The sequence below is a fragment of the Ylistrum balloti genome, unplaced genomic scaffold (assembly GCF_031769215.1).
Source record: "Ylistrum balloti isolate Yb309-2 unplaced genomic scaffold, AGI_CSIRO_Ybal_v1 Utg371456, whole genome shotgun sequence".
NCBI lineage: Eukaryota > Metazoa > Mollusca > Bivalvia > Pectinida > Pectinidae > Ylistrum > Ylistrum balloti.
The window spans coordinates 1-134,191 of record NW_026782761.1 but is presented as its reverse complement, the minus strand read 5'-3'; the positions used below and the strand labels follow the sequence as shown (position 1 = coordinate 134,191).

Here is a 134,191-nt window from a genome sequence, read left to right as displayed (position 1 = left end):
TTGGATTTTTCTGATGGATAGAATCTTCTAGAACATCAACAAAAGTTAGACTTTTACAAAACATCAGCTGAAGTTTGTCTCTCATAGTGCCACAAAACGGACTTGGCACACTACTTCCTCTGAATTATTGGAAAACTTGATTTTTGTAATGCTTGTACACACAAAATTAATTGTGATGCATTCTATTGTCAGGCCTTGAACACTTGGGTGTAGATTTACCTTTTATGTCTTGTTAACATTTTTCCATATGCATATGTATTGTAAAAGTTATTTTATTTGATGGCTTAAATTTTAACCTTTGATGAAATTAACAAGCAAAAAGAATATATACTATGTACCTGTATTTTAAACCCCTACATTCAAAACTATGCATTACACTTATTGTCACTTCAGTGTCGGGAAATCATGAAAATGAGTGAGGTTTTTACCATTGATAGGAATTAGAAGGTACATTATCAATTTTCCACTATTTTATTCTGAAAGATAACTTTAACAGTATATTATAAAGGAATTATTTGTCCTGGTCATGATCTTAGACCGCAAATCGTCAATACTGTACACCTGAGGAGCTTGCTGCTGATGTCTTAAAAAGTGCCAGTGATAACTTGTTGATATATATTTTTGTAAAGCCTTGTTATGTCTATATCTCTACTTTGTGTAGTGAACTTTTGATATTTTAGAGGAATTGGAAGTATGTTGTATCAAGAAGTTCAGGTAAAAGATGAAGTACAACCTGAATGTAAGTGAAAGTTGGTCTGCTGGACATGAAACCCGAAATAATGGCAGATAAACGGAAGAGAGGGTAATACCGGAATGTTTTGTATATGGCAGTTTTACAGCTACAGACTGTTTTTGTTGTCCTGAAAGTTTTCAGTGTTATATATATATTTTGAATATAAATTGTATACCAAATAGCCAGTTATTTTTCTTAGGGCAATATTTTTGCTTTTTTTGCAGTAAATGATTGTGAAAATTCAGTTGGTGAAATAATGAGACAATTGAATAATAATTTGATCGCTTGATAAGCAAATCGTGAAAATTTGTCTAGTGAAAATTACCAAGCATACGGTATGTTACATGATTGCTGAACTGTTGTAAACATAAGGATGTGTGTACCTCAACAGAAAATTGTGTGAAATTAGTCTGGGTTTAACACTTATCTCTTTATACTTTTCAGTAGTACAAATATACAAATGAAAATTTAGCTGTGTTATTATTGAGCAAAGCTTGTCTAGCAAAACCGTTTGAGCCTGACATCAATCTTAAAATATTAGATCATGGCACATTAAGTAAGAAATTGTCTGTTGGCCCTGTACTTATATTAGATTGCTTTGGAATAGTCAGGTGGAGCTTAGAATTAACAGATATCCATTTTAAATGTATTCATAAAACAATTGTAGATTATAAATTGTTTACTCAACTGAAGGTTGTATTTGAAAACTAATTAATATTTTAATAGTCGTATAGATTTGTGCATGTATGTTTTATATAGATCATACATTTAATGTATATGTACCCAATATGACAAAATCAAACATTGTAACATATTATTTTACGCAAATAATTCTTTTATTTTGTTACAGCTCAGTCTAGAATTAGTATGTCCACAATATTTGCAACATTTATTAATGTACAGAAAGTGCAATAAAGGCAATCATTTTTCAATGTGTTATGTTAAGTGTGAAAACGGCTAAAACAAGGTTATTGCAACACATATTGACGTACTAAGATAAGATTATCGCTGTGTATGTTGACTGTATATTGTTTTAACTAACAGAAGTCAGTGAACAAGTCACTAATACAAAGAAAATGGTACGTTGTCAAGGTGGTTATTCACAACAATTTGTTTTCCCACTATTTTCATAGATACACCAAAAGTTGCTTTCTGTGTGGTTAGCCGCAAAATAAAACCCATTTATGTTGTTATATAATGATACCTGAATGAGAAAAAAGGTCCATCACTGATGATACATAGCAGATTCTATTTTTACAAAACAGATTTCTCATTATGGTGGCTTCCAGTATGTTTGGATATGTTAATTTGGTTTTGTGTGAATCACCTGTCTAGGCCTCATGATGCAGCATGATATTGCTTGGCTGTTGAACGTCTCAATAGGGAAACAAAAAATTCAGTTGTAGATTCAAGGTTGTTTGAATAGGGTTTCTCCCCCAATACAAATAAGGTACCATGTTTAGGTATTAAAGCTCAACATAATGGTAATAAGTTGACATACAGTATGTATATCCTTGTGGGCTCAGCTACCCAGTAACAGGGCATCACTGTCTCATTTTGTCAGATGTCTTTTAAAAATGCAAATCGGTTATCTGAATAATATTAACAGGGTTATTATCAGCTGTGTAGTGAGGTGAGTATAGAAGGATATTAATGTCGCTGACATAGAAATACTTCTGAAAACACAGTAAACACAGTGATGTATTTATCGTTATCTGTCTCTGTCAAATGACAAACTTGTCTCACATTTTTTTGTTAGTATTAATGATGTCATTATACAATAAATCAGTTATAAATCAAACAAACGTGTTCATGTAGTTTATATATATGTTGTATACAGAGTGAAGAACAAGGGCACTTTGTTTATTGAGAAAAGACCATTTTGTGTTGTCATTGTTGTGTCTTCAACAAGACATTTCACCCTGATTTTTATGGAAGGCCTGTGATGTTCAGTGAGTTATCCACAAATTACTACATAGATATCTCACCTCAAATGTTACAGACTGTTCATAGAGTGATAAACCCAGCGAATGAAAAAAATTAGGACTCAAGTGTTTGTCCTCAACCATTTCTTAAAATAATTAACAGGTACGGAGAAGAATGAATTAAATGTGCACTCTTATTTATCCGACTGTAACCTATATCTACTGAAAGGTTAGTACTAATTACAGTTATTCCCTTAGGTTTAAATTTGGTTTTTGTCCCTGAGCCTGTCACAGGAAATGTTTAGTAGGTATATAGATGTCTAGATGTTCAGTAGGTCTATATCTGCTGTAGTGTCAGTACTAATGATAGCTGTGTCATTGTTTGGTATGAAAACTATACCCTTAGGTTCTTGTTAGGTTTTTGCTCCTTGTGCCTATTTCAGGAAAAGTTTAGAAGGTGTATCAATGTTGATAAGATTTAAAGATTGTTTAAAAAACAACCTAAAATTCTCTTAACTTGTTTATGGAGCTTTATTCTTAAAATAACACATCCCTCTAATCTTCAAGGGAACAGATGAATAGACAATGACTAGACAATATTAGCTAAACTTTAAAACAACTAACAGATTTATATACAACTTCACCAGATATAACAGTATTATAACAACAAGGAAGGATGGTTAAACAATGTGACAAGGGGAACTACCAAAGTCCAGACAATAACATATTCAAAACCTTATCTGAAGTTTTTCACATCAAGTGAGATAATTATTTATGTATATAGAGATTTTTTTCCCACTTTATTTTGCAGAGTTTCATTTGTTTGTTATTTCAAATTAAACCATGTACATTTGGTTACATCAAACTGTCAGTGCCTACGAAGATGCCCCATTGAATGACATATAATGTATATCATCATTAACACAACATAGTTATGATATTGTAATCAGGTTTGGAAAATGAAATTGAAAAAAGATGAAATAAGATTCCAATAAGAGTGATGGAACAATAAATACGTTTCTAACATCAATGTTCTTTAACAAGTGTAGACATTATATATCAGTACAATGTTCATTTCAGTTTAAAACTAGATAAAATGACGTAAATTATTTATATATTAACACTATTATCTTTATGCAGTACACATTTAAGCCATATCCCCACTCAATAGATCTGTTACATGGTCTCCTCTCCCTTCCTCCTCCTCCTCTTCCTCCTCTTCATCTCCCCTTTCTGCACTGTCATCCTCCCCCTCTGTCAGATCTACTGATTGTTCCATGTCCACAGACTGATTCAGGCTATCTGCACTTGTCGAACCTGTCATTTCGCCTACTCTTAAATCTGTGCGCATAGGCCAGGAGGGCATTCGGAAATGTGTTTTCCGATGTCGATGAAGATTCCAGCTCCTTGAGAAACGTTTGCCACACATATTACAAGAGTGTCTGAGAACATGATTGTATCTGTGGAATTTCAAAGACTGAGCATCTTTAAAACCTTTACCACATGTTCCGCACTTGAATAATCCGCCCCCACCCTGTACCACTGCTGAAGACAACAGTCCAGATATAGGCTGATGACCACGTTGAAAAAAAGTTGGTGAAGGTTGTTTTACTGGCTCTACTGTGGTGTTGAGAGCTGGGCTCTGTTGTGTACTAGAGGACAACACAGTCCTCTGGTGAACAGCCATGTGTCGAGTCAGGGCATCAGCACTGTTAAACAGTACATGACACACACTGCAGGGAACAGTCATTGGTTGTTTATGGTCATCTCTGGGCAGCTCCTGAGACTGGTCACTCTCCAACTGTCCAGTTGGAGACTGAATATGAACACTGACCCCATCACTTTCTGGTGAAACATTATCCACACTGTCCTGACTGCCTTCTCGATACTGTGATAACTGACGAGCTAGAGTTGCTTCCCCTTTGGGAGACATCAGTTGAAGGGTGGGTGGTCCTGTTGGTACTAACATAGGGTGCATAGTGAGAAGAGTTGGGGACATCTTAGACATATCAATGATGCTGTGAGATACTGTTGACATTCCAGGTCTGTGACTGTCTGCCACGGGGCTCTCTGACCCCTCCAAGTATACAACACGGCCTCGTGACTGGTGGGACAAATTGGCATCTGGAAAGTCAAAATCACACCATTTAAATCTTATTGACAAAAATGATTGCAACTGAAAGAAATTAACTACAATATACATTTAAACACAAATTCATCAGACATTGTCATGGGATCTGGTCAACAGTGATACACCAAATCAAAATCCAATAAGAACAGCTATACTAGATTTAGACTTAAATATTGTTCCCTTTATTATCAGAAACTGATACAATGACATATGGAACATGCAGCTCTTGCTTAAAACACTGTCAATACAAGTACATAGTGTGAAATCTTATGCTGACTTTTCAAATTTGCCCATCAGTACATACAGTCTCATTACAGTCATGGTGTATTCTTGTTAGTAAATGTGCTTAATCAGGAATGATTTCAAAAACATTTTCTTTATTCCAAGGGAAAAACCTCTTTTCTAGATCCCATGGAATTTGTCACAAACATGTCTTAACAGCATGTAGAGTTATGTCCCCTTATGCATGTGATAAACCTGTTGTTATTGTAGTGTTATATCCTCTTTGATTTTTTTATAAACCTGTTTTACTGTAGAGTTATGTCCCTTGGGTTTGTTATAAACCTGTATAACTGTAGAGTTATATCCCTTGGTTTTGTTATAAACCTGTTTAAATGTAGAGTTATGTCCCTTGGTTTTGTTATAAACCTGTTTTAATGTAGAGTTATGTCCCTAGGGTTTGTTATAACCTGTTTTACTGTAGAGTTATGTCCCTAGAGTTTGTTATAAACCTGTTTTACTGTTGAGTTATGTCCATTTGGTTTGTTATAAACCTGTTTTAATGTAGACTTATGTCCCTTGGTTTTGTATTAAACCAGTTTAAATGTATCCAGTACTAATATGAGATGCATTGATTAGGAGTTCTTCCATACACACCATAATCTTGGGAAGGGTCTGGCGTCTCTGTCTTTACTGCAATAACATCAGAGTCCAAGTGTACTGTATCTGGGTGGCCTGTAGATCCTGTCTCTGATGAAGGCTGACCTGATGTTGATACATTGGGACTGAATCGCTCTGAACTTGATATTTCCACCAAGGATGGCTCACGTGAATTAGCTCCCCTTCCAGGTGATGCTGAAGGGATGCCTGGAGGCCTTGAATCCAATATCAACTGTGAAAAGAAAATAAACTCTATATAAAACTCTTAATTTCAAAGATACAGATGTATCACATGTCATCAAGTAAGAAAATGTTAGGACCAGTATGAGAACAGTACAAAGAAGTTGAGTAACAGTGAAGATGTTACTCAAACTATACTTCATTCACATTAAGTCAGGAGTGAAGTATAAGTATTGACTGCATTTAACTGGCAAGAGTAGCCCAGGGTGCCTCATTCTCTGTCTGAATGTCTGTGGGGGGGGGGGGTTAATCCTGTGACAATGAAATAGCATTAATTAATAATATCACTGAGCAGAAATATCCTGTATATTGGGAAACTTTTGCCATTGTTTATCATTCACCAATTTGCCCTTTAGTGATTTAGGCAAAAGTATATCAAGTAAGCTAAAATTTGATGTTTAAGCACAAACATTTAAAGTATTTCAGGGTGAATATAACACTGCATAGCATATTTATGGGACGCAAAAGTAATCCTCATGGGTGAATGTTTCCGAAAATATAGTATATAGGTGGGTTTGGTTATACAGCATAGGCTTAATACCAGATAAATATTTAAACTTCATACAGATGATTTGAATTTGATACCTCGGATGAGAAACTCCTCTGTGCATTTAGAAATGTAACACACAACTTCTCCACTTCCTTCACTTGTAAAGCTATGGCCACTCCTAAGATCTTGTCAGCGGACGAAGAATCCACTGTGATCACTCCAGTATAGCAGTATTCGATCAGACTCAACAGGGAAATGTAGTCAACATTTGGCAATGTCAACTCTAGCTGTCGATGCTCAACTGACCAGCTTTCCCCACCGAGCATCTGATATAGAAATGGGCTAAATGCTGCAATTATAACACTATGGACACGGATTCTGCAGTGAGAGGTCACAAGGACCACATCACAGAAAGTTCCCAGACGGTAAAATCCATGTAAAGTGCGGAATAGTACAGGCAGCTGTTTGTCACTACGGTACACCATGGATAGGGGAGCCTGGCTCATCGTCTACTTGCTGATCCGTGCACAGTCCTTAATACAACAAACATTAAAACATTACGTCATCATTATTAACAAAGTAACAGTATCGTGGCAGTACAATCACATGTATACAGGTTTTTTTTAACTCAACAATAACAAAGTAATTAATGCAAAATGAACAGGTGATACACAAAAAATCATTTATCTTCCCAACACTTGCACACATCTTTGTGTACTTAATACAACCTACAACTGTCATATACTCTTAATTAAAGTACAGCTGAAGTACATAAATGTATATCAGAAAAAGGGTAAGATCCAACCATTTGGCTATTTTCGTTGTTCCTATTCTTTTATCACTTGCAATTGCATTTATATATACATATACACCTATATACATGTATCTACAATGCATATGTGTGAGGTAAGTAATGTTTATCAAGATCTCGATCTGCCAAATCACAAGATGTACATATTGTACTTCATGTTGAATAATCACGACAAAATTGGAAAGCAGTTTCCTTCGTGATAACTTCAAAATAAATGGTAAAAAAAATTTGCACGTAACTTTGGTACTCCATCTAATTGAACGTACATTGATCTTTATCGGCCAGCTGTCAGCTTACGATCAGCGTCAACCCAAGGAAGTGGGTGTGTCTCATATTGTGAACCATTCAATAATATTCTAAAGCATTTGTAAAAAGACGAATGCGTTCGCAATATACAAAATGAAATATAAGAATCATTCTTACCTTTAACACTTCTGTAATGTTGTTTATGACGACAACATTTCATTGATTAACAGCTGTTTGATGCCCAATATTCGTTTTCAGAAACGTCTACGTCAATTTACAGCTGTATCACAACAACTGTTTGGCTCATCCATTAAAACGTTTGTCTAACCTTCCGGAGGATAATTGTAATACTGAAAACGATTTCCACGAAATATTATATCCGGATCTTAAGTCATCGTATGATTTCAGTGCAGTTGTCGTTGTTGGCAGTTTGCTTGTTTTATAAAGAATTTTCTCTCAATTTGCTACTGAGCGGAAAAATTTAGGGGAGCATATAGATTTGTCTGTCCGTACGTGCGTCCTTATTCCTAAGCATGTTGGTTGCAATGCCGTGGTTAATTCCATCAAAAATCTCAGAGTCGTTTACTTACAAGGCCTAGGAGACGAAATCAACTGAAATTGATTTTTACCCATAATTAATCATTAAACTTCAGTGCGCATGCATTTTTCAGCAACGTAATGAACGGTAGCTCGATTAATTTTCAAAGTCTTTCCGTCCGTCCGTCCTTTTCGTGCCAGGAGCTCGAGCCGAACAGCAAGGATCCCCTTTAGTGACAGAGTTGCACCAAAGTCAGGGGCCGTAACTCTTTAATTACAGAGTTGTTGTCCTTTTATTATATTTCGTGTTTTTAGTAGAGCTTTCAATTGATACCCATGATTTCAACTGATCATACTAAGTACATTTGTTTGAAAACATTTCTTTTATCTTTTTATTTTCTCTATACAACACATGTACAAAGTGCATGCATCATTGACAACCAGCATCAGACTTGGTGAAATATGCACATAGCTAAAGCATGCATGTAACAGAGGTCATAATTCATTTTAATGCCTCCGCTAGGATTCGAACTCAGGACTAGTCTGACGCTCAACTGATCGAGCTAAAGAAAGTTCTCTCTAGCCGAGCGATATTGTCGTTAGTATTTTACCAGGGTTACATACTTGTCCTCGAGTTGGCCAGGGGTTACAGCGAAAATGTATTTGTGAAAATAACGCTAAGTATTACACTCGAGTACCTACATAGGCGCCAATGTAACAGAAGTAATTTTTTCCCTTACTCCTTAGGATTCGAACTCCAGATCTCTGGCTTACTAACCTGACGCTCAACCGATCGAGCGAAAGAGAAATTTTCTCTATATATGCAGGTTAAAACATTACTCCTTCTTCTTCCAAACTCTCCGTTTTCACATATCTTACAGATGCGTGTTTCAACATCCTTTAAAACACTTCGAAGTATTGTTTCTGAATTCTTTGTGTAAACATTAACTCGTTACTGATTTACAATATTCTAATTTTGATGCGGAACTGTAATTGGTTGGGTTATTGTTATGACTGCAGTAAACACATGTAAATAAATTAAGTAATTATCGTAGCAAGTTAAATTTATCGTAAAATATCTGTTTACTGTAGTTTTCAAAAAAAAAAAAAACCCACTAGAACTCGTTTCTGATAAAAAAAAAAAAACCGACAGCGGCACTTGTTTCCCCACCAGGGCTTTCCTCCTGGACTAACCAGAGGCATCCACGATGCTCCAGAGGTTACAATCACTTTCGCTCGCAGCCCGATACTCCTGGGGTTACAATCACTTCCGCTCTCTGACCGATACTCCAGGGGTTACAACCACTTTCGGCGACACCTTGTGCACAACACAAAAAGACCAGTTTGAGCCTTTAATGTACATCAAACGAATCGCTAGGTCAAATAACGATATATTGTAATGGCTTTGAAGTTGGATGTCGCTTCATTTTTTATCTTCAAAAGGAGCGTATCAGCCTGTGATTGGTCTTCTTTCTCCTGGAACCAATCAAATTACTTCGCTTGTGCCTTCAATTTTGCCATGACTTATCCCAGGTGTGCAGAGTGAAAGTGATCCTGGAGTATCGAGAAATTTCCGTTTGAGTGCAAACCTAAATGAAAAATTAATAGTTCAAATTTATATTAATATCCTAATACTAATAATCTGGGTCAATAGTGCTTAATTTTTAACCTGTTTTATTGTAGAGTTATGTCCCTTTGGTTTGCAATAAACCTGTTTTACTGTAGAGTTATGTCCCTTTGAGTTTGTTATAAACATGTTTAGTTCAAATTTATGCTAATATCCTATCCTAATACTAATAATCTGGGTCAATAGTGCTTAACTTTCAGGCAGCATACATGGGCAATACTCTAAAAATCACATTCTGTAACGAGACATTGATGTTTGATATTGTTGCCATGGTTACTAGAAGTAAAAGTGGATATGAAAGTACAAGTCGATTCACCTAAATCTGAAAATATTGATTCGGCGTGAAGTGACAAAATGTTTTCGGACTTAAGTGAAAAATTTCGGGACTTCAGCTTGAAATAGTTACAAGTATTGATAGATAGGTGAGTCTTATGTTCCATGGTGTACATGCTTTATTTATATTACAAGGCAAGGTCAGCAATAATATCAAAACTTTCCAATACACTCCGCACCATCCTCAAAGGAGACCTCCCCTCCTCAACGTTAAAAAAGCGCCCCACCCCCATCCACATCCACCGACAAGCGATTTACCCGCAGTACCGCCTACACCCGGCGTATCTCATACTACAAAATGAGTACTGTCCCAATCGGAAAAGGACAAATATTTATAAAAGTTACGTGATCTTGCGTGATAGCTTATCTTATACGGTTTGATAATAATTTATCAATTATTACATAGAATATTGATCAAATGTTAATATTTGCAACCAAATCTCCATCAAAAGGTAATGGTTAATGGTATTTAAATAATGGTTATCAAATACGTATTGTCTTTCTTGGTGATCGACCTTGAGATCCACTAGGCCGGACTCAAAATCAGAACATTGAAATAATGAAAAAATAAGTAAATGTGACGTTATTTGCATCATATCTCAGATCTAGTTCTAGAAATTACATAGGAGTTCTTGGTTCTTCCAATGCTTATCCAGTCTATTTTTAGAAGTGTTTACGTTCGGTGCCGATACCACAATTTCCTGAAGATTTTTCCACATTCTTACAATTAGCAAGGGAAAAATTCTAGCGAATATCTAGAATGTCTAGAATATATAGAATGTTGTGGAAATACATTATTTTAATGTCCTCTTTCTTCGTGACTTTGTAACTGATCTTCCAGATTTTAATAAAATCCGTTATACAATTATCTTCTGTACCTCAGAACTCAAAAACTGAAGTTTCCTAAGTCAATCCGGATATGTTTATCCCAGAAATCCGGGTATCAATTTTGTAACTTTCCTTTGTACTGCCTCATTCGGATGTCATATAGTATTTGCATCTCTTACAAATGTTTTGCATCGCAGAAAATAAATGTGTTTGTTAGAAGGTGAAAAGATCGCCTTATGACTGCAAAATTAGAGTTAGCTTCCTTTACATGTATAATTGTTTTATCTTAAAGTGTGAGATATCTGTCTGTTTTTATCCCTAAATCATTCTCCCTTTACATTCATTATTTTCTGTGTAATATATTCTCTCTCCACAGGGTTGGCCTATATGCATGGATTTACACTTTAAAGAAAAAAATGTTTACCATTTATCACTCTAGTTTGTAAGTGTTACATGTATGTCATCCTACAAGACATCCACATCAGCGTTCCCATGTATATTATCGAAAACTTAGTATCATCCGCCAAAAAGGAGTATGACGCTTTTACTAAAGTAAATGTCCTTTCAGAACAAAGGCATCTCATTAAATTATAATCAACATAAACCTACATACAGTACTAAACGTGGTAAGTAATTAAAATATTATTTTGACACCATTGGACATGGCATCATCATTTCAAATATTAGTATACAGGTTACAGGAAAGCAAGGAAACACCTCTCACTCTTACAGTTTTGCTCTCCCATTTGAAATCAATAACATTAAACAATATCAAGATGTATCACATTGTAAGGGAGACAACACTGTCCGGTCTCTACACTCCTCTTGCGATTTGAGAGATCCATCCGGGCGGGCAGCCCTGAGGTGTTAGACATGCGCGTGTGGGTTATCACTTGTTGTCCTTATCAGTAGGTATCACTCATTCATAAATCTGATTAAGGTACTCTTCACACGGTTTCTAATGGTGTGGCTCTGAAAATACAAGACTTTATAATGAACATTTGGTAGTCATTGCTATGTGTGAAGTTACTTCTATTTGTTTAACTAATAATTTGACAAGTTATAATATGTTAAATGACAATATTATTTATATCCAATACACTGAAACTTAATCTTGTTTTCTATAATTGATTTCTGCCTAAAACTAAAACACTGAAAGGTCATCAAGGCCCCCGCTCTTTGTCTGGAATCCCCCTCCCCCCTTTAGACACACACATACACCATGACTGGCGGATTACTGGCTAGACCTTAAATAAACTCTGCCAAAAAAAGTAAAAAAAAAAAAGACTGTTATAAAAACACCTACCAACAAATACATTCAATAATCTGATTTCAATATATAACAAGAGAAACCTACATCATAGAACTATCAATTAGCAATATCCCAAACAAGCACTTTTGGCTAGAAAGCATTGTATGAAGTTTGATTAAGATTGGGCAAAGCAAACTTAATTTATCGCACAGATACTGATTTTAACTTATTGTTATAGTGACCTTTGGACCTGAATGTTAATCCATATCAAACAAGCAATTTATGTTAAGAAGTGTTGCATCAAGTTTGAGTGATATTGGCTAAGGAAACTCGAGCTAATCCACAGATTGGATTTTCCGTTATTGCAATAATAACCTCAACCTTCGACTTCTGGGTCTGAAAAGAAATCCCTAGCAAGCACTTGCCGTAAGAAAGCATGGTATGAAGTTTGAGTTTGATTGGCCCAAGGGAACCTAAGCTATATCACGGAAACCAATTTTCTCATAGAGTAACAGTAATCTGAACCATTGACCCCGGGACCCGAAAAGCAATCCAACGCAAGCCTTTTTCGCAAGAAAGCATTCTTTGAAGTTTGAGCTTGATTGGCCCAAGGAAACTCAAGTTATCGCACGGAAACGAAAATGCTGTAAGACTGACGGACGGACGAATGGAAAGATGGCGGGCACCGTGATTGCTATAAGGCACCTGCACTTTCGTGCGGGGCCTTAATAAGATCGACCATCCATCTCTGACAATCTGTTATGATCAAATAAACTGAACTAGAACCTTGAGATTTTGTCAACCTACCTTGATGATGAGATTTGGCTAACCTACCTTGATGCTGAGATTCGGCTAACCTACCTTGATGCTGAGATTTAGCTAACCTACCTTGATGCTGAGATTTAGCTAACCTACCTTGATGCTGAGATTTGGCTAACCTACCTTGATATTGAGATTTGGCTAACCTATCTTGATACTGATATTTGGCTAACCTACCTTGATGCTGAGATTTGGCTAACCTACCTTGATGCTGATATTTGGCTAACCTACCTTGATACTGAGATTATGCTAGCTTACCTTGATGCTGAGATTTGGCTAACCTACCTTGATACTGATATTTGGCTAACCTACCTTGATGCTGATATTTGGCTAACCTACCTTGATGCTGATATTTGGCTAACCTACCTTGATACTGAGATTTGGCTAACCTACCTTGATGCTGAGATTTGGATAACCTACCTTGATGCTGAGATTTGAATACCTACCTTGATGCTGATATTTGGATAACCTACCTTGATGCTGATATTTGGATAACCTACCTTTATGCTGAGATTTGGCTAACCTATCTTGATACTGATATTTGGCTAACCTACCTTGATGCTGAGATTTGGATAACCTACCTTGATGCTGATATTTGGCTAACCTACCTTTATGCTGAGATTTGGAAAGCTACCTTGATACTGATATTTGGATAACCTACCTTGATGCTGAGATTTGGCTAACCTATCTTGATACTGATATTTGGATAACCTACCTTGATGCTTATATTTGGCTAACCTACCTTTATGCTGAGATTTGGATACCTACCTTGATACTGATATTTGGATAACCTACCTTGATGCTGATATTTGGATAACCTACCTTGATGCTGATATTTGGCTAACCTACCTTGATGCTGAGATTTGGATAACCTACCTTGATGCTGAGATTTAATCAACCTACCTTGATACTGAGATTTGACTAAGCTACCTTGATAACGAGATTTGACTAAGCTACCTTGATACTGAGATTTGGCTAACCTACCTTTATGCTGAGATTTGGCTAACGTACCTTGATACTGAGATTATGCTAGCTTACCTTGATGCTGAGATTTGGTGAACCGACCTTGATACGGAGATTTAATTAACCTACCTTAATGCTGAGATTTGGCTAACCTACCTTGATGCTGTCGTAGCTGGCTGTAAAGATTGCTATGAGGATGTTGAGAGCCACAATGGTAAACATAATACTATAAAAGGTGATAAAGACGGCACAGAACCACCAGGAAAATGAGAAATCCTCGCCTATAGCGGCCAATGTAACATAGACCTCGTCTCCTGCGATCAGGCCAAACAGACATCGAAACGTGCTGTAGATCGACGAGAACTGCAAAACAGCCATAAAGTCACATGTATTTACTATAGAACTATATAATAATGACTTCATATTCGAAGCTCCCTACTCGTGGCAGCTTCTTTTCCCCGAGGAGCTGAGAAACATACTGATTTGTGCTATCATGGTCGTGTCCTTGGACAAAGCACTTTAACCCTAGATAGGATAGATACGATACAACAAAGCTCCTGTATTTTGTGCAATGAGTAGGCAACTAGCTGCTACAAGAAGACCCCTAAAAAGGCCGTGACTATTCTAAACGCTACAAAGATAAAAAGAATTTAGGAATAAACATATACAAATTCATCCAGGTACAATAACCTATCAATCTAATGATGGACATTTGGAATGGTTCACGAATAAGAACAATTTATGAAAACAAAATCTTAGACAACAAATAGAAAAGCGCACATGTCTGATATATTTAAATAACGGTGTTAAAATCGAAACATAGACACTGAGGACGATGGCAGAAACGAAAGACATCTCAAGAATGAGTAACCGATGTAAAACTGAGGTTAACAGTATACATAAGGTTGGAATACATTGCTATATGTTGTACCTTAATATGATATGGTCCCATCACTATCCAGCCACACAGAGCAAAGGCTACGAACAAGACCGCAGCACACAAAAGGAACCGTAACACCGGCAGGATAGATTTCCCCATCACATCGAACAGTATCTGTGGAATAAAAAAACTCATTCGCACAATTCAGATTTCTTCATTTTGGCCAAATGGCACCATTGAAAATAACGTTAACTCAGAATGATATTACGTGTTGCTTTACACGATTTTCCTTCCGATTTATTTATATCTTAAACATATATAATTAACACTTTATACTGCAAAATCTTGTCACCAAGTAGGTATATATACATGGAATCCAGGGCTAAAGGAGAGGAAATGGAGGACACCGAAACAGCTGAGGATCAGGCCTGTGCCCAGGAGGAGACCGCTGATGTCATACAAAGCGGACGACGAACGCAAGACCTGAAACACGGAAACACAAGTGAATATCACATATTTGAATATAAATTCAGAATCAGAGAATTAAACTGCATCATAGATATGTTTCGTCCTTCTTGGACTCGTCAGTGATGTTGAGGTTATGTCAAATTGTTGAGATTAATTGAAATGAACAACATACGAAGCTCATTAACTGTTTTAACAAATTGTGAACACGTCCATGTGTTACAATATGGATACATGATAAAGAAATAGGAATAACTTGAACAATACAATGATAAATAAATATAGTCCGCATACTAATGAGTACGACACAAGAGGTATTGAAATATTGTCATCGTCATTCAGAAAATTCTTAACGGTCCTTTTATTCTTTAAACGACTTACCCGAGGAAAACGTGTCACAATATAAAGTCGAACCTCGTTATCTCGAACTGTCCCGGTCAAACCTCTCATCAAACTTTAGATATTTTTTAAATGAAATACTCAGATAACTCAAGTTTTTCAACGGTCCAGTCGACTTTGAAATAACAAAGTTTAACTGTATATGTAACAGAGGTGAACTCTTATTGTTTATGCATTTATTAACTGTTGTGCTCAAGCCATTGCAACAGTTTTTAATATATGTTTGGGATAAAAGATTTGACCGTAAGGTCCAGCAAACCAGATATACAATGTACTCCGAAAACAGATTTTGAAAATGTGGAGCAAACATACAGGTAGTTATAATATATCAAGTTTGTCTTGATGCAAATAAATATATAAATACACTAAACGCATAAATCTGTTTTTAGGGAAATAAGACAAGGAAGTTGTAGTAGTTTAGTATAAAGTGTAATTGTCTCCTTTTTCTGTCCCCAGTAAAATAAATCAATCAAAACCTTCATATTGTGTGTATGAGGAGATCCTAAAAGCGTCATTTCCAAAAATGTTGGGGATAAATTGGCCTTGGTATCGTACTTAAATTCGACCAGACATTATTGTTTACCATATATTCCTTGACTTAGATTTTCTCTATCGTTGGCATGTAAACATTTTTAATAATATTCCTTCCTTGCTGATTTTCCTTTCGTGTTAACAAACATTTCGCAGAAAAACGCAGAACACATTGGACATGCTATGTTTGCTAGTTAATGAATATTTGCATATATAATTAAGGAAATTTGTACTTTAGCTGATCCTGACTCATCAAATCTCATAGGGTGTTTTGTTAAACCTTGATTGTTGTGAGGTCGTTATTGCTTCACATACAGGAAGGTTAAGTGTTCGAAAAGCCTGGATTTTCTTACATTAACGATAAACTAAACACATTTCAATACCATTGAGAAACCCTTTTGACAAAAGGAGATGTAGCCATACTTACTCACCTAATATTTCCTATATATATTGTGATACGAAAGAGACGAATTTTGAGTTATACGGAAACAGACCTTAGATTAACATATTGATATGATGTCAAATTATCAAAAGGGTTTTTACGCTTCACTATAGGACAAATTCTGATGAAAAAAGAACAGTTTGCGTGACAGGTGGAGATGTGAATGAACACGAATGATATTTTTTCCGGTGTTTTTATTTCGTGCAACTATATGCAAAACACTGTTTATAGAAAACGAACTGATGAGCTGTGACAAATGCGCTTACACGTGAGTTGAGTACAATGTAGAAGAGAAATCCACAAAAACTGATGACGTCGCCAATCAGGGTGACGAACTCTTTTGCGTTTACGATCTCCAACTGCTCTGACAAAGTTAAGGGAGTACCAAACTTGGTGCGGATGTGTTTTCTGGTTTTCTATAGAAATAACAAAATCTTGTTATTTAGTTTGTATCCTACAATAAATTCAGCACAATTGTAATCACACATCTATGATAATGTTAGATAGGTATTACTGTTTTTACTAATGATATATGTAGACACTTTATTTCGATCTACTTAGACTAATCAGACAGTTCGTGGACATAAGATTTCGTGGTTCAAAAGTACCCACGAAATCTACAGAAATGAATACCCGACCCAAATGAACTCTATGAATTCAGAGTTTTCGAGAAATCATTGGTACACTTATATTAGTTCATTCACAGTACATGACGCAAAAAATAAAGTACAAAAAGCGATTCCGACCATCACTCTTGTATGTACTGGTTTTATTCTTCTTGTGTTTTTTCAGGAGTCTGTATGAATCCTCATTTGTTCTAATTTTGCCCTTGAATTTGAATTTAGATTATGATTATGTTGACTTTTTTATTCTTGTCTTTACTATACAAGAACAAGAACGTTCTTTTAGTATATAATGTAGTATATGACCAGTTGCTTCAAAACATATGTGTTTTTAAGTCGATAACATTTTTTTCATTTCATAAAAAATGCCAAATTTCACTGGTAGATACTATTGTGTACATCTGTATACCAATACCTCTCGGGAACACTTACACAACAAAGATGTATAGCGGTTACCACTGAACGTAAACTTAACACGAAACTAAGAGCAGTGAAAAGGATGCTGATGCTGCAGAGGACAAACACACTTGGTTCACCTACAATACAACAGAACATTAAAATATTAATTGATACCAGCTATACTACATAAACATAAGACGAACCATTAAAGAACACCGTTCTTAATTATAAGTTGAAGCATTTCTTCTTACAACTCAATGTCATCTGATTAAAAAATAAGATTTTGAAAACAATGTTCGGCTTTAAAACCTGTATGGCTAAACATGATCGGAAGATTGATTGTAAACCCAGATTTTGATGTATACATCGTAGTTAACATAAGAATTATTTTTACAAAAGTTTGAAAGACTATCATACCCCAAAATGCATGATATAATACCATATTACTAATGAAGGAACGTCATTATTCTCCAATAGTCAGATAGTGTGTTCAAAGGAATGCAAACCACGGTACACACTGATAGTTACACTGAATATATAATCACGAAGATAATTAAATTACTGTTTGACAATATTTTCGTCGAAATTGGTGATAAAATCTTTCAATATGCTTCATTGTGCTAGCACACCCATGGAACTGTGTCCCGCTTTTAACTTACTTGAAAAGCTTCTCATAAATGGGAACAAAGAGCTTGCCACAATCTTCGTTTTCAATTTTAGATATACTGACACTGTCTTGTCTTTACATAACTTTTATTAACGTTGTTGTATTAACCGTGTCCATAGCTACATAATTACTCTGATTTGGAATCCTAGACCTTATCGTGGTTTCCATCAAAGATGAGCACTTAACAGAGGAACATATAAAACAGTATTTTGAGATTGATGAAGATGATATCATTGTGTGATAGTCGCTATCGCAATATCATTACTCGATTCTTCTTATGAGTACATGACATTGCGTATAACTGGCATAAATATATGGGGCAGTGTCGCTGAAGAAGAAGACGGAAAGCGCAACCTTCCGGAACATATTTTCGTATCACACATGTACATTTTCAAAGTCCTTCCTCTGTTTACGTCTTTTCCGGGTTGTGTCGATCTTGACTTATGTAACACGTCAGAATTATCATACACAATGGAACATTCTCTATTATATAACCCAAATTCCACACAAGCAATACAAACTTGAGAGGGGTTTTAGTTTTCAAGAACTCTAAGAACTTTTACCCAATAGAACACTCAATCGAAGTTGACTATATTTCGTGATAGGTTTGAACGTAACGCATATATATCTAATGCTTAAGTAATTAAATTTACAAAAATTTACCTGAGCTTGATGTTGCCCCATTGACAGTACAAACCATTTCTGATGCATCTGACAGAAGGTGAATCGGGATCTGGCCATTGATATCTGAGTTATCAAACTCTATCTGTAATAGCATTAGTATGTGCTACATACATATTATTGAAATCAGTCTCAAGGGTTTTTATCATTCAAATTCGATACAAATCATCACATCTATAGAAATATGCAGCAGTCGTTGAAGCCTGAATTCTATTAATAGTATGAGTTATTGTTTGAATTAAAGAAAATCTTACCTTGCGTCGTACAATCATATATTCAAATAATGTAATGATAATTATTCTGCTTAAGAAACGGTAATGGTTGGTATTTTTAAAACATTCATCAAGGACATCATTATTATACACGTATGTTATACAGATGCCTACCGTTCCTTGAATATGGAAACATCTTGGACTGGTATCAGAGCTCTCCATATTTACATGTATCGAATGCACGGTGAACACTATTTGTACTCGTATCAGCCTGTGGGGAAAATCTAGGATCTAATTATCAAACATATATACGTGTTTACAAATTCATCTACTTCAAATGATGGGAAAAGTTGAAAATATTTTTTGTTTGACCCTAATGGACATTATTTGCTCTTCAACATGTTTAATAATAACTTCTCAATGATATATATTATTTTAATTGTTGGAAGGTTTCCGATGCTGTGAAATTTAACATGGGTTTGGCCTTATGTAATAGTCAATTTCAAAAGTAACATTTTAACCTGCGCACTACTGCAATTGTTACAACGAATTCACATTTAAACTATATGGAACGTCATCTTAAGTTATATTATCGTCATATGCCCTGTTCATTTGTATGTTTTACTCAAATCTTTTATTCACCCTAACCAAAGTATATTCAGCCAAAATGATTGAACAAAACACACAAATGAATAGAACTAATCAATATAAATTAAGAATTTAATAAAGTATTTGTGTGGGTGACACTCATCCGAAAAGAAGTAAGAGAAAACAAACTGTCAAATCAGAGATGTTTTTTTTCGATATAAAAGTGTTACAAACGTTAAGTTTTAAAACTAGAACACCTTGTATTTGATGTATTCTGTTTTGTGATGATCAAAAATATTTATTCTTATTTATTTCTCAATGTTCGTAGTTTATTTTGAAAATATTAATTAAATAAAATATGCAATTAAAACGATTAATTCACAGGGTAAGTATTTATCTGGTCTTTAACTAGATTGCCCTCGAATGATGTTACTCAGGGCAAGCAAATTATATGAGTCATATAGAGCTAACACTTACAGGCTGTTATAGGACAACAAAATGTATCGCCAAACTCAAAGTCAATTAAAAATGATAACTTCTGTTTTAAATAAGATTTTGTACTTTTCAAATTTCTTTATATAATACATATTGTTTTATGTATATCAATTATGATCAAACTGTTGTATACGTACCTGACAAGAGACCCTTTGTCGCCTTTCATTAAATCTGGAATAGACAGGTTTAAATTGTCGCCTCCCATCGAATCCAGAGTGGACAGGTTTAAGTGGTACTCATTGTTGGCATGGATTCCAACGTCCTGACACACTGGTATAAATATCAGTAATTAAACGCAAAGAATCACGAGGAACTATTTCTATTACTATCCACAACCAATTATTTCTGTTATTCTATAATATCCTGTTGTAACCACGTCGCCTAACATCGACCGTTTGAGTGACCAGTAAAGTGACCATCGAAAATTCTCAGTAAATTAAGTGGAAAGTTGGAAATAGTTGTTTAAATCTAACGATAATTAAGTTTGTTGAATATTTGGATTCGAATGAAATTCCTAAACTATTTTACCTCTGACTATTGACAGTTAACGAATGAATGATTCCAACATACATTCATTAATGTTAATATGTTGACTTCACATTCCTCACAATGACATTTATTGACAGCTCATACATAGAACAAAAGATACACAAGTGAATAGTACCTTTTGAAACTTAAATTAGTGTAGATGCAGTAGAGACAAATAACGAACTGTATATTGAGCTGTTTCGTCCTTCTTTGACTCGTCAGTGATTCTAAGAGTCTAAAATTTGAAGCCTAGGAGGCGACTAAGGAGAATCCAAAGTGATTGAAAGAAAAGTTAAAACCTAGACGGAAAGGTGCATTAGTCCCATAATCTGACCTTTACGCCGAGTTTGGTCGAACTGTATGTCATTGGTGGCCATGTTGTAAATTCCAAGGTCGTAATAATCCACACATAGGTTAACAGGGCTGTCATTGCTAACAAACGTATTGAAGTAAATCCGTCATGTAAGTCACACTACATTTGATAATACAAATGTTCTTCATTTGAAAAAGTACACCAGCATAATGTTTAAGTGATTACAACAATCTCGAGAATTGTATAAAGTACACCAGCAGTGATTACAACCAGCAATCTCGAGGATTGTATAAAGTATAAAGTACACCAGCAGTGATTACAACCAACAATCTCGAGAATTGTATAAAGTACACCAGCAGTGATTACAACCAACAATCTCGAGAATTGTATAAAGTACACCAGCAGTGATTACAACCAACAATCTCGAGAATTGTATAAAGTACACCAGCAGTGATTACAACCAACAATCTCGAGAATTGTATAAAGTACACCAGCAGTGATTACAACCAACAATCTCGAGAACTGTATAAAGTACACCAGCAGTGATTACAACCAACAATCTCGAGAATTGTATAAAGTACACCAGCAGTGACTACCTCCAGCAATCTCGAGAACTGTATAAAGAACACCAGCAGTGAATACCACCAACAATCTCGAGAATTGTATAAAGTACACCAGCAGTGACTACCTCCAGCAATCTCGAGAACTGTATAAAGTACACCAGCAGTGATTACAACCAACAATCTCGAGAATTGTATAAAGTACACCAGCAGTGACTACCTCCAGCAATCTCGAGGATTGTATAAAGTACACCAGCAGTGAATACCTCCAGCAATCTCGAGAATTGTATAAAGTACACCAGCAGTGATTACAACCAACAATCTCGAGAACTGTATAAAGTACACCAGCAGTGATTACCTCCAGCAATCTCGAGAACTGTATAAAGTACACCAGCAGTGATTACAACCAGCAATCTCGAGAACTGTATAAAGTACACCAGCAGTGATTACAACCAGCAATCTCGAGAATTGTATAAAGTACACCAGCAGTGATTACAACCAGCAATCTCGAGAACTGTATAAAGTACACCAGCAGTGACCACCAACAATCTCGAGAATTGTATAAAGTACACCAGCAGTGATTACAACCAACAATTTCGAGAATTGTATAAAGTACACCAGCAGTGATTACAACCAGCAATCTCGAGAACTGTATAAAGTACACCAGCAGTGACTACCTCCAGCAATCTCGAGAACTGTATAAAGTACACCAGCAGTGATTACAACCAACAATCTCGAGAACTGTATAAAGTACACCAGCAGTGACCACCAACAATCTCGAGGATTGTATAAAGTACACCAGCAGTGACTACCACCAACAATCTCGAGAATTGTATAAAGTACACCAGCAGTGATTAAGTACACCACAGTGATTACCTCCACAATCTCGAGAATTGTATAAAGTACACCAGCAGTGACTACCACCAACAATCTCGAGAATTGTATAAAGTACACCAGCAGTGACTACCACCAACAATCTCGAGAATTGTATAAAGTACACCAGCAGTGACTACCACCAACAATCTCGAGAATTGTATAAAGTACACCAGCAGTGATTACCACCAACAATCTCGAGAACTGTATAAAGTACACCAGCAGAGAATTGTATAAAGTACACCAGCAGTGACCACCAACAATCTCGAGGATTGTATAAAGTACACCAGCAGTGACTACCACCAACAATCTCGAGAATTGTATAAAGTACACCAGCAGTGACTACCTCCAGCAATCTCGAGAATTGTATAAAGTACACCAGCAGTGACTACCTCCAGCAATCTCGAGAACTGTATAAAGTACACCAGCAGTGACTACCTCCAGCAATCTCGAGAACTGTATAAAGTACACCAGCAGTGACTACCTCCAGCAATCTCGAGAATTGTATAAAGTACACCAGCAGTGACTACCTCCAGCAATCTCGAGAATCGTTTAAAGTACACCAGCAGTGACTACCTCCAGCAATCTCGAGAATTGTATAAAGTACACCAGCAGTGACTACCACCAGCAATCTCGAGAATTGTATAAAGTACACCAGCAGTGACTACCACCAGCAATCTCGAGAATCGTTTAAAGTACACCAGCAGTGACTACCACCAGCAATCTCGAGAATCGTTTAAAGTACACCAGCAGTGACTACCACCAGCAATCTCGAGAATCATTTAAAGTACACCAGCAGTGATTACAACCAACAATCTCGAGGATTGTATAAAGTACACCAGCAGTGACTACCACCAGCAATCTCGAGAATCGTTTAAAGAACACCAGCAGTGACTACCACCAGCAATCTCGAGAATCGTTTAAAGAACACACACAAGTATAGAGCACCTTATGGTAGAGGTTTAGATTTAGATATAGTAGAGTCAAACAATGATTTCAACTGCAGTTACAATAATTTAGTTTTGAAATAAAACAGTAGTAAAGTTTATATCTTACATATCTTAAGTATAAATCGGGAAGGCAATGGACTTATCTGTTAATTACTTTCGACAATATTTTGTCACATACGACACAGGAAGAATTTGATAATGGGCTCCATCATCTGTTCTCATCCACTGTCATAATATTTAAGATATTCTAGAGTTTCCGACGTGTGTCAATTTCAATTAGACAAAAATTGACTTGGTGTAAGTCTAAATACTGTTACAAGCGAACTTGGCTACCAAACTACAGTCTTTGTGACGCCAAGACATCAATTTTGCAATGTAAACCATGAAATTGTCAGAAGACTAGAAACAAAAGATTTTTATATCCTCCTGATTTGTGGACTGAAATAACCAGGTATCTGTTGTCACTAATCATAACAAATTGTAAAGATTGCGAAGTCACATGGCCGATGTTCTCATACACATAACGGACATTATAGATATATCAAAGGATGGAATGGACACATGCACATTCGAAATAAAGAAAATAATGAGTTGACATGAAGTGTTTCCAACCTTTCGAATGGCGTAATTGATATGGCTGGTGACCTCATCTATACTATAGAGAGCGTACTGTCCAGTGGCCGGAGGATACGGCATAGTCTCATACAAAGTTGTCCAATCCATCAGTAGCAATCGCTTCAGTGCCAGACTGTTTCGATCAAGGTATTTAGCGAAACTTGCTCGTTCATTTCCAAACTTAACCAACTACAAAATGCATCATATGATTATGGTATTAGCATAAATACATGCAATATAATCTGGTTATTTTGTAAAAATTTTGATTTTTACTGAAATTCCTTATATGGAATCAATTTTAATACATGCTATTGAAACTCAATATTTATCACAAGATCATATTACACGACTGTTTCGTGATATGAAAGAAAACGTCCAAACACTCATACTTCCTAATGTAAATTAGTTGTTTGTTTGTATGGTTGGTCAATTATAAGTGTTGTAGAGATAATTTTGAAACGATTCCACACTTATTACGTCCGTGTGTAACCAGTCCAATCATTAAACATATACTTACATTCTCTTAAAAATCACTATAGGGTCTAATCTAACTTAATTCATATAATGAATTTTCAAAACATTTTTTTATGAGAAAAGTAATTGCAATTTCTCAAATACCTAAAATTAATGCATAATGAAGTAATTAAATCAAGTGTCACTATGTTTATCAAAAACTACCGATTACTGTATATTCATCATAACTATGTCACATAGTTGCTACAAATAATACAAATCAGTTGCCATTGTTACTGCACAATATTTTGCCTCATCCAGTCAGTTTTCATTAACATGAAACAATGTTATTTGTTTACATTCTGTATACTTTTCGTACAAATTTTACATAACCGTAATAACGACGAAGAGTATCTTGGCTGCGAGCATCACCAATTTTACAGGACCCCTAACAGATCTGCCAGTCTTATGACTTCCACAGATAGCAAAGGGATTCTGGAAATGTTGCAGGAGGGCACTCCTCAGACTTTGTTCCAATTCCACGGTCGGTTCTGTTCCGTCCCGAGAATTGGTATCCTCGTGATCTACATTATCAGATGCAGATTTCATCTCAATGGAGGACATCCTGAATTAAATTATTTTTAGTATTTAGTACTATTGCTGAATGACTCCATTACGAAGACAGAACAGAGTCAGTATAGGTATAACCAAATACCATCCTGTCAACAGAATCGTAATACCGACTGTAAATTATATTATAACACAGTAGGCGTAAACACACGTACTTGTTGGTAATAGCCATGTTTATTACATGTTGAATAATAATAATGTTACATGTACAAAAGCAACATCTCATCAACATACAGAGTTCATATACTCATACTAGTACTTCACATTGTGTCTCGTATCAGAACTTTCCATTTGGTGGGCTCTCCCAAGGCCGTCTATGACCGTGCAGTCGGGTGTCCAAACCCTTTCTCTCCTATCCCCAGAATCTAGCTTCTATTTATCTCATCTTGAGCGATTCTGTCCCGCTATCCCCTTATATGGATTTCACTTGTTGCTAGATGATACGATTGTTGAAGTATAGCCACCTGTACACGAGGTGCAAGGTTGAGATTCCTCCTGCTAATTTGTTACTTGAAATAGACCCTAATAATTACTCCACCACTAGGTGGTCACTGTCCGAACGGTAAATTACACAAGTTTAATTATCAAGGAAGTGGGGATAATCTCTAATTAATTAACTGGCCGAAGCTGTACACCCACTGATAAGATTCTCGGGGCCCAGACTACATAAACCTAAGTGTATATATGCAAGTAATTATCCACACCCCTGTGAACTACCTATATGTGTTTTATTGATATGCTATTGAACATTAAACGAACTATTGTTTAAGCTAACTTATTTCAACCAATCCAATATGAAAATCAAGATGTGTTACGCTAAACCCTATTTTGTTAAAATATTCCATACAATTAAATGTTCTATTGATTCGTAAAACTAGGCAGTGGTTCAGACCTTTGAATCTGTCATTTGGGGTGGTATGGGCGTTGTATACCATTAAATTCACAGGTATTATATCAAGTTTTTTACCCAAACAGTATCACATGACTACCAAGGTATATTAAATATTGATGATATTATTGTTCTGTACTGTTGTAATACGATGTATGCTTACCTTAAATCTTCCTCCAAAGTGTCGCCGTGTCTGGTATACCGATTTCACTTATATAAGGGAATTCCTTCCTCACTTCTATAAACACCCTTTGTGTGTAGTGTGATTATGAAGCATGATATTTCTCTCTACTTTAGTGACGACGTTAAATAGAAACAAATCAAAAATGAAAATTATTAGATTCAGGACTTCCTTCAGAAAGTACAAAATGTCAGTTTCCTTATAACAAGCTGTTGTAGAGACACTCGTAAAAACTTATAAATATATAAGAAAAACTGTTTTTCTCAGCACTTTTCATGACTTCTTTTTTTTTTTTTTGGGGGGGGGGGGGGGATGGCTTCAACCTAATAAAGCTTATACGAATTTTTTTCCAGATAAATTGTTATGTGTATAAACTTTTACTTCTACAATTTAGTTAAAGGGTACAATAATGCCATATATCTACCGAAACCAATTCCACGAACTCATTATCGTACAGGTATTCTCCATCAATTTCGGATCAACGCAACTGATCTTATGAATTTCATTTCATCTCCAACAAAATGGAGTGAGATAGAACCTGTCAATGATAACAACCTTCACAGAATTTCACGGAATATAAAATACTTGGTGGGCATGGGGCTTGTCAGGACTTTCGTACCTTTTCTTGGACGGTTGTATGATGGCTGGAAATAGTAGGATGGAGAGAGGTAGGATTGCAACGATCCGTTGTATGCTATTTGCTTATTGCAGATTGTTTAATTACGTCAATTCATTAACTTCATAAACCATGAGTAAGATTTCTGTTTCTCATTGTCCTTAAGAATCATTTGATCAAAGTTAAAATTGTGAAAATAAATAGACATATCACGGAACCGTCATCAATATATAGAAAGTAGTACTTTAAGTATCACGATCCACGCCAGGTTAATGACCTTCGAGTACTTTTCTATATTGATTTTCAAAACGAGTTTGTAGCTTGGTAACAAGGTAAGGAATGAGTTTATTGACAAAGCAAATTACAGAACATAAAATTATCCGCATTAGACGGTATCAATTCACGGATGATTGTCAAGATTCAGTGTTTAATATATATGTTTATAGGAATGTTTTTTATTCTGAATTCCGGCTTTAAATCCCTGTGTTGTTTAAAATTTAGTTTCTGTCTGCAGTGTTACATGTATCATGCTGGTCGTCGTGGGTGGCGTTGTGTCACTAACAATAATCATAATTAGTAATTGATTAATTAATTTGACACATCTTGTGCTAGGATTCCAAGCCATCAGCTCTAGCCAATAATCATTTTACTAATTGGTTTGAAATAAAGTCATTGGTAAACGTGACACTAACGAAGCGTGATAGACGGGTTCCTGTGCTCTGTTATGTCTATGATCAACTCCGGGACAGAGTGAAATATGGTCTGTAATAATACAGGGTCAGACTTACAGAGCTATAAGTACAAAACTAATGTGCCGTTATAATCAGTTTCCATTTTGTAACATGTCAAAGATTATTGTAGTCAATAGATGTATGAGATTTACTTGATATTTCCCTGATTGTCAGGTGTCAGTAGGTGTTTTTGTTTCGCAATTTTGTATTTTTTTTTTGTCGTGGGCGTGGTTGTGAGAAATTTTGTTGGCAATATGATGGTTTTAAATGAATGTTAACAGTTCTGTTGTCCACTTGATTTCAATGTTAGTGGTCTGTCTGCTTGACCTCCCGGCCACAGTTCTGTTGTCCACTTGATTTCAATGTTAGTGGTCTGTCTGCTTGGCTTTCCATCAACAATTCTGTAGTTCACTTTTTAAAAATGTTAGTGGTGTGTCTACCTGACCTCCCGTCAATAGTTCTGTTGTCAACTTGATCTTAATTTTACTGGCGTTTCGGAGTGGGTGCACCATTCACAACTGACGTCTTGTCTTTGAATAACAAGAAATTTTATTCACTACGTCCATCATGTATATCTACCAGAAACGGAAATCAAAGATACGACAGATTCTTCTATGCCAGAGGCTTATCTAGATCTTTTCCGGCAACGAAACCATCATGGACAGCTTTCATTAAGTTGTATGATAAACGTGTTGATTTGAATTTCCCTATTGTGAATTTTCCATTTCTGGATAGCAATTATCCCTACATCTCTAACCTATGGTATTTACATTTCACAGTTGATTCGATATTCAAGGGCCTTTTCCCATTAGCACGATTTTCGTGCAAGAAGTCGTCATCTGACTAACAAACTCGTAATACAAGCGATGAAAAGATGCAAGTTACTGAAAATTATGGGGAAGTTTTACAATCGCCATAGTGATCTCATTGGACGTATTTGATGCCCGTTAGCTTGCCTGTCGGTTCCGTTGTTGCATACCTTGTTCTCATTTGAGAACGTGGCATTACTTACTTGGATTGACCTAGGTTTACATGGCGGATGTCGTCAATAAATCAAAAGAAACTTACTCTTCCGGAACACCTGGCCTTATTCTCATTGTACTTTTTTCATGAGTCTCCGTGTAAATTTTTATTTTGCTTATAATTTAGATTTATGGAATTTGAAATTAAATTTGATATGTTGCCATGTTGGTATTTTCTGATGTTTTCACATGAGAGCTCTGTTAACAAATATGTTTCGGTATAATTGTTTTGTGAATTGATAAGCTTATCTAATGTTTCTTCATTACCCTATGTGCACAGGACAAAATTGGATGATTAATACGTAGCTTACTGTAGGTAAGAGTGAGTTTTCTCCTTACGGTAGGTTAGAGTGAGTTTCCCCGTTACTGTAGGTAAGAGTGAGTTTCCTCCTTACTGTAGGTTAGAGTGAGTTTCCTTGTTACTGTAGGTTAGAGTGAGTTTCCTTGTTACTGTAGGTTAGAGTGAGTTTCCTTGTTACTGTTGGTTATTTTGAGTTTCCTCCTAACTGTAGGTTAGAGTGAGTTTCCTCCTTACTGTAGGTTAGAATGAGTTTCCTCCTTACTGTAGGTTAGAGTGAGTTTCCTCCTTACTGTAGGTTAGAGTGAGTTTCCTCCTTACTGTAGGTTAGAGTGAGTTTCCTCCTTACTGTAGGTTAGAGTGAGTTTCCTTGTTACTGTAGGTTAGAGTGAGTTTCCTCCTTACTGTAGGTTAGAGTGAGTTTCCTCCTTACTGTAGGTTAGAGTGAGTTTCCTCCTTACTGTAGGTTAGAGTGAGTTTCCTCCTTACTGTAGGTTAGAGTGAGTTTCCTCCTTACTGTAGGTTAGAGTGAGTTTCCTTGTTACTGTAGGTTAGAGTGAGTTTCCTTGTCACTGTAGGTTAGAGTGAGTTTCCTTGTTACTGTCGGTAAGAGTGAGTTTCCTCCTTACTGTAGGTAAGGGTGAGTTTCCTCCTTACTGTAGGTTAGAGTGAGTTTCCTCCTTACTGTAGGTTAGAGTGAGTTTCCTCGTTACTGTAGGTTAGAGTGAGTTTCCTTGTTACTGTAGGTTAAAGTGAGTTTCCTTGTTACTGTTGGTTATTGTGAGTTTCCTCCTAACTGTAGGTTAGAGTGAGTTTCCTCCTTACTGTAGGTTAGAATGAGTTTCCTCCTTACTGTAGGTTAGAGTGAGTTTCCTCCTTACTGTAGGTTAGAGTGAGTTTCCTCCTTACTGTAGGTTAGAGTGAGTTTCCTTGTTACTGTAGGTTAGAGTGAGTTTCCTTGTCACTGTAGGTTAGTGAGTTTCCTTGTTACTGTCGGTAAGAGTGAGTTTCCTCCTTACTGTAGGTTAGAGTGAGTTTCCTCCTTACTGTAGGTTAGAGTGAGTTTCCTCCTTACTGTAGGTTAGAGTGAGTTTCCTCCTTACTGTAGGTTAGAGTGAGTTTCCTCCTTACTGTAGGTTAGAGTGAGTTTCCTCCTTACTGTAGGTTAGAGTGAGTTTCCTCCTTACTGTAGGTTAGAGTGAGTTTCCTTGTTACTGTAGGTTAGAGTGAGTTTCCTTGTCACTGTAGGTTAGAGTGAGTTTCCCCGTTACGGTATGTTAGAGTGAGTTTCCTCCTTACTGTAGGTTAGAGTGAGTTTCCTCCTTACTGTACGTTAGAGTGAGTTTCTCCGTTACTGTAGGTTAGAGTGAGTTTCCCCGTTACTGTAGGTTAGAGTGAGTTTCCCCGTTACTGTAGGTTAGAGTGAGTTTCCTCCTTACTGTAGGTTAGAGTGAGTTTCCTCCTTACTGTAGGTTAGAGTGAGTTTCCTCCTTACTGTAGGTTAGAGTGAGTTTCCTCCTTACTGTAGGTTAGAGTGAGTTTCCTCCTTACTGTAGGTTAGAGTGAGTTTCCTCCTTACTGTAGGTTAGAGTGAGTTTCCTCCTTACTGTAGGTTAGAGTGAGTTTCCTCCTTACTGTAGGTTAGAGTGAGTTTCCTCCTTACTGTAGGTTAGAGTGAGTTTCCTTGTTACTGTAGGTTAGAGTGAGTTTCCTTGTCACTGTAGGTTAGAGTGAGTTTCCTTGTTACTGTAGGTTAGAGTGAGTTTCCTTGTCACTGTAGGTTAGAGTGAGTTTCCTCCTTACTGTAGGTTAGAGTGAGTTTCCTCCTTACTGTAGGTTAGAGTGAGTTTCCTCCTTACTGTAGGTTAGAGTGAGTTTCCTCGTTACTGTAGGTTAGAGTGAGTTTCCTTGTCACAGTAGGTTAGAGTGAGTTTCTGTAGGTTAGAGTGAGTTTCCTCCTTACTGTAGGTTAGAGTGAGTTTCCTCCTTACTGTAGGTTAGAGTGAGTTTCCTCCTTACTGTAGGTTAGAGTGAGTTTCCTTGTTACTGTAGGTTAGAGTGAGTTTCCTTGTTACTGTAGGTTAGAGTGAGTTTCCTCCTTACTGTAGGTTAGAGTGAGTTTCCTCCTTACTGTAGGTTAGAGTGAGTTTCCTCCTTACTGTAGGTTAGAATGAGTTTCCTCCTTACTGTAGGTTAGAGTGAGTTTCCTCCTTACTGTAGGTTAGAGTGAGTTTCCTCCTTACTGTAGGTTAGAGTGAGTTTCCTCGTTACTGTAGGTTAGAGTGAGTTTCCTTGTCACAGTAGGTTAGAGTGAGTTTCCTTGTTACTGTAGGTAAGAGTGAGTTTCCTCCTTACTGTAGGTAAGAGTGAGTTTCCTCCTTACTGTAGGTTAGAGTGAGTTTCCTCCTTACTGTAGGTTAGAGTGAGTTTCCTCCTTACTGTAGGTTAGAGTGAGTTTCCTCCTTACTGTAGGTTAGAGTGAGTTTCCTTGTTACTGTAGGTTAGAGTGAGTTTCTTCCTTACTGTAGGTAAGAGTGAGTTTCCTCCTTACTGTAGGTAAGAGTGAGTTTCCTCCTTACTGTAGGTAAGAGTGAGTTTCCTCCTTACTGTAGGTAAGAGTGAGTTTCCTCCTTACTGTAGGTTAGAGTGAGTTTCCTCATTACTGTAGATTAGAGTGAGTTTCCCCGTTACTGTAGGTCAGAGTGAGTTTCCTCCTTACTGTAGGTTAGAGTGAGTTTCCTCCTTACTGTAGGTTAGAGTGAGTTTCCTCCTTACTGTAGGTAAGAGTGAGTTTCCTCCTTACTGTAGGTTAGAGTGAGTTTCCTCATTACTGTAGGTTAGAGTGAGTTTCCTTGTTACTGTAGGTTAGAGTGAGTTTCCTTGTTACTGTAGGTTAGAGTGAGTTTCCTTGTCACTGTAGGTTAGAGTGAGTTTCCTTGTCGGTAAGAGTGAGTTTCCTCCTTACTGTAGGTTTTCCTGTAGGGTGAGTTTCCTCCTTACTGTAGGTTAGAGTGAGTTTCCTTGTCACAGTAGGTTAGAGTGAGTTTCCTTGTTACTGTAGGTTAGAGTGAGTTTCCTTGTCACTGTAGGTTAGTTTCCTTGTCACTGTAGGTTAGAGTGAGTTTCCTACTTACTGTAGGTAAGAGTGAGTTTCCTCCTTACTGTAGGTTAGAGTGAGTTTCCTTGTCACTGTAGGTTAGAGTGAGTTTCCTTGTCACTGTAGGTTAAAGTGAGTTTCCTTGTCACTGTAGGTTAGAGTGAGTTTCCCCGTTACTGTAGGTTAGAGTGAGTTTCCCCGTTACTGTAGGTTAGAGTGAGTTTCCCCGTTACTGTAGGTTAGAGTGAGTTCCCTTGTTACTTTATGGTTTAGGTGAGTTAGTGTAGGTTAATACTAGTTATCTTGTTACGGTACCTTCTACGTCACGTCATTAATGCAGGTAAATTATATACAGAGTGAATTGTTACTTTTTGCTCGGGTTAGTTAACTTGTTAACATTTAATCTTTTAAGCATTGGCATTGAAACAATCAAACAGACCACATGTTGACGTCCGTCCTGTATAAAAATCAGGAATTGAAATCTAGGATACGATATACTCTACATCAGCTGCTTAGCTCGATCTTTTCCTTTAATGAAACTAACATGGACAGCTTTCCACCAAGCTGTATAATGAGCGTGATGATTTCAATTTCCCTATTGTGAATTTTCTTGATAGCAACAACCTGCGTCCCCAACCTATGGTGTTTACTTGCAGCAGGTGTACCAAAAGCAACTGATGCTTCTTGCATCCATCATGTAAAGCTTGCCCAATCCAGGTAAATGATGCCGTGTTGTCAGATGGGAACAAAATATACATTTGATTTTCAAGAGCCTGCTCCCTTTTCGTTCAAGAAGTCGTGAACTGACGGACAAACTCGTAACATAGTGTTTTAAAAGATTTCAATGTTAGTGGTGTGTCGGGAACATTTTATGGTCGCCATATCGATTTATTTAAGAAATATCATGTTTCTTTGTGCAATATGAAGCTTGACGTGTTTATGAGTCTCCGTGTGAATCTTAATTTTGTTGATATTTTGCCTTTGTTTTATTTTTGAAATGAGTTTGATTATGGATATGACATATTAGTTTTTTCGTGGGAGATTTTGTTTAAAATTTCTAATATCGTATTTATGTGTTAGTAAGCGGTATAGGTCTGGTGATCAGTTACCGCTAGGATAGTATTAGTAGATATTGGTATAATCACAGATGTCTTTGCTACTGTTGTTTCACTTAGTGTATGTAATCTAATTTCATTTCAGAATATTTTATTGTCTTGATGTTGATGACAAATGGAATTGGGCAACAGGCAGAACCTATGAAAGCCCTCTCCGTACAACTTAAACAAGTACACAGACACATCAATTAAAATTAAAGATATTAACTAATAATAATATTAAATAACTCGTTACAGGAATAGGAATTTAGAATATAGATTCAGATGAATAATTATCTAACAGAAATGTAAGGCAAGCATTACCATCATTTACATTATAGTGTTAGAGAGTAGTAAGATTAGATAGGTAATAAAATTATATATAATATGATAGGGTCAAAGTTTGTTAATTGATCACGGCACAGGCTGCAGTAATAACTGATGCCCTTACTGCTGTTGTTTCAATTAGTGTATGCAATCTAATGTAGATCACCGTTTGTTCTTCAACTATTGCTCCCTAAGGTATATTAAAATTCATAACCATACAGATTGTTTAAAGAAGGGCAATATGAATACTCAATATTATTATTTCATCTGCTGATAAGAGAGATAATATTTATCTAACTTGTAAACCGTTAAACGTTTTCGATAAAAGTAATCACACTAATGAATTTGTTGTCGTATTGGATAATTATAATGTCATTCTGAGCTAGCCAGTAGATGTACGAGTAAGTATCCCGTTGTGTTGTGTTAACTTTGAAATGTGACGCCTGGATGTTATTGTAATGAGCTATCAGTCATTCTTACCTTGTATGTAAAACAGTAAAATCCTCATCGATCGTTCACCATACATAATCCTTGTCTCATCACTGTCTTCAAACAGGTGGAAGCAAAGATGGTAGACAGGAGGCATGGACGATTCATTTCTTTAAAGTTGATACTCATCGTGATGGTTATAGGTAAGAACTTTCTTTCGTTGATGATATTTTGACATTAACCACGTAATATCATGAAAGTGTCATTTGTGACACTTTCATAATATTTTACAAACAATGTATGTAATCAGTAATCTTCACAAATATAATTTTTATTTTTATTGTTCCACTTTCTTCGCGTTATGTTTTATAACATATATATGTATTTATGATGCTTTCGTACTCATGTATTATCATTACCTTGCTGTAGAATAAGACATTATTGCTTATTTCAACTATATAATGCACATTCAGGCTAAAGCAAATTGCTGATAATAATATGTGATTTTCTCCAACCTAAAAAAACTATGTATTTTTACTTGTAAATAATATTAAATTTTCGCCAGACATAGAAAAAAATGGATAAGTAATTTTATATCTTAAATATTGAGTCTTCTTCAAACAAATATAAATGATAGATATGTGATTTTATAATTTTGATATTAGTCTTAATCTAAATATATGGAAAAACGATAGATATGTGTCTTAATATTCGTAATATTGATTTTTTCTAAACATCGAAAAAAAAATCATATATTTTTTATATTTATGATATTAAGTTTTGTACAAACAGAGAAAATTTTTTTATTTATTTCTATATTTATAATGTTGATTTATCCTCGAACAATAAAAAATATTAATTGCTGAAACATAATTACCCTTTATTGTGTAAACAAAACCTTTATAAATTCAATACCTAGATAGCAAGAAGTAACATTTCTAATATAACATATATACGATTCTGTCTTGAGGAATCGTGATATTTTTTTGCCATCGTCTACTTTTTTAGGTTTTGTACTTGGTGATTCAGCTTTTCTGTCGCTCGCTGCCCTCTTTATACTCTTCTTGAGTATAGCTGTATTTGTTTCATATATTTTGTATCTAGAACTTTAAAATAATACTTTTAAATACAAATAGTTACAACAGAGGCAATAACTCCTTCGTCATAACATGACTCGTTAGGGCCAGAATTTTGAACTTTGGGATCCTACCGAGAACATTTCACAGGGATGTGCAATAGTCCCGAAATTCAATTAAGTTCGTAGCCTTATTTTCATACTAACATATCTTATAATTTCTGAATAACTTTTACTTCCACAGTTTTTGTCTACTTATATTTTTCCACCATACAATCGTTGGACTACACAATGACCTTTTAATACCAAAAAATGATAATATGTTATCCATGTTTTGTTTCACAACTGCATTGGGTACCAGAAAATCTCCAGACTAGGAACTGATGACCAATCACACAATCTCAAAATATATATTTAAGTAGAGTATATCAAGAATTAATGGTGGAACAGTTTGTATTTTATCTTATGTGGTTACATATAGCATTATATATTAAAATGCCAGTGACTAGAAAGGGATAGAAGTATTCAGTACGTGAGCTAGATGCGAAAAAACCCAAACAAAACCATAACATACACACAAACCAAAATATACTTACAAAAAATACAGTCCTTCTTCTCAGTCTTTCCTCTCTCCATTTATCAGCAGATATTAAATCAAAGACTCGTCCATAATTTTATCATTAGAAAAGTAAAGAGACGGAAAATACTTTCCAAGCAGCTTTGTAACGTACTCATCTTTTTTTCTTCTAAAAATTAGATTTACACAAGTGAGTAAAACAAATTAATGACTTGTTTCAAACAAAATTGCGGAATAAATCGGCTTTGGCCCATTTGTTTAATATAAGGGGAAAGTCGATATTCTACTCGTATGAATTGAAAATAGGAAATTATACGCTAATAACGACTAAAAATACTTGTACAATGTACATAGTTTTTTTGACATTTGAACATAACTTAAGATGCAAAATTAATGAACATATAAGTGTAATTATTGAACAAATATTTACAAATTACAAGAATGAAAACCTAAACACAAATTTTTATATAATATTATTTTTTTATGTTAATGACCATAGCGACCATACAACAAATAATCCGAGTACATATTGACTAAGATTATTTGACCCTACTAGACCATTGTATAAGGTTTACTTGCCGAGATATTTGTTATTAAATTCCAATGTCCTTTGTTTGTGAAGCTCGTGATTTTATCTAAAATGCTACATTTTGCACAATATTATCTGCTCGTTTGAAATTGTGCAAAGCTTCTAAACGACTCGAATGTTATTCCAGAAATTTTCGGCTATTTTTTTAACAGTCAAAAACTTTTAGTACAGTTAATTTTAAACAAGGAATTGTTTATGGCTTGGAGTTTGAAGTTCATCTATGACACTTTTTTATCCGACCCCTTGACCAATATTAGGATTCTTTAAAGAATTCATTTCTGAGACAAAGCTGCATTTTTATACACTAATATGTATAAACATATTAACGTTTAGCTTGTAATAATAACAGTTTAAATATCATAAATAAATGGTGACATCTAATAAAGTACTAGAAAAATTAGACCAAATGTCCCGAGAGGGTAAGCGAATGATGCTTCTGACACCCTTCATATAAAACTTACTGAATCCAGGTAAATGATGCCACGTTGTCAAATGGGAACAAGGTATACAACAACAGAAATACACATTCCTCAATGAGAACATTATACCTTTCGTTAAACTGCTCAAAAGTCTTCATCAACCTGCATTTTACGTAAGTCTGTGTTACGAAATTGTCAGTTGTCAACATCTTATACGAAAATCGTGATTTTGGGAACAAGCCATTGAATATCGAATTAACTGCGATATGTAATCACCATAGGTTGAAGATGCAGGAGTGTTGTTATCCAAAAATAGGAAATTTATATTGAGAAAATTGAAATCATCACGTATATCATACTGTTAGGTGGAAAGCTTTCCCTGTTGGTTTTGTTGTAGGAAAAGATCGGAATAAGCGGCTGATGTAGAAGAGAGTCGTTCCTCTTGAGTTCCATTATCACATGATACATATATATGAGTACTTACCACCAATATACTGGTCATGTGTTTTCAGTTTTGAAATAAAGATATGAAATATTGAACATAAATAGTGAATATCAATTATAATAATGAAATCATTGCATCATTTAGCACGGAGGAAATAATATCATTCCTGTTTGTGTGTAAAAATGATTTCGTGTTTGGATCGCTCTCTCGACGTAAACAACCCTATTTACAAGTTTATTATGAACGAGAATTAAAGAAATTGACGTCGCCTTGGTTTACGTGATATTGATTAAGTCACACGTCTTGATTAACGTCGCGTGTATCGATGGGTTCAGCTGGTTTATTACAAAAAGAACGCCCTATCGAAATACTCAGATAATGGTATCAGATCTCCTGGGATTCTGGAATAAGATAACGCATTTTGTTTCCCTCTTAATTGTGGACACTAGTTATTTGATGTTCTTGATCAGGTATACAAGTTTACAGATATTTATACGCTTACGTATGCGCCCTCATTAGCGGTAATCTACATACCAATAGCGGATGTCGTATTTATTCCTATCGATTGACATAAAATCACTTCAAAGTGGAAATGACACGATTGCATTCAATAATTACAACCACTGTCAACACATAAAGTATCTATTATCTCAATTATCCAATGACTTCAAAGAAAAGACCGTGGACAATATACAAATACTGTAAAAACTATCATTGACGAGTCCTTGAAGGATGAAACAGTTGCAAGAAGCGGTTTCATTGTTTGCCTATGCTGATACGCACAGCATGTAATTATTCATTTGCATTAAAACATGTCTTTATAAGTCGCAATATACCGCTCGGGAACACCTCTCTTGCTCAATCGTTCGGGCAAAATACTAGAAAACCAGAGGTCTCGGGTTAGAATATTTGCAGTCCTGCTTCCGGAAGCTGCTATATTTATATGTCATAGCTGATTGGACATTTTACAACTAGTTCTTAATAACGCAATTTTCGAGATAGATGACAGCTGATTGGTGCTCTTACAACACATGGTTTCAAGAAATGCAGATTTAAGAAATATAATATTTCCCTATGCTATATGAGGTTTAATGGGCTTTATGCCCGCTAGTTTGCCTATTGGTGTCATCTTTTAAAAACCTGTTTCGTCTGAGGAGGTGATATTACTTACAAAATAATAAAATATCAATGTTTTGGTGTAACAATAACATACTAGTAGTACTTAAACATGAATAAAATAAATTCTTCTCGTCCATCAAGAGTAAATTAATATTAACAATGTCATCAAGTGTTAATTTAAGAACGTAAATAACAGAAATAATGTAGAATCCTTGACAACAATTTTTCAAACATGACTTACAAATATAAGCTTTTTTCACGCACAGGTGGCGCTGTAAGCGTTTTGTCGAATAAGTCTTTTGAAGGACCGCCTGACATCGACGACGATTCATCTAGTAAGGAAGAGTCTTCTGAAGGCGAAGATTATGATTCGTTTAGCAGGAGTGCGGAACAGGAGTTGCGATTAAGAATATTTGACCCACTTAGTTATGATAAGTTAATTCGTCCACAAGGTGTTGTGCACGTGAACTTGACCATCCGGCTACAACGTGTTAACAAACTGGTAAGTAATTTTATGCAAACTGCTGTCTATAAATCAATTGTTCCGATATCAATAAAAAATATGACAGTTTTTACGGCGTATCCAAGAACGTTTTTATCATAAGATAAATAGCAACAAAACTTGAATGGACGTGACTTAAAGCAATGCATATAGTACAACTGAGTCTGCGCACACGTCTGTGACTTAGAGTGTTCATAAGTTACATTTCAATAATATATTTATACCAAAGACAGAATAATTATTTCGACACAAGGGTAGGGTTAAGGGTTATGAATTTGGTTGTTTGATGGAAGTTCTTCCATCTAACGCTGAGACTTGTTATCAGATTGTGAACCCCCACCCCCCCTAAAAAAACGAAACAAACAAACAAAAAACAAAAACCAATCTGATGACAGGTAAATTGATGACGTGTTGATAACAACCAACTTGATGATGTGTTGAATAAATCAATAAAGAATACAATTTGCAATGCAATGTTAGTTTAACTCTTTTATATTACATCCTGAGTTATGCTTTTATATCTTCTATCAGAGTAAAACGCTGTTCCTATAAATTCCTATAGATACACTTGAAGTTGTAAAAAGGGAAAAAAACAAGTGTGTTTATCTTTAAAGGACATTGAAGAACAGACAATGGCATTAACAGCGTTCCTGTTTGTGGTGAGTATATGTAGCGGGGAATGTGTTTTCTAGATCCGAGGATCATTATATTTGTTAAGTCAGTTTTAAAGCTGCGACAGAGCAGACTAAAATGTTTTGCGTTCTACTTTAAAAGCTGATTAGGGTACGTGTGAATACGTGATATTATTGACCATGCTTGACCTTAGATTTGTAATTGCTGAAACACTAGTCACTCACCCTTCCTCATCGCTTCGTTCGTTTTACCTTTTTTTGTCTTTTTTAGTTATTTCCGTGTAAATAATTTCGTTTATCTTTTGCCTCGTTTTAACGATTTTGAGCATGAATCGATCGATATATTGTTAAGCTAAAAGTACAGTCTTGTTGTATTTTGACGTCTGGTTTGTAAACCCCCGACGTGAAGATCACATTTAACGATTATGATCAAATGTCTGTGGTTTTCTTACTTTCTTTTCGTATTTTTTTGTTGATTTTTTCCCTTTTTCTTCAAGTACTCGTTTAACCTCGCTTATAATAAATATCTCATTGTGGTAGATGTCCACGGAATCGACCCATTTACATTTCCCATTTTTATACAAATGTAGTTAAAAGAGTTGTATGTTATCACTTTGTAGTAATTAAAAGGATAAGGACCTTCCTTGTTTAAATTATTTCATATTTGATTATTTACACAAGAATTTCGAACACTTACTCAAATTTTCATCCAACATCGAAAGGATCTTACTTCCACTATTTGTATTCAATTTTGCCTCGAACTTCGATATTCGGTGAAACGTTTCACAACTTCTGAAGTGGTACATTAAAACTTTACTATGTGAGGCTAATTGAATGAACACTTTGTGAAACACATATGTCTTCATTGTGGTAATGATTTGACAGTTTTAGTTCAATAGATATGGTCCATGTTATTTTTTTTCAAATACAGGTCAAAGGTCACGGTCAAGGTCACAGGGTCAGAAAATGTTGGTACCACCAAAAAAGTTTGTCATAAGGAATAAATTTGCCAAATAGAAAAACCCTACCTTTTACGTTGCAATAGTTATGGTCAAGGTTAAAGTTGACAACTGACAGACAGACATCACAAAAACAATATGCCCCGGATCTTCCGATCCTGGGACATAAATATATACAAATTAATTTCTATTTCTTGACATTGCTCATAAAAATTTTATTTATTTATTGTGTCTGTTATTAGTATTTACGTATTGTTTTTGTCAGACCTGGAATGACGAGCGATTGGAATGGACGAACTACAGCAGAAGTGACAAAGAAGGGGTGCAATTATCGCGGTCCATCCCAAATATTTTTACATCAGAAAGTTATACCTGGCTTCCACCAATTAACATCGAAAATTCGTGAGTAAAATAAGAAATAATTACAAACGAAAAATATTTCAACTCTGTCATTTATATAATATATACATATGTGTATCGATAACATTTTAATCAGTAGCAGTTCATGGATTAACTGAGAACGCGTTAGTAGCTCTTGGTTTAATAGAGGGCACGATAGCAGGTCGTAGTTTAAAAGAGTGAGAGATAAGAACTCATGATGTAAAAGAGTGAGCGATAGCGGCTCGTGGTTTAATAGAGACCGCGTTAGCAATTCGTAGTTTAATACAGAGCTTAAAGCAGTAGTGGTTTGATAGAGAGCACCATAGCAGTTCGTGCTTTAATAGAGAGCACGATAGCAGTTCGTGGTTTAATAGAGACCGCGTTAGCAATTCGTAGTTTAATACAGAGCTTAAAGCAGTAGTGGTTTGATAGAGAGCACCATAGCAGTTCGTGCTTTAATAGAGAGCACGATAGCAGTTCGTGGTTTAATAGAGACCGCGTTAGCAATTCGTAGTTTAATACAGAGCTTAAAGCAGTAGTGGTTTGATAGAGAGCACCATAGCAGTTCGTGCTTTAATAGAGAGCACGATAGCAGTTCGTGGTTTAATAGAGACCGCGTTAGCAATTCGTAGTTTAATACAGAGCTTAAAGCAGTAGTGGTTTGATAGAGAGCACCATAGCAGTTCGTGCTTTAATAGAGAGCACGATAGCAGTTCGTGGTTTAATAGAGACCGCGTTAGCAATTCGTAGTTTAATACAGAGCTTAAAGCAGTAGTGGTTTGATAGAGAGCACCATAGCAGTTCGTGGTTTAATAGAGACCGCGTTAGCAATTCGTAGTTTAATACAGAGCTTAAAGCAGTAGTGGTTTGATAGAGAGCACCATAGCAGTTCGTGCTTTAATAGAGAGCACGATAGCAGTTCGTGGTTTAATAGAGACCGCGTTAGCAATTCGTAGTTTAATACAGAGCTTAAAGCAGTAGTGGTTTGATAGAGAGCACCATAGCAGTTCGTGCTTTAATAGAGAGCACGATAGCAGTTCGTGGTTTAATAGAGACCGCGTTAGCAATTCGTAGTTTAATACAGAGCTTAAAGCAGTAGTGGTTTGATAGAGAGCACCATAGCAGTTCGTGCTTTAATAGAGAGCACGATAGCAGTTCGTGGTTTAATAGAGACCGCGTTAGCAATTCGTAGTTTAATACAGAGCTTAAAGCAGTAGTGGTTTGATAGAGAGCACCATAGCAGTTCGTGCTTTAATAGAGAGCACGATAGCAGTTCGTGGTTTAATAGAGACCGCGTTAGCAATTCGTAGTTTAATACAGAGCTTAAAGCAGTAGTGGTTTGATAGAGAGCACGATAGCAGTTCGTGGTTTAATAGAGACCGCGTTAGCAATTCGTAGTTTAATACAGAGCTTAAAGCAGTAGTGGTTTGATAGAGAGCACCATAGCAGTTCGTGCTTTAATAGAGAGCACGATAGCAGTTCGTGGTTTAATAGAGACCGCGTTAGCAATTCGTAGTTTAATACAGAGCTTAAAGCAGTAGTGGTTTGATAGAGAGCACGATAGCAGTTCGTGGTTTAATAGAGACCGCGTTAGCAATTCGTAGTTTAATACAGAGCTTAAAGCAGTAGTGGTTTGATAGAGAGCACCATAGCAGTTCGTGGTTTAATAGAGACCGCGTTAGCAATTCGTAGTTTAATACAGAGCTTAAAGCAGTAGTGGTTTGATAGAGAGCACCATAGCAGTTCGTGCTTTAATAGAGACCGCGTTAGCAATTCGTAGTTTAATACAGAGCTTAAAGCAGTAGTGGTTTGATAGAGAGCACCATAGCAGTTCGTGGTTTAATAGAGACCGCGTTAGCAATTCGTAGTTTAATACAGAGCTTAAAGCAGTAGTGGTTTGATAGAGAGCACCATAGCAGTTCGTGCTTTAATAGAGACCGCGTTAGCAATTCGTAGTTTAATACAGAGCTTAAAGCAGTAGTGGTTTGATAGAGAGCACCATAGCAGTTCGTGGTTTAATAGAGACCGCGTTAGCAATTCGTAGTTTAATACAGAGCTTAAAGCAGTAGTGGTTTGATAGAGAGCACCATAGCAGTTCGTGCTTTAATAGAGAGCACGATAGCAGTTCGTGGTTTAATAGAGACCGCGTTAGCAATTCGTAGTTTAATACAGAGCTTAAAGCAGTAGTGGTTTGATAGAGAGCACGATAGCAGTTCGTGGTTTAATAGAGACCGCGTTAGCAATTCGTAGTTTAATACAGAGCTTAAAGCAGTAGTGGTTTAATAGAGAACACGATAGCAGTTCGTGGTTTAATACAGAACTTGTTATCAGTTCGTGGTTTAAGTATTCAGCGTCATCTCTTCTTCAGATGCATTTTTGACAATAAAGAATACCTTTCTGAGAATGGAATAGTGAAGTCATACATTTTTTTCAGAGTGTTGGACATGTCAATCATTAGTGACCCGGATGTCCCAATGCGTGTCAGGCACACGGGGGCTGTTGAATGGAATCCAGCTGGCATATTTACAGTACAATGCATGTGTGATGTCACCTTCTATCCTTTCGACACACAGATTTGCTCCTTAATCATAAGTACACGTGCTTACACAGAAAGGTAAGCTCCTTCAGTTAAACTCCTATGTTAATATACATATATTGTGGATAATAAGTAAAAAGGAAAACAGATATATATATATACATGCAGTATTCACATTTAATTGAGTTACCACTGGAATTCCGATTTTAATATGTCTCTTTTATCTTCCTTCTTTGTAGCGAGATTTCCCTGCGATTTTCCCAAAATCCAGTAAAACTGCAGGGCTATCAACAAAATGGCGAGTGGGAATTGATGAAGTACACTGTGGAGGAGAAAGTGAGCAGCACAGAAATTGACAAGGCTGATTATTCGTCCCTCCACGTGAACTTCACGATGAGAAGACGACCTCTATATGTGTTTATGAATACTATCATCCCCACTATGTTGCTGTCTTTCCTGAGCGCGCTGGTGTTCAAGCTGCCAGCGGATTCTGGAGAGAAGATTGGATACTCCTTGACGGTCCTGCTGGCCTACGCCGTGTACATGATGGCCATCTCGTCCAACATACCGGCATCGGCGCTCACCATATCTATCCTGTGTAAGTAAATCTACATGGAAAAATATTTAACCTCGGTCAAAGCTGTAAGGTAAAACTCACGTGTCATTTATATCACGTGACAACATCAATTTATGGCATCATGCAGTTGTAAGATAAAATGAAATAACGTAGCTTTGGTCAGAATCATTTATTTAATATTTGTCTAATCGCTAATATAAAATTACGAAGTCGTTTAGCACCCAAAAGTTATGATTCTTGTTTGGGTCTTCTTTGTTCCTGGTTTTTTGTTTTTTGTTTATTTGATATTTTCATCGACAATGTTTCTTTTTTACGTAGTAAAATACTTCCGTGAGAAGAGTTTGTGTTCTTGCTTCTACGCTACAATATATAATCAAATGTTTCATTTTCTTACACATTCCAGCCGTGTACACTGTCATCGTGCTGATTATGGGAGTTGTCGCTGTTCTCCTATCCATTGTCGTTCTGGATTGCTACCACAGAGACCCGGATGAGGAAGTGACGGAATGGGTAAGAAACTGTACACTTAGATGCCTGTTAGTCTTAAGTGGATGGAAGCCATCTCGTCATCCCGTAGGAAAACATGTCAAGAAGTCTAGTGTCGTTCCTTGGGATGGACACTTTAATCAAATCGCTGATATTTCTGTGTGCGACTGGGATCAGAAGAAAACAAAGGAAGTGGACGAAAGCCAGACAGAGAAACAAGAACGTAAACAAAAACCTGACCCCAGAATTGCGTGGTTGGGTAAGAATATTTCATGGAAGGACATTTCCAGAATATTGGACCATTTTTTTCTACGACTGTACGTATGTGTACTGTTTGTTATCACCGGCTTTGTGGCTATCCTGTTTTCGGTGGGATACGTTGGTGTATAATTATCTCCAGACAAATACTAACATGCAGACGTCTGTATATACTTTTCCATTTTCACAATTTCGAATTTTCCGTTTCTGTATAGCAATATCCGTGCATCCCCAACCTATGATGTTAATATGTCGCAGTTAATTCGATATTCAAGTGCCTGTTCGCATTACGATTACGATTTTTGTGCAAGATGTCGGCAACTAACAGACAAATTAACATCACGGGATTTCGTAGATTTACGGTCGTCACAATGATTGCGTCGAAAAATAATCTTGAATCTACATCTCGCCCACTAACAAAAACTATGTCATTAGACAAATAAACCTGATTTTGTTCTGCTTTCAAAATGATTGTTGTGACATAAATGTTCACTGATATGAAGAAAAAGACACACATGGGAAAAACAATGTTTTTAGTTCGATGCAATAAAGCTGATCAATTAATTGGACTGTATCATACAGCTGTTTCCATCTAGGATTCATCAATGATGCTAAGGGCCTAAAGTTGAAGCCTAGGAGGTGACTGAGAAAAATCTAAAGTTATCCAAAGAAAAGTAAAAATCTAGACGGGGAGATGCAGCAACACCATAATTAAACAAATTTCGTAATTTTCATCAATCAGATAATTCTAGAACAGCATCAAGGATGTTAATATTCAAAGTCACCGGCCTTGTATTAATGTAAAAAAGTGGAAAAAAGGTCATCCGCGTTTCGTCATCGTGTATCATACAGCAATCACAGAGAGTTACACTATGACAAAATCAATTTATGTTAAATACTCCTAGAGTCAATAGTGACTAATTGTTATTGATTGACACTCAAAGCTGTAAATTGTTCAACACTGACACACATGGCGGTAAATTGTTCAACACTGACATACATGGCGGTAAATTGTTCAACACTGACACACATGGCGGTAATTTTTTCAACACTGACACACATGGCGGTAAATTGTTCAACACTGACATACATGGCGGTAAATTGTTCAACACTGACACACATGGCGGTAATTTTTTCAACACTGACACACATGGCGGTAAATTGTTCAACACTGACACACATAGTGGTAAATTGTTCAACACTGACACTCATGACGGTAAATTGTTCAACACTGACACTCATGACGGTAAATTGTTCAACATGACACTCAAAGCGGTAAATTGTTCAACATTGACACTCAAAGCGGTAAATTGTTCAACATGACACTCAAAGCGGTAAATTGTTCAACACTGACACTCATGACGGTAAATTGTTCAACATGACACTCAAAGCTGTAAATCGTTCAACATTGACACTCATACCGGTAAATCGTTCAACATTGTTACCCATGGCGGTAAATTGTTTAACACTGACACTCAAAGCGGTAAATTGTTCAACACTGACACACATAGTGGTAAATTGCTCAACACTGACACTCATACCGGTAAATCGTTCAACATTGTTACCCATGGCGTTAAATTGTTCAACATGACACTCAAAGCGGTAAATTGTTCAACATGACACTCAAAGCGGTAAATTGTTCAACACTGACACACATAGCGGTAAATTGTTCAACACTGACACACATAGTGGTAAATTGTTCAACATGACACTCAAAGCGGTAAATTGTTCAACACTGACACACATAGCGGTAAATTGTTCAACACTGACACACATAGTGGTAAATTGCTCAACACTGACACTCATGGCGGTAAATCGTTCAACATTGAAACACATGGCGGTTAATTGTTCAACACTGACACACAGTGGTAAATCGTTCAACATTGACACAAATGGCGGTAAATTGTTCAACACTGACACTCAATGCGGTAAATTGTTCAACACTGACACTCAAAGCGGTTAATCGTTCAACATTGACACTCATGCCGGTAAATCGTTCAACATTGTTACCCATGGCGTTAAATTGTTCAACACTGACACTCAAAGCGGTAAATTGTTCAACACTGACACACATAGTGGTAAATTGTTCAACACTGTCACACATAGCGGTAAATTGTTCAACACTGACACTCATAGTGGTAAATTGTTCAACACTGGCACTCAAAGCGGTGAAGACAACACTGACACACATGGCGGTGATTGGAATAACACTGACCCTTATGGTATTAAGTAGTATAAACGTTGTATGTGCACTTAACGTGAATATATCTTTGTGTTGAAGTCTCCGTCACCATGGATTAAATGATGCTGTAAGTGATTCTTTCAATGTTTCATGTTCGTTCAAAAACAAAAGATGCCAGCTGCAGACAATGTGACGATGAAACCAACAAAATGTGCTTAGTTCATCAGCAACCAGCAACTTATTAATTTTGATATACATACAACCTTTCTCTGTGCTTTAGTATAACTGGTATGTACCCATGTTGTACGTATTTATTGATATTGTTTTCACACTATGATATATGGGTTCTTTCTTAAATGAGCTTTAGAAGAATACAGGGAAAGAGCATCAATTGAAATGTAGATTCTTCCTTGAATGTTAAAACATATTGGAAAAAAAATACAATGTGTTACACTGCTGTTTGTATTTTTTATATTGGTTTTAATGTACTCGCGATTTCGCGCAGGTAGGGGGTGGGGGTGGGGAATTATTTTGTTTTGTCTGTTTGATCGATCTGGTTCCGAAATAAAAATTAAAAAAAAAAAAAGAGTGAGGATGGATGTGAAAGAAGATACTTTAGAAGAAGCTGTTTTTATAGTATGTTGAACATGGTCATGGCACTTGCAGTCACTACTGAAAAACACTCCAAGTTGGCAATGAAAATTAGTGAACGTAAGCGGTACATTAGTATAAATAAGGTTTGTTTTTTTTTTTGGAAGAAGTGGACTAGATGAAAAAAGAATGGCGTAGCGAGGCCTTCATTATTAATGTAAAATAAAAACAATTGCATGCTTGGGGGTGTATTAGAATCATCAATACTGGATATGGCAAAAAAGGTTTTATTGAGTACTTAAGTCAGTGGCGTAAGGTATTTTGATTACAGCATTGTAATCATTCGAAATTATTAAAAAGACCAGCATATATAAAGATTATAAAGATTTTAATCTCACTTTTCACATTTGTCAAAAACAACTTTACGATACAAAAGATGAGATAAAGAAATATACAACACAATACCAATCTAAAACGTAGATTTAAGGGAAGATTGTACCATGAAACATCAAAAAGTTACGAAAAATTTTAAAGTGGTTATCTACCACAAAAAGACATCATTCTGATCCTCCGGTATTGGTTTAAACGAATTGCAACTTTCGAGACTTTGCTGCCGCGAAGTCATCAATGACAGTATCTATGTCAACCTGAGTGTCCCGATGGGTATGGAGGACAGCAAGAGCAGACAGCCGTTCTGTCGTCATTGTTGTCCGGAGGTAGGTCTTAATTCGTCTCATCGAGCTGAAAGATCGTTCGGCTGATGCAGTCGATGTCGGCATTGAGAGAAGTACACTAAAGATATTTCTAATGTTTGGGTATAGATCTCGACTTGTCCGATCCAGGATTTCGCAGAGACCTCTTGGTCGGTCCTTTAGTGGAATGGCTACCCATCTGGTTCTCCATCGCCGAACTTCCGTCAGGTAAGACGCCTTGTCGGACAGGTCTACTTCAAAGGCATCAAACACTGCGTTGACAATATCGTCAGTGAGTTGCTGAAGATTACGTGGGAAGAGCGTCTCTGCTTTGAATCTACCCTCGCTATCCAATAGCCGTGTCTCCAGCTCTGTGATCAAATGGTCAAGAAAAACCAAGAACAGACTAACTTTCCAATATTGCCTTGGGTCGGGTATCTGGTAGTTTGCACGTTGCTGCTGTCGTCCAGTTTGTCTCGGGACGCAAGGTTGAATACCGTATTCTGCGGCTACGCCGACAGCCTGGTCAAACAGCTCATTCCAAACATCATCATCCGCTCGTTCATTTCTGAGCATACTTATTACAGTCCTGCATTCAGTGGCGGCTTCCATAAGGTCGCAGTCTACTGACTGTAGATGGTTGGAAAGCGCAACAGTGCCGCTGAGGATGTGTTCAGTAACGACCAGCCCAATGATAAACTCGAACCTCAAAATTGCTGCCAATCTTCCACCCGCTTTGTCATCTCCGTCGTTCTTCAACGCCTCCAAACTACTAACGATGACACTGAATGAAGCCTTGAACGTGTGTAAGGCATCAGCACGACTAGACCATCTCGTTTCGCACAGTGTTCTCAGTTTGGTCCTAGACTCCATTTGATCTTTGGCGTTTTGGTCACCGAGGAGCTCATTTTTGAAGTACTGCAAGCGCTTTGCTGAATAATCGAAAGCAAAAGCGATATCCTGCACCGTTCCCATGATGGTCCGTACACAGGCTTGGGAAGAGGAATGAACAAGGGCAAGATTTAACTGGTGCGACTTGCAATGCACATAGGTGGCATGCGGAGCTGTTTGTCTTATAATTGCCTGTACACCGCGAAATTTTCCAGACATGTTCGATGCCCCATCATACCCCTGAGCCCTTAATTTTGCAATGTCCAGGCCAAAGTTCCGAAGAGCTTGTATGATTTCAGGAGCCAAGTCCTCCCCCTTAATGCTCTTAACATGTATGAAACACAAAAAGTCTTCTTTAACACATATTTCACCGTTTTCTGTCGTATCAAGGTAACGCACACAGACAGACAATTGCTCTTTGGTAGATTTGTCTGTACATTCGTCTGCAAGAACGGCGATGTACGGTGACTCCTTAATTCGAAGTGTAATTGCTTTGGTGACATGAGACGCCAGTATTTCAATTAATTCGTTCTGGATATCTGGAGATGTGTACTTTAACTGCGCGTTAGGGTTGGAGATGTGATCTTGGACCACAAGATCATCTGCACACAGAACATTCAAAATTGCCCAAAAATTGCTCTTTTCTTCAGTGTGCCCCCTGATTGCAATGTTTTGCCGACCACACAGCAGCAACACCTCGATTATCTTTTTCAATATGTGTCTGTTTTTGTTGACATCTGCTTTGTGAGAAGAGTCGAGTTTTGATACAATTGAGTCATCCTTTCCAGTCATAATATCAATAAAATGATCCGCCGAAATCTGACAGCCATGGTGAGGTGAGTTCTCTGCTTCATGACGCTTGACGTAAGTGGAAAGGTTGATCCAGTCATCTACTGGAGATCTGAATGGCCTCTCCTTTCCAGACTTATCTCCAAATATGAAGCAGTGCACGCAATAAACTGAATCCTTGGAGACGGAATAGCGCATCCATGGATGTTCTTTCAACCAGGTGTAGTTGAATCTTCTCTCGCGGCCATGTACTTTTCTGAAATAGAAAGACACTGGTATGTAAGTACATGTAAACACAAAAGTACCGAGCATAAGTCAAAAGGGACATTCCGAATACGACATCATCAATATAAAATCACATTCACTGAGAATTAGCTTATATTCTCATTAATACCTAGTATGTGATAAATAGAATCTTACACTAGTGACTATGTAGCATGCAATATGAAACTTATCAAACTAGTTGATTAACTCGATATGCTCACAAATCTTTATGCAAGTGGCATGTAGAATTATTGAGCGATTTTCATGTACAAATACATGATGTAACAACGTAAAATCATCTATTTGAAAAACGCTTTTAAAATTGCATATATAGTACGGAAGTAGCATGTATTATATCATGAACCATATATGTTTCATCAGACGGGTTCTATATACGTTAACTCACTTTTCTGCTGAATTTTAGTTTCAACTCGTACGTAAAGCCCTTTTCAAAATCCTTAAAGCCCTTTTCAAAATCCTTACAGCCCTTTTCAAAATCCATATAGTTTAGATATGTTTTTTCCTGAATTTAAAATCTAAATTCACCCTTTCTATTTATCTATTGAAATCATATTTTTAAAAAGCTACACAAAAAGAGCATTGATTTTTTTATCGATAAGCGTCCATAAGTATGAGGAAACTGTATTGTTACAATACATGTAGTTTAGACACATATTTTGTTGTACTTTATGATCCTTAATGAATGCAAAAGCTCATAAAATCATCGTTACCTTTTATTATGCATAGGGTAGTGGAAAAAGAGCTAACAATACCCTTGAATAACAGAAACAATATGTCTTAGGGTAATGGTAACGAAACTGTCAATGAACTGGGATTGCCGGTGACCAGACGGCTTAATCGCTTAAACTGACGGTCTAGTGTTCAGAAGATCCTGAGTTCAATGCTGCATATTTTTGTTCTCTTAATTCCAAGAAGTATTCTTATATGACCCAAATTGTTCATAAGACGAAAAAGAAACAAGTTGGCATATTTAACAAATGGCGAATGCTGTTAAATTGATTATTTGAAACAAAATGTAGAAAACAGCCGTATATTACATTTCAACCACAAACATACCGATATGAGGCACAGAACACTAATACAAACACGCATAAGATTATGTGTTTTTAGTGTAACGTGTGTATGCGCATTTTGCCTCCTATCTGTAATATCTCTAATATAGATGTTATAGTATAGACACTTGTAACACAATTCTATTAGTTGACGATTTATTTCTTTGTGATGATATTAGATATATCTAGGCCATTATTTACAGTAATTGTGAAATACTATAGGAATGGGGAAAGACCGGGCTCGAACCCGGAACCTTCTGAACTCTAAAACTCTCATTTGCGAATAACCAATACCTTTGTGGAAAGGGAAAACCGAGCCACTGATCCCAGGACTCTAACAAAACTTTCTTCTTTATTTGATCTGTTAACTGTTCGCAAGCTAGGTCAACACAACATGGTCCTTCTTTTAGTTCTTGCTGAAGTTTGACTGGGTCTGATTTGTCATCGGGAAGCGATTCGGCTATATTTGACGAAGACTCTTCAACATCAGACTTTGGAACCTTTTTGAAAAAATCTTCTATCTTTTTCGACATGATCTCGAAAATGTAAGCGCTTGTTAACTTGGTTACGGAAGTGTGTCTGGTATTATAAAAGTAAACTTGAAACCTGGAAAGTTTCCGGAATATATCGTCGCAACGGTATATAAAACAAATCGCGAGAAAAGAATCATGCACATTATGGAAATAGATTAATAAACAAGAAAAAGAAAACATGTTTTCTCGAATTTTATTCTTGCATGCTTGAGCATGCAAGCATGCACGGACGCTACGCCACTGTAAGTCTTTTCTTGATCATTATAAGCAACACTTGGAATATTATGTTCGACATAATGCAGGAGAGGGAGTAATTTTATTGAGAAGACATGAAGTTTTGAGAATTTTCTAGAAGTTACTAGGGTTATCCTTCCTTGATTCATGAATGTTTGACTCCAGATTACTATAAAACATCGTAATTTTTCCTATCTTTCAAATTACCAACATTGTCAGCTTTCTTCCGAAGTCTTTCACGAATCTGACAATGTTTACGTAAAACAGAATGATACCAGGGTATATCCGACGGACGGATAGTTATGTCATAGTTAGAAATACATATACGAACTAATTCTAAACATTTACCAGTAAAGTTGTCAGTAGTGGAGTCAGTGGACGGGGCAGCTATGGTGACCGCCTACCAGTTCAAACTCGGGGAGATATGTGCAAGGTAACGGAGAGGGATATGCTGCATCTCTGTTTGTGAGTAAGGTAGCTATCCGTGAAAAAGTTGTATTATTTGTATGTTGTCTCAAGTGTATCATTCGAGACTGGGACATTAGTGTTTTAAACTGCCTGCTGTGACTTATATTTCTCCTGTATATTTTGTCCATTTGTTTGGCCTGATCCTTATCCTATGATTCCCAGCCGCCAGTTTGCGACAAATATACATGGGCTATCCTAACATCATCCTAGATAGAAGACATGCAGTGTTAAATGGCTTTGATCTTATTGTATGTAGCTCGATTAGCTGGGGGAAATATTTGTATTTAACCATTCACCAGAATAGAACTATTTACCAAAATATGTCATACAAACTTCGGCAAATTTGGAAGCGTCACCACAGATTCGAGTAGCTGGCAATGATTAAATGATGGAATTCATGGTCACCGGTACTAGAGATATTGGTCATTTTTCTTCTAATTGGGAAAGTCGGATGTAAAGACCAAGGAGTTTACTCAATTTCAGGTAATGACATCATTAAAACATTTATTTTTCCCAGTCTATTGTAAGTTGTCGCCTGCTAAATGCTGTCTCCGAGTTGATATCAGTCTGTAAGTTGTCGTCTGCTAAATGCTGTCTCCGAGTTGATATCAGTCTGTAAGTTGTCGCCTGATCAATGCTGTCTCCCAGTTTATATTTAGCTGTAACTTGTCGCCTAATCAATGATGTCTTCCAGTATATATTTAAGTGTAACTTGTCGCCTGCTCAATTCTGTCTTTCAATTCATATTAAGCTGTAACTTGTCGCCTGCTCAATGTTGTCTCCCAGTTTATATTAAGCTGTAACTTGTCGCCTACTCAATGCCGTGTCTCAGTTTATATTTAGCTGTAAGTTGTCGCCTACTCAATGCTGTCTCCCAGTTTTTATTTAGCTGTAACTTGTCGCCTACTCAATGCCGTGTCGCAGTTTATATTTAGATATAAGTTGTCGCCTGCTCAATGTTATCCCCCATTTTATATTAAGCTGTAAGTTGTCGCCCACTCAGTGCTGTCCCCCACTTTGTATTTAGCTGTAATTTGTCGTCTACTCAATAATGTCTGTCAGCTTATATTTAGATGTAACTTGTCGTCTGCTCAATGTCATGTAGATATACATGTACTAATTTTTCTATTTCCTATCTTCATTCAAAGACCCATATGAGTTATATGAATGTGTATGCAGAGGGATAGGAAACTTGTTGCCATAAATCTTTGCTCTGTTTTGATATCTCAAAATTGAAAAAAAGTCTAAAAAATCTTATTGACTTCCTTTGACACATAGTCATAAACCGAGATTTCAGAATAAAACCCCAGGAAGATTACGTGTTCTGAATAAGTCTTTTTCATGGTCTGGACAAAACTGAACTCCAAAGATATTTGGAAATCTGAAATTTATAACATGACCTTTCATTCTTCAAATGACCTTTTCTAGAATATAGTTTTTTTCTTAAGTTTAAATGTTTGGCGTCCCTTTCGTGTCCATCAACAGCACTTATATTTTTTAAACTGTGTCTTTGTACATGGTTGTTCATAAAAATATGAATTTCTGTTTCTGTTGATGTTTGGTGCGTTGTTTTCATGAATGCGATATTTTCATTGTTATATTTGATAAATATTCCTGAAAGTGCTATTATTTGTTGTAAGAGTACTCCATCATTTCTCATCGTTTTGAAGTTGAAAAACTTGGTGTTGTTCGTTTGAATACATAAAGATGATTACATATCATTTCCAAGTGCAAACACACAACTTATAAGGTAGATGCATGAAAAAATATTTTGAGTCCTTGTTTAATTTTAAAAATCATAATTTAGTGTAGTCTTTGGAGCCAACAGTGTGACAAGCATGACAGTGGGGAACCATCCTTAAACAGTTTTTGTTATCAATATTTCTTGACAAATACTAAGATTTAAATGTAGGTTCCTTTAAGCACCTCTGAACTGCTAATGTCCATTTTTGGGCCTGATAAACAAAATAAAAACAAAACAAAAAAAAAAAAAACCAAAAAAAACGGCCGACAAGTGGTCTTTTTGTATTTTGATTGTTGTGGTTTGTAAACTCTATTTCATTCAATTTTACAATTGTAAAGAAATTGGCCACCAATCAGAAGCCTAAAAATCATCCATCTCTATTTCGTGAGAAGAACTCGATGGATCGTTCTCATGTATTGGTTCCCTATATTCTTTTGTTGTGCATTGTCCGTTTTGAGACACATCGGAAAAGTGAAATGGCTGAAAATGGACCTTTTTGGATTTTGACAGTTAAGTTTGTTATTGCTATATCCTGAATCAATGAAGGGATCTACCTCAGTAGCCTAGCATTTGCTCCCTATTATCCATGTTCAGGAGGAAGTTTCTGAAAATCAAAATTGCTGAGAGAAAGCCATCTTGGAGTTAGTTTGTTATTGTTATTTGTGTACAATGTACTTGATGAATAATTATAACATTCCACTTGGAGGTTTCACTCCGTCCTCAGTTGTGCACGTTTCATTTCGTGGACAATTTGAAACTTAAGAAAGCCTATGGTTGGCACTTGCAGAATGTCACTTTTCTTCAGATGCATCTGATGGATTTTCATTCAATTTAATATGTTTCCCTGATTCACTAGTCATGTTCAATACAACAAATGATCACGTGGTTACCAGTAATTCACCTGTCAATTTTGTACCAAAACAAATTAACCATTTTTTAATGTAAGGTGGTAATTTCACATAATCTACTGTCTATTTCCTGTATAACCTCCTACAAATTGCCTACAATCACAGTAATTTGAGATATAAATCACGACTACAAAAATGTAAAGCAGCTGGGTTAACTTGTAACAAGTGAATTAAACTTGTATCCTCCGAATGCCGGTATGTTCATATATTAGGTCACTTGGGCTCCTTATGTACGAAGTCTCATTATATTTGATGAAGAGTTGAGGACCCTCCTCTACTTATATAAAAAACAAGAGGTACATCAGATAGGATTTGTTTCTTGTTTATTTTTTTTAAGTTACCATGAATTCATTTCTTTTGTTGTACAAGGTCACCAAGTAACAATATATGATATTGTTAAATATAAGGTGAGAAAAAAACAATATTGCTCAAATTATTTTGGTCTTATATTATTTTGCTTCCACACAAACACAATTCACACATTATTTGTCTTTTCAAGTTAAGATGAATCACTACAAGGTACATATATCTTACTATTTTTATAATTGTTCCTATTTACTGGGTATAAGTTTGGTTGCACAAGCCCAAAATCACACAAAGTCTCTCTCCTTAACTACAGTCTTTCTCCCTCAAAACACAATTGGAGTTTCCTTTTCACATTTGTCCTCTGTACATATTCACATTTCATGCCTCACACACAAAGTAGTTCTGCAGGAAATCAATAACTTTTAACTCCCTGTACAACTACCATCAGCACACACAGAGAAGCTAATTCCATAGAGCTTTACAGAAAAGTTAAATGTTCACTAAACAGTCTCACATTAAATTTTATAGGATTGATATGGGACTCAATTGTCTGAATATCATGTTATGTTGGAGTAGATCACTTCAAACTTCTATCACAGTACATACCACAGGTAACAAAATCTAGTACAGTTAATTTGTGTTGGATCTCAACACAAAACACAGTCTGCTTTGTCTATCACCTCAGAACCATGTTATTGGTTTGTTTGGAGAAGGTTGCACTCCATGGTAGTTTCATGTCTTATACAATAGTATATTTACCTCCGAATTCTTAACGTGGTTTACACAAATATCTAGATTTTACTAGATTTTAACTTTCTGTAAAGCTACAGGCAATTGTAAAGTACATGTTATTTCTCAAACAAAAAATCATTACACAAAATCATTTCTATCTGTATTATACCTAGTTCTAATAGTGAACAATTTTTCTTGGTTATAAAGAATTGTCTCGCCTTATTTTCACACTACATTGTTCAAATTCTTTATAAACAACTGATATCTATGTACAGAATAATTTACGTGACATATTTGTTTACAGCTCAAGAATACACTAATTACAAGCCTCATTTGATGAGACAACATATCCGTTGTTTAAAGTCTGCTACATATTGTGGGTATCAGAATTGTAAAAATCGCCACTTCACTAGAGTGTGTTCTAGTGTACCAGCTAGTACGAAACACTTTTCAACCTCGCAACACTTCATTTCAACACGAACACAGCAAACTGACATCCAAGTACCCAGCCAATAACAGCAACTTATTACAATAACAGATTTGCATAAGTTAACATAGTTAAAACATTGTGTTCCTACACACACGTTTGATTTACTTTGAAACCCAATATTTTAGGATATCCGGTTATATTAAACAGATGTTGTCAGTGTCAAGTTTCACTGACACATGCTGGAATCTGTGGACCAATCCAATTAAAGAATCTCGGACTTGACCTTAACTTAATATAGAATTTCGTAAGTTTCTAAATACATGTAATATCATTAGCAGGAAAAACATTCGAAGGTTCTTTTCTCAGATCTTCACAAACCTACAAAACTTAATATATGGTATAGGATCCATCATCCCTGTTTCATCATGAAACTGTACTAAATTTACCACCTTGGCTTGTCAGATCTATCCACACATTATAAATTCTCCAACAGTAAGAAGAACACTTAAATATTGTTCAGTTTATCACGAGCAACGATTGGTCTACATTAAATTAAACATTCAGTAATATGTGGATAATTTGTTAGCCATCAAGCCCAATAAATATACACTGTTTTAGTACTTTCCTTTCTGTTGACATGGCCAGGACAAAATAGCCTCCATACTTGACTCAAAGTAGACTAAATATTCATTAGCTTGGCTCATGCCATTCCGAGTCAATATATGCTCACATCTGAGTCAATTAACAATAGCACTAAAAGTCTGAGTCAAAGTTCATGGTCCCACGCAAGTATCGAGTCTTACTGTTTGCTCATGTATCAGTCAATAACTGTTTAAGTACTGCATGTAGTAGTACTTCCTCAAGTCCGAGATTTTTGTGAAAGGGGTTGTCTCATTTAGCACTCATGGTAATTAATCATCCCTTACATATAGTAGGTACCTGTATACCAAATAGGTAAATATAGGTACAATACCTGTTGTTTATGATTATGTAGACAATACAAACATGGAAAATACAGTTTAGATACCTGTAATCAACGTCCTGATCACAGAAAACACATGTGAGGTTTGACACACCTGTGCACTATTGTGATTACACACAACACAGGTAAAGACAGGTAAGGTCAGATAAACGTGTATACCTTGGTGAGCAAGACAACACAAACAGGCTGTAGATTTGCAAGAGACAGGTACCATTGATAACGAGTGGCTAAAACTACATCACATGTGTATCAAACTGTATACACATTTTAATTATCAGGTTTTTGTAGATACGTACATACTTTTTTTGTATAATCAACTTTTTATAATATTGTTACATCATTTCAATGTGGATCTTGCTTTCTCTTGTATAGAATGATGCCATCCCCAAGGAACAGTGCCAGGTACCTGTCAAATGTTTTCTATATGTGTACACTTCCAGGAATTTATTCACAATCGCTCAATGGATCCTCTCAATTCAGCAGAAATTCTTCCATTTTATATAATAAGCTCTATTCAAGAATAAAATACCCTCCTCATCCTCTCATGTGTCATTTTAAATTTAACATATATATTTTTCATAAAAACAACAGAATTTTGTTAACAACTCAAATCTTGAAATTTTGATTCAATTGCTCTGTTTACAAGAAATACTTCAGATTTTAATACCATTTCCAAAACCTTTACAGATGTTGGTTAATATTATATAGAAAAAAACTCTCAGCTCTTTAGCAAACATCATCTGTGCCGACTTTTAATAAAGTTTCAAGCACCTAACTGACACTGACCATGGCACGTTCTGTACATGAAAATTGTATATTCCTCAGACCAATTACTGAGACAATTTAAAACATTAATAATAATGACATATAAGTGCTAGCCCATATCACAGACAGCTGTTACTTTCTTTTTTTTTAATCAAATGATCATTACAAATGATTTTGGCAAAGTAGAGAATATGTGCAGCGGTAGTAATCTAAATATTGATTTAAATTCAATTTACTTTATCCAAGAAAAGATTATGAATAAAATAGAAAGTAAATTGAAACGCCACCCTTTAAGGTAGCAAAACGTTTTTTAAATTCTAATATTTTCAAATATCAGCCCCTATGCTTTCTATGCATACTTTACAAAGAATCACCTCCTGATCAATAAGAATAAGTTTGCTTGATACATCTTGAACATAGTACATCCTAAAGAGTCATATTAGAAAATAATTTTCTCCATTCTTGTTTTGCTTGGTAATGATAAACATTTATCATATGTGTTCCCAGGGAGATTTTCTACCTATCTATTGTTGAGGATTGGAATTTTACACTGATAAGACATCACACCATCAACATAGCAAGATTGTAACATTCAGCCTTGATCTGTCTTTCTCGCTGATACTTGGCTTGAAGTAGCTAGCCTCAGAGAAAACAAGGTATGACAGCTGGTAAGGGAGACCATTCACACCTCAGTGCCTTCAGGAACTGATCCAGCCCCATGTAGATACACGACGGAGGTTTTAGGATGTCTTGGTCGAACCCCGCGGTGTTCCTGTGACGACAGAAAGGGTGCTCGTGAGGCTGGTGAACGCTGAGGATGCTGAGCCCCTAGGGATTCCCCACTACTGTTGACACCACCAGAGCTTCCTGATGCCTGCAAGTATCATATAAAAGTTGAACTACAGCTAATTCAGCTGACATTATGTATTAAGAAGTTTGTGATGTGGCTGGCAGCCATCCTGTGTCAGCATGAAACTCAATGATTTTGATCTTCTTGGTAATATATTGAAATAATTACTGTCATTAACTTAGAGGAACTCACTTTTAAATGACACATCAAAATATTAAATCTTTAATTTGCATTGGTCAGTATCAAACTCTTAGGATAAGTAAATTTGTATATTCAAACAGATCCCCTTTATTGCACTGGATATAAGTATGTTCACCATTAAACAACCCAGCGAGACACACCCTTGTACTAGATATAAGTATACGCACCATTAAAATATCCATCAAGACACACCCCTGTACTAGACATAAGCATACTTACCAACCCAGTGTCCAGAGAAACACACCCCTGACCTAGATATAAGCATACTCACTACCCCACTGTCCAGTGAAACATGCCCCAAACCTAGATATAAGCATACTCACCACCCCACTGTCCAGTGAAATACACCCCTGACCTAGATATAAGCCTACTCACCACCCAACTGTCCAGTGAAACATGCCCCAAACCTAGATATAAGCATACTCACAACCCCATTGTCCAGTGAAACATGCCCCTGACCTAGATATGAGCCTACTCACCACCCCACTGTCCAGTGAAACAGGCCCCTGACCTAGATATAAGCCTACTCACCACCCCACTGTCCAGTGAAACATGCCCCAAACCTAGATATAAGCATACTCACCACCCCACTGTCCAGTGAAACAGGCCCCTGACCTAGATATAAGCCTACTCACCACCCCACTGTCCAGTGAAACATGCCCCAAACCTAGATATAAGCATACTCACCACCCCACTGTCCAGTGAAACATGCCCCTGACCTAGATATAAGCATACTCACCACCCCACTGTCTACTGAAACATGCCCCAAACCTAGATATAAGCATACTTACAAACCCACTGTCCAGTGAAACATGCCCCAAACCTAGATATAAGCCTACTCACCACCCCACTGTCCACTGAAACATGCCCTACACCTAGATATAAGCATACTCACCACCCCACTGTCCAGTGAAACATGCCCCTGACCTAGATATAAGCCTACTCACAACCCACTGTCCAGTGAAATACACGCTGCACCTGATAAAAATATACTCACCACCCCACTGTCCAAAGAACATCCACTACTACCTCTCCTCATCCCTGGAGCTAAAAAATAAACACAACACCATTAACATAAAGTAGGCAGTGAAATCATCACAAAATTTTTCACGACTTTTAAGAACCAGTCTATTCAATTATGGATGACTTTTAAGAACCAGTGTATTTTTAAATACTCATGACTTTTAAGAACCAGTGTATTTAAATATTGACGACTTTTAAGAACAAGTGTATTTAAATATTGACGACTTTTAAGAACCAGTGTATTTTAAATACTGACGACTTTTAACAACCAGTGTATTTTTAAATACTGACGACTTTTAACAACCAGTGTATTTTTAAATACTGACGACTTTTAACAACCAGTGTATCTAAATATTGATGAATTTTAACAACCAGTGTATTTTTAAATACTGACGACTTTGAACAACCAGTGTATTTTTAAATACTGACGACTTTTAAGAACAAGTGTATTCTACTTGGGAATGTTGAGTAATGCAATGTTGGAGTCATTCACATAACAACAGACAGAAATCCATATCTGTCCACCCTGACCGAAACAGAAGTTAAAATATAAAAGAATTCAGAAATGCCATGCTAAGAAATGTTTACTTTGTGCTTGATTGGTTTCGTATATTGTTATGTTTACTTATGACTTGAGAGCTGTTTACCCCACAGAGAAATCTGTCCAACCTGACATTATGTGGTTTATTTCAATCAGATTAGAAGTATAAGCATCCTACTTAATGTTTTTAATCAACATTGAGATCAAAGCATTAATGTTAACTAAAACAGGACCTCAGGCCACTCAGGAAGTCAGAGGTCAGATCGCTCATGGAGTCGGAGGTCAGATTACTCAGGGGGGTCAGAGGTCAGATCACTCAGGGGTCAGATTAGAAACAAAGTTGGTTATGTAAGAAAACCAGGTATCAGATTATCCTTGATGTAATAATATACTTGTAAATTGGATTGCCTAGTACATCAAACGTCATAAAATTCAGGGGTCATTTTAGAGGAGATGTCATACTACTCAGGACCTGGATTAGACAGGAGTTCAGACTTGATGAGATGTAGGGATAACCAAGTTTGGGATCAGAAAAATTTCTCCATGAAAGGATATACAATGTAATGAAGCTATATTGTACAGACAAATACAAACACAAATCTTCTTGATATATCAATAATTGTAGTTATGATTTTGTAGTTGGTATCATATATTTCTTATTTTGGTATATATTTTTGATATATCACGGCAATCATTGTAATATATTTAACCATAGTCTTCATTCCAATTAATGTTTTATATATAATTTTGCTATCAAGACAACACATATTCAATTTCAATAATACTGATTTAAATACATGCTTGTAATATGAAAATTTGCTATGAGAACAGTTAACATAAGTTTTATTACACTAGTAGTAACGTTATACTCCTGTAAACTTCTTGATGAAAATATTTCAAGTAAATCAGAAAGTTTTACATCAATACAGCTATATCTATAAATATCTACAAGAACAGCATTTGTTTAATAATACACAACCAAAATAGCAGGGATTTATCTCGTATAAGATGTAAATCTACTAATACATAACTTTGGATCAATGTAGCCTGTTGATGATAATTGACATTATCTTAAAATATAGCTTATGTATTTGTTATACTGTGTTCAATGTCTACAGGTTCAATGTAACAGCCTTCAGATAACTTACTGTAAATCACGTATATTTTGTGAGCGATTAATTCTGGCATTAATATACGGAGAGAGTCACTCACAAATTAAAATCCTTCCAGATTATTTCTAAGAAAATAACACTGGATGGCATTCCTATTGATTTGGTTACTGATATCGGAGTCTAGAATGATACAGTTTTCTTACATAGCTCAGAATTCGCATATTTTAAGCCATTTCCAGATCAGCATTTTTGAAATCATGTATTCCTAAATATGTTTGAAAAGGTAAGTTTGTGTAATAACATAATGCAACTGATTTACAGTATATAATAGTCTTTATATCAGCATTAGGAATTCAATAAAAAAGACTTATGTTTCGTTCTCTAAGACAAATAAACTAGGATACAAATTTCCTATCAAAAATGAGTATAAATTTTTCATTTTTGAAGTAAAATGTTAACTGTTAAAAATGTTTGATATAAATCCCTGATATTGAGGTGTTAGAATAAGAAGTTTAAATATGATTACATTATCATACTAATATAAAAACAAAGACAAAGAAAGTGGTATAAAAAACATTCAACAGAGAAAATGAAAGTGATAAACAGTTTTGCACGGAAACTGATGGAAGATTGTAAATGTCAGATTTAGAAATATATGTCTCAACATTTAGACAAGACAGACAACACACAAAGCTGACAGTTTGTATATAAAAAAAAACCCATTCCAAATTGATTTGTAAAAATACAATGCAACTTCAGCCTTGCGAAATCATTATTACAAAATGAATCAAATGTGCTTACTATCCATCTCAGTCACTAAACGAAAAACTCAGATTACGAAGCAAGATGCCAATGAGGCTTGTGTCACTCACCAAGTCTTATCTTTTGTCACGATAATCTAGTTTGGTCATAGGAATCTTTAGAGGATTATATGATTTATATATGATTTCCACACGGATTTAAATAAATGTACCATAATTCTTTGTATAACACTGAACTATCTTTACAGAGTTACTTCCCTTGACCTACTAATTTTTAAAAGATTTACTGTTCTGTATGATTATTTGATATTTGTATTAATTAAGAAAAGAAAAGGAAATAAAATTGTTTTTTCTCCCTTGTCCCTCTTGATCCCTCATAATCTGACTTTTAAAGGTAATCTCCTATATATATATAGACACTGCTTCATGTCTAGCCAGAAGAAAGGGGGCATTCTTTTTACGGCTTCATTAATAGCTGATACAATTTTTCAGACATCTTAACTTGAAAGTGAACTTTCTGATGTGCAAAACTGACTTTGTTTCTCTTGGTTATGGTTTGAAATACCAAAGTAACTTGTTTGTTATTAAAATTGTTTGGTAACAAAATTATCTTTATCCCCTTCAAGATTCTATTCCTACATGTATTAACATTAGAGCAAATTTTTGTACCTGGCATTTAATATTACAGATTAAAATTTTGTACTCAATGGTTAATATTACTTTCACATTTAGCTACTATTACATTGTACTATATATAAGTATTCAGAAACCTAATTTTACAGACAGTCTCCATGGAAACACAATATATAACTACTTTCATACTGTCTGTCAGTTGTGATAAGAAATCACAAGGTCTATGATAAATATTTTTAATGTACATTGTCCTGTAAATGGACTGTTAAGTATATTAATTGGTGGTGTGTGGTGACCTTCAATAAACTATAATTCTTATTTTGAAGGATTGGTTACAATATTATTTGGATGAAATATCTTGCCATTTCAGAGAAGACTTTTAAAAAATGTTGAAAACAGAAGGCGGACATTGCATCACAACATAAACTAAGCTCACTAAGTTTTTTAGCCAGGTGAGCTGGAAGTGCAAGTGCTAATCACCTAGCAACAGGCACATAGTTAAGTCACAACAAATAAGACCGTGTCAAACTCAAAATTTAGGGGGAGAGAAAGAACACAAATTTGAAATGATGAAAAAAAAGCAAATAATTTTTGCAAACTCCATGAACATGAAATTATATATACACATATATAATATTCTGCCCTGTGCAATCCATGTAATATAAAATTTTACATTGAATCTTTTGCACAGTAATATTTCTTTTATCCCATAGTCCAACCGTCAACAGGACATCTAGGGAAAAAAATAGTGGCAAGTTAACATAGTTTTCTTGTATAAAAACAACTCTATATTCCTGGTATCTTCCAAGTCACATGTACAATTGAATGACAGATCACTACTTAATTCTAAAGAAAAATTAAAATTGATAGTCTACATAATGAAACTGCTCACCTGACTTCTGTTAATATGAATCTATCATGCACAACTTACTGACATACAAAACATTGACAAAGTCAGTGACCCATTTCTGTCAAATCTAGACAATTGATATTAAATTCTACACCAGCAACTGGAAACAGTACTTGTTTCAGACCTTCATGTTATTTTTTTTTGTATATTTTGTGTAATACAGACAATATAAGACACATCTTTGCAATACGATCTACACATCTCAATTGATTCCCTAATATAACTATACATCACTTTGAATGTGAAAGGTAATAGTATACAAGTCACAAGGAACCGATTGTTTACATTTTCTTCTGATCAATTAGTTTAAATGCTTCAGATCAGTTATTTATAGAAACTTTATGGAAATCTGAAGAACTATTTATAAAATTAATACACCTGCATCAAGCACATAAACAAGGATTAATAGAAAATGAAGCAATATTAGCTAGCGTTAATGGCTCAAATATTTAAAACAGTTTTCTGGCACAAGCTTATTAATTCAATGTTAAGTAAATAGGCTTTATGGATCTTTTTAGTTTGGAGTTTGCAGTAAACATAACAAAAACGCAGTACATGCACATGCGTACCTTCGCACAGATCAGTGAGAGAGTTGGATAGGGGAAGCTTCTTCAAGCCACCACATTCAGGGGCAGACAATCTATTTAAGGTGGGATCAGATGGCTTCGAGAGTTCGTACATTAGTACCCGGGAGTCGTCGTTGGCGTAGTGACGATCAATAGTGTTATTTTTGGCACTGTGACGCTGCAGCTCTTCTTCAATTCTGTACTGTTCCATACCATTAGACTGTTGGTAAAAAAGTTTGTTAGTTTTCAATTAAAGAAATTTGAAAGTTTTCATAAATTCTTTTTTCTACTATTATTTCAATATATCGAATTCAGAATCATACCAAACTTCAAGTTTGTATTTTTTGCATTTCATTGAATTTTTTTTTACAAAGATATACACAACCTTGACTTTGATATAGAATACAGTTCTGAGATTTCACCTCTAAGATGGCTTCCTTAAGGTCTTCCACAAACTTTTGCCGGTCATGGTCGTTCCTTGCATTGAATGTGATTAGTACTTTCCCATCAAGGCTGTTGTTCAAGCGGACACCATATTGATAATCTATCAGAGAAAACGGATGTACATTAAAACACAATGTATCTTTGACAGCTGTCATTGTGGCAATTGATATTTTCCATCACATTTAAGCAGCTGTTAATGAAGGAATTTGTTTGATGTAAACTTCAGCTCTTGTTGATGTGGTAATCTGATATCGTTTGTATTGATTTTAATTGATGTTTATTATCTATTTACTAATTTGCATATGTTTGAACTAAATGACTGAAGGAATGTCCCCAGCTGTTACAGGTGTAAAGATGGATATGCACTAACTGGTGTTGATTTTACAGATTAGATATATCAAATCAGTGGATCAAAAGGGCCATAACTCTGCTAGAAATAAGTTTATCAACACACAGGGTCTGTATCTCCTTTGTTATTTGAAATAAAATTAAACGTGAAAATGCCAATCCCTGTTTATTAAGACAATGTATCAGTGTTACTTTGTAACACATCAATAATAGAACTATCTAGAATACCTTGGAAATGTACTGCAGAAAATCTAAGACTCTAGAGTATTGATGTGCCAATAAGCACATGCCTGGTTGTAAGCCCATTATTATCTGTTGCTGTTCAGTTTTTCCTGTGATACTAGTACCCCCTCCCCTACCCTTACACACATATCCATGACATTGGGTCAAATCATATACTTCAGCTGGTACTAAAATTTTACACCAAATTAAAATTTCAGAATTACAAAATACCACGATATGGTAATGTGTTACAAGCAATTGCAAGGGACATAACTCATTCATCCATGTAGCCATACATATATTTCATATAATACTATACACAAAGACATGTAAACAGTTTGAAATAACAGTAAGAAATATGTAGAAATTTTAAAATATTTGTCACTTATAGATATTTTATAACAATTTTGTTTCACTAAGACAAAAACTATATACCTCTTGAATGAATTTAAATTGAAATTTTAGTAAGACACTGAAAAGTAACACGCTACAGACAGATGGGAAAATGGATAACAGAGAGATGGCAAACAGATGACAAGTTATCAGAACAGTTCACATAGTTCAATGTAAACTAATGTGTAAAATATACTAAGAATACTGGAAAAAATATGACTTAATGAACTTGTGTACTTACGTGCTGTCTCAAACAGGAATACTTGCATACCACATAGAGAAAAAGACTGCTTAAAGGCATATGTAATACCTGTCTTCTTCTTGCTGAAGATTTTTGTTACCTAAAAGTATACAAATACATTTTATCCTGAGTTTTTTCTTTACATATCAGAATAGAATAAGTTGTAACCAAGCTAGAAAAAAAAATCATCAGTTTTCCAGTTTAAAGACAATACATCAATTTTAAAAGAGAATAGAAAAACCACGCAAAAAATCAGCCTTCTATAATACTGTTTGACAGAGAAATGAAGAACTTGTAAATTTTTTATGAAAGTGTGATTGGAGCAGGCATGCCTCTCGCCATTTCCTCATTTTTTGTATCAGGAAAAGCGTTTTCTTATTACTCTCAAGCAGACAAAACAATAAAACATGAAGTCATTTTCATATGGAATTTGAACACTTACAAAGATGATATCATTGAAGAGAAACACCTCCCTCTGATGCAGGCCAATCTTCTCTTTCTTCTGTGGATCATGAACTTCATACAGTCTACAGTAACACACAAGTCGCCGATGGGATAGCGCAAGTTGCTGTAAATCAATAGAATATTTTGTTTTCAATTTCAATTCTGTTTTTTTTCTTGTTTGAATCATAAAGCTTTCTTTTAGAAATTTGGACTTAAAATAAATGTCTGAAAATATTATTGCAATGGTGTCTGTTTGTATATTTGAATAAATTTCAGGAAAACATAAAACATTATGGAAGATATTTTTAATAACAATGGATAAATGACGTTTTTATATATACTATCAGCCAAAGTGTACTGATAAGTCTGAACAAAGGTATTATAAGCTCACTATATATCTACAGAATACTTACAGGTTTCTTGCCAACAATGGTCTGCTCCACTTTCATCACCTGGGTAACATGATCAACACCTGGACGTAACTCAGACACACTTATCCTCTCATAAATACCCACCAACATATCACGATCTACATCATCTCCATCATCTATACCTGTAATGATAAAACATCTCTCTCATCATCTACATCATCTATACCTTAATATAATGATAAAACATCTCTCTCATCATTTCCATCATTATACAATATATTGATAAAACATCTCTCTCATTATCTACATCATCTATACCTTAATATAATGATAAAACATCTCTCTCATCATTTCCATCATTATACAATATATTGATAAAACATCTCTCTCATCATCTACATCATCTATACCTATAATGATAAAACATCTCTCTCATCATCTCCATCATCTATACCTGTAATGATAAAACATCTCTCTCATCATTTCCATCATTATACAATATATTGATAAAACATCTCTCTCATCATCTCCATCATCTATACCTATAATGATAAAATATCCCCTTCTTCAAATCCCATATCTAATCTATCAACTAATTTCTATACAGGAAATTAAATCTATAGTATCATGACCACAGGATTTGTGGTTCTAAAGAAGAAATTAATGACTTGAAAGTTATTGACAGATCGATTGACAGACAATTCATGCCACATATTACAATCTAGCTGAATATGCTCTACAACAAGTGAGCTAACAATTTTACTAATGAAATTTTCATAACCATTCCAGATTTCTGGTGGTACAAATGAACTGCTTTTTCAAGACATTTTCAATATGATATTGAAGACTAAAGAGACCATGCTCAATGTACTTGCTGACAGTTGACCTGACTATGCACCAATAAGAATTACTTGAATGGTCATCATAAACCAGGAAAATTACAACACAAACCTCGTAAATTTTTTATGAAGTCTTCTAGCTTCATCCTGCGCTCTGCCTTAATATTGGAGTTGTGCAGGTCGGTGTTGAGCATGATGATGGCAAAGGCAAGAAGGAACACAACATCTAGGTTTTTAAAGTTCTTCACTTGATCAGGATTACAGAAGCAATATCTTGATGCAAAAGCCTGCCAAAAAAAATATCATTTTTACAACCGTGACTGGCCACAATCAGCCATCTCAAATATATTGCATAGAAAAAAAATTCTGAAGCTGCAAACCTCTTTATTTCTACTTTTGACATATGTGCATTTACTTCATGTCCATATACTTAAACTTTAAGAGAAGTTGGCTGCATAGAAAAAATAAATTACAGGTTTCCTTATATATTTGTGAAATTGTTTCTGGTGATGAAATAAAATAAACATCTATATATTGTTATGACTGCATAAATATTAACACATTCTCTGGATGTTTTTATATAAGCTATCGCACATAAATCCAGAGTATCTAGGTTCATCAAATATCTGGTTTCACATAAAAACTAAAAACCAGATTATAGTAATTAAAGACTAACTAATAGTAGTGGTGACCTTCACTTGACCCATATCCCTCTGTGATTTCCAGAAGTCAATGCCAAATGTAAGTTATAAAATTGGAAAATAGAGTCACCAGGGTAAAAAACTCCTGTACCAGAAAAAGTATACCCCAATGCTATTACTTACCTCCATAAGTCTTTCAATTTTCTGAGCCTCTCCCTGAAAGTAGACAATAATCATACATGATAGGTGTAAACATTAATCACCCAGTGATAAACAAGAAGGGAGTGGAAACACTGCGATAGCACTTACAAGTCATGATAAACAAATAAATCTCTGTATTTTTGCACATAATTCTAAAATTTATCAATTCCGAGGAAGAGCTTTGAATGTAGGAATTAGAATTCAGGAAATACCGGAAAAGAATGAGCAACAAATGGGAGAGGCAAGTGAATAAGGGGATTAGATGAAAGGGAAAAGTATACACATACAGGCATCCTGAAGCAGGACTGGAATTTCCTCAGAGCCATATCCACCTGGAGCCCAGCTAGATCAATCTCTTGAGCAAAGTAACTGAAAAAGATATACATTCATTACTTCAGCTGTGTTATTTTACTTCTCATATTGGCTGCCATTTCACTACAATACAACCATGTAAAACAAAGCAAAATTCTATGAGTATTCATATACCTAGTCCATCCAACCTGGCCAGATAGGGTTAAAGACCAAAGGGCAATAACTCTGTTGGCAAAGCAGATGGAAATAGAATTGATCTGATGGCAGATTAAAATCTCCATATAGTCAGACTATGGTATGTCAATTTTGTGTGCTTGTTGAGTTAAAGTAATCTGCTGTTTTAAACATAATAATATGAGATTTGCAAGTGATCAATTATGAACAAAGGGCCATAACTCTATACTAGGGCCAGAGACATTAGTTTAGTGTAAACATTCCAGCATCACACAAGGTACAAACTTTATAAAATTTGTGAAAAAATGCCTTAACTGATACCTCACATGAAACATGTTTTATTGTTTGACTGTGTTTCTGATTTGTAATACAACAAAAGTTGCTAAGAATAAAAGGATGTCTAGCACATCTCACAAACAGTGACGCCACTTTTAATCGGAGTTTGTCCATTGTAATTCAGTATCATTTGGGTAATTTCAATTCTAAAGCAGGTAAGAACCATCAGGTTCACTTATAATCAAAATTAGTTAAGAACCATCAGGTTCACTTATAATCAAAATGGGTTCAGAACCACCAGGTTCACTTATAATCAAAATTAGTTAAGAACCACCAGGTTCACTTATAATCAAAATGAGTTCAGAACCATTAGGTTCACTTATAATCAAAATGAGTTCAGAACCATCAGGTTCACTTATAATCAAAATTAGTTAACAACCACCAGGTTCACTTATAATCAAAATGAGTTCAGAACCATCAGGTTCACTTATAATCAAAATTAGTTAACAACCACAGGTTCACTTATAATCAAAATGAGTTCAGAACCATCAGGTTCACTTATAATCAAAATTAGTTAAGAAACACCAGGTTCACTTATAATCAAAATGAGTTCAGAACCATCAGGTTCACTTATAATCAAAATTAGTTAAGAACCACCAGGTTCACTTATAATCAAAATTAGTTAAGAACCACCAGGTTCACTTATAATCAAAATCAAAATTAGTTAACAACCATAATCAGGTTCACTTATAATCAAAATGAGTTCAGAACCATCAGGTTCACTTATAATCAAAATTAGTTAACAACCACCAGGTTCACTTATAATCAAAATGAGTTCAGAACCACCAGGTTCACTTATAATCAAAATTAGTTAACCCACCAGGTTCACTTATAATCAAAATTAGTTCCACCAGGTTCACTTATAATCAAAATTTAAGAACCACCAGGTTCACTTATAATCAAAATGAGTTCAGAACCACCAGGTTCACTTATAATCAAAATGAGTTCAGAACCATCAGGTTCACTTATAATCAAAATTAGTTAAGAACCACCAGGTTCACTTATAATCAAAATTAGTTAAGGTTCACTTATAATCAAAATTAGTTAAGAACCACCAGGTTCACTTATAATCAAAATTAGTTAACAACCACCAGGTTCACTTATAATCAAAATGAGTTCAGAACCACCAGGTTCACTTATAATCAAAATTAGTTAAGAACCACCAGGTTCACTTATAATCAAAATGAGTTCAGAACCATCAGGTTCACTTATAATCAAAATGAGTTCAGAACCACCAGGTTCACTTATAATCAAAATTAGTTAACAACCACCAGGTTCACTTATAATCAAAATGAGTTCAGAACCACCAGGTTCACTTATAATCAAAATTAGTTAACAACCACCAGGTTCACTTATAATCAAAATGAGTTCAGAACCATCAGGTTCACTTATAATCAAAATTAGTTAAGAACCACCAGGTTCACTTATAATCAAAATTAGTTAAGAACCACCAGGTTCACTTATAATCAAAATTAGTTAAGAACCACCAGTTTCACTTATAATCAAAATAAGTTAAGATCTCTCAGGTTCACGTATAATCAATAACAGGTAAGAACCAAAGATTTATCAACACGTGTTACATACTCGTTCTTGAATGGTTTTAATAAACACAACTTACATCCTTACATTTGAAAGTGACTAGTTTCTATTGTGCATTGCATAAAATAACAAGGAAAATTAGTTCCTAATGGAAAATTTCAGTGTTTGAATGAGACTTGCAAAATCTGTCAAGTTTATTTATTTTAACAATATCATCTATTCTATATGCCAAGCAAATAATTAAAACCATCATATTTAATACATTGAACAATCAATACATGCTTGAAGGTTTTCACGTTTAACCCAATGACCTTGTACACTAGAGAAATCTGTTTGAAGAAAATGCGGTAGCCATTTACATCAATAAGATAAAAGACAATTCTATCTAGATTAAAGAAATTGAAGCTCTCAAACTGATTTAAATTTAAATATGAGAATCGATATCATACTCAAGTAGGAAAATTAATTCATTGTGTAAAATTGATCTTTACATTATTTTCTAAGAATGCTGAGCCTGCTGTTAAGTACAGAACTTGAAATCTTGTGTGAAGTAGAATTGATCTGATGGTAGGCTAGAATCTCCATATATAGCCAGACTATGTTGATCTCGTGTAATTGTTGGGTCCAAGTAGGTGTTATGTTGAATAATTCACTGGCTGTGCATACAGTCTTTTGATGTACTCTGAAACTCTGGCTGCATTGATTAGAATAATACCAGACACTGAATATTTAAAGTCTGATAATGCCTAGCGGTGACCTACACAGTATGGACATTGCTCTTTTCAAAGCTGCCCTTCCCTCTCTTCTCTCTTCCTCGTTTTTGTGTGTTACTTATACATCAATATCCCGTTATTTTCTCTTTTTTTTTGAGCACACTTACATTCAAACAATCACACTAAAAAAACCCTAAATAATAACGTTTACATCTGGTTTATAACTACTGGATAGAACAAATAGTCGATGTGAAAATAGACTGTTCTTTATAGTCTCAGCTCCAACTTCTAGAGAGAGTAACATCATCAGGATTTCACCTTGATATACAGTCGTTTTTGAAATTAAACAGTTCTAACTAATTCCAGTTCTAATTTCTACAGAGACTAACATTATTAGGATTTCACCTTAATTTGCAAAGTGGTTTTTTGTTTGGGATGGGGGAGGGGGACAACATATGTATCATAATGTTGGTATATTGTTAGATGTACCTTAAGGCCCTTACATTTCCGAACCATTTTTAATGATTTGTTAATTGTCTGAAAATGAAATTTTGACAAATTCGGAGTAAAAACCACCAACAGTTTTTTAAATAAAGTTGTCACATTCAAAGAATATGACATACATATTGAAGCCTGAAAAAGACCTTTGACCTTGAACTATGACCTCACAATTTAGTGTAGCGACTTGATGATGAAGACACTTACTGAAGGACTTCCATGTTGAACTCATTCTGAAGGTTACCGAGGTATTCACCAATCATCTGTTTACTGAGTCCTTTCCTTGTGATAAGAAACCTTGCCACGACATGTGGAGACTCGTCAATGAAACCATATTCACACAGGAAACGAATACCTTTCTCAGGTTTTCTGTAAATAATATAAAAAAGTGAATAACCATTAGGGTTGCATCAAGCAGTTGATAACAATGTACACATAATCAATCTTTAAAAGTTAGCTTTAGCATTGAGTAGAATATTTACACAAGATCTTGAGTATCAAGTGTAAACATACCTGGTAAATTAAATTTCAAACCTTTAGAAGTTAGTTTTAGCAATTAGTTTACCTGAAATCTGATATATTGCAAACCATTGTGTATTAAATTTGAATCATTATTTAAAGTAATGAAATGTATTTACATATTCATGAATATACTACAACTGAGAAGTAGGATCTAGTTATTAGATAAACAACATCCAGTTATCTTAACACCAATCTATTCTGGTTAGACCCACATTGAAACTTCTCCACCTTAACTTAGCCACCTGCGCTTCAGAAATAAGGATACCACTGCCAACAGACTTCCTGTTCACAAATAATGTGTGATGATAGAAACACGATAGCACCCTATGTGTTAACAAATTGCTATGATGAAAAGTCGGAATATGTTTATATTCTTTAAGAGTTCCACAAGTACAAGAGAAGCTATCATAATAAAGATCGTGCTGCTGAACAGACACAGTAACTGTCACAATGGATGTTTCTGATAACTACAAATAAATACAAATAGGATACTTCTGTGATATTAATCTTCAGCACAACAAAATCTTTATTGAACAAAGGTCAAAGTTCAAAAACAAAATTTAAACAAATCAAATCACAATCATTTTCTCCCCAAATGATCCCCTGTAAGGCAGTCATCTGCTTGTAAGTCTATAGACTGTGGCACCAATGTTAGATATCAGATGAAGCCAACAAAGGACCTTGTGTAACAGTCAAAGAATCATCATTTCACTAGTTTTGAACCTGTAATACTTGGATCACATGACTGTGACGATAATCACTGGGCTTTAACTCCCATACCTGGTAAAATGACCTATTGGAATGACAGGAAATGACATCATACATCTACAGATAATATCACTACTTCAAAGTGGAGACCATAATGAAAAATAAAAAAGGACCCGAATAAGACAATATGAAATGGACATATTTGACTCATTTCTTATGGAAACTTGTGAACCATATTTATCCTGTTTACGTCTGCAGGCTAGCACATCAACTCTGACAGACATAGGGGAATGACCTTCTTAAAGGTCAATGAAATAGCTCTTGTTAATACCTACAAGACAACTGGGAAACTGCTGGATATCACAATAATGATTCTATAAATGTATTCTTACCATCCCAACATTTACCTCCAGTGACAGCCCCAGAAATAACCCTTTACATCTTGTACTTGCTTGTTGTTACCATCCCAACATTTACCTCCAGTGACAGCCCCAGAAATAACCCTTTACATCTTGTACTTGCTTGTTGTTACCATCCCAACATTTACCTCCAGTGACAGCCCCAGAAATAACCCATTACATCTTGTACTTGCTTGTTGTTACCATCCCAACATTTACCTCCAGTGACAGCCCCAGAAATAACCCATTACATCTTGTACTTGCTTTACCTCCAGTTACATCTTGTACGTTGTTACCATCCCAACATTTACCTCCAGTGACAGCCCCAGAAATAACCCATTACATCTTGTACTTGCTTGTTGTTACCATCCCAACATTTACCTCCAGTGACAGCCCCAGAAATAACCCATTACATCTTGTACTTGCTTGTTGTTACCATCCCAACATTTACCTCCAGTGACAGCCCCAGAAATAACCCATTACATCTTGTACTTGCTTGTTGTTACCATCCCAACATTTACCTCCAGTGACAGCCCCAGAAATAACCCATTACATCTTGTACTTGCTTGTTGTTACCATCCCAACATTTACCTCCAGTGACAGCCCCAGAAATAACCCATTACATCTTGTACTTGCTTGTTGTTACCATCCCAACATTTACCTCCAGTGACAGCCCCAGAAATAACCCATTACATCTTGTACTTGCTTGTTGTTACCATCCCAACATTTACCTCCAGTGACAGCCCCAGAAATAACCCATTACATCTTGTACTTGCTTGTTGTTACCATCCCAACATTTACCTCCAGTGAACATCCCAGAAATAACCCATTACATCTTGTACTTGTTGTTACCACCCCAACATTTACCTCTAGTCAAAGTCCCAGAAATAACCCATTACATCTTGTACTTACATGTTGTAACCACCCCAACATTTACCTCCAATGAAAGTCCCAGAAATAACCCATTACATCTTGTACTTGTTGTTACCACCGCAACATTTACCTCTAGTCAAAGTCCCAGAAATAACCCATTACATCTTGTACTTACATGTTGTAACCACCCCAACATTTACCTCCAATGAAAGTCCCAGAAATAACCCATTACATCTTGTACTTATTGTTACCACCCCAACATTTACCTCCAGTCAAAGTCCCAGAAATAACCCATTACATCTTGTACTTGTTGTAACCACCCCAACATTTACCTCCAGTCAAAGTCCCACAAATAACCCATTACATCTTGTACTTGTTGTAACCACCCCAACATTTACCTCCAGTCAAAGTCCCACAAATAACCCATTACATCTTGTACTTGTTGTAACCACCCCAACATTTACCTCCAGTCAAAGTCCCACAAATAACCCATTACATCTTGTACTTGTTGTTACCACCCCAACATTTACCTCCAGTCAAAGTCCCAGAAATAACCCATTACATCTTGTACTTGTTGTTACCACCCCAACATTTACCTCCAGTCAAAGTCCCAGAAATAACCCATTACATCTTGTACTTGTTGTTACCACCCCAACATTTACCTCCAGTCAAAGTCCCAGAAATAACCCATTACATCTTGTACTTGTTGTAACCACCCCAACATTTACCTCCAGTCAAACTCCCAGAAATAACCCATTACATCTTGTACTTACTTGTTGAAGAGATTTAATCCGATCCTGTAGGTTCGTTTTCGGTGTTTGTCTGCCGTCTTGGGCATCATATGTTGATGATCGGGTGTCATGCTTAGTCTAAGTCGTTTCTGATACCCTATACTACTGTCACCAGCTAGACTCATGTTTTCTGAACTTGGCGAACTAGAACATCGTCCATCTAGGGAATCAGCTTCACTCATTTCTGATATGTTACTCATGCGTTTTGGTTCCAGTGTCTTTTGTGTCGGTGTCACAGCACCAGGTCCCCCATTGGCAGCACTTTTCCGTTTCCATATCGGAGATGCTTCAGGAGCCCGTACAGGCACCAGAGGTGGTTTTTTAGCACTTCCCTCAGTTTTACCACGCATTTTCACTTCTTGGTTCATATAATACTTTAATGTCTGGTCCGCCATTTGTTTTTGTTCCTGGGTTCGAATCCCATCCGGAGATAATTGTTCTACTTTAATCTGTATGTCACCTTGACTACCAAGTGACCCTGAGTCTGAATAATTGGTTCGAAAATTTTCGTAAGAAGCACTACGACTTTTAGCACTATCGTAAGTGTCTGTACTTGTGTTGGAGTACAAAGATGAGGTGGAAGGTTTTTGAGAAATTCCTAAATTTGATGCTAAATCTGGATGTAACATTGGCTCACTGTGGACACTGTGAATTGCACTATCACTTTGAAAACTCTCTACTAAACCGTCTGTCTCCTTACTTTCGAGCAGAGTTTCAAAGTGGAAACTATGTAGGTCAACTGAATTCTGTGGAGACTCACTATTACTACTGTCGTTCATCTCTGGATAAGAATTCCTATTATTGTTTGTTTCATCGTTGAGATGTGATTTTTCCTCTTGCGGTATATCAGGCTGATCTATGACCTCCGTACACCTCTCCAATCGTTTCCTATCTTTTCGGGGTAGTTTCATCCGATTTGGATCAAGTTTCATATTTGGATCAAGAGACATTTGAGGTTTCATTCTCGGATGTTCTCTGTATAAATTCATATCATACCCTGATACGTACTTCCCCCCCATTTCCTGGCTAGTGTCTGTGTGTCTCTGCACATCTCCATTACTTTGGATCAGGGTAGCACCCATACTACTGTTATAGTGACTATCAGCACTAATTCTGTCTGTCCATATTGTGTTACTGCGACCTAATTCTGAGAGACGTTTCGATAACCTTCTTTCACCTACTGCTATCCTTAGTTTCTCAAAGTTTCTATTCATACAATATTGCCTGAAAGCCCTCTGGATTGTTTTTGCAGCACGCCGAGATCTTATAGACCCTCCGTATTTCCTTTCTAGCATTTCAACTTGTTTCTCTTGCAGGTCTTGTGACAGTTCATATGCTACGGACTGTGACCTGGACTTTTTCACCTCATCTTCTGTTCTCCGCAGTGAGCGTTGCCGTTGACAACGGTTGCCCTGCGTGAGGCTACCTCCCTGGTTCACAAGCTTGCTGGTCCTTGGTGACTCCAGTGGTGATCCACCAACTGACCTTGACCGGGATTTCTGTCTCAGGAGGTCATCTCCATTCCTTGAAGTTGTGACACTGAAAAATACAAATTTATCATGAAAATCAAATGCAATATTATGATAAGGCAATGAAAGACAAGCTGGGAGACAGACCATATTTAAAAGAATTTTCCTTTACATGGCTTTGTATCTCCGTGTTCAATTCCTAGAAATTGAATTTGACTTTAAATACAAATGTATCATATGTAATATTCATGTATTTAGAAACCTGAATACTGAGAAAGTCTATGAAAGCAAATACAATATTACACATGAGGTGCTATGTACTACATGTATAAATTTGTTCTTTAAACAAGTAATTAACATAGAACTGACACTTTTTTTCCTAAACAACAAACATTTCCTTCTAATTGCACATTTGGAAAATATTTTTTTAATGTTTCAAACTTTGCATGAACACAAAAGCACATCAAATCTCCAACAAAAATCAAACTATTATGTATACAAAATTTGCCGAGATTTTAGATAGCAAATGTCAGCTGAATACGATGAAATACTCTGTTTATGCTGTAATTATAGTTTGTATATTCTCTAGTGACAATGATACACTGTAACACACATGAAATTTCATCACACTGTACAGTTCCCATATCACAAGTTTTTTTATATAAATACATCATACAGTGTGTACCAGGTACTGTTATTTCTTAAATGGTTCAAAAACTGGGAGTAGTATACCAGTGGAGAAATGGGAAGTGTAATCTCGAACTGCAATCAACGTGGTAGTGATTAACCCTAATTTAAGTTTCCTAACACTCAAAATTTTTTTTTAAGGGTGAAAGATCTCTTGTACTATTCCTGTGAGAACCAGACAAGAGTGTGAGTGTTCTTGTTACATTGCTGAAGTCAGTTTCTTTTATTATTGATAAATGACTGAGTTACAACTACACTTAATATCATACCACTTAATGATATTGACTTATAGCAATGATTTACACCAGTATTGAGTGTAAAATCTATGTTGATTTTTGGCTATGCAAACATCCTGATTGACTGTCGGAGCCACACATTGACAGATCACTTTGACAAAGCAAGATTCACAATCAACCAGCGAAATGAACAGATTTAAACCTTAATGAAAATGTTGTTTTCATGTTTAACTTTTCGATGAAATACATTATATTAATCAATTAATTTTTAAGACACACATGTACAGTTTTGATTGTCATTTTAAAGGATACATATAATCTAGTACAAATTTAACTTTATAGTAAATTTATCACCCACAATTTGAATTTTTTTTATCCCAAAAATAGATGTTTGTAGATAATTACCTAGCTTCATTGATTCTCGTCTGAGATCTATAACCTTTAACACGACAAAGTAGCATTCTGTTTTCACTAATTTCAGACTAGGATCGTCCTATTACACTGACATGGCCTGACCTATTGTTGCTCGGAGGGGTGTTGGTAAATGTCCCAGGATTGATTTTTCCCCCTCGCTGTCCCAGTATTCCAGCAGCAGTCGGCAACCTCTACATGTATATATTGATCACAACAACCTGTACATCTAGTCAATATCACCTCATCTCCCTCTGGTGTATTAAAACTTCCTCCCCTAACCAGCTCCTTCTTATGTCATGAATGAAAAAAAGTACAATTACAGTCTTGGGGTTCCAGAAATACCAAGCATCTCATATCAAGGGGCCCATATTATCACGCTAAGTGTAATTCCAAATAACACCATAAAGAAAAGACAACCAGACATTTTAACTACATTCTGTATATAAGATTAATTCTACATTTCCATCCCTTCAAACTGTCAAAATGTGGTCGAATTAGTTTGGGTCATGGGTCAGTCAATATCTAAATATAGTGAAAAATTGTGTCAATGTGTCAGTTGTAAAAGCCTCTGGCTTGTGTTTATTATATATATATGTGTACTGACTTCAAATGAAATTGACTTGACATTTATCCCTTTTATCCAGCAATACAACAAATAAAATACTGACTGGGGTGGGCTTATTACTGGACATCAGGAGGACAATACATTACTTCTGACTGAGGTGGGCTTATTACTGGACACCAGGAGACCAATACATTACTTCTGACTGAGGTGGGCTTATTACTGGACACTAGGGGGCAAACAAATTTCTTTAAACTGAGGCTGGCTTATTACTGAACAGCAGGAGACCAATAGATTTTTCTAAATAAGGGGTGGGCTTGTTATTACAGGACAACTTATTGAGACAGCATTTCTAGGCATTTTCTGCAACATGTATGAGTGGGCTTATTACTGGATAGGGGTTCATTGCTGAATGAATATGGTACGTAATGAATACGGTATGTTACTTTTCTATATGACACCCCAACCTGTCACCAACATATGGTACAAACTGTTAACCTGTAAAGTAGTGTTATATGTCTACCTGTAGTGTATGTCAGTTCTCCTGATCTGGTCAAACATAAATCCAATAGCAATAGAATGAGAGGCAAAGAGGTTCAGAAATCCCAGGAATCAGGGAGAGAAAAACTCCAAATATCCTACACAGATTGTCACATAGGCATTAGCCTACAATACATCACATCTGCCAACACCAAGTCCCACAGAATATTTTGTTAATAACAGTGAGATCTTGACAGGAGCAAGAGGATTTGACTGGTATAATCCTGATAAGACCTGGCATGTGACCGACTGACCACACTGACCATGTATACCTTGATAGTACTGCTCACTAATAGGTGCTGGTCAGTATGTATCAAGGAAGTATCCCACTATCTCTAATTAAGACCAGACCTTATCACTGAATTAGGAAATTAAAATTACCCTGGTGCTTATAAATAGAAGAGTGGTCCCTTAATAGTCATCATCAAAGCACCGATAACTTGACCACCAATAAATTAATTAATTCTAACTGTACGGGTCAATTAGCCTTGAGCTGGATACTTATATTAGCCAATAGTTATGCAATCTCGCCTCCACATCCTGTCTGATGAAATTGTCCCTTTATTTACATAACTATGTCACCCAGTGGCACTGTGTATTTAATTACACCACAGGGAGGAGCAGTGAAGAAATTGTAAGCCCCATTAACCAGCCAATCAATTATTAACCAACTAATCAATTAATCAATAAGTCAAATTGTTTACTTATGTGAAACAGAAATTAGGAAGATGAATTATTCAGAAATAGGAATAAATCCCTTTGGACTGTAAGAAATTGATCAAAATGCCTTTATTTAATTATCAATGTGCTACACTTAAATTAAATTTTACACAAATTTTGGTTCAACAGTTAAAAAAAATCAACAATCTGACATGAACAATAACAGAATATTAATAATTTGTGTATGTACTTCTTTGACCTTTAAATATGAAGTATTAACATCAATGTGACCTAAGTAATGTCTAAGGCAGTGCCAACACAAAGGTAATGATAACGTTTATTTTTCAATGCTCCAAGTTTTCACTATTTTATGAAACGTTTAAAGGAAAAAGCAAGTATGCTTCATAGAGATTATGATACAGAAGAAGGTTTTCCACACTCATTCTATTTTCAGTGATTTTATTCCATTCTCAAAAGTAGCAAAAAAAAAAAAAAAAATAGAAAAAACAGGATCCCTTGGAAAAAAAATAAGAAAATGACTGTCTTTTCTCATCAAGATATTTTGACTGTTTCAAGCCAATGGCACTAATAGAAAAACCTTAATAAAAACTGAGTATTTATTTCACATTTTTGGTGAAGCAAATAATACATGAAACACATCCAACTTTAATGTTTTAAAGACTTTACATTAAGGCCCATTATATTAAAACTGTGAAAAAAGAAAACAGTATTAACATATCAAGAGAATAAAACATTAAAGAGAATTAATTTTGTTATAAAAAATGAATCACATTAATACATAAAGTTAAGAAATTCAGTATGATGTCACGAGGCCTGCAGGTATATAGATGATCGATAATTCTCCTAACTTCCGTTATCTTACTTGTATGTGTGTGTGTGCTTTCAGTGAAAACAGTAAGAATGATTTTATAAGTGTGCAGTAGGTGTTTGTATAGATTTCCTCCGTGTGTACCGCTGACATCCTCTTAACATGTCGGATGTCGATAAGGAAATGATGTCACTGTTCTCACACACCTTCTACATCTCAAGTATATATCAAAACAATAAATACAATGGGAAATTATCCTAGACCTTTCAATCAACTCTGTTTTGTTGATGAACCTGCCTCAGGTCTTGGTTATAGAATTTTATAAATACATCATGCGTAGGTAGAAGTCAGGAAACTTTGTCTCATGAGACAAGTCAGGTCAATACCGGATCAAATCTTTTATCAAGTCTGTTGAAATCTTTTCAACAGCCAAGGTCGTTTTGGGCTGAACCAAGAGATGTGAGATAAAAAAAGGGACCCAGAAAAAGGATGAAGAGGGGAGGAAACAAAAGGAATAACAAGTTATATTTAGAAACATGTTTAACTGAATCTTTGTTGAATAAATATATAAATAGGCAATAAGCATGTCAATTCTAAATTATTGGGGGAGGGGGGAGTTGGTGATGAAATAGCACTCCGATGTGACAGTATGATACTGGGAATGATCTTCATTTCCAAAATACTTATTTGTCAATTAATAGCCGCCGATATGTAGAGTATATAACGATATATCCCATGTTATTGTAATTTATAACGTTTGTAAAATAAACCATGTCACACTTGAAACTTGAAACTGATTGTTCCATCTTACCAACATATTATTACACAATACATGTCTGTGTGTTACTTCAGATTAATTACAATAATCAAGAAAGAAAGTAAAACCTCACCATGTTACCCACCATGTTACCCACTATGTTACCCACCATGTTACCCACCATACCATGTTACCCACCATGTTACCCACCATACCATGTTACCCACCATGTTACCCACCATACCATGTTACCCACCATGTTACCCACCATACCATGTTACCCACCATGTTACCCACCATACCATGTTACCCACCATACCATGTTACCCATCATGTTACCCACCATACCATGTTACCCACCATACCATGTTACCCACCATGTTACCCACCATACCATGTTACCCACCATGTTACCAACCATACCATGTTACCCACCATGTTACCCACCATACCATGTTACCCACCATGTTACCCACCATACCATGTTACCCACCATGTTACCCACCATACCATGTTACCCACCATACCATGTTACCCACCATGTTACCCACCATGTTACCCACCATACCATGTTACCCACCATGTTACCCACCATACCATGTTACCCACCATGTTACCCACCATACCATGTTACCCACCATGTTACCCACCATGTTACTTCTACTTGTTTATAAGGAAGATGCTTACATTGATAAAAAACGTCAATTATAAAGTTAAGCTTGATGGTTTCGCTAGTTCAATATTTAATGGGTCACCTACACAATTCAGGGTTAGCAGTGATAGGTAAAGATATCTTCTGAAATGGCATACAACTTTTATAACTGAAGTAATATTAAAGAAAAAAGATGAAGAGCATTTAGACCATTTTCAAAATCCTCTTCAATTCCAAGAAATTATCTGAGGAACTGTCCATGGTGTATCGCACCATTCTGTGTGACCTGAAGAACTGTCCATGGTGTATCGCACCATTCTTTGTGACCTGAGGAACTGTCCATAGTGTATCACACAATTCTGTGTGACCTGAGGAACTGTCCATGGTGTATCGCACGATTCTGTGTGACCTGAGGAACTGTCCATGGTGTATCACACCATTCTGTGTGACCTGAGGAACCATTCTGTGTGACCTGAGGAACTGTCCATGGTGCATCACACCACTCTGTGTGACCTGAGGAACTGTTGTCCATGGTGCATCACACCACTCTGTGTGACCTGAGGAACTGTTGTCCATGGTGCATCACACCACTCTGTGTGACCTGAGGAACTGTCCATGGTGCATCACACCATTCTGTGTGACCTGAGGAACTGTCCATGGTGTATCACACCATTCTGTGTGACCTGAGGAACCATTCTGTGTGACCTGAGGAACTGTCCATGGTGTATCACACCATTCTGTGTGACCTGAGGAACTGTCCATGGTGTATCACACCATTCTGTGTGACCTGAGGAACTGTCCATAGTGTATCACACCATTCTGTGTGACCTGAGGAACTGTCCATGGTGTATCACACCATTCTGTGTGACCTGAGGAACTGTCCATGGTGTATCACACCATTCTGTGTGACCTGAGGAACCATTCTGTGTGACCTGAGGAACTGTCCATGATGTATCACACCATTCTGTGTGACCTGAGGAACTGTCCATGGTGTATCTCACCATTCTGTGTGACCTGAGGAACTGTCCATAGTGTATCACACCATTCTGTGTGACCTGAGGAACTGTCCATGGTGTATCACACCATTCTGTGTGACCTAAGGAACCATTCTGTGTGACCTAAGGAACTGCCCATTCTATTTTTGCATTGCCAGTGGAATTGCCTGGTTTTTTTTTTAAAGAAAGGCTTGATTAAAATACTGTAACAGTAAGATTTAATTACCTACAGATTGATATTGACAACAGATTTGCAATGTGCTGAAGTAATCTCCATGAATGAGACACTAGACATTTGATTCCACAAATCCAGAATGTCTATGACTTTATAACAAACGTTAAGATGACTCGCATACAAGCAGCCTCAAACATATATGGTTAATAAAATGGAGGAGACAAATAACATGTAATATTATGATTGTAAAATGAAACTAAACTTTATAACAACTGTCTCCCAGTCCCCAGTAAAAGATTATATATAGAAAAGTATCCTCTTTACTGTTTACTCTGAAGTGCCAAAAAACCTGAATACTACAGATCATTTGGCAAAAGCCGTGATTTAATCTAGAACCAGAGAGACTACACTTGTCGAACCTAAACCTTCACCCTTCCCGCTGTGGTAAGAGGATCACCAGGTATAAAAACATTCAATACCTGTTACCATGGAAACAACCAATGTTATGTCTAAATCTCCAGGACTAATGGAAGAAAAATCGGAACTTTATCATTAAGAGGACATTTACACCCAGTATACATAGCTGATTATCAATTGAGCCAATAAGAAAACAAGTAGGTAGGTTGCTATAAAGTCATCCATGTTAGGTAGATAGGGACAAGCTAATCTCTACCTATCATCACAATTACACAAATTACACAAAGACAACCTGCCTGATTAACAGATTTTCTTATCTCTGTCTGTACCTAGGAATTGCCATAGCAACCTGACCCTGCACAGGTTGAACAGCACATCTCATGCTTATATATACATATAATGCATACAGGCTATCACTCCATCTTGCATAAAAATGCTTCATTTTTGTGTAGTGTTAATTTGTTTTCAAAGAACTTTAAACCATGTCTGATTTTTCACAATATTGGCAAGAGACTTAACTGAAACTGCAGTCAATGATTTTAAGTATGCAGTATTACAGAATTCGTCTGTTTCGTGTTATGTTTATATATTGTATTATATTTATAGTATGGCATGTGAGTTCACTGTCACATCACACCAGTTTTAACTGTTACATCACACCAGTGTTAACTGTCACATCACATCAGTGTTAACTGTCACATCACACCAGTTTTAACTGTTACATCACACCAGTGTTAACTGTCACATCACATCAGTGTTAACTGTCACATCACACCAGTTTTAACTGTTACATCACACCAGTGTTAACTGTCACATCACATCAGTGTTAACTGTCACATCACATCAGTGTTAACTGTCACATCATACCTGTGTTAACTGTTACATCACACCAGTGTTAACTGTCACATCACATCAGTGTTAACTGTCACATCATACCTTTGTGTTTACTGTCACATCATACCTTTGTGTTAACTGTCACATCACACCTTTGTGTTAACTGTCACATCACACCTTTGTGTTTACTGTTACATCATACTTGTGTGTTTACTGTTACATCATACTTGAGTTTATTTATGAATGTAACAACTCTGTGACGTAGTTGTTATATAACATGTCAATCATCTACACAAGTTTGAAACAGTCATGCTTTAAACACACTGTTTAAGTTTGAACTGCCAGTAAACCTCCCACTAGGACTGTCCATGCAGGCAAACACCCACATGAATTATAATACACAATAAATTTTGAATTGGGTTGTAAACACATTGTAAGGTTGTTTATTATTGCTACCTAGCCAGACACAGTTGACACCTAATCAATACTCCACCGCTCCACACACACTTCACTGGATGAGGCTTCCCAAATTCAAGGTTGTTCAAGGTTCATCAAATATTTCCAATTGGATATTGCATCAAAGGAAGATATTTCCTTATAATTGTGTAACAGAAAACCATTTATCCCTGTACCATCACACCAATTCCTCATCATTACATATCTCTTACAGATTTCCATATACATACTTATATCTAAATCTACCTGTTAATCTATTAAAAAGCACTTGTTCTTAATCTGCACATTGGCACAAACATACACATGAAAACTTTTTTTAAGGTTGAAGTATTAACTTTAACTTCAAAATAAAACTTCAAGCATGGTTGTCATCCTCATCTGCCCGTGCATTTTATACACAGGTCGGAACACCTGGATCAGAAGATTGAGGGGAACCATGGATTCTCAGGTGACCCCAAGTGACACTTCTTACTATACCTGTGAAATTTAGACTTCATGAAAATTCTGTAACTGAACCAATCTGACCTATATTTCTTATAAAGGAAAACAAACATAGCATTGTGGCTGGTTTCTAACGTGTCGCAACACAGGATCAGAAGTACAATAGATGTACCAGTAGAGACTGACTGAAGAAATATTTTAACAATAGGGAGCTTAACAATAACGCTTGACCTTATTCTTAAACACATCCCCTCATAGCGGATACACAAACAAGAGCCATCTCTATACCGTATGAACTGTATCCTTACCTTCCATGTCGTTTCTGTCGGCTTCGTCGCTTAAACTCCATTTCTAGATTCTTTAGAAATTGTGGTTTAACGATACACACACTTGATAAGTCATATCCAACCACTGTCTCAGAAATCAATAGGCGTGTGTGTATAATTTCCTTTTATAAATCCACATTTTAATTTGCATGCTCTAATTTCCTATAGGACACAACGAGAATATCCTCGTGACTCACACAGATCGGCAGTGTAAAACAAACTGTGTGGGTAGCATGCAAAGAGAACGTTGACGGTTACCACGCAAAACAATCAATGGTTGGACTCGACCACTATATACTCTGTCCAGTCTCAGTAACCCTGGCTGTGAGACTACGTGCCCTGTCTTTCCTTGTCCTCATGGCATCCATCTTTGATTGCCCGATCTCTTATACGCTAATTACCTCAATTGTTATACATTGTTATTGTACTGTCATACAACAAAGATTCAGGGAGCAACTCAGAAAGGCTTCCTGTGCTATACATCAACGACCCATAACTACATAACCAGCCTCACTCTCAAGTACAACAGGACACAAGAATTATAGCTTTGAATTCAGCTGAAGAAATACAATGTTTTCTTCAATGATTTGGCTTTATCATCACCATGCAAATGACTTTGAATTAAAAAATGTTACGCTAATATGATATTTAGTGAAATCTTAAATGTGTAGTGTTTTATGTTGAAAATACAAGATGGAAAGAACTGTTTCAGCACAACATGGCCACAAGCAAATTCTCCCCAAATAATCAATAATTTTGTTTTACATGCATGACTACTGCACAGCGAAGCAACTGGCTCGGCCAATCAAATGGTGAAGAGTTGGTCTCCCTTCTATCTAACTCCCCACAGATTTCAATATGGGGTTTTTTACACCATTTCTGGCACACTGTTAGAGCATGTATGTATATCAAATGCTGCAGTAATATCGAAAAGAATCTAAGACATGTGTTAATATCTTGGCCAACAATCAGTGTTGTGTGGATTTCTGTATTTACGGTACCCTCCACTATAGATGTATGGTCTTCGTTACACAGTCTGGCTCTTTAGAAGTCCTCTTATCCTAACAATGGTTGCCATAGCTGTCAGCCCTCCATCTATTTGTCTACAATTTCCACCCATCAATGTTGATATTGTAAAGAATGAGAATATGACACAGAGATTGTATGGTTTCCAGAGACAAATTCATTTGATCCAGAAGATAACTAAAGTTATCTATACAAATGTCAGAGATCATGAAATATATACAGATTGAACATTTTATACAGTTGCATAGGATTGTAGCAGGTATAAAAAAGATATCGGTGTAGACAATCACTGTGTCTGCCTTTCAGCAGCATGCAACATCAGTGACACCATCAGTAAACACCTACAATCTGAAACAGTAGCAGCTAGGGACTTTTTACCTATAGATTGTGACATCGTCAGCTCACATCCTCAGTGTTCACATTCATGGCTATGATAGTATAGTTTAACCTGAGGTTTTACCTACAATCTGTGACATCATAAGACATTTACCTACAGTATGTGACAACATTGGAGATTTACCTACAATATGTGACATCATAAGACATTTACCTACAATATGTGACAACATTGGAGATTTACCTACAACGATGATAACATAGATTTACCTACAATCTGTGACACAAGCACTTTTACTTTCAATCTGTGACATCAAAGGAGATTTGCCTAAAATATGCAACATTATAAGAGATTTACCTACAATCTGTGACATCATAGCAGATTTACCTACAATCTGTGACATCATAAGTTAACATGAGCTTTCATCTTCAAATTGCGATTGACATCAGCAGTAATGAGTTTTAACTAATTCATTATCCACAAAGTGGAATTAGCCCTCCATCATTGTTGCCACTATTACAATAAGGAAGGATGATATCAACCACATGAATTGGACAGCCCACCCTGTACTTATGTTTCAGGGGACGGAATAAGTTTACTCCTTCCAATATCAACCTATTTGTAGTTCAACATCAGCACATCCAGCCTTACTGCTTTTAGTGCTGTATATATCCTCCAATAAGCCCAGGGGCAACCACATTACCTCTTACTCAGAGTCAGGTGGTGGGCTTATTACAGGACAATGAAATACTATGTGTTTCTAATGCTACTGAACAAAGACAGACATGGGTGGGCTTACTACTGGATATATATGGTATATGTCTGAATGGGATGCGAGACACCAGTCAAATAGAGATATTTCCTACATGCATCAACCTGTGCTATCCCAGGGATCCATATATCACCTAATCATTTTCATCTTTTTGTTGTTATTTGATATGGTTTATTCGGATCAATAATTGTAACCCTAGTTCAAAAGATGTATGACAGTTACACATAGTGTTGTACATACAACCTTCACTTCCTGGATACTGTTAAATGAACTTTCCTATAAGGATACTTTTATACTTCTAATTTCAACCTGACAGCAACACCTGTGTACTAGCAATTACTTACCGACAATGACACCTATATAATGTATTCTCCTGGCCTAGACACAACAGCCAGTGCCATCGCCTCTTCTTCCTGATGAACATTTCACAAATTACATCTAACTTTCCTTCTGAAATATCTATCCCACTCTGTCCATGTCTTGAAAATGAAAAATTCACACTATAAAATCCTTGGATATCATCCAGAGCTCATCAGGTCACAACCACTTCTGGACCAAAATTCTGCCTAATGGACTCACGATGACCACTTGTTACTGATAAAGGCAACAGCTGACTTACGAACATCTATGATTTTATCCAGCTTTTTTTTCCTTTGAAAGAAAATTGTAGTAATAGCAATGATGTTGCTGTATCTATATTGAGTTAAGGAAGAACTTGAGCATGGTGGGGAACAGGTAAGGATAAGAAGCACAGTAGGTGGGAATTCCACCTACTTCCAGCCTTTCTGGGCAGGCAGGGACTATAAGGTGTGCAACATACAGGGCTTCCTAAAGTTAAAATCTACCACCAACCATTGCCAAAATCCTTCTACTTTTATCTTATCTTTTAATGTATCAGTTCTCCCTGAAAACTTTCAAAATATGTTTATGAATTTTGTTAGTCATATGATAAGTGGTAAGATGTTCCCTGTTGAAACATCATCAGCCTTTATCCTATTTTTGTTGTAAGGTACTTCTACACAATTTAATATTTGGCAAGGATTATAAAAATATATAAAACTAGTTCCACCTTTATGTGTATAATATTCCCAATGATTTTTGGAATATTGCTCCTTTTTTTAAGAGTAAATCAAAGATCAAGACATTTCAAAGCACCAAAATCATCACACGTTTTCGGCAGTAGCTCTACAGGCACTTTAACAACTGTTGGACGAAATCAGTCTATCAGCTGATAAAAACCATAAAAGACCTACAGTTTGAAAGATTGTTCACGATGTTAAAGCTGTGAATAAACTTTCTAACTTTTACTTGTTCCTCGTCCCGACTCCTCTGATAACATTACCCGTATGTTGGCTGTATTGCTGATTTTGAACAAGTGGTCTAACGGGCCTGTTTTACCGGTTTCCCTCTGAACAAGACAAATCAATTTGCTAACCTTGCTTTCTAATGAAACAGAACAATTGGATTAGAACAATAAGAATTAACCTTGAGAATTAAAATCTGATAAAACTTTAAACTGCCAACAATGAGGACATTTGACCTGCTCTGTTATAACCCAGCAAAAGTGACTTTTCACAATTACTCAAAAAAGGCTTAGCCAATCAGAGAACAGGCTGCTGTTATGAACCGCCCAAAATACATATGGTATTTCCAAAAAACCTGAAGACCATTATTCGAAGACATTTTGTCTTGCCTTATGCCAGTTGAAAAGAAAATGAGAAAAACAAATCACTATTTCAGTCATAATTATTGCTAGGCCCTACCAGTCTTTGCCAAAGAAAATCATACTAAACAACTTCTACAGCACTGATATCCAGAATCATAAACATTGCTTAGAAACATCTTCTGGCACTCTGTACTACGATTTCCTCAAACCTAAGGTAGAAGACTGATGGATGCATGGTAAAAGGACACTGTATCCCAACTTGTATATGCTTATTTGGTGACACAAATTTCCAATCACATTCGTATTTGTAGTTTTAAATGAAGTCTGAGAAAACATTCCTCAGTGGGATGAAATCAATGATCTAATTATTTCCAAATGAACTCAGCTACGATTGTATTGGTGGTAATAATTTCTAGGAAGCCATTAACTATGGGAAAGGGATCAAATTAAGGACTCCAGTTTCAGGTTCTGGACACTCGTCCCTTTCCCCAAGGACATCTGACAATGACACATCAATACGTCCGCCATATGTCACAGTTCCTACACATGGAAATTCCACTGTCCCACAGCAGTCCTGTTGCTGATCACCCAAGGCCAAGACTAAAAACTGACATTCCATCGTTAGCAGAAAAATGTAAAATCGGAATGGCATTCCTTATAAAAATCATCAATATCATTAATTAAGAGAGACATTAATTTGTGACGTAGGATAAAATGATTAATCTTCAAAGCATTTCAAAGCAACACAAATGATTTTTGAAACAGATACACAATAACAGTAATAGCAGTCCTGTGTGTACAGATTCTGTGTCATCAATATAAATATAACTTATTTTGTTTAATTTGATTGTTTGTATGGAAGGACTATGAAGTAATTCAACTCAATCAATTAACAGTAATATTTCTGCTCAGCCTCAATCTCCATTCTGCTCTTCCACTGTGGTCATTCCTACACAATTCCACTGCTTCTTTGACGTTTCCCATTCCTACACCCCATCCCTTCAAATGTACCCAATCCTTACATACTGTCATCCCTCCTCCACTGTACCCCATTCCTACATACTCCCACCCCTCCTCCACTGTACCCTTTTCCTACACACTCCCATCCCTCCTCCACTGTACCCTATTCCTACATACTCCCATCCCTCCTCCACTGTACCCTTTTCCTACACACTCCCATCCCTCCTCCATTGTACCCTTTTCCTACATACCCGCATACTCCCATCTCTCCTCCATTGTACCCTATTCCTACACACTCCCATCCCTCCTCCACTGTACCCTTTTCCTACACACTCCCATCCCTCCTCCACTGTACCCCATTCCTACATACCCACGTACTCCCATCCCTCCTCCATTGTACCCTATTCCTACACACCTCCACCATTTCTACCATCATCCCATTCCTATATTTCCCACCCCTACTACAATCTACTCCAATCCTTAACATACCCCCTATCCCTTCTACCCTCTTCCCCATCCCTATTTAATTTCCCCTTTCCAGTTATTCCTTCAACCTAACGGTATATGTAATTCAATATGATACAATCCAACCCCTCCCTCTCTGTACTCTATCCCCTTCCCTAGACGGCCCAATACCTGTTTTATCATAACAGATATATATATACAAACAAATGTGATCTATCATCTGTTTAAAATACATGAGTCAATCAAAATCAAAAACCGTGTACGCAAATGGATAAGATCCGACTTGGTAACACAGGAAAAACATCTGTCAGTACTGTTCTCTAGACTTCTACTTTATCAGAGAAATTATAGACAAAAACAAGTTGAAGCTGTTCACATGTTGAAGTTTCTACCTGCACAGCAGCAGATGGAGGCGGCCTTCTCTTTCTCAAATCATAGACCAAGATATACCATCATACACCCCCTGTGGGCTTACCATAGCAAGAAAGGAACAAACAAAACCATTGCATGGCATAAGAGGTCCTAAAAATTGTCTGCTGTGTTTTTTATCAACCCTCCCTCAATTTATTATCAGTCACTGACCAAGTTACCATCTCTGTTGTGTGCCTAATAAATAAACTGATGGCACTGATGGACAGCAAAACCCAAAATAAATAAATAACCCTATGTAAAACATAAAATCACCTGGGGTAGAAAAGTAAAATCACCAAATTTCAGAAGTGAGATGAAGAATACTACCATTTCAAAAATTTCAAACCATGTTTTAGATATCATTTTCATACGGACCAATTCAAATAATATTTATCCTTCATTCTAAAAACATATTTTTGTGTTAGGATACTGATGACGTCAATGAAGTGGTTGCTCAGTACATCTTTAGTGCATACTCTCGAAGATGTTGACTACTGATAACAATTCTACCAGATTACAAGAAAAACTGAACTTGATAATTTTACTGTAAACAGTATTTCAAAAAGACTTTTAAACACCCTTTAACCTCTGTATCACTTATAAATTCCTGAGGGTAAACACCCTACAATCTCACCTATTACATCCTAAGGGTAAATGCCCCACAACCTCACCTCTAACCTCCTAGAGGCAAACACCCCACAACCTCACCTCTTATCTCCTGAGGGTAAATACCCCAAAACCTCAGCCCTAACCTCCAGAGGGTAAATACCCAACACCCTCACCTCTAACTTCCTAAGCGGAATACTTTACCACCTTGCCTCTGACATCCTGGGGAAAACAACCAACAACCTCACCTCTAACTTCCTGGGGGTAAACACCCCACAACCTCACCTATAACTTCCTGGGGGTAAACACCCCACAACCTCACCTCTAACTCCCTGGGGGTAAACACCCCACAACCTCACCTATAACTTCCTGAGGGTAAATACCCCACAACCTCACCTATAACTTCCTGGGGGTAAACACCCCACAACCTCACCTATAACTCCCTGGGGGTAAACACCCCACAACCTCACCTATAACTTCCTGGGGGTAAACATCCCCCACAACATCACCTCTAACTTTCTGGGTTAAACACCCCACAACCTCACCTCTAACTTTCAGGGTGTAAATACCCCACAACCTCACCTCTAACTACCTGGGGGTAAACACCCCACAACCTCACCTCTAACTTCCTGAGGGTAAACACACCACAACCTCACCTCTAACTTTCTGGGTGTAAATACCCCACAACCATACCTCTAACTTCCTGATGGTATAAACAACTTACCTTTTCATGAATCAATTTAATTTTCAAACATCATCTCCACGACAGTTGGATGATAAAATATCACTGACACAAAATTTACATCTTCAGTAAATTTGAAACTTGAGCAACATTCCATGTATGATTTAACACTACAAATTCAGGTGGAGGCCTTTCCTTACATCTTATCCAATACACACCAACAAAGTTTTAAAAGCCATATAAATGTTTGACAAACACAACAACAGGTAAAAGGCATGCTGCCCTACTTTCTAAAGTAACATGTCCACTTGTCTAGACTAAGAGTTAATCTGACACATATCTTATACCTGCAGCGTTGAAGCTTGTTTTTCAGTCCTTTTGCCGTTTTGTCATTGGTCTCCTGAACAATTCACTTCATTTAACAATGTTACAGTCAATTACGGCCATGAAAAGGGAGGCTGCATTCAGAAATCATCGCCCAGGTAAAAATTGACAGGCTACAGGAAGAATTACATTAAAGCATGCAAGAAAAGTATACATGGTTGTAATACTTAAATCTCATTTTTCTTGTGACTTTTAATCACATGCAACCATCAAACAAATAGGGGAAAAAAAGCATGATGAAATGATAAACTTACTTTCATTCTGACAGCATTCTACTTATACACAAATATATCAACAATATCTGTAAAATACGGTTATTTACCTCGGTTTTGAACATGCCAAGTCTTGATTGTAAAAAGTTGGTAGTGGACTCCTTACAAACATATGTCTTTTACACCCCTGAGTGACTGGAGACCGGTGGGGACCCTTACGAAACCTTAGGGACCTGCCCTTGAGGCTTTCCCTTAACAACGACACCTGACACAGATGCTGCTGAGGCTCTGGCGGAATCTTGGTAACTGATTTGATTTACGGCCAAGGAGGGTTACACACTGACTTGGTACAACCTCTACACAACCTGATGTACATGTTCCTGCTGTTTTTGTCATTAACGTCAGTGTAAACCATGCACCTCGGAATCAGATTTCATGCTCTGCCATCCTCAGTTGTACATTTATCTAGCCAAGCCCTTAATCATCAGGCAATTACAGGTACATATTTACTCATGTACCATACTTTTTTAATAGACCCAAACCTTGTAAACACAAGCCCTAATTAAAATACAATCCAACTAAAGAGAGTCATTACAAAACAATTATTTTCTGGAAATGGAGCCTGGATCAATGTGAGAAATGGCCATTTAAATAAATATTCCTATTTTATATTTATTGCAACAAAGAAATGATCTACAATAACAGTATCAATTATATGGCAATTGTCAAAGAGTTACCTCCCTTACACCATATTTGGCATTCTGTTGGCTGATATCTTCAACTGGTTATAGTGCTTACATGGTAAAAGAAGGAATTTTTTTTCATTTTCCATAAATACTCTGTACGTGTATCTAGCATATGTTTCAATTTTCATTCAATATCTGAAAGAAATCTTTACAATTTCTTTAAGCATTAACGAAAATAACCAAAACAAGAGATGTCTTATTAATATGCCAAATTCACAAGATGATAAACTGAAGTGGGTCTTTTTTTTCACTTGGCCCCTCAAAATAATCAGATATCAATTAATTTTAGTTGATTTCTTAAATCATTCTTCTGGTGTGATTTTTGTGTTATTCACGATAAAGTAGCCTTAGAAGGCCAGAACTGAGTTGTAATCTATGTATCTATGTAATTGAAGTCTATATTTTCATTTCAGCAATAATTACCATAACTTTACGGATACTAAAGTTATTATTAGTTTAACATCACGAAAATTGGTTTTAATTGAAAAAAAACCCCTCAAATTTACAGTCTAAAGGTTACTATAGACATAAAATGTCACTGGCATCAGAGTACTGGATTCTAACAATGTCACATAAGCCTAAGTACTGGTCACACCCAATGTCACATGAAACACGGTACAGGTCACATCCTATGTCACCCAGGGCTGAGTACAGGTCACATCCTATGTCACACAGGACTAAGTACAGGTCACACCCAGTGTCACACAGGACTAAGTACAGGTCACACCCAGTGTCACACAGGACTAAGTACAGGTCACATCCTATGTCACCCAGGACTGAGTACAGGTCACATCCTATGTCACCCAGGACTGAGTACAGGTCACACCCAGTGTCACACAGGACTAAGTACAGGTCACATCCTATGTCACCCAGGACTGAGTACAGGTCACATCCTATGTCACCCAGGACTGAGTACAGGTCACATCCTATGTCACACAGGACTAAGTACAGGTCACATCCTATGTCACACGGGACTAAGTACAGGTCACACCCAGTGTCACACAGGACTAAGTACAGGTCACATCCCACACATGCCATCGAGGTCAGATCCATATTACAAAGGCATGTGATGCAGACTTTAGGACAATGCATTGCCAAAATACCAGCTAAACACAATGGTATGCATGCCCAAGTACAGCAGCAAATTACATGTAATGAGCTAGCCACAGCAGGACATTCTCCAGGGACTCCAAACATATCTAATACAAACTGCTGATTAAATTCCAACCAAAATGGTTTCGGAAGGACAATAGAATTTTGACAAATATCAATATCTAATTGTGCTGGAATTCGGTCCCGAGAGTGTGTTTCCTAATTGACTTAAACATCTGTGCAGAAATTAATATAACAATTATACTTCTCCATAAGACGACCCTGACATTTTGAAGTAAAGGAGCGCAATAATAAGGCTGTCAAAACACGTAGTAACCATATCAACCCATATAACTGAGTTACACTCAATGTTTTCTCCTTTGTCTTGTCAGATTCATTGAAATACCAAACTAATTACATATGATACCAATAGATTCCAGGAAAGTTGAACAGTAGCACTGATTTCATTGGACAAGAAATATGGAACTACCAACAACTTAACAATAACAGATAAATCCTACTTCAAGCATTTAAACACACAACACCATATTTCTGATTAGTATATAATAAATAATGGTAATCTGACATAATATAAGGAACACAGTGTTGGTCTGGCTAACCTGTCTTATCTGACATTCTATCATACACATCCCACTGGTCAGTTTAACCTGTCTAATCTGACCCCCTATCAGACACATCCCACTGGCCAAGTTGACTTGTCTTATCTGACATCCTATAAGGCACACCCACTGGTCAGGTTAACCTGTCTTTTCTGACATCCTATCATACACATCCCAATGGCAAATTTAACCTGTCTTATCTGACCCACTATCATACACACCCCAAGGGTCAGGTTAACCTGTCTTATCTGACATTCTATCATACACATCCCAATGGCAAATTTAACCTGTCTTATCTGACCCCCTATCAGACACACCCCAAGGGTCAGGTTAACCTGTCTAATCTGACCCCCTATCAAACACATCCCAACGGTCAGTTTAACCTGTCTAATCTGACCCCCTATCAGACACATCTCAATGGTCAGTTTAACCTGTCTAATCTGACACCCTATAAGGCACACCCACTAGTCAGGTTAACCTGTCTAATGTGACATTCTATCATACATATCCCAATAGTCAGTTTAACCTGTCTAATCTGACATCCTATAAGGCACGCCCACTGGTCAGGTTAACCTGTCTTTTCTGACATCCTACAAGGCACACCATTTTGGTAAGATTAAATTTGACAAGCAGTCCAAATTCTCCAGGGTAAACACTGTAGACAGGTTCCTTTAATTACAACATGCTTCTTATCTATCTAATTTACAAATGACCTATGGTTACCCATTGTCTGTAATCATTATCATCTAGGAAACATTTTTTTCAACTTTTTTCTCTTTTTTTCTTTGTGGATAAACTTTCTAAAAACAGAAAGGGAGGGAGAAAATTTCTCTACATTAGAAAAAATCTTAAACATATTTTCAGACTTGGTGGCCTCTAGAATAAAACAGTACAAGTATCAAGCATTTAATACAACAACCACTTATTTATTGGAAGAAAATCATAAATAAAAGGAAAAATTACAGATAACATAGAACTTATCAGCAGGTAAAACCTGGAACCCTTGCACTTGATAATCATGTTAAAATGTAAAAATTATCAAACATTACATAAGACATACATGTTGAGTTTATCAACCTTAATTCTACAATATCATGTTGAAGAAGAACATAATAGGTCTGTAATATTTATATCTGCTTTGCACTAATTCAACTGCTGACCTTAAGATTAAGGTCACAGCAACCTAATTATAGAGCACTCCAAACATACTACAGGTAATGCAGTTACACCTGGGAGTCTTACTGAATGTAAAACAGTGGGCTGGATGTATCTAAAGAACCATACAGATATTAACACACATACATGGTATCTGTTTTATTTGAAGGCGACCAAGACATGACTAAATTACAGATAAAAAGTGAATGTTTTTAGTGATAACCACCTACCTCAGACTCCAGCAACTCTTTCTGATGTATCCTACACATTTTCACCAGAGATAAATACGCTCTATCCAGCAAAGTCTAAATCTCCATGCATTGCACAATTAAAGTACGGCCGTCTTTGGAAAACAAACTGTATCAGTTAACTTCTTTCCAAAACAAACTTTATCTGCACCAGAACAACTTGAGCAATTAATGACTACCAGCCAGAGTTTCTAATCCTGCATGATAAACTGATTGAAAACAAGAGACACACTGGGCCCTATTAAAGAGGAGGTGTGTGTGGCGGAGTTACTCACCCTTGCCAAGCCCACCACCTATCACACGGCCCATTGAACAGCCACTTGTCTGGTCAACAGCCCCTCACTACGGCACTAATCTAATTTAGTGGAAACCAGCTGTATTGTTATCAGTTTTACTCACGATGCCCCTCTGGGTAAAACAATTGTATCACATTGAACTGACAAGGAAAACATTCCAACTACATAAAATCGACAAGTTAACTTCAGAGCATAGAGACAGTTTCTCTGAGGAAGGAGTTTTCCATTAAAGTTGGGAGTGGTTTAATTACATTGATCTAGATATAGGGGAAGTTGATAGAGTTAAATATAGTACAATATATCAGCTGATTCTATTTATTGTATATCAGCTGATTCTATTCATTATATGAGTGCCAAGGCCATTTCTGCCTGGTATTGTTTAAGTAGCTAAAACGCCTTGCAGATATTGATGATATAGAAGTCATTTCACTAATCTACTGATATATACATACCAATACAACATATGGAGATATATGTCAGCTAGAGGTTTCAACAACCTAAATTCAGTTTGAAAAGGTCGGACTAAAATTGAGATACTGTATATTACACCAACTATAACCCATTTTTAAAAATCATATGATGAAGCAATTTTGGCTAATATCACTTTTTAGCACAGTTAATGGTTATTAAAACCAAAAAGTTAGACTTACTAATTATACGGTCAAGGTAATTTGAATTTGACCAAGACTGAAGACCTGTCACACATTTCTTCTAGCTACAGGCAATATATATATGTATCACAATTTGTTTATATAACAAACTGTGATATGTATCTATTTTCAAATAAGACCAAATTCATTTTATTTGAACTAATTCAGAAGAGGGCTAGCATTACAATTCAGTCTTTACAGTTCTTCAGAAGAAGTTTTCTGAAATATCGTTTGATATAAGACATCAAAGAAACCTTGGCTTAATGTTGATATCTTTTAACTTAAAACATACTGATACAGGTACCTTACTGACTCTAGGTCTGTTACTTCTTCACTGTAATTTATAATCCAAAGTCTCACTTGTCAATCAATACAAACATGTTCAAGGTAAACATCGACAACACTAAATAAATGTTATTACTTTCATCAACAGATAAGAGAGGTAATACTCACATGGTATTCCAGCGGGCTAACAGACCCTGGAATTTCTCACCTGATGTCACGCTATGATACATCAGGCTCTTGTCTATAAATAGCCGTTATCAATCCAAATATATCCACATTTAAATTGAAGGAGTGTATTAATCACAGAACCATCAATGAAAATCTCCAAATCAGGTGATTAACTTACATTACAAGACCACACAGTGTAAATTGTATGTATATCATACAGGTAAAATCAATGATCATAAGACAGGTAAAATAAGCGTCCTCACATCCACCCTCACCCCACAATAGCGTGTGACTCACACCCTCTCTCCACCTGGCTCCACCTTCACATGGCGAGAACCGTTACCATGGACAACTCTAGTATTTCCAATAATCAACTACTCAACACATGCGTTTTCGTAGCTGTTGTACATGCCTCTCAAAGTCAGCGACATCAACACAGAGATTGATCAGGTCATTTGACAATGCATTGTATAATGTTATAATGCATAAAAACCATTAAATTAATGTCGGTACTAATGAAATCTCTATATCGCCCGTCAATATTTTACAAAAGGTCCATGTGCCCCGATAACGCTCATTCCCATCTATGTATTTTGGTTCACTCAAAAGCTGTGATCCTCTCAATTACAGTATAATTAGTAAACAACCCCTGACAATATTGTCAACATCTCAATTAACTTCAAACAAATGCGTCCCAAGACAATTAATGTGGGTCAAGATTATGAAATACTATACTCCATTAACAAACGGTCAAATGTAATGATTCCAATCAATGTGCTTAGCAGTTATTTGAGTCTCAGCAACATAACCAAGGCAAGCCACATGTGGAGACAACTTCAAAAATATACATGCTTCCCTTTTTACACCATTAATATCCTTAGGATTTGAAATTTTTCATTTTAAGATCAACAAACTCTACCCCTATAGATTTAGCCCTACATCCTGGAGTCGACATGCGTACAGTTTGGGAATGTCGTGACATTGTACATTACAACAACCAATTTCCTTCACTCAAGGATGATCCTTTGCAGGAACTATGGACTTTAATAAGTCTTTTAAAGGAAATGCAGATAACACTCAAAGGCTCATATCTTTAAATTCACATGTCCATAAAGGGACACAAGATAACATTTACATACGTGCACAATAACGCATGCCACGCCACGTGAGCTTAAAATCAACATTTAGTTAAAAACTTGCATGTAATTCAAAGTACACCCAAGATCGATATCAATATATATATAGCTTTTGACGATGGCCATTTTATTGACTTAAAATCTACAAAGAACACAGATTATATACAAATACATTATCAATATCTAAGATTTAAGTTGCCTGATGTCTACCAGGCATTTTTAGGTATTTTTATCAGAAACAGAGAGTTTAGTGTGTGTTGTGCAGACATACAGCCCTCTACCTATGGACAGAGAGTATGTGATCGCAATATCAGTCAATCTATTGTGAACGTGTACAATTCCAGATAACCAACCCTCAATATACACACTGCAACACTTGTTAAATGGACAATTAAACCCTCCAGGACACACCTCTTTATTGGTAAGTCTGATAAGATTCAATAAAACACTCCTGGCTAATTGGTGTGTAAAAAACCATGTCGACCACAGAATATATTCAGACACCCACATTGACATTTCCCCCTCCACTGAATTACAAACATGTCCCCCTACTTCACAACTTAGTTTCCTGTCACAACATCCCGTGATGTGGTTAAAAGGATAGGTTAACCTTATGGCTCATACACCTAGAATGTCTCTGATCTTTATCCAAGTAAAGGATTCATTTGACATCCAATTTATCTGTATTTTAGGTCCTTGACTGGCCTGTGTGGTCCTCCACAAAGTGATATATTTTATTTATCTTCTCCAACACGTTAAGTGAGTATTAATTAGTCTAGAGTTATTTGGTCTCACCTTCAGCAAGCCTGTAATAAATAATAGTCATTAGCAACTTTGAGGTTGAAGATAGCAGCACTGCTTGTTTTTCATTAGTTGATCGTGATGAAGCTGGGAGTCTGAATTAGTACCTAGACCTGCTTTCAGTCTACATCATCAATTACATGTTTATGGACTTGAGCAAGTCTGATATAATGATTTATTGTACATAGCCTGGAGCTGTAGATCTGAAGATAATGACTAGTTATCACCAACATCCAACAGTTTAGGAAGCCTCTCTGTCATAGTCAGTAAGTATCCCCTCCTGTCACACCACCCTGATCAAGACAAGGTCATTTTCTGAGACATGTTCTGATCAAGTCGGAAAGGCCACCCTCTTCTATCACACAATAACCATTCTTGGTCAGGTATATTCCTGGAAAGCTTACAAGAACATCATAAGTCACCAGTCACCATATCAAAAATGACGGCCCTTTAGTCGACATGAACAAGTCCAACTCTAGGGGTATCATATACCCTACTACATGGAGAGTAACGTACCAGCTAAGTCTACATCAGTGGTCAGTCTTAGGGGCAGATTTTAGGGTCATAAGGGCAGGACATTGCTCGTGTTACCTGTTCATCCCCCCCACAAATCCTTTCATTCTCTGTATTGATTGTCATTCTTTTGTAATGTAATCAGACTTTTTTCAGATTAATGAGAGAATACTGATCATATTTCTCCTCCTCCCTAAAAACAAGGTCTAGACCAAATAGATGTGATGACTCAAACATTGGTTAACAATTGTATATTTACTGCATATGACATCTAATCAATATTTTGTAACACTATAGCCGAATGGATTTTATACTGGAAAACATCAATGAAATCTAGGTTTAAGTCATCCAAACTTCTAAATAGAGACATCAAGATCATCATATCTAACAGAATTCAAAACACTGAGCATATCTTTGTCAACAGTTTAGATATTTCAAACTACTTTGAAGAAGAATATTGTGTCACAGAATGACAATCAATGTGGTGAGGTCAACAGGTTTATACCATAAGAAAAGGTCAAAATTAATTGGAATTTAATCGAGAAGTTTAAAATTCAATATTGTCACATATCACTGAAATACCTGATACTAGCATCTGTAGATATTGCCAGGCAATGTCATCTAATCTGATACTGAGGTATGTATCAGTGTGAACGCCTTTGTATACATAGTTTATTGTGTTGGCTTTCTGATAACCAGACAATTATACACCTAATATACAAGGTATGTTATTGTACCCTGAATCACAGGTCAAAGTACCATCTCACCTTTATAATGGACCAACATTTCACCACTGGACCCTGAATCACAGGTCAAAGTACCATCTCACCTTTATAATGGACCAACATTTCACTACTAGACCCTGAATCACAGGTCAAAGTACCATCTCACCTTTATAATGGACCAACATTTCAACACTGGACCCTGAATCACAGGTCAAAGTACCATCATATCTTCAGAATATGGACTAACATTCTATTCCTGAACACCACAATCATCAGACAGCTTGAGAAACGTGTTTCAGACTGCTATGAAGAAAGCCCCCGATTGAACACCAATCGTTTATATAAGTACTTATTTACTTATGTTGTTGTTTACAGGTGTTACAGTTAATGAACATATCATTACTGGCTTCATGTATATATATATATCTCAAGACCCTGATGAAATCACAGACTTTGTCAAATATACCTGGATAGGTAAACTCTATACCTCACCACAGTAGATGCCAATCATGTACTATCGCAGCCTAATATCATGATTGGAAACAATCCGGGTTAAACCAATATCAATATGACTTTCTGATTTTGTGTATAATATTGATTAACAGAGAAGTAAAATACGGGACCAAATAACAAACATACTCTCTGCTGGCAAAGACTATCTACAAAACTAGTATCAAATGACACACTTGTGTTTGTAATAACAACGATGTCAAGCTGTGTTCTGTAAATGTCATATCTATAACAGTACCGACTAATTCTTAGGTACATAATTACACAAGTCTGACGGTAGGTTAGTAAGCATACATTTGTATATCGTTATTGAGAATTTCGGCTAAATGACTAATATCATGCTCTGTTTTAATGTGAATTTAACTTGTTACCTCGATCAACATCATTCAGCCCTTACCTCCAGGTAAGAAAAAGATACATCTAACTACAACGCCTTTATTGAATAATCTACAATCCAAGATGGAATGGATAACCTAAATGTCGTTTATCATACCATAAATCGTGGTTCTCTATGTTAAAACAATAAACAAGGAATACAATTTTCTGTATTATTTATATATGCAAAGCGAGATAAAAACTAGACAAAACAGACTTATCCGACAAGCCATGGTTTAATTTTGACATTTAAAGGGAAATAAATCCTACCAGACTGAAACCACAGACCTGGAAAAAAATAGTTTTGTCGTGCATCACCTCCAGTAGACTTGCCCGAAATGTAACCAACTCCTCAGTTTTTTTCAGAAACACTCTCTGCATTTTTCTACTAGCTTATGATATCAGAGACTTAATTTTGTTTACTGTTTTAAGATACTTGAGACCGGGGCCAGCCTACACCTCCTGGTTCCTATGAAGGGTTTATGTTATAATGAAGTAAAGTCATTAATACAATTAATTGATGTTTGATCCATAAGACCTTGAGAATAGAAATTCATTTTGATATATAATCTGAAGGGATGATGAAATAGGGATGGGGACACTGCTTCAGAAATAGGAGTAGTAATCTGTTCAAACCATATGTCATACACAGATGTTTAAATGTATTTCCGATCTGATATTTAATGCTTGTAATGAAATCAATATTTACAGAATCAAAGGTAAATGTTATACTGGGTATATACTGGGAATGTTTGTCTGACATTGTCACACAGTGTTGATAGAAAGCTAAGTTAGGCAGTTTCAGCAGTGAGAGCCAGATGGTAGCCATTGTGTAGTGGACACTATTGATCCTGGTCTGTGTGCACTGTACTCAAAGAGCAATAAATAACACACATTCACCAATACCTCATTATGTAAACAGAACACTGACCAGACAACATGGTCAGAACTCTGGACTACTTCTATGTGTGGTCAGTTCCTGGCTTGACCACAACTGTTTGGTTATTTACAGGGCATAATATTTACAATATAGTGATTTTTAACCACAATTCTGCTACAAGACACATGGTATGTCAATACATTCTGGTACATGACACATGATGTGTCAACAAAGTCTGGTAAATGACATGCAATGTGCCAAAGAAAGAATTCTTGTGCATGTCACATGGTGTGTCAAACAAGAAATTCTATAACAAAACATATGGTGTGTCAATAAATTCTGGTACATGACACATGGTATGTTCGTCTTCTCAAAGATAGTAACATACACCTCAAGGATCCTTTGTGAAAACTATCTTGCAAAGTTTGAAAATCACAGTGACCTACTTCTCGTTCAAATGACACAAAATTTCCAGGGTGTACCCACCAATAAATATTTGAAAGATCTTGCATAAAAAAAATCTGAGATATTCATGGACAGACACAACATGATTAGAATACATATACCCCATTTCTTTTAATCATGTATAACAAACGGCCATATTGACAAACCTGCAGGTAAACAATCAGGTAAAATTCAAACAAGGTATTTAGCTTCTTCTTCAAATGCAAGTAAAATTGACCTTGTTGATTCTGGTGAAGGAGTAAAACCATTGTGCTAGTTTTAAATTCAGAATATACAAAAAGAAAGAGTAAACAGAAGCCCTTTGTTAAGCCATGACTGAATGTACAATAGACTAGGAACAGACGAAGATGATGTACGCAGAGCTTGACCTAAAGATCTAGTGAGATTTACTGCCCCAGAGTATCAAGTTTAAAAAAAAATTACAAAGAAAAAAGACGTCACTGTAATGACTTGTTGGCGTTTTAGCCTCAAGACATGGCAGATATATCACATTATTTCCTAATCTCAGTCTAACACATACAGTACTGATCCTTATGGTGATTTTCTGAAACACCAGGCATAATGTCCTTCCCTTAAGTAACGATAATTTACATTTATATTGTAATCTGGTCTACATGTATAATATACGTATGTCACAGAGACTCAGTCTACGCTAAATCTCCTACAAAACATTCCAGTCAGGAAAATCTAAGATGAAACCGAGGACAAAGAGGATTAGAAAAGTGACATATGGGAAACCATGTCTTATGTGCGTCTTCTCAAGGCCTACGCATACCTAACTAAAGGTGTGGATGGAGCTACAGTTTATATATTATATTGATATTCTGTTGTCCTATATCAACAAAAGTCTACCTGAACAATCAAACAGAATCAGGATTCTTTGATTCGATGCCAGTGAGATTTTAGAAGAAAGTCTGAAGATATATTAGGGTCATTCACTACATTTGTAATCAGAAACGGAGGAACGGTTGATAATGTTGTCCTTATATACCACATAACTTTCAGTGATAATCGTCTGAAATAGGAGTCGCCGTGTGACAAGATCACAGCGACAAGGTCTTCATCGTCCTACATCAACTTCCTAAAGTCACCTTGGTATATACCCAAAACATCCCTGAATGTCATTCTCTCATATCATTACAGCTTAATGTTAAAGCAAACATTGTCCCAGTGAAAAACATGATGTATTCTGCAGCCAAATGTTACAGTATAATCAGCAAATGCATACTAGCCATGGATTAAATCTATAATTAGTCTGCACTTATTTGGTGAAATTTCCTCCAGCAAGCGACACTTTTTTTTAACTGCAATCTTCTTGGAAAACAGTAATGAATACTCCAACAGGCCTTGTTCATTAGATAAATGTTACATCTACTTGTTGGCCATTTTTACTGGGCCAGACCTTGTTTAAAAGGTAGATCTTGTTTCTATAACCATTGGTATTACTGTGTCGGGCTTGTTCAATGCTGTTACTAATATACCCTGTGTTAGTTCATAAAGACTCTTGGTTCCTAAGTAATGCTGAGATCAGACATCTGAATACACTAAGTCTTCCATTTCCTTTGGTAAGCAATGGTATTTACTGCGTATTGTTCGTTAGATTGAAATCTTCTTCAAAAGAGTTGTCAAGACTAATAAACGATAGTTGTATCAGTTATACAAGCAAACCATATATAGTATGAATAGAAATTATAAATATATATTAAACTCTCATCTTCTAGCTATAAACCCTTAACTACAATATAAACACAAGCAGGATAGAGAAGAGAAACTTGCACTGAAATCTGTTTTACTGGGTATAAAGGATGAAAGGTGGTATTGAATATACTTTCTATATACAGCTATGGTAATTTCACTGGAAGAAAGATTAGAAATACATATTCTGATATACAAAGGTGATATACATATTTAGCGTCAGGAGAGTTAGAGCAACATATGTTATATATCCAGGTAAAGCCATGTTATATATCTCTACCATATTTTCTCCAATTAACTTGCCCAATAAATGTGCCCTACTTCAGAAATAACATATCTACTTCCTTAACCAGTAAAAAAAATAAAAATATACTGTGTTTGAAATATCATAAGGGTTGTTCCTAAATAAGAAATATCTGGTAGCTTTAAGGCATCATTGTTAAGAATTTTCCTCCCTCAATCTGCACTTTATATTTTGACATTGTTTTATGACATAGAAACATGTCTCTTCATTGCTCCCGAGACAAAGTCTCCATTAATTTTTCTGAAAGATTATGCTGATTCCTACAATAGAACACAAAGTCAAATGGCAGCTTCCTATTAGGCAATGTCAGTACATCAGAACATTTAAAATCCTGAATGAAACAAATGTTCTTTTTCAATTTTTTACAGAAATGAACAAAAATTAACGACAAAGTTTTGAAAAATGCAGACATCTTTTAAAGTGATGACAATTTCAAATTTTGATGACAGTAAGTCATCTGTTAACCTTGACTCAAATATTTAAAAAAAAATCTGTTCTTAAATAAACCTGTTTTACATGATATTCTCAAGTGTCCTGCACCAGTAACTTTACCCTGTACTGTAAAAGTCTACCTGTCTAAATGATGGTGAAAAAAAGTTAGTGGTCCTTTAGGAGCCTCTGGGGTAAGACTATATTGTTTCTTCAAAGTAGGGTTTTAATTTGACCCCACACTTTTCAATTGTGGATAAGACATTGGAGAATTTACATAACTTGAATGACCATCAAACGAATTTAGGGGAAAATATGTTCTAGACCTCTCTGATCTTCTCCAGTCAATTTCCTTTGAAGAACTTGTTTCATGACACACTGGTGTACAACTTTCAGGTACTGGTACATCCACCAAGAACTCCATCTCGAGGTGAGGTTAGAGGTCACCACTGGTCATGAGAAATTTAACACCCTTGATAATAAGGCCCCATGAAAATTCCCAAAAGGATATTCCACATGAAAGAGAATACTACTCAAACTACAAACTATCAGAGAAAGAATTTAAACAGAGTTTGGTCCATCTATCAACAAAATATCACCAGCCCTCCCTACCTGAATAACAAGGTGATTGATTAAATCTTTTGTCACAGTTACTTGTATTTTCATGCGCTAATATAATAGACCCTTTCCTTTGATGTAACAATGGATCATTTTCCAAGTAATTATAAGAATACTGGCTTTTAAGTGACATCCATGTTCCTTCAGTAAACGTTCTGTAGACCCAAACTCCAGCCATTTATATGAAGAATTTTATCCATTATATTCCATAGCAAGATTGTAGAATGTAGCTAATAAGTAAGACCCTAGCAGAATTGAAAGTTTTCTTCTGCCTTCTACCAAGGAGACATTGAAGAGACCATTTTGATCTCCTGCCCCTTCTGCACATTTTGGGATCTTAACAATTTCTTTCCTGTCCTGACTGCTTTTTCTGAACTTTGTTTTCATTTTCATATGACCCTTGCTGCTTGCTGCAAACCCCATAAAAACAAAACTATATATTTGTTTCGCAAAGACTGATGCTCCTAGATGGTGAAATTCCAGTGTAAAAAGGTTTATCCCCAGATCACATATCATTCCATTGGAGGATTAAAGAAGCATTAGTAATTGAAATTTAAAATTCATATTTTAACAGTTTGTTTATTTATCAGACACTCCTAGACATGTATTTTTTTTTTCTAAACAAATGCCTCAGACAGCTGATTGCCGTATATCCTGTTGATATTTAACCTCTGTTTGATACTGGTTTTGAGGAATGTTGTAATTGGTGTTAATTGGAGAAAATATGGTACAAACAAAGCACACAATAACATTTACCACTTCAATTTTACTCGGCCATATTCGCTTTTAGCCTCTTCATTAGCCTCAAACCTTGCTCGAATCGTCTTCTCAAGATGAGCTTTGAAGCCAAAGTTTCTGAGAATTTAGACAATAGTAACTATAAGGCGATGCTGAACAAACTGTGTGATCACTGTATTTGTGAAACAAATTTTTGGAGGGTTTTTGAAATAGCTGCTCCTAGGGTGGAGAAACAGAGGGGTTAGAAAACAAATACAGATGTCACATTAATATGTGGCAACACTAGCATGTTAATGAATTCCCAAACTTATCAAAATTTACGGTAGATAAAACGAATTAAGTTCATACGTGAACAAATTGACAATTATTTGACCAATAAAACCAAAATTTAACCAGTTGGGATTCAACATAACTATATCACAATGTTATCCAATTTTGAAGACAATTTTTTCCAGTACCATCACAAATATTCACAAATTAACAAAACATATTGAAATTTGGCCATGGTACCTACCCTGTAACACAGATGTACATCTGGGCAGTCTGGGTGTTGATGGAGTAATTTGGGGGTACTCCTGGTGTGTCTTGGCTAAAATACCTCTGGATAAAACGACTTGAAGGAGTAATTTTGGGTACTCCCTGTGTGTCCTTACTAGAATATTTCCTGTTTTAACTCTTCCAACTCGAAGAAAACACATCAACAGATTCTGTCAGCATTTTGCTTTAAACCTTCTTCCTAAAAGTAACTTACACAATTCTATGTTCAGTAATTAAGATAATTAGGTAAAAATCCACATCCCATTAACACTGGCTGTCTGCCAACAAGAAGGAAGACAATCACTGTCTCGATTCTGATGCTCGATTCAAATGATGATGACCTACATTGTATAAATACTGGGTATATATATCTATATATATCTAGATCAAAAACAATGATATCATCATCACTGTTTCATTCCTCCACACTAGATAACTCCTCAAATAAACATGCTGTAATGTTTAAAGTTTTTTTCTGTAACTGATCACCAGCTGATAAATGTGGACTTTATCAACAGATATACACAAATTTCCGTGTAAATTTCGATGTGTTCCTGTTGAAATTAACTGATACACAAAATCATTGGTTTATCTTTAAAATATTTGTGGAGAACTGTTTTTACAGTCCCATTGACACATCAACATGAAATCAGAAAAATTCAAAATTAATTCCCATAGTTTGTTAAGCACTTGTCAGATTTTAAAAGAATCCTTCTGTCCTAAAGAAGGGAGACAGCTGTGTAGGGATCCTCCGGCTAAACAGCGGCTATTTCTTCCTATTTATTTCACGTGTTGCTACATGTCAGCTGCTGCAACCCCAAATCCAAAGGGTCAGTCACTTTGACACCATCTGTAGTCCTATTCAAATTTAACAGAAACTTGGCTGGAGGTCTTCCTTACTGGTCACTTTTGTAACCTCCCGGCCACAGAAATGGTACTGACTGCCAGTATGTTTAAGTTGACCATTATCTGGGATGACCAGTGTGGTCAGTTATTTATCTCTTGACCCTCCTCCAACAGCAGGGATTCATTAGACACCTCTGGCAGATAGAGTATCAAATGAACTGAACATTCTTTTGGGCTTGTATCACCCCAGCTGGGATCATCATCATCTAAACTCAGGATAACCAGCTACACAATGCATTGAGTCTCTATCAGCTGGGATAAGCAATGATCTTACAATCTAATCTATTGGAGTGCCCTCTGTAATAACTATCACTTCATCATATAATCAGTATATAAATCTCGATATAAGGGAACACAGCCCTACTTTTCATAAAACAGGTATAAATTTGACACACGCTGGTGAAAACATTCCAGTTTGGTCGATATAATATTTTCCTTATTGATTTAGAATCCTTACGTCATGCTGCTGTACAGGGTCAAAATATAAATCCTGTTACAAAATCGTCCGTCACTGGAGTTATGTGTATTAAAATACAAATAACTACTGTGAAACCTTGGGTAATATTACCCACGGAGCACTTCAATATATTGAATAATTCCATTGAATAAGTAAGTAAACCTCCAGCCCTGTGCCATATGTAATTAAAGTAGGATTATAAATATTTCACAAATATTTCTGCTGAAGGTAGCGACCTGTTGTTTACACATAACACGACCAATCCATAGAATTTCTCATTGTTAGCAGGTTACCTATCCAGCAAGCAGCTGGTCAAACTTCCAATAATGTCCAGCAACAATCAGAGTGGCTAGGTCTATTGTCAACAATAGTGTCCCACATCTGAAACAAGAAGATGTCCTCTACCGACTGGGTAGATAAATAATACCAATAGAGTTCCACAACAGATGCATCACAAACAGTCCTTTTACTAAAACTATTGTCATACTCAGAATAGTCTCCTAGAACTGGACTTCAATCACCAGCCGGTCACAACAGATACCCACAAGTACCTTAGGACACGAAATGATATATACAGCTACTCGTGAGACACTTATATGACAATGACAATGCTGTATTTCAAATTGTTGTGGTATATACGAGACCAGTCTGAATCCTTTGTATGAGGTACGTACCCCATATGTCAGTATCTACCAATCACACCGCAGGCTGGTACACTAAACGTAATCCTTAGAGCAGATGTATAACCCTCTCTTTACGACACACAGCCATGGGGTGACAATTTTTATCAGAAAATCCAAGGAAAAATCTATAGGTGAAATTCATCGATTTTTGCAAATGAGCAGTTCTTTATGGTGCCTGCAGCAGACGTCACAGCTAACATAAATGTTATATGTATTGTCATTGTGAAATGGACCATGGGTAACACCTGCCCTGGCTTCTCAAAACAAACCAGGTATAACTGGATACACAAAAACACTCAGGTCATGTGATCATACTAGTAGGAAGTGACAGCTGTGTTGGTCCAGACGTGGCCTTGAGGCTGACCACAGCTAGTGTGGCCGAGCTGTTGTAATTTAACTGCCTGATTGGGGTCTCTATCAATCCTGGTCCCTGCTCTATAAATCAACCGATACCAGTGCCACTTAATCACGTCCTCCTTTGTATTTCGTTCTTCACTTTGCCACACTACCAGGATCTCACTTCCTATTTTTATTTCACTAAGGACAGACAGCCTGGGAGCATCTGTCCAGGTATTTAGATATATAAATCCTCGCTAACAAAGACTGTTCTCTCTTAGAGTTCTGTCTTGCTTTAATTTAGTGAAGTACTTTGTCCTGGCCTTAATTTAGTGAAGTCCTTCCATTATGGTTAAAATGAGCTGAACAAATGTTAAACAAACAACACCCAGCGTAGATCCACAGTGGAGTGATTGTAAGTTAATGCTTCCTAGCCAGAGGTAGAATTTCTCATAATGTTAGTAATTAACTTAGTGGACAATTCATAAATTGCAGTCTTTCTCCAGGAGATGACTATCGCACAATATCACCAACGCTACAAGCATATATACCTGGATAAGTAAAATGTAGGTATGTATGTAATTAAGTTTCACCTAGCTGTCCACACAGGTACATAAGAAACAAAGTTTATGCCTGCGGATAGCGAACTCCAAACTCTTGAGTACACTCTCCCTGATGATAAATGTACATCTCAGGTTTCGTTACACACTGATTTTGTGGAAACCTAGGATTTATCCTGGGGATATTTTACAGTCCAATATTCCCTGTGAAACCTGCTTTAGAAGACATTAGTTTCTACATCCTATGCTATATGTATAACTTATCTACATTTATATCTTTTGGCGGACTGCCTGAATGCTATTCTTAAATCTCTTCAAAAGGAGGTCAAATTAAATAAAAAATCTTTTGAACTGTCTGTTGACGAAATTTTACCTTCTCACATCCTTTAAATGTTTGTGTATATAAAGTGCAAGAGTCATTGAAATATAATGTATACAGCCGTTACCTCACCTGAACGTAATATGGAAATATAAATGTAATATTAATTTGCCCAAGGCTTTGTAGAGTGAGCAGTGAACGACACAACAGAACAACACACTCTATAATGCTAGTATATATATAACCTTATTGTACGGACAGATACATATTCTCATATCATATCAAATGCTAACAATAGGTCTCCTTGGTCTAACCTTTTCAGTGTAGCGTATCATATGTCTGCTGTCAAGTGACCGACAACTTGTCAAAAGAGCTGAAAAAGACACCCGATATATTTGTCTCCTTATCTTGATTAGTGCCTGATAGGTAAAGTACAACATGGGTGGACTCTGTGTCACTAGGCAGTGATCAAAGAAAGAGAATCTTAAACAGCCTGCGTGATGTAATCTACATCAATGCTAGCTGGTAATGCTGGATGACGAAGATTCTTGAATTACTGTCAAAAAATAATCACCCCCATTATAAGACAAAGGATACAATCTAGTTTTGTCTCTCCCTTTATTGTTTAAGTGATTGCTTACTAATCACAGTTTATGACAAAAAAGGATGTTTTTCAGTTTTCCTGCATATTTTGATTTTTCGTGGTCTCAGATGAAACTTCTTTACCTTTATTCATGACAAAAAATATAACTTCTGAACTACACGCTTTCAGCTGCTTTTGGTAAGACTCCAAAATACCACAATGTCAATGACCCTTTCCTGCTTATGACCATATGTCAATTCTTTTCATAAATTTTGTACTTTGGTAATTAGGAAAACAAACCACAGGATAAAATGTCACAGTTGTCTCCCTTGCCAACTAAGTACAAGGAAAAACCAGTTCTCACTGTCTAGTGAATAACAAAACATTATTTTTCAAAATAGTTTAAGGATATTTTACAAATACAGAAATTTTATCAAATACAATCATATATGTATTGTGTTGTCACTTTGCCAGATTATCATGAGAGAATGATAAAAACATTCAATATCCATGCTTTATTGGTTCTACACGGTCTCACTTACCAAGGACAGCATTTTATTTTCTGTATTATATTTCTGAACAACATTGTATCAATTGTTCAATTTCTAATACAAAATTCTCTTCAGGCACCATGAGACTCAGTTTGTTTTTTCAGCATGGGTACTAGCTTAAAAGGTAAACACAGTTAGGACCATCAATCTTATTAGCAAATGAAACCCAAAATAGGAGAACCATTTGATACTATTGACAAGGAAATGCAAACAGACACAAATATTCTGTGATTCTACTGACCAAGTGATATAAACAGACACAAATATTCTGTGATTCTACTGACCAAGATATAGAAACAGATACAAATACTCTGTGTTTCTACTGACCAAGATATATAAACAGACACAAATACTCTGTTTCTACTGACAAAGATATATAAACAGACACAAATATTCTGTGATTCTACTAACCAAGATCTTCTAGACTTCTAAAAGACCCTTCTGAATATATGCAAATATTACTTATTGAACTCATTTCTGTGTTATGTGTACTACTATCCTTTGAAATTGCACAGGGTAAAGTCTACTGGTGGACTTCATTTTCTGACGTTTACCAAGACCCAACATGCCACATACTAATTCACATGAATAATGGCTCCATTCAAAATATACATGTGTCTGACAGTATATTCTTTAATCAATCAATATAACAGTATTCCTATATTGAGTTGAACTGATGCACCTTCCCATCCTTCTCCACTCTTGTTTCAACTGGTTCTGCTTTCCCAAGTCTTCTCTTAGATTCCACACTTATAATACGGCCCCTATATTATCACTGAAAAGGACTAAACAGGTGAATGTTATAATTCAATTCATTATTTGTTTCCTATCTATCCAATACTGAATTGATATTGAAATGTGTTATTTACTGGTGTTTTTTGTATAGTTCTATTGGTACTTTGGTATAGGAAATTATGAGTAGAAATGACGTCAGCACTGATGAAGCTAGCTCACATATATGGAAGTTAGATTTTATTGTCCATATATGGAAGTTAGATTTTATTGTCCCTTTCTTATCAACAACTTGCATGATTATCCTCCCACATGTTTTTCAAAACAGCTACAATAATTTTTCTAGAGACTTTCCACCACTGACATTTCTCACAGTTTGATTGTACTTCCTTTAACAACAAAACTGTAAAATTCTAAATTGGACTCATTCTGTCACATTTTATAGCAGAATACAACTGAGCAGAGGAACAATCAACTCTTACTTCAATAACACTGTAATATATCTGTACGTTGATCGTTAATTGGGACTTCGTTAGCTTACACAAGCTTAGATAAAGATCCGAGCTGCATCGTCTGATGCTCCGTATAAATGGCAGTTTGCATTTTACAGGATGCTGAAAGAGGGACCAGTTGTGCTATTGTGTCCTTGGGCAAGAAATTTTACCCAAATTACCTTTGATGGCATGCGATGGGCCTCCCCTTTGCTGTTCAGTAGGGCACCCACCAGATACTACAAGGAGACCTCACCACAAAATGACCCTGATTGTTCCATCAAAGTAACAAACAAATAAATATTAACCGATCAACATTTCTAATATTTTCCTCTCATATGTCAAGGCAGAATAATCAATCAACAAGAGTTTTTAAAAACTAAGCACAGAGGAAAATGGGTTGAAGTACCTCACACTCTGTCTGTAATACAAAAATAAGAATTATCTCCCTTGAAATTTTTCATTGCATTCAATTCTACAATACAAATGGATCTAAATGTTGTTTAATATATAAAAATCGCGATGAAAAAAGAAAATATTTTCTTTTCTGAAAATAAGTAATTAACTTACTTTAAAATATCTACTTGAAGGTTCACTGAATGTTAATATCATCTAAAATGTGATTATGATATCAAAGATTTTTTTATCTTAACAAAGCTTATATATGTTTATACCTTAGGCTTCCCACTTTATGATAAAGAGATTTAGGGATAAGATCTTCCTGGTTTACTGTGAGTGTGTGTGAAAATGATAAGTATCCTGTAAGTAATCACGATAAGGAGCATTAAGATATACTTTCACGGAATTCTTCACAATAAACAGAAAGAATGTAAACATCTTTCCAAGAAAATGTATACATCCTAAAAATGGTTTAGTTTGAGAACATTTTTTGTTAAAACACTGTTAATCTTCATTATAGATCTTACTGATAACAGATGCTGTAAAACTTCAGTGATTATAAATCCGAGAAGATTTTAGTTACTAGACTAAAGACTGATATCTGACTATCAATATATAATATTTATATTTCAATAAGCCCAGTGGTGGGGGCTAACATATAACCTCTGAATCTTGGTGGAGATGTAGGCCAATTGTTTTCTATAGGCTTAACTCAATTTTCTACAGGTTTACCTCCCTTTTCTACAGATTTACCTCCCTTTCCTACAGACTTACCTCCCTTTTCTACAGACTTACCTCCCTCTGTGAAACTTAAGACATTATCTATGAGATCCCCATTATAATACTTTATAATTTAAACATTCTAGAGACTAAGGTCAGTTTATAATGTATATACCTGTGATTCTCTGCTATGTTATGACAACCTGGCTGTATAGGAACATCATGATATAATACTTAAGTAGGTACCTAGTAATGATTTAAGGAATAACACTAACACTGTATGTAATGATAAGCACTTTCTGTACATATCACAGAGATGAAAAATTACATTTTTTTTTTTATTTCACATGTACAATTCTGGCATTATATTTCAAAACTGATATTTCTCTATTGCTCAATCTATTCAAATTCAGTCTTTTTAAAGTAGTTTGATAAAAAAATTTGACTGTAAATGTTCTCTTGATATTTAGTAAGGTATTTAATTTAACAATATAGTTGCAATGTCATACCTATTTTTTGTGTAATTCAGATCCTATTGACAACATACTAAGTGTTATTTTCTTTATACAATGATGTATTGAATCAATTACACTCTTTTATATAAGTGCTTTTTATAAATGAAGAGAAAAGAAAAAAAACATTAAAGGCCTTTAAAATACACTTTCCTTAGAACATCTACAGCCCAGTGTTGGACTTGTTTGAACTAAGAAGAAAGGAATTCATGGAAGACTTCATATACCACTTACTTTGATCAGCAACCATTCAAATCTTTTGACACAAATCCCACTTACCTGAAAATAAAAGAATGAAATATTGATTGCAGACACCTGAAGAAATTTTCACCAAACAAAACAAGATCATGATTAATGACAGGTTTGTGAGTTTGAAAGCTTTAGACTACTATAATAAAACTGATTTTAAAATAACAGCTACACATACTATCATTTTAATATATTTACTATTAGATAATGAAAGGTCTTTTCAGGAAATCACCCAACAAAAGATACACATCATGGTTATCTACGGGCTTATTACAGGACATTGAAGTTCATTTTGTATAGAATACCAATAAACAACAATAGATACAAGTGGGCTTATTACCAAACATGGGATTATTGTTTGATAACTAATGTAGATATTTGGCTTTACAAATTTCCCTTGGACTTTTATTATGAATGAATTACCACTCAATGTAGATATTTCATTCCAAGTCCTTGATAGTCCCTTTTTAACATACTTTCAATGTAAACTAATGACAATGGGAAAAGAAGTAACTTCTTTCACGGACACTCAAATGGATTAAATCTATTCAACCCTTGTAATTTTTAATCTTGTTTTAAACTCCAGTTATATCTAGGTTTATTATACTGGAAAAAGAGAAATTGAATAAACTATTTAAATTTATGCATTTTATTTCTATCCTGTGTGTTTCAAGATAAAGAAAAGAAACGAAAAAGAATGCAAATTAAATACAGCTATTTGTCAGTGGTATGAATTGACCTCCATTTCAACACAATAGATCAAACAAGAACAGCATACAACCCCTTAATCAATAACCTGTTCTTGAAAGTTTTCCCAGGTAACAGTTTCTGAATGTCAAAAGATGTACGTTATCATGCAGGAAACTGCATATCAAGGCCATTCATTGGACGCATTGACCAAAATATATTTATATTTTATTTAGATTTATTAATATACAGCAAAACGGTTAGTTATGACATATGACATTTTATGACTGCATGAGGTAGTTAGATATGTTTTTGTGATTTAAGGGAAATGTTCTGCACTGTACAAGTAGACTTTTCCCTGAAGAGAATTTCAATACAGCCAAAACATATAAACATAGAACTCTATTTTCTGACTGCATTATAAGACCAGAAAAGATATACATAAACACACATGCTTGTGTTTCCAGTAAAATCTCGGACAAATTAGGATAGGAAGTGGACAAAACTGTTTATTTCAATAAATAATTTTACATTGTATATTGAAAAGAAAGATCTTGACTTTAATAGTATTTCTTTACATTGCCTTAAGAGGTTTAGGGTTGGCAGAAAATATCAGGCGTGGTAAGGTTACTGGAAACAGGGAACTTTTTTTGTTCGGCCTATCATTTCCTGTACAGTAGGAGTTTAATTATAACCAGGAAGACAATGTCAAGATTTTAGACATCATAATCACCACTTCTAGCTAGAAGTACTTAAGTAAACATAACCCTGTGTATATTTTCCCTATATTGATGGCTGTGTTATAAATCTCATGAACTGGCATCAACCTTTACATACACTAAATAACTAATATTAATTAACTCATCAGAGTTTGTTTCTGTTTGAAATTACGTTCCAATCAACATTGACATACATCAAAGACAATTTTCAATAAAATGTCTCATCAAACACATCCTGGTCAAAGTACCTTCAAATGTGAATTAATTCAAAATGAAAACACTGTTGGTTATATCTAATTAGTGTATTTGTATAACATGATTTCTATAAATTCAAATTTCGCTATGTTTTATAGATTTAATATTCCTGTCAACACTGCTGAAGAGTTCATTTCATCAATATCGCTGGTATTAATTTTTGTTTATCACAAAATATAAAGAAAATGCAAAAATATTTTTTTTACAAAAGTTACTCACTGCAAGTACAAAGGGAAGTAACTCTCACATGACTGATACAAGTATAGTGAACAAGTATTATGCTTGCTGCTGAACTATAAATAGCATTCAAAGCAAACAAATAATGTGTCATACACTTTCAAATAAATTCCTAAGTTAAATACACATTATTTGTTAATACATTAGCTATTAGTTAACACATGCTCAAGTAGTTTATAACACTACTTGTACATCTATTTAAGAATCCATGATTTTAAACACTGCCAACAGAAACCATTCATAAGTCTGAACAATAAACCTGTGACCTACATCTGGGGTACTATTGCTATGAATATAAATCCATTGGAAACGATCATTATATAACTGTAAATATGTATATTATGTACTGTGTATGATAATTGTGTGACTATTTAAGGCCAAAACAGTGTCCGAGCGAATCCCTGGAGTACATGTTGTATTGACCATGACTCAAGGCTAATCAACACTCGGTCAACAGGACAGCATCTGGTCTCTCAATCAGTGTTGTACTGATTGTTACTGGGTATTGTAGCATATGTTAATGGTACATTTAGATGTCCTCCTCGCCAAGCACCCCTGGGGATATGTAATTGTGTGACCTCTCTGATCAATATCTACAATACTGTAGTGTGGGAGTGTAGAACTAATTCCTATTTCCCAGGGTTTCCTATAATTCAAACATACAAGTTACTGGTATATAAAACACACTGATGACATGTATAATCTCGTCCACCATTAGATCTCTCATCATTATATATATCTGCCACTATTTTATAAACAGGTCCATTTTCTTCCATTGTTATATAAGAAATCTCTCAGACCCCAACTCTTTCTAATCCAAAATTCTCATCATTCTGAACTAATTAGCTAGTCCCTGCAAAATCCTTTTTATTCTGGCAAATTGTAATTCGGAGGTGTCTAAACATCAGCCTAATACTGTGTTAATTAAACTTGTCCCAATAATCAGACGTCATATACCACGCAGACAAAATCAGGATCCACTTCATAATTTGATCTATTGTTATTTTATATCTGTGCAGTTTATTACAAGGTTTATCGGTAACATAAATTTGGAATTAGATATCAGAGACTGCTAAAGAATGAATTAATCTGCATCGTACAGCTGTTTCAACCTTCTAGGACTCATCAGAGATGCTACAGGCCTAAATTGTTGAATCCTCGAAGAGGACCGATGCACTTGGTCGAAACAAATGTCAAAAACTAGATGAGAAAGTGGCCTAGTTCGAAATTTAATCAATTTCATAGTTTTCAAAATTTCAAAATTGAATGTTATCAAATGAATGTCAAATATATGAGCATATTTTGAACTATGCCTCAATTCAAATTAATCAAAATGTGGCATGCTGGGTACAGCAAATTTCAGGGATTACAGTCTACCAACAGAGATGGTTACACTTTCAGCTATTGTTTTATAAAACTTTATAATTGTAACGATAGCTATCTGCTCTACAAATCTCGTTTTATCCACTTTGTTCAGGAACAAAAAACTCTCTACCTCCTTCAGAGATAACATAATAAGTGATAAAACTTAAGGGGCACCATCTACTCTCAACACAAATTAACCCTGATATATAACGCTTTTAAATTTGGACTTACTTCAACAAATCCATTTTCTAAGTGAGCCTTCTGAGAAACTGATACAAGAATCTCTAATACAATCAGACCATATGTTAACTACAATCCCTGGGCCTGTTCTCTAATATCTTGCCCCTTCATTGCTAAATATGTCCCAATTTAAAAGGAAGATTCCTTCAAATCAACAGCTGGCATAGATTTCAATATGATGTTTCAAAAAAGCAGCCAAAATGGAAGATGTCCACAATGATCCCAGCCTCCGGAAAAACTCTCAAATGGTTTGATGCTCTTGATTTTGAAGCACGGTAAGAAAAGGCAAAATACACAGCGAAAGTATAACTGATCAATGTTGATGCACTGTAACATTTGTAACTCAATTTTATTTTGATGACTGACCCAAAAGTAGAATATTAATATAGACATGATAATGCCATATTATAAATTAATCATTAAGAAGTGTGATTTACGATACAATAAATGACATCCAGTGCAGTATATGGTAATGATATGACTGATCAATGTTGGTGCTTTGTATGATCATTTACCAGCTTTGTATTTTGACTTTTTTCCCCCTAACTGACCCAAAAGCAGAATATCAATATAGGCATGACAATGCCACTTTATAAATTAATCATTAAAAAGTGTGATTTATGGTTCAATAAAGGACATCCTGAAGAGTACCATTATAACACCATTATTGTAGGCATGGAAACATGACAACTTGCGATCAAAATAGTTCCTCCACATGACAGATTTACACTGTCCATAACAAATGTTTATCTATTTTTGGCACGAGACAACAATGTGTGTAGGAGAGATACAATCGTTCAACAGTCTTGTTATGTCATTTATGGTCTTTATAAATTCCACAGTTTTGCAGGTAAACATACCATATTTTGCTAGCATGCAATACAAGATTTGCCTGAAAAGCTCTGTCATTATTATTGACAAAAGCAATAAATGACATTAAAAGACAATTAAAAGTTAGAATAACATTAATGATAAATATGTTGATAGAATTTCTGAAACTTCTAAATCTTAAACTTCACAATAAAGTGTGTGTGCTATATATATATATATATTTCTATAAGAGCCCTTTTGTGTGAGATGTGTGTAGGACTGGAGAAGTACATTAGTTAGCAGCTGTAAAAGTGTTCTACAACATACAAACATGTCTGTCAACTAGGTCAGATGCCAGTGCTACAACATATTAGGGTTTCATCCTTTTATAAGTGGAGGCCAAATTGGCCTCCTATATGTTTGGTGATAAGCATTTTTGATGACGTTGAGACATACGCCATTATGTACTGAAGGAGCTATGAGATGTCTGTGCCTGCATGCAGCCAGCTATTGATGTCAGTGCAGTTAATATACCCTTCCCTCCCCCAATCGACTCCACACAACTCCACATCATTATGTAGGGACTTCACTAATTGATGTTTGAGAATGTTATTGATATAGTACACCTCCTTCTGACATTAATGGTCACATGACCTCCCTGTACAGTCATCACACATGTACAGTCTTCATCAAAACACCATTACAAATGTGACTGTGCTTGGCTTCCTAATATCTTCACCCATCAACATTATATCAGAATATACCTACAAACTGACACCACAAATCTATAAAGTTACCCATCAACATTACATCAGAAAATACCTACAAACTGACACTACAAATCTATAAAGATTACCCATCAACAGTACATCAAAAAATACCTACAAACTGACACCACAAATCATAAAGTTACCCAAACATTAGGGGTGAAAATACCTACCAAAACCACAAATCTATAAAGTTACCCATCAACATTACATCAAAAACTACCTACAAACTGACACTACAAATCTATAAAGTTACCCATCAACAGTACATCAAAAAATACCTACAAACTGACACCACAAATCTATAAAGTTACCCATCAACATTACATCAGAAAATACCTACAAACTGACACCACAAATCTATAAAGTTACCCATCAACAGTACATCAGAAAATACCTACAAACTGACACCACAAATCTATAAAGTTACCCATCAACAGTACATCAGAAAATACCTACAAACTGACACTACAAATCCACAAAGATTCACCAAAACCAGGGGTGATAAACATTCACCAAAACCAGGGGTGATAAACATCCACCAAAACCAGGGGTGATAAACATCCACCAAAACCAGGGGTGATAAACATCCACCAAAACCAGGGGTGATAAACATCCACCAAAACCATGGGTGATTAACATCCACCAAAACAAGGAGTGATAAACATCCATCAAAACCAAGGGTAGTCAACATCCATCAAAACCATAGGTAGTCAACCCTCGTCAAAAGCAGTAGAAGTGACCATTTGCCAAAACCAGGAGTTATCAACATCCACCAAAACCAGGCGCAACCAAAATTGATCGAAACCAGGTGCAATCAACATTCACCAAAACCAGGGACAATCAATAACTGCCAAAATTTGGGACAATCAACAGCTATCAAACCCAGGGGCAACCTTATTCATCAAAATCAGGAAACATCAACATCTACAAAAGCCAAGGGTTATCAATATTCACCAAAACAAGGGATGATCTACATTCAACAAACAGGGGCAATCAACATCCATCAAAACTAGTGGTGGTCAACATTCCCTAAAACCAGGGCTTATCAGCATCCACCCACAGCAAGGGTTGTCAACATCCTCAAAAACAAGGGGCAGTCATGTCTGCCAAAACCATCGGTGATCAACATCCAAAGTTATGCTGTGGTTGTAGTTGCATATACCTACTTCCATATCTACTTCTGATGGGTAAGGTGAAGATGTGGAACCCACAAGTGTACTTTAGGGGAAAACAGGTCGACAACATTACCTGGTAATAAACCTATAACCAACCGATTCTGAGCTTGTTGTGATTATCTAACATTGCTTGTCCTTATTCCTCAATCATCCTGCATATCAAGTGGAATCCAAGTGAGGGATATCAGGAACACTGAACCCATACCAAGAACCGTGGCGTTGGCTCTAGTCCCTGGAATTTACACCATTCTGATTGTTTTAACTTCAAAACACTGAATTCTTATTTCTGGTTAAAACAAATGAGAAACCACCAGGTAGGAACTCAAGATTATTTTCATGATTTCTACGAGGTCCAGATACAGCCAATATTGGGTTAACCAAAACGAATCACCCGAGTAATTAATTGATGACATTTAAGGTAATTCAGCTTGTTGTGACTTTCACATCTTGACTTTCTACAGTTTGATTTCTCAGGATTCAAAAGTTAAGGTTCACAGACCATGAACTATTTAAATTCTAATTAAATCCCTGAGTGCTGTACTTGAAGCAGGTCATGTCAGGCAGCAAACCCTTCCTAAACAGAGAGCTGTAACAGGTACTTTTGCCAATTTGGTTAAGACACAAGTGTATTGGTTGGTTTTGTTTCAGATCATGCAGTAAGTCCATATCTCTGGTGTATTTCTGTTTCAATCCTTCACGGTAGGTTACCAACACATGTGAAAATAGGCCTCCTATCTCAGAACCATCTCTATGTAACACCACATGCAATGAGACCATAAATATGTCTGCTGCAAAGAAATGTGCAGATGAAAAGAATTTCTGTTAAAGTCTTTTGTATATTTGTCTCCTACATCAAACCTAAATATAATATTGCATTATATATTCTACAAGCTCCCACAACAACAAAAAATAGACAAATGCTTTGAAACAAATGATTCCCACACTTTTTTGATACTTAGGTTTTATGTAAGTTTTATCTTTTTTATTGTAATCATTTCTGCATCAACATTTTTTATATTGACAAGTAATTAGTGAATTTTGTAGTATCCCACAACTACCACACACCGATCTTCAGATGTCAAAACCAAAGGTAGTCCAACATTTCTTTTTATAGCCGTGTTTAAATTAGAAGACAAGAAGAACCCTAGACAAATCTACACATAAAATATTAGAAGTATTCATCACTGACTTTCAAGAAATAATTATATCATAAACTTTTAAAGTCAGATTTAATTCCAAAGTGGCTGTCTATGTGTCAGCCATTTTCATTTTTTCATCAGTCTCCAAAACCGAAAAAGCACAACTAGCAACCTACAGCAAAGAGAACCATCCAGTGCTTCTCTAGTGATGCCAATGACAACAGTTGTTTAAGAAGCGGAGCCAGATCTCAGACAAAAGCGCAATTTTAACAGCCACCATCTGATGGTGAATTAAAATTTGAAGAAAAAAATAAAATGCAACTGTTCCAAATTATATACACATTTAATCAAGCCATGGAATAACCAATCCTTTAAAATAGGTTTTACAAATACTGAATATATAAATACATAGATAACCAATTGTTACAATAGCATCACAAATCTTTAATGAAAATGAGGTTATAATCATTAATATTCAAATCTTAATATTTTTTATTTGACTCTACTTTACTAACACCTTGAACATAATATGTACCACATATACATTTTGTACATACAAGTGCAGATCACTCACCATCCTTAAGTGGATTCTGGAACTAAAGAGCTTTGCTATTAAGTGTGAAGTGGCTAAAAGGCCAATATTTCTTTAGTCTGTAATTTACATGTTAACTGTAAAACTAGATAAGCTTGCTCTCTCATGCAAATTTTCCATCACATATGATACTATACACACTTTGTTTGAGTTCTTAAGTTGAAACAGTTTGGAAATAATTGGATCATGCTAATTTGTATAACACTGTCATCTTTCAATAACAGGTCAGTGTTCAATTGATTTAAATAAGAATTTGCAAAATTGTGTACATGTAAATGTATAGAAAGAAAAAGGTAAAGACTCATTAACACTTTGATGGCACAGAATATCATAGAATATCTTTTCCTGATGTAAGGTGTCTGGTTTGACTTCTTGGAAAATGTTTTTAGCTTGGAGAGAAGATGTCAAGCATAGAGAGAAGGTGTATTATCCTCAGGTTCCGAAGACATGTGTCTTGTTCATGAAGTGTATGGTCCTCAGGGAAGGTGTCTCCACCTCAGGTTTCCTACTGATGTTTTTCTTGTTCAAGAGGTGCATGACCCTTTAGGAAAGTGTCTGATTGGTCCTCAGAAAAGCTGTCTTCTCCTCAGGTACCTTACAGATGTCTGTCTTGTTCAAGAGGTGTACGGCCCTCTGGTAAGGTGTCTGATTGGCCCTATAGGAAGGTGTCTGATTGGCCCTCAGGGAAAGTGTCTGACTGGCCCTCAGGGAAAGTGTCTGACTGGCCCTCTGGTAAGGTGTCTGATTGGCCCTATGGGAAGGTGTCTGACTGGCCCTATGGGAATGTGTCTGACTGGCCCTATGGGAAGGTGTCTGATTGGCCCTATGGGAAGGTGTCTGATTGGCCCTATGGGAATGTGTCTGACTGGCCCTATGGGAAGGTGTCACATCCTGAGAAAATATATCTATTACATGGTACCTAGTGCATCTGACTAATGCAACTTTTGGTAAAGATCTGAGATGTGATACAATCCCTTACCAGGATGATTTCTTCAGATCATAGACAGATCAGTGCAGTTGTGTATGTATCCATGGGTAAGATATTTCACACACATTGCTCTGAAAAGCATGCGAAGGACCTTCAGCATGATGTTCAATGAGGAGGCCATCAGCCTGACCTCACTTCATAATGACCCTCAGGTTGTAAATCCAGACAACACACAAAATGCACTAAGAAGATGTATTGTGTCCCAAGGTAAGTGTCTGGTCCTAAAAAATGTCTCTCTGACCAAAGTATCAGGTCCTGATAGATGGTATCTTGGAGCAGAGGTAATGTATCTCGTTTAAGAAGGGTTTTTTTTATCCTGAGAGAATGACGTCTGGCCCTGATCAAAGGTCAAATGAAGGTACATACATGTATATGTATCTAGCTCTGAAAGATGTCTTGTTCTTAGAGGAGATGCAAAGCTCAAAGTAGGTATACCTGGCCCTCACAGCAAGAAAGAAGGTGCCTGCCCCTCACAGCAAGAAAGAAAGTGTCTGCCCTCAAAGCAGGACAGAAGGTGTCTGTCCCTCACAGCAGGACAGAAGGTGTCTGTCCCTCACAGGAGGACAGAAGGTGACTGCCCCTCACACCACGCCAGAAGGTGTTTGTCCCTCACAGCAAGAAAGAAAGAGTCTGCCCTCAAAGCAGGACAGAAGGTGTCTGCCCCTCACACCACGCCAGAAGGTGTTTGTCCCTCACAACAAGAAAGAAAGAGTATGCCCTCAAAGCAGGACAGAAGGTGTCTGCCCCTCACACCATGCCAGAAGGTGTTTGTCCCTCACAGCAGGACAGATGGTGTTTGTCCCGCACAGCAAGACAGAAGGTGCCTGCCCCTCACAGCAGGACAGAAGGTGTCTGTCCCTCACAGCACGCCAGAAGGTGTCTGCCCCTCACAGCCAGACAGAAGGTGCCTTCCCCTCACAGCCGGACAAAAGGTGCCTACCCCTCACAGCACGCCAGAAGGTCTCTGCCCCTCACAGCAGGACAGAAGGTGCCTTCCCCTCACAGCAGGACAGAAGGTGTCTGCCCCTCACAGGGAAGTTATCAGCACTGCTGAAGGAAGGTGTCTGCCCCCTACCTTCAGGCAAGGTACATTATATATAGCCATTGGGGAAGGTGTCTGCCTACCTCAGAGATGATGACTGCACCTCAGAAAAATTGTCTGCCCCCAATGCAAGATGTCCATGCTTGACCCTGAGTGTTCTCAGTGTCTGTGTATATGAGTTGGTCATGCCTGATCACCATACATTTTGGCTCATCACTGTAATGCTATGATGGGTAGTCATGGTGTGAAAGCTGTGGGTTAATCAGGTGTAAGTGAATCTGTTATATACTTCCGCAGGTGTTCTACTTATCACACAGGTATCCCAGGTGTGCCGTGTGAAATAAACACATGGTGGTTAATCAGCCGTAACATTCCAATACAATATATAGGCCACTTAATCATATAACCTTGAGCATATTAATAAAACACACTGCAGTGGAAATTTAAAGCTGATGTATTTATCATACTTAAACAAGAATAAAAGACCAATTATCTTTTTTCTGACCATTTACAATTTTGTGCGTTATGATCCAGAGGAGCCAGCTCAAACAATATTGTGAGTAGTCTGTCTCCCCCACTTCTATTGTTGCTGGTACCTTTAAATAGAGTTGAGTGACCTGATAATACCTCGCAAATATAACACCACTCCTGTGTAATCTGAAAACACAGTGAAAAGCTCATAACATCCACGAATTACAATCCTGTGTTTAGGGTGAGAAGCTTATAACATCAATTACAACACAGTGTTTACGTTAGTTCTCATACCAGTTAAATTTTCAGACCCATATCTTGTACAACATATACACTATCACATATATATTAGTATCAACTTGGGACCAAACTTCCACAGATACATGTGATTTGCCCGATCACAGCTTAATACAATGATCTATAGCTTTATCTATATACACTGTACAATACTAATAAATAAATGCTTAATAATAGATTTTGATACAGACTTAACAACGTCTACATTTTTCAAGTAAACACTAAGAATAAACATCATACAAGACTGTCCCATGCCAGCCAAGGACAAACTTAATATTATTAATACCAGATGTAAAATTAGCCAATTCTGCTTGATGAATTTGACAAATAAGCTACTTTTGTTGCTATGGATAGCATGTCATGAGCCTCCTGTATGTTGTTCAGTGATGTAGCCACCAGCTTCTGCATGAAAAAAGACATGCTGTCTGGAAATTACCTTGGTTATTGACAAGGCAGGTAAAACCTAGCATATAAATTGATGATTTGGGTAAAACGTCCAGTCTAACTGTATGTGAACTTCATTTCTACAACGAGCCGATTCCTTACAATAAATTCAAACCAGAAGACAACCTTTATTCCTACTGTTTGATGAAAACTTGTATTGTTAATTATACTGCCGGTCCAATCTAAACCAATTTTGAAACTCCTATCTTTTTGGTTCTGTGTATCAGATAGGGCCTCTATAAACAGATTAAATGATGCTTAAGGTCAAATGTACTTGGAATGAAGACTTAATCAGATTTCAAATATCCTTCTTCTACAACAGGATACTGTATCTATCAAAGAAAAACCATTTAACACCAAAATAACCAACTTCCTGTTTCACAGATCTTGTATCTTTAATAGTTCCATGAAGGCAATAGGTATTCTGTAGAACTTACAGGAGAGGCAAATTACTTAAATGTTGAATAATATTATCACCACCTCAGACCGAATTAACAAAAACTTTATCATTAACAACTCCAATGGTAGGATTTTAGTACCACACTTAATCATTTCCTGAAATACAAACAGTTAGATCGTAAAATTTTATTATCAGGACAAATTTTCTTCTGTGTTGTTATAGATGAAATTTCCAGACAGGTTTTACGGTGGAAAACCTCATCAGTGAAGAAAGATCATTTAACTGTTAAATACCGGTAATGTACTTACTTTGGTTAATCAATTTAAGCTTATTATCACTTTTTGGTAAATAATAAAGCCGCTGATGAATGAACACCAAAATAATTACCAGAAACAAACGAAAAGTGTAATTAGCACAGTAACATTTCAACGAAAAAATACTGTCAACGTAAAACGAGCAAAAATAAGATTACTGATTACTGATAAAATATGTATTTCCAGATTAAATCTTCAACATGACATAATTGGTTGTTGATTATGATAAAGAAAGGCACACAATTTAAAGCCATACATCACTAAGATTTCAATATTGATTCTTATATTCCCTAGTACATGTTTTTCATGTCTAAATTCACCTCGATTTTCCCAGCAATTAAGATTAAAACACGTTTTCTCATTATCAAAGTTTGAAAACATGTCACATAATGATATATTATTAACAAAAACATTCTCGTTTTTCATTTCTACTGGAACATGATAAAATGATGCCAATTGATCTCCAATTTTCAACAAATTATACACCAGTATAATCCACATGACTCCCTCTACTTTACAGAAACTCGTTTATTACCGGTGATAAGACTGTCATTTTATTCAGTATCTTCAGTAAATTATATAAATATAACATTTTTTATATTCAAATTATCTCTAACATCGGAAGATGATTATAAAATAACATCCTACATCCCTTGATGATTTCTAAAAATATACATAAAAACATTACCTTGGTTATCACATGTATCACCAAGGTGACCAGAAAATGTAATGAAAAGTACGCTTTCAGCGATATTTGTAAAAACAAAAATAATTTTTATTTCCATTTCATAAACGGTTATGAAAAACCTACCAAACACTTTTCATTTGAGTTTGCTAAAAGCTCAATGAAATAAAACTTTCTTTGACTCACTTTATTAATGGAAAAAAGGTATCATCTTCTGGTTTCTTGTTGGTAATGCAAATTCCTAAATAAACCTGACCACCCTGTGATATAACTGTGGGTACGTGTACAAGATGATAAGATCTTTATCTCTCTATCTGGCTGACACAGGCTTTCACCACAGGAATATGAATGTATTTACCATAAAATGGACAGATAATGCACATGCAAATATGTGCAACACCAAGGTACATTTAACACAGTGTGTAGCTGGCTTATGCAACAAGATGGTCTCTAATATTTACTTTAAATAAACAAGATCAAGACTTTACTAAGATCTAACATACATTTTTTTTCCTCAGAAGAACATTTGTACATGTATATTGCCTGGGCAGGGATCCTGCATATTGAATCCTCTAAATGTTTGACCTGTGAGATCTCACAGGCACTAACTAGTATGATTTACCAGAGATAGAATCTGCTGTTAAACACTCAAAAACTTTTAACAGGTTCCACAGAAGGGAGTTTTCATTTATTTTCATCATAAGTGATCAAATCTTCTTTTAACTTCTAAATTATTATACTACAGAATGAAGAGACTGCAACAAAATCGTGTTCAGATAACATAATAAAGTTTGTCCTCACAATCAAATTCATTTTGACCATGCCACTGTAGGAGTTGAGTGAGAATTCAGACATAACCTAATGTTAAACATATAAGTCATTTGTAGCAACAATGAACCTGTGTTGTCTACGTAGAACAGCTGTTGAATCCCCCCACGTAGCAACAGTTATGACAAACATCAAGATTGTGTGTATACTACAGACTTGCAAAGGAAAATCGCATCAATTTACTTGTTATGATGATAAAAACCAGCTTTAATGGAAGCAGACATCTTGTCCTGATCAACGGTTTTTGTTGAAAGTGTGAGTAATCCTATAATAACCTAAAGGTTAAGGTCACATGAGACGCTTTTATCCCGTGACATCATGATGACAACGTAGGAATGCCATTTTTGACTGCTCTGGAGGCGACTTATATTACTCTAGAAAAGTTTGTGTTTCATGTTTTAATTAGGTCTAACAAATTTTTGAATCTTTTTTTAACGGATTGACAGTATTTCTGAATGAGAAAACTATGCAGCATTTTTACTCTTTTCGAAAAAAATGTATATCTTAATAAAATAATGTGACAACCTCTTACATCATAATATACAATGTACTGAGTAAAAAGTTACTAGTAGAAGTGAGATTCTTGTCCTCTATATGTGATATTAGGTGACATAAAACAGTATGTACAATTCAATAAATAATAAACTTTATTCATTATACACCAATTGTGAAACAAGTAATTCCAAATTGTATTAATCACTCTTGTCGACCCAGATGAAAGCATGCGAGCGGTCTTAGTGTGGAAGGAAACCAGAGTACCTAGAGAAAACCCATGTGGTCAGACAGGTGACCCCATACCTTTTCACATCCATTCCAGGAATCGAACCCCGGACGGCTTGGTGAAAGGCAAGTATGTTACCATTGCACTATCCGACCATCCTAATGTACAATTTACTAATGCTCAGCATGTATGATAGGGAAAGATTAAAATTTTCAATGTCTTGAGAAAATCAAAGAGTTTGAAAATAAAACATGCCTTTGCATACTGAATCAAATAGAACATGGAGGTTCAAGATATATCAATATTTGAGGAAGCAGGGAGTCACTATCTAGAAAGGGTATCAGAAAATACAACATGACACGATAACAAAAATCAAGACAATCCAGCAAATAAGTCCCCCAAAAAAACCCCAAGTTTGAAGTTTCAGTGACTAGATGTTTCGGAAGGTCAGACCCAAATCCACAAATAAAGTAAAGACATGCTGAATCTGAAATTACACTCCACAAATAACATAGACACACTGTAGGTCAGACATCACTCCACAAATAATGTATAGACACACTGTAGGTCAGACATCACTCCACAAATAATGTATAGACACACTGTAGGTCAGACACCACTCCACAAATAATGTACAGACACACTGTAGGTCAGACATCACTCCACAAATAATGTACAGACACTGTAGGTTAGACATCACTCCACAAATAATGTACAGACACACTGTAGGTCAGACATCACTCCACAAATAACATAGACACACTGTAGGTCAGACATCACTCCACAAATAACATAGACACACTATAGGTAAGACACCACTCCACAAATAATGTACATACACACTGTAGGTCAGACATCACTCCACAAATAATGTATAGACACACTGTAGGTCAGACACCACTCCACAAATAATGTATAGACACACTGTAGGTCAGACATCCCTCCACAAATAATATACAGACACTGTAGGTCAGACACCACTCCACAAATAATGCACAGACACTGTAGGTCAGACATCACTCCACAAATAATGTACAGACACACTGTAGGTCAGACATCACTCCACAAATAATGTATAGACACACTGTAGGTCAGACACCACTCCACAAATAATGTACAGACACTGTAGGTCAGACATCACTCCACAAATAATGTACAGACACACTGTAGGTCAGACATCACTCCACAAATAATGTATAGACACACTGTAGGTCAGACACCACTCCACAAATAATGTACAGACACACTGTACGTCAGACACCACTCCACAAATAATGTATAGACACTGTAGGTCAGACACCACTCCACAAATAATGTATAGACACTGTAGGTCAGACGCCACTCCACAAATAATGTAGACACTGTAGGTCAGACATCACTCCACAAATAATGTACAGACACTGTAGGTCAGACACCACTCCACAAATAATGTATAGACACTGTAGGACAGACATCACTCCACAAATAATGTACATACACACTGTAGGTCAGACACCTCTCCACAAATAATGTACAGACACACTGTAGGTCAGACACCACTCCACAAATAAGGTACAATAATGTATTATATTATACTGTACTTTACTCCATTAAAAATCAACAATTGCGATCTAACCAGACTAAAGGAAATTTTAAATGTTTAGTCTGGTAACATTACAACCACAGAAGCCATATACCTGGCACAGGGTTTAAAAGCACAATTAAATTGGTGGGGGGGGGGAGTTGTGTCAGGTTTGTATATATACAGGTATACCCCCTCCCTTTCACCATCAGCACATCAACATACATAGAACAACCTAGTTACTGGTCTCTTATTTAAAATTACATTGATTCACTTATCAATATAACATGTGACCCATTAATTGCGATAAATATTAATGACCTGCGGATTTTCCCCCAAAATAGTGAAAGCCAATCAAGCGTGTACGCATTAGTGTAATACGTATACACTGACATTATCCCCCACATGGCGGTCGTTCAACCTAGCCGAGAAACTGTTGACATATTTTGTCATGCTGTTGGAAAAATGAATTAAAACTTAGTGAACGATGTAATAAGTTTAAACATTCATGTATTTGACGGTTACATATCTGTTGGTGTAACCCTGACGCCGTATGAATGCCAGGTACTGTATATCTGTATACATTCTTGTTGATAGCCCCCGCGCTGTGTTTACACATGTGTAATTGCCAAACTGTTGAAAACCAATGTCGCGACGTGACATTAGTCTGGGAAGATACTTTGTCTAAATACAAACCTGATTTGTGGTGTGTTTAAAGTGAACGTTGCCACCTTTTTCAGCAAGCTATCTCTCTCCCCTTTTAAACTGACAAGCTCCTCTTCTAATCGTTCTATTTTCTCCGCTTGGAGAAATACCGTTTTCTCCTTGTCTTGTAGTAACCTCCACAACTCGTCCACCGACGTAGTTTTTCCAGAATCACTATCGACGATATAATCCCCCATTTTGTGCACCATCCCTCCACACAAACCTGTTGTAATATCCACAAAGAATACCACTACATTGTAGCTACCAAAAATCGTCAGCCATATTCAACGAAGCGGACTGCCACAATCAATGTGGGCACAGCGATCGTGAGGTACGCTGTATACACTCTCCAATAGCTAAGTATGTAAACACGACATAAGACTTATCATACACCTTCCAAGAAATGTATCTACTGTCTGATGGCCAGCCTTTCACTCTTTTTCAGCTGTCAATTCTACTGCACGGCGGATTGAAAGTTTACGTACTTTTGACTATTCAGTGCGGAAGTACGGTGGTGTGACGTCACGACAGGTAGAGGGGTCACTTCAGGTAGATGTGCCGAAATGCAGTTACTCATCGTACTAAATATAGTTACTTGACACATTCGGTATTAGGGTCCGTCTGCAATTGTACTTCAGGGAAAAATGATTGAAAACCACCAATTACACAACATTCGTCGTTTTTCTTTTTAAAAAAACTGATGTCACCATAAAAAAATATTACCAGGATCATCACGCAGATCCTAATTATAGACTTTAGCTACTCACAGTGATATCATTACAAAAATTAGCAGGTGAAATAACTAAATAAAGAACTTTAGATAACTAGGTACATTGTTTCAATATTTTATCTGATAATGTGCAATTCAATTTCAAATTGTCCTTTCAGTTTTTGATAAAATTTGAAATAGTAAATGAACTTTATATTTATACATACGTTGCTGCCAGGAAAACAAACTCCGATCTCCTGCTCTTTAATATTTAACATTATTAAGTATGAATTTTATATCTTATACAGCGCTCACAGAGAAAAGAACTGTATTCCAAGGCGCTTTACAATACATCAATCAATACAGCTTGAGGGTTTTGTTTGGGCTGGCTTATCAGTATATCTGTAGATGTGCTCGGTCTAATATCGCTACACGCGCACATGTCAAACGTGCGTACGTGATGTATACCGAGTTCTGCTGTAAACTTTATTTATTTTACAACAAAAGAGAAGCTAGCTCTATCGACTTAGTTTATTCACTCTTGTTGACCAGGTTAGAATTTCAGTACAGGTAAATGAATACACTGAACGTAGAAAATAATACTGATTGTGTTGTGTAGGTCTTCCAAGTACAAACAAGCGTTCGGGCATGTGACTCCATACCCTTTTTCACGGAAATCGAACCCTTTTACTTTTAAGATATCCGTTCGGAATACCCATGTTTAGAACGTGTGTTTTCTTCGTTGTGACACATCAGCTGGACGTTGCCACAACCATAGAGATTATATAGGACCATGGTATGGCGGACATTCCATGGTGTGTAATCCTTCCTTTTAAACCCTTCACTATTTACTTGCAAATGGCCGAGAGGCTGTAATAGAGAATACCTATCAAATAAACAATAAATAATAGAGTGAAATTAGCCGTAAGTTAGTAACTTGTACTATATCCAGCCCTGTTTACCTGATACATCATCCTTCCGCTTACCGGAAAGATGACCCAAATCTGTGTGACCTATCGATATCCTGATGTAACAT

General features: G+C 36.1%; 5 protein-coding genes across 8 annotated transcripts; 1 reads left to right on the top strand and 4 right to left on the bottom strand.

Moving 5' to 3' along the window:
- Nucleotides 1–3,180: 3,180 nt before the first annotated feature.
- On the bottom strand, nt 3,181–7,719 carry LOC132562588 (zinc finger and BTB domain-containing protein 44-like). Its single transcript, XM_060227340.1, has 4 exons — nt 7,633–7,719; nt 6,494–6,931; nt 5,666–5,900; nt 3,181–4,782 (listed from the first exon to the last, which is right to left on the bottom strand). Exons 2-4 carry the CDS (start codon nt 6,902–6,904, stop codon nt 3,806–3,808), a joined length of 1,623 nt encoding a protein of 540 aa, XP_060083323.1. The 5' UTR covers nt 6,905–6,931; nt 7,633–7,719; the 3' UTR covers nt 3,181–3,805.
- A 3,976-nt stretch (nt 7,720–11,695) lies between these two features.
- Nucleotides 11,696–24,116, bottom strand: LOC132562583 (mucolipin-2-like). The gene is made up of 11 exons (XM_060227330.1): nt 23,986–24,116; nt 21,059–21,156; nt 20,334–20,466; nt 19,288–19,384; nt 18,884–18,986; nt 17,587–17,690; nt 16,798–16,947; nt 15,064–15,177; nt 14,746–14,868; nt 13,971–14,177; nt 11,696–11,752 (listed from the first exon to the last, which is right to left on the bottom strand). The coding sequence occupies exons 1-11, from the start codon at nt 24,114–24,116 to the stop codon at nt 11,696–11,698; spliced, it is 1,317 nt and encodes a 438-aa protein (XP_060083313.1).
- Nucleotides 24,117–38,258: 14,142 nt separating this feature from the next.
- On the top strand, nt 38,259–44,489 carry LOC132562587 (acetylcholine receptor subunit delta-like). Its single transcript, XM_060227339.1, has 6 exons — nt 38,259–38,528; nt 39,143–39,187; nt 40,385–40,521; nt 42,935–43,114; nt 43,276–43,634; nt 44,017–44,489. Exons 1-6 carry the CDS (start codon nt 38,259–38,261, stop codon nt 44,487–44,489), a joined length of 1,464 nt encoding a protein of 487 aa, XP_060083322.1.
- A 3,222-nt stretch (nt 44,490–47,711) lies between these two features.
- LOC132562589 (zinc finger MYM-type protein 1-like) lies at nt 47,712–51,372 on the bottom strand. The gene is made up of 2 exons (XM_060227341.1): nt 51,134–51,372; nt 47,712–49,758 (listed from the first exon to the last, which is right to left on the bottom strand). Exons 1-2 carry the CDS (start codon nt 51,370–51,372, stop codon nt 47,712–47,714), a joined length of 2,286 nt encoding a protein of 761 aa, XP_060083324.1.
- A 3,660-nt stretch (nt 51,373–55,032) lies between these two features.
- Nucleotides 55,033–132,704, bottom strand: LOC132562584 (IQ motif and SEC7 domain-containing protein 2-like). Of its 4 annotated transcripts, none has more exons than XM_060227331.1 (13): nt 132,438–132,704; nt 75,529–77,085; nt 72,462–72,623; nt 68,970–69,051; nt 68,665–68,697; nt 67,953–68,127; nt 67,044–67,183; nt 66,629–66,754; nt 66,187–66,286; nt 64,961–65,082; nt 64,542–64,758; nt 59,990–60,039; nt 55,033–58,815 (listed from the first exon to the last, which is right to left on the bottom strand). In XM_060227331.1, the coding sequence occupies exons 1-13, from the start codon at nt 132,653–132,655 to the stop codon at nt 58,624–58,626; spliced, it is 3,174 nt and encodes a 1,057-aa protein (XP_060083314.1). In that variant the 5' UTR covers nt 132,656–132,704; the 3' UTR covers nt 55,033–58,623. The 4 variants fall into 4 exon arrangements, with proteins under 4 accessions (XP_060083314.1, XP_060083315.1, XP_060083316.1 ...); XM_060227332.1 differs by lacking the exon at nt 132,438–132,704 and adding an exon at nt 93,628–93,772; XM_060227333.1 differs by lacking the exon at nt 132,438–132,704 and adding an exon at nt 85,979–86,044.
- Between the last annotated feature and the right edge of the window lie 1,487 nt (nt 132,705–134,191).

Bases quoted from the DNA above. Each gene is read 5' to 3' on its own strand.
- LOC132562588 (XM_060227340.1), bottom strand. From the start codon at position 6,904: ATGAGCCAGGCTCCCCTATCCATGGTGTACCGTAGTGACAAACAGCTG. The intron at 5,901-6,493 runs GTATCAAATTCA...TTCTTTTCACAG, and splicing joins AGAGGAGTTTCTCATCCGAG to TTGATATTGGATTCAAGGCC. The intron at 4,783-5,665 runs GTGTGTATGGAA...TTGACTTTCCAG, and splicing joins AGACCCTTCCCAAGATTATG to ATGCCAATTTGTCCCACCAG.
- LOC132562583 (XM_060227330.1), bottom strand. From the start codon at position 24,116: ATGCCGTATCCTCCGGCCACTGGACAGTACGCTCTCTATAGTATAGAT. The intron at 19,385-20,333 runs GTACGTATACAA...TTTTCCCCACAG, and splicing joins GACAAAGGGTCTCTTGTCAG to GCTGATACGAGTACAAATAG. The intron at 11,753-13,970 runs GTAGGTTAGCCA...TTGTATTTTCAG, and splicing joins CCAGCTACGACAGCATCAAG to AGCCACACCATTAGAAACCG.
- LOC132562587 (XM_060227339.1), top strand. From the start codon at position 38,259: ATGACTTACAAATATAAGCTTTTTTCACGCACAGGTGGCGCTGTAAGC. The intron at 38,529-39,142 runs GTAAGTAATTTT...TTATCTTTAAAG, and splicing joins TACAACGTGTTAACAAACTG to GACATTGAAGAACAGACAAT. The intron at 43,115-43,275 runs GTAAGCTCCTTC...CCTTCTTTGTAG, and splicing joins ACACGTGCTTACACAGAAAG to CGAGATTTCCCTGCGATTTT.
- LOC132562589 (XM_060227341.1), bottom strand. From the start codon at position 51,372: ATGTCGAAAAAGATAGAAGATTTTTTCAAAAAGGTTCCAAAGTCTGAT. The intron at 49,759-51,133 runs GTATTGGTTATT...TTTCTATTTCAG, and splicing joins GGTTTTCCCTTTCCACAAAG to AAAAGTACATGGCCGCGAGA.
- LOC132562584 (XM_060227331.1), bottom strand. From the start codon at position 132,655: ATGGTGCACAAAATGGGGGATTATATCGTCGATAGTGATTCTGGAAAA. The intron at 69,052-72,461 runs GTAAGTGTCTTC...TATCTTTTTCAG, and splicing joins TTCAACATGGAAGTCCTTCA to TTACTTTGCTCAAGAGATTG. The intron at 65,083-66,186 runs GTAAGTACACAA...TTTCTCTGATAG, and splicing joins ATTCCTGTTTGAGACAGCAC to ATTATCAATATGGTGTCCGC.